Source organism: Camellia sinensis, chromosome 6 (genome assembly GCF_055761805.1).
Source record: "Camellia sinensis isolate YWXY chromosome 6, ASM5576180v1, whole genome shotgun sequence".
Taxonomy (NCBI): Eukaryota; Viridiplantae; Streptophyta; class Magnoliopsida; order Ericales; family Theaceae; genus Camellia; species Camellia sinensis.
Genome location: NC_138966.1, coordinates 173,628,552 through 173,769,571, shown reverse-complemented (window position 1 = coordinate 173,769,571; position 141,020 = coordinate 173,628,552). Strand labels below are relative to the sequence as shown.

General features: G+C 36.6%; 4 protein-coding genes and 1 long non-coding RNA gene across 54 annotated transcripts; 4 read left to right on the top strand and 1 right to left on the bottom strand.

Moving 5' to 3' along the window:
• The first annotated feature begins 38,484 nt into the window (after positions 1 to 38,484).
• Positions 38,485 to 42,837, top strand: LOC145793826 (uncharacterized). Its single transcript, XM_082876701.1, has 3 exons — positions 38,485 to 38,723; positions 38,814 to 38,961; positions 42,727 to 42,837. Exons 1-3 carry the CDS (start codon positions 38,485 to 38,487, stop codon positions 42,835 to 42,837), a joined length of 498 nt encoding a protein of 165 aa, XP_082732827.1.
• Positions 42,838 to 74,145: 31,308 nt separating this feature from the next.
• Positions 74,146 to 74,883, top strand: LOC145792469 (uncharacterized). The gene is made up of 3 exons (XR_014331867.1): positions 74,146 to 74,172; positions 74,267 to 74,322; positions 74,799 to 74,883. It is a non-coding gene; the product is annotated as an uncharacterized LOC145792469 (long non-coding RNA).
• Positions 74,884 to 77,981: 3,098 nt separating this feature from the next.
• LOC145793825 (uncharacterized) lies at positions 77,982 to 80,639 on the top strand. The gene is made up of 2 exons (XM_082876700.1): positions 77,982 to 78,455; positions 80,580 to 80,639. The coding sequence occupies exons 1-2, from the start codon at positions 77,982 to 77,984 to the stop codon at positions 80,637 to 80,639; spliced, it is 534 nt and encodes a 177-aa protein (XP_082732826.1).
• Positions 80,640 to 91,627: 10,988 nt separating this feature from the next.
• LOC145793031 (uncharacterized) lies at positions 91,628 to 125,340 on the top strand. 50 transcript variants are annotated; one of them, XM_082875390.1, is made up of 14 exons: positions 91,668 to 91,851; positions 96,438 to 96,572; positions 97,156 to 97,179; positions 98,266 to 98,289; positions 99,376 to 99,399; positions 100,083 to 100,130; positions 100,814 to 100,837; positions 101,161 to 101,181; positions 101,540 to 101,590; positions 108,546 to 108,605; positions 108,928 to 108,975; positions 109,659 to 109,706; positions 110,367 to 110,414; positions 114,579 to 114,783. In XM_082875390.1, the coding sequence occupies exons 1-14, from the start codon at positions 91,765 to 91,767 to the stop codon at positions 114,645 to 114,647; spliced, it is 711 nt and encodes a 236-aa protein (XP_082731516.1). In that variant the 5' UTR covers positions 91,668 to 91,764; the 3' UTR covers positions 114,648 to 114,783. The 50 variants fall into 50 exon arrangements, with proteins under 50 accessions (XP_082731504.1, XP_082731527.1, XP_082731519.1 ...); XM_082875400.1 differs by having other exon boundaries at positions 91,669 to 91,851; positions 109,659 to 109,682; positions 114,579 to 114,782; XM_082875384.1 differs by lacking the exon at positions 114,579 to 114,783 and adding an exon at positions 125,013 to 125,340 and having other exon boundaries at positions 91,671 to 91,851.
• LOC145793033 (uncharacterized) lies at positions 105,549 to 106,374 on the bottom strand. The gene is made up of 2 exons (XM_082875413.1): positions 105,748 to 106,374; positions 105,549 to 105,640 (listed from the first exon to the last, which is right to left on the bottom strand). The coding sequence occupies exons 1-2, from the start codon at positions 106,325 to 106,327 to the stop codon at positions 105,606 to 105,608; spliced, it is 615 nt and encodes a 204-aa protein (XP_082731539.1). The 5' UTR covers positions 106,328 to 106,374; the 3' UTR covers positions 105,549 to 105,605.
• Positions 125,341 to 141,020: the final 15,680 nt, after the last annotated feature.

The window sequence follows — 141,020 nt, the reverse complement described above, 5'->3', positions numbered from 1 at the left end:
CCAAATTATCCTCAAGGTAAACCCAAATAATAAATAATAAACAAAATAAAAAAAATTAAATTATTTTTAAAACTTTTCAATACAGAAAATAATTCTCAAATACAAGCAAAAAAAAAACCAAACTTTTGAAAAAGTAAAAATCAAACTTATAAGCACATAACTATCAAGCACCAACAAGAAAGAGCAATTTTCAAATAATGTATTATCTAAATGACAAAATAAAAACAACTGTAATAATATGTTATTGTTAATCTAACTATTGGACCCTTTAAATTTTGTAAAAAAAAAACGATATAGAAAATAATTGATGATACTCTGCAAAAATTGTGAAACCCCTTTATATAAATGCTTACCTCATTTTTGATGGGTTGCTTCAAAATATTATTTTGATTATTGAGAGGGTAATTTGTATGAATAAATTGGGCCGAAATTGGGTGATGGGCCGCTTTGGGCCGTAGTAAGAAAGACGGAGTAAAATATTTTTTTTCATTAGCTCGGTCCAAGAAGGCCTTGTTGTTATCTTGGTCGCCACGGCCAAATTGGTTAGTTCGGTCATGGCATGCAAAGCCGAGGTGGACGTGAGGAAGTATACTGAGCCCTCTTCAGGATTTGGTTTTGGGTTAGTTCGGCGTAGGCTCTTCTTTGGATAGCTCGGTTTTGGCATGTGAAGCCGAGGTAGGGGAAAAGCAAAGAATAGCCGAACTAACAGTTAGATCGGTTACGCCGGTCAGTTTAGCATGGCAATGTTATTTCGGTTATATGGTAGCCCGGCCATGGTATAATCATCTCACTTGGTTTAAGCAGTGAGAGGGGTGTAGAAGGATAAGCATTATCCTTCAGGAGTATGAATCCTAGGAGGACTCTGCATGGAGGAGTAGAAGTCCTACTAGGATTGTGCCACATGAAACCTATAAAAGCTCATAAACATCACCTTCGGAGAGGTAACACAACTTTGATTCTCGAATTCACAGAGCTTCTTGTCTACTTGTCTGTTTTTCTGACTTAGGCATCGGAGGGGTTTCCGGCACACACCCGCCGGCTAGCTCATGCTTGTGTTTTCAAGGAGTAAAGTGACGTCGTACGGAGGAGCGCAGACTTGATCAACAGGATTATACGAGAAGGTTTATTTCTTTCCCGTACAATTGGCACCGTCTGTGGGAAAAACAGACAGGACAAAACCTCTTGATCAAGTTTTACCTCTTTAAGAACAATGGTGCACAATGAAGATTTACCGCAGTCTGCCATCGACGGGCAAACACCAGATGGGGGTACAAGGCGTGAAGGACTACCTTCTATCCCTCCCATGGCAGACTTAGAACCACAGAGACAAAATCCCAAGAGGGATACAAGGGGGAGGAGGCAGACTAACAGCCCCAGTCACTCTCGTTCACGAAGTCCTGATAGACAAAGGAAGAGGATTGATCCTCAAGTTCTGGAGGACCGCGTGAAGGAGCAAGATGAATTAATAAGGAAGATGGCGGCGTACATGGAGGCCTTGAAGCGCCAGATGAAGAGAAAAGGAGTGGCGACAAGAGAGGGGCGCAAAAGTAAAACGCCCCCTCGCCGCTCAGAAGGCCGTGGAAGGTATTCCACACCATCACAAGCAGAGAGTAGAAGCCTCAGGACAAGCGATACTCAGTCTAGAACCTCCAGAACTCGTTACTCCAGGTCTGAGAGAACGAGATCATTGAGGTCTTACATAGAGAGAAGTACCTACCGACCCTCGCACTCGCACCAAACATCATCCAAACGGACAGAGTTGCCAAGATCGTCCGATTTGTGGATCATGCTGGAAGAAAAGGCACGATGGAAGGAGGACACCAGGGCGCGCGACCCTCGCAGAGTTTCTGCCCTTCAACGATTGGCTCCTCGATCGGATGGAAGCGTTGAGGTTGGAATGCCATTACCACACCCTGCCTACGAACCGACGGACAAAGCATTAGCAAGGCTGCAGACCTCGTCGTTCGTTCTGACAATTGAAAACGTGCCCCTACCTACAGGCTTCCTTCAGCCCAAATTCACTACGTACGAGGGGAAAACGAACCCCTACATTCACCTAAGCCACTTCCGCCAGGTTATGGCGATATATCGGCGAAACGAGGCTCTAATGTGCATCCTCTTCCTGTCAAGCCTTGGCGATCTAGGCTTGACTTGGTTTGAAAAACTTCCAGAAGGTAGCATAGCCTCTTGGGCGCAATTGGCAGAGGCGTTTGTCACAAGGTTTAGAACAAACACCAAAACCCCGGTGGAGATTGACCAGCTACTCTCCATCGACATGGGCGAAAAAGAGACATTAAGGTCTTACAATAGTCGCTACTGGGAGACATTCAACCAGATTGGGGACTGTCCCACCAATCTCGCCATTGCACAATACAAGAGAGGCCTTCCGGTCGGGAATAGACTAAGGGACTCAATCACCATGACACGACCCCTCACCATGGAAGCCTTGATGGAAAGAGTGCATCAGCACATCAGGGGAGAAGAGGATGGCGCACGTACCAAAACAAAATCTGGCACCACCGCAGTGCCAGAGAAAAAGGCCTCGACAAAGGTCAACGCGGTAGATCGTCCAAGCAGAAACGGACGAGGCAGGTGAGACAACGGAGAGGACCAGGATAAAAGATGGTTGAGAGTCCGCACTGCCATAACCACGGTCTTCAAGAAACCGATCTACCGAATTCTAAGTGAAATACGGGATGAGCCTTTCGTCAGATGGCCAGCTAAGCTTGGGGAAGCTCAAAAGGACTATGACGAAAGATCACGGTGCACCTTCCACAAAGAAAAGGGGCACCGCACTGAAAATTGCACGCCATTGAGACAGCACCTGGAGGAGTTGGTGGCAGCAGGTTACCTGGATAAATACATTGAAGGAGGGGCCCAACCAGCCCCCCAGGACCACAACAACCCCAACGGAATGCCAATCGACGCCCCACCTCAAGGCATTATCAATGTGATACATGGAGTTTTCGAACCTGAGCGTGTATGCGAGCTCAGAGGATCAATCAAAAAGGCTGAGCATTTAAGAGAGGTACAAAGTGCCCAACCTTCCATCAAGAAGGGGAAGACAGAGGCCACGAACGTCATGTCTTTTTTGGATAAGGACTTGGCAAGGATATATTGCCCTCACAATGATGCCTTGGTTGTCACTCTCCGAGTCAAGGATTTTGACGTCAAGCGAATTTTGATAGACCAAGGCAGTTCATGTGAAATAATGTACTACGACACCTTTAAACAGTTGAAGTTACAAGATAAAGACTTGGCGCCTGCCGTATCTCCCCTGATTGGATTCAACTCCATGCCAGAATGGCCCGTGGTCAAAATAATCCTCCCAGTCAAGGCAGGAAGCGTGACAAAACAAGTGGAGTTCTGGGTATTAAAGGTCCCCTCCACTTATAACATCATCTTGGGTAGAACATGGCTGCATGCCATGCGATCGGTGGCGTCATCCTACCACCAAGTAATGCGGTTCCCCAACGATACAAGTGTAATTGAAGAGGTCTATGGAGATCAGATTATGTCCAAGCAATGCTTTATCACGGTGAATGGCAGCCGCGCTGCCAAAGGATACGTTCATTCAGTGGAAGAACCTGAGAGCAATGAACTGTTCGCAGATGTAGGCAAAGCAGCTAATCAGAAAGTGGTGGAAGACTTGGTAGAGGTAAGAATAGATGAAAAGAACCCGGATAAGTTCTTTTTGCTCGGTTCATCGTTATCCAGCACTGAGAGATTAGAGGTCTTGGAATTTTTAACCTCTAATATCGAAGTGTTTGCTTGGACACCATACGACATGCCAGGCATTGATCCCAACTTCATCTGTCACCAACTCAATGTCCACCCATCCGCAAGACCGATCATTCAACGCACCCGTAGATCGGCACTCCACCATGCCGTGATAGTGGCAGAAGATGTGGGAAATCTGTTAGAGGCAGGAGCTATCAGAGAGGTGCACTACCCCAGATGGATTTCCAACACAGTCGTGGTACCAAAGAAGAATGGCAAATGGCGTGTCTGCGTGAACTATAAGACAGTCAGCAAAGCATGCCCAAAGGACAGCTTCTCCCTACCATGGATAGATCAATTGGTAGACCTAACGGCGGGGCACAACCGACTTAGCTTTCTAGATGCATACAAAGGCTACCACCAAATCGCCATGCATGAACCAGACCAGGAGGTCACATCCTTTACAACTCCAAGAGGACTATACTGTTACACGGTCATGCCCTTTGGCCTAAAGAACACAGGGGCAACATTCCAACGAATGGTCACCAAGATGTTTGAACCATTGTTAGGCAGAACAATGGAGGCTTACATCGACGACATGGTGGTCAAGAGCAAGGATGAGAATGACCATCTCAAGGACCTAAATGAGATGTTTGAGATCCTGAAGAAGCACAAGTTATGCCTCAATGCATCCAAGTGTGCATTCGGAGTAGGATCTGGCAAATTCCTGGGCTTCCTTGTGACCAACCGGGGTATAGAAGCAGACCCCTCCCAGATCAAAGCAATCCAGGATTTGGAGAGACCAAACTCAGTAAAAGAAGTGCAGCATCTCACCGGCATGGCAGCTGCGCTCAATCGGTTCATAAGCCGGTCATCGGACAGACTACGACCATTCTTCCATACACTAAAAGCCAAGTTCGAATAGGACGAAGAATGCGACCAAGCTCTGGAAAGCTTGAAAGAATACATGTCTTTTTCACCATTGCAGGTCACCCCAATATCTGGAGAAGAACTCTTCCTGTACCTGGCAGTCTCTCAGCACGCAATTAGCGCAGTGTTGGTCCGTGCGGAAGGAATTCAACATCTGCCCATCTATTATGTCAGCAAGACATTGCTGGGAGCCGAAACAAGGTATTTGCCACTAGAAAAACTGGCATTGGCCTTGATGATGGCCTCAAGGAAGTTGTCACACTACTTTCACGCCCACACCATAGTTGTCTTCACAGCTTTCCCATTAAAAGCTCTGTTTGAGAGGACAAACTTTTCTGGGCAAATCTTGAAATGGGCAGTTGAGTTGGGACAATTCGACATCAAGTTCCAACCCAGGACCGCGATAAAGGCCCAAGCTTTGGCAGACTTTGTCGCAGAATTCACCCCAGGAAGTCATCATATCTGCCCAGTCGACCTGACTAATACAACCAAACCAGGAATAAAAAATGACGCCGGAATATCGCAACCCCTGGTGCAGGATATTCAATTAGATCCCATGGCAGACCAGACTAAAGACAGCAAGGAAGAAGCAAACCAAGCTACACCGAACCAAGACTCACCAACAAAAAAAGGCTTGGTACAATCAGATAGCAAGGGGCAGACCGCAAGCATGGACCTTGAAGAAAACACCAGCAACATTTTTGACCCCACGACATCATCTGACCCCTCCACTTGTTGGAAATTGTTCGTTGGAGAGATGTGGAAGCTCTTTGTGGATGAAGCATCCAACCGGCATGGTGCAGGACTTGGCATAGTCCTCATCTCACCAGATAGCCTGGTTGTGGAGCAAGCAATCAACCTTGGCTTCCCAGCATCAAACAACGAAACGGAGTATGAAGCACTTCTTGTAGGACTCAAAATAGCATTCTACATGAAGGCCACCGAACTAATGGTCTACAGCGACTCACAGTTGGTGGTAAACCAAATTTCTGGCGACTATGAAGCAAAGGATGATAGGATGGCCAAGTACCAAGAATTGGTCAGAATAGAGATCAAGAAATTTGAAGTAGTGAGGATAGAACAGATTGGCAGGGAAGAAAACAGCAGAGCAGACGAACTAACAGGCTTCGCTTCAATGGCAGATACTTCTATCCCTCATCCGTTGCTCATCGACTACTTACCAAGACCAAGCATTGAAGACCCCGAAGCAGAAGAGGTATGTTGTGCCGAGCTAGGCCCTTCATGGATGGATCCCATCATACTATTCTTAAAAGATGGCGTCTTACCGGAAGAAAAGAAAGAAGCCAACAAAATTAGAGCAAAGTCGCAGCGATTTTGGCTCTCCCCATCTATGGCATTGTACAAAAAATCCTTCTCAGGACCTTATCTAAAGTGTGTCCACCTCAGTAAAGTAGAAGCATTCTTGTTCGAAATACATGAGGGGGTGTGCGAAAGCCACCAAGGAGGAAGATCATTAGCTTACAGAGCCATTTCACAAGGATACTGGTGACCATACATGCAAGCAGACTCCGAGAAGTATGTGAAGAAGTGTGAGAAATGTCAGAAGTTCGCACATCAAATACATCAGCCGGCCAGAGAACTCCTACCATTGACCAGCCTATGGCCCTTTGCAATGTGGGGCTTGGACATAGTAGGACCACTTCCAATAGCGCCCGGAAACAGAAAGTTCTTTCTCGCAGCAACAAACTACTTCACAAAGTGGGTGGAAGCAGAAGCATTGGCATCAATCAAGGAAAAAAATGTGAAGAAGTTCGCCTGGCAAAATATCATTACTCGATTCGGCATACCTAAAGCCCTCATATCAAACAACGGCACCCAGTTTGATGGCAAAATCTTTAGAAGCTTTTGTGAAGAATACAAGATAGAGTTCTACAATTCTACACCAGCATATCCTCAAGCAAATGGCCAAGCAGAAGCATCAAACAAGGTTGTCTTGGATGGACTGAAGAAAAGGTTAAAGAAGGCAAAAGGCAAGTGGGCGGAGGAACTTCCTCATGTTTTATGGGCTTACCGCACCACACCTCGACGATCAGCAGGAGAAACACCATTCTCCTTAGCCTACGGCATGGAAGCAGTAATCCCACTGGAAGTTGGCCTCCCCACAATTCGAAGCGAAAATTTTGATCCAGACCTGAATGGAGAAGCCATAGCATTGGAGCTCGACCTCGCTGAAGAAAGAAGAGAAAAAGCATTTGTCCACATTGCCTCATATCAACAAGAGTTATCCAGGAAATACAACAAAACAGTGCATCCAAGGCAATTCAAAATCGGAGATTGAGTGCTGCACAAAGTAATGGGAAACACCTTGGTGCCAGGAGATGGCAAGCTAGGGCCTAATTGGGAAGGTCCTTACAAAGTGGTTGGGTTAGCAGGCAAAGGGGCATACCACCTAGAAGACAAGGACGGCAAAGCAATCCCCAGGCCATGGAACACCGCCAATCTTAAGTTATTTTATTTTTAGCTTTCCCCTTACAAACATGTGTAATTTTCTCTTTCCTCAATAAAACAAGTTGATTCTTTTCAGCATAGTTGTTTTCTGTAAAAGTTAGTTTTAGTGAAGTTAGGAACATTGCAAACATTTTATTCTAAGCTGGCTGAAAAAACCAACTTAGAGGTTGGCTGGATTAAACCAACACCTTTCCTAAGCCCAGGATAAGGATCCAGGCTGCAGGACGTTTGGTCGGAATAACCAAACATTTTACTTTAGGTTGGCTGGAAAAACCAATCTAAAGGTTGGCTGGAAAAACCAACACCCTTCCTAAGCCCAGGATAAGGATCCAGGCTGTAGGACGTTTGGTCGGAATAACCAAACATTTTATTCTAAGTTGGCTGGAAAAACTAACTTAGAGGTTGGCTGGATTAAACCAACTTTTGTTACTCTTCAGCCAAAGTAAGGGTATGGCTGAAAAGTGGTTGGCCGGATGAAACCAACTCTTGGTACTCTTTAGCCGAAGTAAGGACATCGGCTAAAGAGTGGTTAGCTGGATTAAACCAACTCTTGGTACTCGTCAGCCGAAGTAAGGACATCGGCTAAAGAGTGGTTGGCTGGATTAAACCAATACTTCGTACACTTCAGCCGAAGTAAGGACATCGGCTAAAAGAATGGTTGGCTGGATTAAACCAACTCTTGGTACTCTTTAGCCGAAGTAAGGACATCGGCTAAAGAGTGGTTGGCTGGATTAAACCAACTCTTGGTACTCTTTAGCCGAAGTAAGGACATCAGGCTAAAGAGTGGTTGGCTGGATTAAACCAACTCTTGGTACTCTTTAGCCGAAGTAAGGATATCGGCTAAAGAGTGGTTGGCTGGATTAAACCAACACTTGGTACTCTTTAGCCGAAGTAAGGATATCGGCCTAAGAGTGATTGGCTGGAAAAACCAACACTTACTTCTCCTAAGCTGAAATAAGGATCCAGGCTGCAGGACGTTTGGTCGGAATAACCAAACATTTTATTCTAAGTTGGCTGGAAAAACTAACTTAGAGGTTGGCTGGATTAAACCAACTTTTGTTACTCTTCAGCCAAAGTAAGGGTATGGCTGAAAACGTGGTTGGCTGGATTGAACCAACTTTTGTTACTCTTCAGCCAAAGTAAGGGTATGGCTGAAGAGTGATTGGCTGGATTAAACCAACTTTTGTTACTCTTCAGCCAAAGTAAGGGTATGGCTGAAGACGTGGCTGGCTGGATTCAACCAACTTTTGTTACTCCTCAGCCGAAGTAAGGTTATGGGCTGAAGAAGTGGTTGGCTGGATTAAACCAACTCTTTGTACTCTTCAGTCGCAGTATTTATATCAGCTAAAGAGTGGTGGGCAAGTCAGCCTAGTCAGATTGATAAGCTAGGACCGGAATAAAGTATTTAAACCGGAATAACAGTTAGTGCAAAAGAAGATGATTCTCATTAATCAAGTTCAAAGCGATTACAAGGGAGGGGCTCCCAGCCCGGTTACAAGTCGAAGCAAAAAGGAGAAAAAAAAAATTACAAAATCAGCTAAAAAGGTCATTTATTTCGACATTCAGCTTGACATCAACCCGAAGTCCGGTTTCAGACGGAATTACAGTCTGAGTTGGGAGCTCGGTCTCGGCCTGGAGCTCGGTTTCAGCAGGTTGCTCAATGGTCAGATCTTCTACCGCAGGCTCCGCCCGAACTGATTGGTTAGCTGGAACATTGTCAACCGGAGTGTCAGTTGGCTCATTCTCTTCATCGTCGTCGTCAGATGCTTCAAGGAATTGCTTCTGAAGATCGGCTGCATACTCCGCCAGTGAGGCCGGAATAAAATACTGAGGAGCATTGTAGACCTCGGTGTCGGGACCGCAACCGAGCTGCTCCACGGCACCCCTCCAGTCGCACTTGAAGAACAAGTCCTTCGCAGCTTCACACTGCTGGATGTGTGCAGCTTCGCCTGCCTTGAAGCCCTTTAGCTCGGCATCTTCAGCTTTCTTCTTCAAAACTTTTATTTTGGCGTCCTTAACACCCTCAAGTTTCGCCAGTTCCCACAAATACTTGTCTTTCATCTCGGTTAGCGCTCTTTGTTTGTCGGTATTAGCCGAGGTAACTAGTCCGATCAGACGAGTTATCTCGGCCTCCAACTCGGCCGTCCTCTGTTGGGATTGATTTAGTTCGGCAGTCTTGGCTTCGTCTTCCGCCATGGCTTGCCTAGTTGTTTTCCTTAGCTCCAACACTCGCCTGTGAGTGATATTGTTTTTCTGAATGGCCTGCAAAAGAATTGTTTCTTTTTAACCGAGCTAAAACTTGGAAGAATTAGAAAGATCGAAAAAACCTACTTACCAGAATCATTGATTTCGTTGAAGACTGGATGGACTTCAGTTCAGTGTTCAGTTGGTTGTGGTGGTGCTCCATGTCTTTTGGAAGACACATACTCTTGGCCAGATTGAAGGCCAGTACGTGATCCTTCTCTGCGACCACCGAGTCGGTGTCCTGGATATCTCGGTTCTGGAAAGTGAGCTTGGGTGCCCACTTGGAAGAGCTAGATTGGTCGGATCGCTCCGGTTGAGGGCTCGGTGGAAGGCTTGGTCGCGGAAGAATGGTCTCATCTTCGTCCACAAGGCGCTGCTCGGTTTGGCTAGTCCGGGCACGCTTGTTCACCCGAGATAAAGAAGGCTGTTGAGAAGGAAGGGCCACAACGGCCTGTTGCGTTTGGCTTGGTGGCGGTACTTCGGGTCTGTTGGTTTCGGTCAAGAGGGCCCTGACTCTGTTTCTCTTGGCCATTTCTTGTTCGGCTGTGAGAGGGACCAGGATAATTTGGGGCAAAGTTGGGTCCGGTTCTGGGGCATCCTCAAGCAGAAAATCTGTTACTCTGGCTTTTCGGCGACCGCTGTAACGGTATGTCGGTTCAAAATTAAGAAGTTTGGCCCAACTTCTTTCTGGAAAACGAAGTGCGGCGCGGATAGTGTTCAGATTGGGGTAACTGTACAAGGATTGAAGATGGCCTGAATCTGCATAAAGAAGATAAACTGTTAGTTCGGTTCAGGAATAGGTAACCGAAATAAAACAAAGCATGCCAACAAACCGAAGTAAATTATACCAGGTTCGCCTTTATTCCAGTTTATACTTCGGCCAGGGATCTGGGCTTGTTGGTCTTCAAAATTGCCAGACACCCAGAAAAATTCAACATCATTCAAGTCTTTGTCCGGTGTGTTTTTTATTATTTTTTCTCAGCGGCGGCGTATTCTAAGATAGTAAATCCAGCCGTCTTCTTTTGACCCTATGGTGACCCTATGGAGTACTGGTGGAAGATTTCGGCTAAGCCAAGGTTAATGCCAGCTCGACGATTTAGCTCGGATATGCCCATTATAATGCGGTATGAGTTGGTGGAAAGCTGGGTTGGGCATATTCTCGTTTGCCTAAGGAATTCGCAAATTAAGGGTTGGACTGGAAATCTTAGTCCGATTTCTATTATTGATAAAAGGGTAAAGGGTACAAAGCCCTGGTTTCCCCAAGGTATAACATCTTTTTCGGCTAAGGTTAGGTGGACATCGTCAGGGATGTTATAATCCCTTCGGAATTCGGCCAAGCCACCCGGAGTGTTTACTAAAAACCTATACTTCCCCATTTATTTTATAAGTTATGAATAAATTAAAAGTTGTGTTAGCCCGGTCGAAGACTGGTGCTGTGTAGCTCGGTTGAGCACCCAAAGGAGTATCTGGGCAACCAAAGTCTGCAAAGTGAAAAACAAAGGTGTTAAGCACAGTTTGCTGGACCGTGCTACAAAATAAGAAGCAAGAAAAAAGAAGTCCTACTTCGGCTATGTAGGATGTTACAGGTTCTATCTCGGTTTCAACAAGGTGCTTGGTAGCTCGGATGGATTAGTAGGTAATGTTAGACCGGTTGAGCGCCTAGGGGCAGCTTTCTGAGTTCGGTCTAAAAACTAAAAAAACTGGTTTAGCCCCAAAGACCTAGATTGGTGGAAATTAAGGTTTCCTAGTATGCTAAGTGCAGACTTAGTTCGGTTGGATACCTCGGCTAAGGTCTATCAAGAAGTGGTTTGACTTATTAAAACTACTGGTATCAACATGGAGTGCTAGTTTGATTAAGTAGTCTGATAGAATGACATCGACTACAAACTACTTTTTAGTTCGGTTATATTGTAATTTTGGATTAAACTAAGTGTTCTGCAAACAGCTTCATGAAGTTCATGGGGTTCTTATGAAGTTTTTCCCAGAAAACGCAAGGTAGAGCAAGAAAATATGTTTTGCAAAAACAGAAACAGTGTGCCAAGAATGAAAGAAAGCAAATGTAAAGACCACAAAAGCAAAACAGGTTTGAAAAACTTACCAGGTGAAGAGAAGGAAATGGAAGTAGAAAATAGCAGCAAGCATGAGCTTCACAATTGCAAAGGATGGAGAACAATGGAGGCAAAAGGAGAGAAGAAAGAGTGAATGGTGTAAGTGATTCAGAAACAAAGGGTTGTTTTGTGGAAAGAGAAGGGGCAAAAGGCGGGAACTGTTCAAATTATGCAAAGTACGAGGACGGCGTGACAGCTGCAATAGGCCAATAAGGGCGTGCCACGTGTCATGGGAAGGAGAAACGATTCAGTTGCTGTGATTGAAGAGACATTTGAAACGAGCAGGCACAGACCGGTGTGAGCCTAGCTCGGCTGGAAAGGCCAAGAGGCTTAGCTCGGTAGTAAGGTTAAATTTTTTTAGCTCGGCTGGAAGACAAGGTAATCCCATCATGCTGCGCAGATGGAATTAAGGGGCAATTGAGAGGGCAATTTGTATGAATAAATTGGGCCGAGATTGGCTGATGGGCCGCTTTGGGCCGTAGTAAGAAAGGCGGAGTAAAATGTTTTTTTTCATTAGCTCGGTCCAAGAAGGCCTTGTTGTTATCTCGGTCGCCACGGCCAAATTGGTTAGCTCGGTCATGGCATGAAAAGCCGAGGTGGACGTGAGGAAGTATACTGAGCCCTCTTCAGGATTTGGTTTTGGGTTAGTTCGGTGTAGGCTCTTCTCTGGATAGCTCGGTTTTGGCATGTGAAGCCGAGGTAGGGGAAAAACAAAGAATAGTCGAACAAACAGTTAGATCGGTTACGCCGGTCAGTCTAGCATGGCAATGTTATTTCGGTTGTATGGTAGCCCGGCCATAGTATAACCATCTCACTTGGTTTAAGCAGTAAGGGGGGTGTTAAAGGATAAGCATTATCCTTCAGGAGTATGAATCCTAGGAGGACTCTGCATGGAGGAGTAGAAGTCCTACTAGGATTGTGCCACACGAAACCTATAAAAGCTCATAAACATCACCTTTGGAGAGGTAACACAACTTTGATTCTCGAATTCACAGAGTTTCTTGTCTACTTGTCTGTTTTTCTGACTTAGGCATTGGAGGGGTTTCCGGCACACACCCGTCGGCTAGCTCATGCTTGTGTTTTCAGGGAGTAAAGTGACGTCGTACGGAGGAGCGCAGACTTGATCAACGGGATTATACGATAAGGTTTATTTCTTTCCCGTACAATTATTACTCTCATCCATTATTTGATTTTGTTCAAACTTTCTTCTACGGTTTAAGGTTTCAAAATAATAAAAAATAATGATATTGATGATGATGGTGAATTTTTGTAAGATGGGTTGGAGTCTTGGATTGGAGTCTTGGAAGAAGAAGAAGAAGAAGAAAAAATAAGTTTGATCTTTTGGGGAATAAGATATAGATATTTGAATAAGAATAACTGATTATGGTGTACTATGAGAAAAAAAAAATTATTTTAAGATTTAATATATGTTGTCCTTATTAGCAAATATTAAGACATAATAAAAATTAAAATTTATAAATTCAAATTGAACATACTGAGACATATTTTGAGTTTCAATTAAAATCGTCCCTTAATTGTTGAGTTTCCTAGAAAATAAAATAAAATAAGTCTATTAAATAAACGACCGAAAATAAACAAAAAGAAATTAATACAATAAAAGTATATACTGAAATGTAATAATAATACACTTTTAAACAAACCCCAATGGTTGGTCTAGTAGTGGAGGCTTGAGACTTAGGAGTTTGCTCCTCTCTAGATCTCAGGTTCAAAACCTCTTAGGTGCTATCAACTTTTGTGTTGGGTCAGTCCATAAATGGGCCCCCCGCTAGTGGACAGTGGGATTGATCCTCCAGAGATACCCTGAGTTATCAAAAAAATAATACACTTTTAAACATTTACTGATAAATTTTCTAAGGAAATGACGGAGGGGAACCAAACTTCCCTCTCTATTAAAAATAAAATTATACGCGTCAATTGATATATTAATTAGTGTATTAACCAATAATATGATATAATTTTAAAATTATATTGATATAGTATATGTTAATATACTATTTAATAATTGGTGTGTATAGCACCATTACTCCATTAATGATGGATACCCATTTCATAAGGAGAATAGTAAGTGTAAAAAAAAACTTGAATTATAGTAAGTTTTTATGAATGATAAATGTAATAAATTGAATAGATAATGATTATTAGATTAACACAATTTTTTTGGTATGATAATATATACGAAAGGCCTGACAACATGAATGATTCAGATCATCAAAACGAAACATGTCCAATGTAAGAATATGGGTTGCACGGGAGCCCAATAAATTTTTAATTTTTTTAATTTTTTTTCTCTCTTCTATATGTGTGTGATTGATTGATTTAATTACAGGTGATTGTTGTTATAATTTTTAAAAAATAATATATAAGTACACTTTGTAAAGTTAATTATGTGTAAGTGAGATGATTATTTGATAATTAAACAATATAGGGGAGAGAGAGAGAGAAATAATATATGAGAGTGATTGATTAGTTAATCATTTAACTTGAAAAATAAATTTAATTTTTTAGTTTGAATAGCTTTACTCTTATGGACGAGTCAAATTAATCTATGTATCATTTGATTTTTAATCTTTAAAAAATAATGGCGTTGTTTGATTTGTCTATTAAGAGACAATTTTTTTTTTTTAAAAAAAAAATTTGTTTGGTTGAAATTTTTTGAGAAAAAAATTTCAAAATCAATTTTCTCTTTGCTACACATTCAATTAATTACTTTTTTTGTTTCTCTTATCTCTCATTCTCTCACATCCTACACATCTGTCACGACTCGCTCCCCGTACCTAAGAGTTAAGTATCGTGATGGTTAGTAACTGAAGTTACCTACGGCCAATTCTTGAACAAATTAATAAACGTGAGCGGAATTAATATTTAACTGAGGATACCAAAATAATTATCGGAGCTTCTATTTTTATTACAAAATTTATTGATCAAAAATATCGATATTTACATAGAAAAATATCATAAAAGTGCTATGTGTGTCTATCCCGCAGCCCCGCGTCTAAGACTTTCCAAAAGCTATTTCTGAATTGCATTGTTTTCTGAAAATTAGTAAACAACTATAAGCACTTGCCAGAGTGAGAAATATTATACCAAGAGTATAAGGGACACAAAATAACCATAGATAGTTAGTTAGGCCAAAACATTTAAGATAACTTAGTCGGAACAAATAATCATTTAAGTAGCAAAAACTGAAATTATGTAAATAAATAATCATAATCACGATAATTTAGTAAACAAATTATTTAAGTGGCAGAAACTGAAATTGTGGGGATATATTTTCTGAATACCAACACGTGGCATGGTGACGCCGACGTGTCAGCCGAGGTGCCACGTGTCGTGGTAGTTAAGCCGAGATGATCTCGGAGTTGCCGAGGTTATCCCCGAGGATATCGGAATCCAAGATAAGCAGATAAGGGACAAGAGTCCTAAGACAAAGAGGGGACTTAACCTTGATAAGGATAAAACTCTTAGGGAGTTTATCTTTATCTCTTAAAGAGTCCAAAGAAAGCACTAAATTGGAGTTCATAGAAGTCATACTTCTAGTGGGACTTGGATTTAGTATATTATAAAAGAGAGGCACCCCCGTGGGTCGAAGGTATGCAATTTATGTTTTGAGTATTAAGTTTTTCACTTGATTATCTTTGAGAGATATACTGACTTGATCGTCGGAGTGCCCCCGGGTGGAAGAACCACCGCCGGAGCCTTTTCTTTCTGTTTCAGGTTGCTAAAGCCATCTATTCTGCCTGTGCTCTCCAGTTGATCACTAAGCAGACAGTGTGGTCAGATTTTTACCCACACAATTTGGCGCCGTCTGTGGGAACGAAGGAAGAATAGATGGCCAGTAACGGACAGCAGGAAAATATTGGGGATGACGCTCCCGCTGGGAATAGCAGACCAATTGACCTTGACATTGAAGGAGACAACCACAATACGGAAGCCCGCGACCAGGGTCACAAAGAGAACGACGTCATCCCGGAAGGCGACACGTCAAAAAGGACAAACCAAGGAAAGTACTACAATGAAGATAACCTCCAGGTATAGAGGGACAGGTGCCTACGGAGGGATGAGGAAGTAAAAGAATTGGCGAACAAGCTGGCAGACCTTCAGTCAGTCGTCAACTTCATGATGCAAAATAATGTTATGCAGCCACCATACCCGCTACAAGATACGCCGATGCCAGCAACCAACGCCCAGAGGGGCGGAAGAAAAACAATCCCCGACGTCCCTCAGCATACCAGGAGCGGAAGGCATTCTCACCAGCCTTCCAGGGAAGTCGGACGAGAAGAACCGAGGCAAGAGGAGTCCCGAAGGACGCACCGCACGAAGAATCCAGAGCCCAAAGAACATCGGCATGTTCAAAAGCAAGCACTCTGCTTCGATACAACCCATGGAGAAAGATCCAAACGGACCCACCACGAGGACGAAAGCAGTGTACCAAAAAGACTAAAATCCAAAGACAGCCGAGCTCCAGGGAGGAGCAAAGAAGACCTGAGGGACTACCTCAAAAGGAGGCAGTAGAATGCTGAAGCCGAGGTAAACTCCCCAGTAAAACCGAAGACAGCCTTCTCGGTGGAACTGGACAAATTCGAACCACCAAAAAGATTCAGCATGCCGAGGTTCCAAATTTATGATGGCAAGTCAGATCCAAACTTTCATGTTGGACTATACTTGAATTCAATGGCGTTATATAGCGGGAACGAGCCGTTACTCTGCAAAGTATTCCCCTCATCCTTTGGGGAAATTGCATCTGATTGGTTCCATAAATTACCAAAGGGAAGCATAAAGACATGGGAAGGCCTGGCCGAGATGTTTGTAGCCAGGTTCGTGACAAACAAACTGCAACCCCTGAGGGTTGATGCTTTGATGGCTCTAAGAATCACCAAGGAAGAAGGCCTTAGGGCCTATGCGAAGAGGTACTACGAGGTGTTCAACCGAATACCCGAATGCAACCAAGAGGTAGCGGTCGTGTCTTTCAAGAACGGCCTGAAAGATGACTGCCCGCTACGGAAGTCTTTGGCAAAAACATTGCCAAAAAGCATGGAAGAACTCATGGCAAGGATCGAGAAGTATGCCAGAGCCGAAGAAGATACATCGGGAAACAAAGAGATAAAGCAAGAAAAGGGAAACGGCTCGCCGAAGCGAAGCCAAAGCAACACTGGGCCGACCAAACAAGAAACAGAGTTGAGAAATAAACAGGCGGTAACAACGGTATTCCGGATCCCAATCCATAAAGTCTTAGATCGGATTCGAAATCAACCTTATTTCAGGGCCCCGGCAAGAGCACCAGGGGAATTCATGGGAAGGAACGTTGGTAGACGTTGTGCCTACCACAATGAAGAAGGGCACCCAACTCAAGGTTGCAGAGCCTTAAAAGCACACTTGGAAGACCTGGTAAGACAAGGCCTTCTGAGGGACCTGGTCGATGAGGCCAGAACAAGGGAAGAACAGGCAAGGTTGCCTCAAGCACCAGCAGCACCCCCTCCCCCAGCACAGCTACCACAAGCAGGAGAACCGAGGGTGGTTAATGTGATCCACTCAAGGGTCAACGAAAACGAAGTCAGAGGAGAGACCCAGAGGGTAAGACATTTACAGCATATCTACCAAGTCGGGGAGAAGAGACATCGGCCAGAAGAATGCCAAGGGCCGATGATAGCCTTTACTGAAGCCGACCTGGAATTGGTCCAACATCCGCATAATGATGCCTTGGTAGTATCCCTCCAGGTTGGGGAGTGCCAAGTAAAACGCATCCTAATAGATCAAGGCAGCTCCTGTGACATCATGTATGTCAGATGTTACAAGGAGCTAGGCCTTCACCCTGATGACTTAGAACAATCCAGTGGCCCGATGGTCGGCTTTAATGGAACGCCGACATGGCCACTGGGTGCAACAAGCTTGGAGGTGCAAGCCGGCACTAAGAAGATCCAGACGGAATTCCTGGTAATTGACACGCCCTCACCATACAACATCATCTTGGGAAGGCCGTGGTTGCATGCAATGGGGGCAGTTCCCTCAACGTTGCATCAACTACTTCGGTTCCCAACAGAGCATGGGATTGAAGAAGTCAGAGGGGATCAACTACAAGCAAAAAATTTCTCCATGACAGCAATGAAATCCACCTGTAGTATACGGGAGCCAAGGAACGCAGAAGTTGAAGATGAGGACATGGAGGTCCTAGAAGACGTCGGGAAGGAACCAGCCGAAAAGAGCGAAGAGGCGCTAAAAAAAGTTTTCATCCAAGAGGACGACGAAGAGCGTTTCTTTCTTCTCGGCTCAGGCTTAGCTAGAGAAGAAGAGAAAGAACTGGAAGATTTCTTAAGGGCAAACATAGAGGTGTTCGCCTGGACACCTTATGAAATGCCAGGCATTGACCCCAAGGTCACTTGCCACAAACTGAATGTCGACAGATCGGCAAAACCTGTGATTCAACGAGCCAGAAGACCGACGTTGATGCACGTCGAAGCAGTAGAAGAAGAGGTAGACAGACTCCTGGAGGCCAGGGCCATCCGAGAAGTTCAGTACCCAACATGGCTATCCAACACAGTAGTAGTAAAAAAGAAGAATGGCAAATGGAGGGTTTGTGTAGACTTTACCAGCCTCAACAAAGCTTGCCCCAAAGACAGCTTTCCTCTGCCCAAAATCGACCAACTGGTAAACGCCACTTCAGGACATGAAAGGATGAGTTTTTTGGATGCATACAGAGGGTACCACCAGATTGCCATGTACCCTCCAGACGAGGAGAAAACCGCATTCATCACCCCTAAAGGCCTGTACTGTTACAAGGTAATGCCTTTTGGGTTGAAAAACGCAGGAGCAACCTATCAGAGGTTAGTAACAAAGATGTTTAAGCACCTGATTGGCAAAACAGTAGAAGTCTACATCGACGATATGGTCGTAAAGACAAGGGAATCAAAGGGTCATCTTGCCGACCTAAAAGAGGTCTTTCACATACTCAAAAGATATCGGCTCCGACTCAACGCCTCAAAATGCGCCTTTGGAGTTGGATCAGGTAAATTTTTAGGATATCTGGTAACAAGAAAGGGCATTGAGGCCAGCCCAGACCAAATCAAGGCCATCCTGGACTTACAGAGCCCGACATCGGCAAAGCAAGTTCAAGTGCTTACTGGAAGGGCCGCAGCCCTAAACAGATTCACCAGCAGAAGCTCAGATAAGTGCAGACCCTTCTTCAACTTGGTGAAAAAAGCCACGGACTTCCTATGGACAGAGGAATGTGAAGCCGCCTTAACCGACCTAAAAAAGTACTTGACCACAACTCCGGTTCTTTCCAACCCAGTACCAGGGGAGGAACTGTTTTTGTACTTAGCAGTCTCAGAACACGCCGTCAGTGCAGTACTAATCCGAGAGGAAAAAGGAGAACAAAAGGCTGTTTATTATGTAAGTAAAACTTTGGCCGACGCAGAAACAAGATACCTATCACTGGAAAAATTAATGCTAGCCTTGGTAATGGCTTCAAAGAAATTGAGCCATTACTTTCAGGCACACAAGATTGTGGTCCTAACAGAGCACCCACTGAAGTCCTTGTTGCAACAAGGAGACTTAACAGGAAGGATAGCAAAATGGGCAGTAACACTGGGCCAGTTTGACCTGGAGTTTAGGCTGAGAACAGCAATAAAGGGCCAAGTTTTGGCCGACTTCGTCGCAGAACTCACACCTGAAGCCATCACACCTCGGGCTCCGTCGAGCCAAGATGAGCATTGTCCCAACAAGCAAAAAGAATCCCAGCCAAAGACAAAAAAGCAAGAGAAAGAGAAGCTCAGACCCTGCAGCATCTACATCGGCGATTCATTCAGACTGTTCGTCGATGGAAGTTCAAACCGCCAGGGAGCAGGGGCAGGAGTACTGCTGATATCTCCAGATGGAGAAATAGTAGAACAGTCCATCCGTCTGGGGTTCAAAGCCACCAACAATGAAGCAGAATATGAAGCATTAATTGCAGGGCTAAAGCTAGCAGCAGCAGCAGAGGCAGACGAGGTAATTGTTTTTTGTGATTCACAACTCATTGTTAACCAGTCAACAGGAGAATTTGCAGCCAGAGACGAAAGAATGTCGGCATATGCAAAGGAAGTCATCCGACTGGCAGCCCTATTTCAGAACTGCAGATTACTCCAAGTTAGCCGAGATGACAACACCCACGCCGACGCGTTGGCTAACCTGGCCAGTTCAATTCAAACTGGAAGAACAAGGACAATTATGATCGATTACATGTCAGCCCCGAGCATAGATAAACAGAGCACCGATCAAGAAGCAATGTGCGTAGACTTGGGACCAAGATGGATGGATGCAATCATTGCATTCCTAAAAGAGGGGAAGCTGCCAGAAAACCATAAGGAAGCACATAAAATCAGACTGAAGTCGGCCAGATTCAGCCTAACAGCAGAAGGCCATCTCTACAGAAGGTCCTTCACTGGACTGCTTTTAAGGTGCGTACACCCTTTACAGGTTGAAGATTTTCTTTACGAAATCCATGAAGGAATTTATGGAAGCCATGCTGGGGGCAGATCATTAGCCCACAGGGCCATTACCCAGGGGTATTAGTGGCCCTACATGCAAAAGGATGCCGAAGCCTATGTAAAGAAGTGTGAACAATGCCAAAGGTTTGCACCTTTGATACATCAGCCAGCTGCTGACCTAAACCCAGTATCCAGCCCTTGGCCGTTTGCCCAATGGGGCATGGACCTAGTTGGACAACTTCCCCAGGCAACTGGACAAAGAAAATACTTGTTGGTAGCAACAGACTACTTTACAAAATGGATAAAGGCAGAACCTCTTGCCAAAATCCGAGATGTGGACGTCAAAAATTTTATATGGAAAAACATTATCACCAGATTTGGGATTCCAAAAGCAATAATTGCCGACAACGGAACACAGTTTGACAGCAAACTCATCAAGAACTTTTGTGCAAAATTTAAAATCAAGAATTATTTCTCAACACCAAGTTTTCCTCAAAGCAATCGGCAAGCAGAGGCATCCAACAAAGTAATACTGGATGGAATAAAGAAGAGGCTGCAGGCAGCAAAAGGAAAGTGGGTAGACGAGTTGCCCAACGTACTTTGGGCATATCGGACTACGCCGAGAAGATCAACAGGAGAATCCCCCTTTGCCATGGCTTATGGCACAGAAGCAGTCATCCCATTGGAGATCGGCATCCCAGGGATCAGAACCCAGGGAGTAGAGAATGGCACCAATGACGTACTCTTAACCCGAGATCTGGATTTGTTGGAAGAACGAAGAGAGAAAGCTGCAATTCAACTTGCAGTATACCAGCAACAGCTTGCCAGAGCTTACAACAAGAAGGTCAATCCAAGAGATTTTCAAGTCGGCGACCTAGTCTTGAGAAAAGTCATCGGGAACAAGAAGGATCCCAGGGAAGGCAAGCTTGGCCCAAACTGGGAAGGACCCTACAGAATCACTTCAGTATTAGGCAATGGAGCTTATCGGCTTGAGGACAATAAGGGCAAAGCATTGCCCAGACCTTGGAATACCTGTAATTTGAAATTTTTCTATCATTAGATGTACATCATATTTTTGCCGATATCATCAATAAAGTCTTTTCAGAATTCTTTCAACACATATGATTGAGAAAGTTATGCATTGATGTTTATTGAAGACACAATTAATATGAACCCAAGTCAAACTCAGGTTCACATTGGGGGCAAAAGAAAAGCCGAGATTATTCCTTAATTCACTTGTTGAAATTTGTAGCAATTTACAAGTTGGAATTAAGCTGATTCCTTATCTTCACTTGTTGAAATTTGTAGCAATTTACAAGTTGAAGTTAAGCCGAGATTATTCCTTAATTCACTTGTTGAAATTTGTAGCAATTTACAAGTTGGAATTAAGCTGATTCCTTATCTTCACTTGTTGAAATTTGTAGCAATTTACAAGTTGAAGTTAAGCCGAGATTATTCCTTAATTCACTTGTTGAAATTTGTAGCAATTTACAAGTTAGAATTAAGCCGATTCCTTATCTTCACTTGTTGAAATTTTAGCAATTTACAAGTTGAAGTTAAGCCAAGGTTATTGCTTAAGTTCTCTTAGCAGTATGTGGGTTGTTTAAACCCTAAGGAAGATGCTTAACACTTGTTGAAATTTTAGCAATTTACAAGTTTATGTTAAGCCGACATATGATCACCAGCCAAGGTATACAGAAACTTACAAGTTGAAGTAAAGGCTAAGTATATTGTTTAAAACACTTGTTGAAATTTGTTTAACACTTAGAAAAGTCTACAGTATATGTTAACACTTGTTGAAATTTGTAGCAATTTACAAGATTGCAGGTCAGTATTTTGCCGAAGTAAAAATTTTGTAGTTATACCCGAGGTATATAACCCCGAGAAGATTGCACAAAGGATGCAACATGAAGAAGCATACAAAAATTTCTAAGTATAGAACTATGCAGAAGCAATCAACAGAACATCACAAGATTGAAAACATCTATAGAAAGAGCAGTTGCAGTTACTTATTGAAAAGGCTACGCCGGCCATAAGAAGGAGTTTTTCATTGTCTAGAAATTAAAAGAAAGTACAAAGTACAAAGTGCAGAAAAAGAAGAAAAAAGTACAAAAGACGATATCAAGACTCTTCAGTACTAGCAGCTGCAGGGGTTGGGACCTCGGACGACGCTGGAAGAACCTCCTCGGCCACTTTTTCCACTTGTATCTCGGCATCAATCTCTGCGATTGTTGTCTCAACACTTCTTTCTATCAAGAGAAGTTCGGACGATAGCTGCCTAGTGACAATTTCCTTGGTTGCCCCCTCAACCTCATCACCCTCCTCATCCAAGGTTAAGTCCATAACCTGCTCAGCAGGAGGAGGGGACTTGGCTTCGACGGCATCCTTAGGTTTTCTAACCAAGGCTTCTTCATTGGTCTCCTTATCTTCATCCTCGACATCAGCCTCAGACTCTGATTCGCCTACAGGTGGAGGTGGGGGAAATGGTAAAGGAATAGCGTCGGCCTGGCGCAATGGCGAATCAGCAGGAAGATCAAGCTTCTTTATCTGGGACATCCAACCAAGGGAAAATCCCCTGTTGCATGCCTGCCTAACTTGAAGTTTTTAGTCCTCTGCGACGTCGGCCATGCCCTGGGCATAGGCCTTTTCGTCAGCCTCTTTGACTTCGGCCTCTTTGGTGGCCAGAGCTTGCTGAAGTTCTTTCTCCGCCTGTGCCTTCTTAGCCTCAGCATCTCTTTTCTCGGCCTTAGCAACTTTTTTCACGGCCTCAGCGGATTCGGCCTTCTCAAGAGCTAAAGTTTGGGCCTTAGTAGCCGCCTCGGCTTGATCTTCCAACTTTTTCATCCTTGATTCAAGAGATCTGATCTCCTTCTTCATGGAAGATGCTTCCCTCTTCATATCAACCAATCTTTGCCGGTTTTCAAAAGATTGCATTGAAAATGAATGGGCATGCTGAATGGCCTAAGGAAAAACAGAAGTGTTAGAAAATATTCTCAATAGGAAACAGAAGGAAAAACCGCAAGTGCAAACAGGAACACTTACTTGAACGGAGTGTTGGAGCATGAGAGCGTAATTCTCATACTCGCTAAGCTTAGCATTTCGCTCCAAATCATTTGGAAGGAGAAGAGCAGTGCTGAGGGCGACACCAACGTTAATATCGTCGGCACTTTCACTGGCCATGATAGGCCTATCCTCCAGAGTTAGTTCAGGAGCCCATGGGACGTCGGGCTTCTTTGACGCCGAGGTCGTCACGGACGATGACCTTGGCCTCTTAGATTGTGTAGACCCTGAGGGTTGGCCCTCAGCAGACCTCTTGGTGGCAGCAGAAGTTGATTTTTTACTTTCTGCCAGTTTAGAAATAGGCAAAGCATTCTCAGCCTCGGCATCTGTAGCCTTGGCCTTGGGCTGAGCCTTTTTAACCCTCTTTGGCTTTGGTGGGAGCATTGATTGCGTTGGTACAACTTCGGCGTCAGTTGGAAGGTCGGCAAGAAGATTTTGAACGACAGGCCTTGGACGAACCATCTCGGCAGTCTTTACAAGTCTTCGTCGACGTTTACGTTCTGGAATTGGTATTAAGTAGGGGGCCGAAGTTGATGGAAGATCGGCTGGGTCAGAGGTGGATCCTTGATCTGTTCGAGATGAAGAAGCGGTTACAGTTGTAGCAGTAGGTGGAGACAGAATCTTTTTCTTCCTTTTTGGGATGTCGGGCAAAGTGGATTTATATGTAGGGATAAAGTTTAGTAACAGTGGGGCTTTTCATTTGTGGACTGGAAGGTCAAGGAGTTTTTTCAGATCTGTTCCTGAGAAGAAGGATTGGCGGAAGTTTTTCGGTGGCTGATGAAGATCTGCAGGACAAAAAAAAAAAAAAAACAGACGTCAGAAACAGAAAGTATTAAAGACTTAAATAAAAACAACTGAGTGTTGGCTCAGGGCTCTTACCCTTGCCCTCTGAAATTGTTCGAGGAAGAGGGTAGAGGTGGACATCTTCGTCTGGGCCAAATTCCCAATTTCCCGACGCAATAACAAAGTCATCTCCAGCCCCCTTGTTGGAGTCTGGAAGGTCGGCTACAATTTTTAACTGGGTGGATCTCGGCTTAAGGTAATAAACGAAGCCCCTATCCTTCAGGTTGAGGGGACACATGGTATAGCAGTACTGAAGGTCGGCCAGGGTGATTCTAAGATTCTCCTGCCTAGCTAAAGCTATAATACCGTTAATCACCCTATATGAGTTGATAGTAAGTTGCATGGGATTCAGCCTGTAGAAATGAAGAACTTCACGAAAAAGGGGGTGAAGTGGAAGCCGAAGTCCACATTCGGTAAAAGCTACTATAGGAAAAGGCATTGTGTGATCTGTGGGCATGATGGTATCATTATCCCCAGCTAGCTTAAGGTGAACATCGGCTGGGATAGAGAATTCCTGCCTAAAGTATTCAAGTTTTGTTGGGGTATTTACCCTATGCCTCCACATACCCATTATGTCAGCTTAAAATATGTTTCAGAAGATGGGCGTTTTAAGAAAGGTTACAAGAACCTCGGCAAAGACCTAGGAAAGGGCTGATAAGGCTTGTTTCAGTTTTCCCTAAATTTGAAGGTTCTACGCACAAATCCCAAACCTAAGAACTATAAAGATCAAAATCGAAGGCACAGATCTGGGACAGATACAAAAAAGAGAAAACAAAGACGAAGTTTCAGATTCAAGAACAAAGATGGACTATTAGAAACACGAAGAATACAAAGGGATAAAGGTCAAGAATTATGGCAAGAAAAATATTGAAACAGTACAAATGTTCAAAATATAGGAGAAATCGAGCAACAAAGCAGTAATGGTAAAAGCGCATAAAGAAAATTAAGAATGAAAGGAAAGGATCTTACCAGAACAAATGAAGCCGGGGCAATGTTCGCCGAGCTCAGAAATCAGTTGCAACAGCAAAGAAAGCTTCACAAGAATGGGAGATTAAGGACAGTTCCAGAAGAGAGATCGAAGCAATGGCGGATTCGAAGAAGAAAGAGCTTTCGGAGAGAGAAAGAGCAAGAAATCAGAATGAAAAAGTGAAAGAAAAATAGAGGCAAAAAAGAGTTTTGTCAAAAATTTGAAACGGCGGCAAAATTAGGGTAATTATTACGCCTGGAGCAACGCAGGCGTCAGACGGCGCAGACAAATGACAGACAGCTTTCAGACGCGTCACAGACACGCTCCAATGAAAACAAAACACGTGAAAAGGAACGGTTAGATATGCGTGACAGCTCATGCGCGTGGGAAAGTACATTCGAAACCTTGTTCTCCGAAGAAAACACGTCGGCTGAAAGAGGATTATCTCGGCCAAACAGTTTTTGAGCCATTACTCAGAAAAGAAGTGTTGAAATATCGATATAGGTTCCATCACCTCAGAATGCCGAGGTAATAGAACCTAGGGGGCAGTTGTGGGGATATATTTTCTGAATACCAACACGTGGCATGGTGACGCGGACGTGTCAGCTGAGGTGCCACGTGTCGTGGTAGTTAAGCCGAGATGATCTCGGAGTTGCCGAGGTTATCCCCGAGGATATCGGAATCCGAGATAAGCAGATAAGGGACAAGAGTCCTAAGACAAAGAGGGGACTTAACCTTGATAAGGATAAAGCTCTTAGGGAGTTTATCTTTATCTCTTAAAGAGTCCAAAGAAAGCACTAAATTGGAGTTCATAGAAGTCATACTTCTAGTGGGACTTGGATTTAGTATATTATAAAAGAGAGGCACCCCCATGGGTCGAAGGTATGCAATTTATGTTTTGAGTATTAAGTTTTGCACTTGATTATCTTTGAGAGATATACTGACTTGATCGTCGGAGTGCCCCCGGGTGGAAGAACCACCGCCGGAGCCTTTTCTTTCTGTTTCAGGTTACTAAAGCCATTTATTCTGTCTGTGCTCTCCAGTTGATCACTAAGCAGACAGTGTGGTCAGATTTTTACCCACACAGAAATATAGAAATTATGTAAGTAAATGACCATAACCACGGTACAGAACAGAGGTCACAGAAGTGACAGTCAGAACAGAGGTACAGACTCAAGAGGTAGCTCGTACGGACTATAGAGGTGGCTCCCACAATAGTGTAGCACTTGTCTCCGCACAACACTTTGTCCCGCACAGAACAGAGGTAGGGATTCAAGAGGTGGCTCGTACGGGTTATAGAAATGGCTCCCACCATAGTGTAGCACTTATCTCCGCACAGCATTTTACTCTGCACAGAACAGAGGTCCATGAATCAGAGGGCCGCAAAATGACCAAACAGAGGCCAATAGTTATTTAGGTCCCCCAAGGCATTGGACTCCCCGTGGTGGTACTTTGGGGTGTACTAATAAGTACACACTTTTTATCTTTTTATCTTTTTTCTATCACATCACATTTCTACTTTTCTGCACATCTTTTCGTAAAAAGTCAAAAAGTACACTTATTTAGATCATCCCAAACCACTCCTTACAAAACATAATTGTATATAAGGTCACAGTCAAATATTCTTTAAAATATAAACAAACATATCCATAGGTCTCCTTTTAAGTAAATAGGGTTCAGAAAATAATCCACGTAACTGAAATAATAATATAGTTTATAATAATTTATAAAATATAACTTGTATAAAATAAACTATGGTAAGTTAAAACATACATAAAATATATTATAGTGACTCAAGGTATAATATAACTCACTTTAATTTTAATACCTCACTCTTTACTATCAAAAATCTTCTTAACTTCCATTATTTCTCCCTTTGTTTCCTTTCTTTCTTCCTTTCCCTCTTTCTTACTTTTCTTTTCTTTCCTTTCCTTTCTTTTCTTTTCTCCTTTCCTTTATTCTCCAGGTGAAACGCCTCCCTATTTATAGGGAGGTGAGACCCATCCGTGGCCAATACGTGGCTATGCGTCACTTTTTTTAAAATTTAATTCATAATTATATAAATTTATTTTTATCCTTAATAGATATTTAAGATATTTATCTTTTGACTCAATATTTTAATATAATTATATAAACATAATTAATTCATAATTAAATTATACTTTATCGTAAAAATAATTTATTTTACTTCCACACTCATTATTATTATTATTGTTATTTATTTATACTTTAATCCCTAAATTCATAATAATTATATTATTTTACAAAATTACGCATAATAATACAAAATAGATCATATATTTTTCAACTGTAATTAAATAATATTAGTATAAATTCTACGGAATAATTAAAAATCTGGATTGTTACAATCTTCTCTCCTTTTAAAATTTTGTCCTCGAAATTTGTCATATGTACGTTATCTGTTGCGCACTCTGATAAATATATATTAGATGATTAATCTGATAGAAAATACTACCTCAAAAAAAAACTTTACCAAAATAACTCACTGTCTAGTTGTCAAAAATTATTTTGGGCCAAAATAAGAAATAAGGAGCGACTTTAAAAACTTTTCATTCGTTTTGTTTACGATAAAAATAAATAAAAATGAGAACACAATGACAGAATTATATGCAAGAGTTGAAAAATTTGAGACGAACTTTTCATTGATGGGAAATAGTTTCAAAATTAGTATCTTTGTAATTTGAACCCATTTTTAAAAAACATCAAAATAATTTTTTTTTGAATATTGAACTGAAAATTATATGTATTTAATTATATTATAATTTTGGTGGGTGCTTAAGCCCGACACTCTCTGTTTCTTTTCCCTCTTTTGTTATAACAAATATAAATTATATCTAATATCCTTCACAAATTAGGTACACAAAAAAAAATATTATATATATATAATCATATAAAATTATAATATAATTAAATCGACAAATATAATATTTAGGTACTAATTACCCGCAATCCTACTTCTTAAATGTGCGCGTGTCCTATGCTCCAATGATAATTTTTTTTTTTTTGGTTTATAAACCATTGCTCTGATACCACTTGTCACGACCCGCTCCCCGTACCCAAGGGTTAAGTATCGTAATGGCCAGTAACTGAAGTTACCTATGGCCAATTATTGAACAAATTAATAAACGCGAGCGGAAATAATATTTAAGTGAGGGTACCAAAATAATCATCGGAGCTTCTATTTTATTACAAAATTTATTGTTCAAAAAGGCCGATATTTACATTGAAAAATATCATAAAAGTGTTGTGTGTGTCTATCCCGCAGCCCCACGTCTAAGACTTTCCAAAAACTATTTCTGAATTGCATTGTTTCCTGAAAATTAGTAAACAACTATAAGCACTTGGCAGAGTGAGAAATATTATACCAAGAGTATAAGGGACACGAAATAACCATAGATAGTTAGTTAGGCCAAAATATTTAAGATGACTTAGTCTGAACAAATAATCATTTAAGTAGCAAAAACTGAGATTATGTAAATAAATAACCATAACCACGGTAATTTAGTAAACAAATCATTTAAGCGGTAGAAACTGAAATATAGAAATTATGTAAGTAAATGACCATAACCACTGTACAGAACAGAACAGAACAGAGGTCACAGAAGTGACAGTCAGAACAGAGATACGGACTTAAGAGGTGGCTCGTACGGACTATGGAGGTGGCTGCCACAATAGTGTAACACTTATCTCCGCACAGCACTTTGCTCTGCACAGAACAGAGGTACAGATTCAAGAGGTGGCTCGTACGGGCTATAGAGGTGCCTCCCACCATAGTGTAGCACTTATCTCCGCACAGAACAGAGGTCCATGGATCAGAGGACCACAAAGTGACCAAACAGAGGCCAATGGTTATTTAAGTCTCCCAAGGGACTCCCGTGGTGGTACTTACAAAATATAATTGTATATAAGGTTACAATCAAATATTCTTTAAAATATAAACAAACATATGCATGGATTTCCTTTTAAGCAAATAGAGTTCAGAAATAATCCACATAACTGAAATAATAATATAGTTTATAATAATTTATAAAACATAACTTATATAAAATAAATTATGACAAGTTAAAACATACGTAAAAGACATTATAATGACTCAAGGTATAATATAACTTACCTTAATTTTAATTTCTTACTCTTTACTATTAAAAATCCTCTTAACTTCCATTATTTCTTCCTTCCTTTTCTTTCTTTCTTCCTTCCTCTCCTCCTTTCTTTCCTTTCTCTTTCTTTTCCTTTCTTCTCTAGGTGAAACACCTCCCTAAATAGGGAGGTGAGCCTCGTCTGCGGCCAACACGTGACTATGTGCCGTTTTCTGTAAAATTTAATTCATAATTATATAAATTTATTTTTATTCTTAATAAATATTTAAAATAATTATTCTTTGACCTAATATTTTAATATAATTATATAAACATAATTAATTCATAATTAAATTATACTTTACCGTAAAAATAATTTATTTTACTTTCACACCCATTATTATTATTATTATTGTTTATTTATACTTTGATCCCTAAATTCATAATAATTATATTATTTTACAAAATTACGCATAATAATACAAAATAGATCATATATTTTTCAACTGTAATTAAATAATATTAGTATAAATTCTACAGAATAATTAAAAATCTGTATTGTTACAACATCAATCAATAATTTTGTCTCTCACACCCATTTATTCAACTACCAAAAACAAAAAAAACAAAAAAAATTAAATTAAATCATTCCAAACTCAAAAACTATTTTTCAAAACATACAATCAAACAAAATTTTAAATTTTATAAACTTTTTTCAAAAAATTAATTTTTTAATTTTTTAACAAATACAAACAAAACAAGGCTAATAATTCTTTTACATTTATCTCTAAAGTGTATGTTATATCTTATTTTGATTCAATCATCATCTCCGGTCGTTATTCAATTTTTATCCTTTATTTTTCCTTCATATTCTGTCATCGAATTTATTTGTTAGAGCCTCAATTATTGTTGTAATTTAAATTACAAAAATAATTTGGTCTTATTTTCTCAAAGAAACAAAACAAGTCCTGAGTTTTTAGATTTGTCAATTTAAATCCTAATTTTTAAAAAAAAAATCAATCTAAATAATTTGTTTATTTCTATTAAGTAAAACCGACATAAAAAATAGATTTTAGTCATTAAACTCAATCTAAGTGTATATAAAATGTCTACGAGACATTTTTCATTGAGGCTTCGTTTGTTTCGACGTAAAATATTTTACACACAAAAATATTTTTCTTGCAAAATTGATTTTACACAAAAAAAAAATATTTTTATTTTTGTTTTTTGACGTCTGATTGACACTTGAAATAAAAATATTTTATTACCTAAAAGAGAAATTTTGATTTAATAAAGTAGCATTTATAACTTTTTAGTGAGTTAAAATACTTATTTGAAAAGACTAAAAATATTAAAAACATAGTGAGTGAGAGTAATTTTGTAAAAATTGACTTACAAAATATTTAAAAATAAGTCATTTTTAAAAAAATGCTGTAAAAAAATTTCTTTAAAAAATATTTTACTTGCTTTTTATTTCTTACTTACCTTTTATTCAACCAAATAATAAAAAATAAAACAAACGAAACCTGAGTTTAATAACTAAGTCCACTCTCCATTGCTACCAATGGCACCGGGACGAAGTTTCCACCTTGAAGGTGGTTGTTTTCGCCGTTGACATGAAAAGTGGCATCGTCCGGAGTGGCAACTCTTGCTAGAAAAGTGCAATATTGGTTTCACATTCCACCCTTTAATGGTGGATACCCATTTATTACACAGAAAAATAGTGAGTCTTTCTTAGTCAATTTTTTAAAAATAAATGTGACAAATTAATAGGTAATGATTATTAGTTTGAATTTTTTTTTTTTTTTTTTTTTTTTCTAGAGAACATATACAAACAATTTGACAAAACTTATTATTCACATTATTGAAGTGAAATTGGTGACGACAGGATTCTTTAGGAAGGAAAGCCCAATCTTTCTTTTTTTTTAATTTCTTTCTTCTTTGTTTTTTCTTCTCTCTATATGTGTGTGATTAATTGATTTAACACTACAAAAAATTAAAGTTTTAGAAATTAAAATTTAAGAATAAAATTATTTTTTATGGACTAAATATTTTTGTTACGAAAAGTGTCATTAATATATTTTTAGCAATGAAAAATAGACATTAGTGATAAATTATTATCTTTTTGAGACCACATTTTTTGTCTCAAAAAATAAATCATTTTGAGACTAAATTATTTTGTCCCTAAAAGTCTATTTATTAGTGACATTTTCAAAATTTTGTCGCTAAAAGCCTTATTTTTGACTTTTTGAGACGACATTTTAACGACTATCTTCATGACGATAAAAATTGATTTTTAAATATTTTTTATAATAAAATTTTCATTTTTAGAGACCAAAATATTTGATCTTTAAAACTCTTACATATTATATTGTAATTACATGTGACTCTAGTCTGTAAGATTTAATAATATATGTAACCATAATAATAATACGGAATTAAACTTAACATGATCTTGAATTCAATACAACTTAAGAATAAAACGAACATACCTTTGTCAGCCATTGAATTAGAGAAGTTGAGAAAATACCCCTAATAGTTGAACTTTTAATTCTTGGCTCACCTTCTTCTCTCTGTCTCTCACTTCATTAGGATGACTATAAAACTTAGAGTGATGTAATAATATCAAAAGAAGGGGAGTCACCCATCCTTATATAGAGGAGAGAAGAGGGCCAGATAAACTCTATCAGAAGAATTCCTAATCCATCAAGGTTTCTTTCTTATCTTAGAAGAGTGATTATATTAAAATTCTAATTACTGAACTTTATATATAATATTGGCTTTATCTAATTGTGGAGTCCAAATAAAATAAAACATGTAAAAATATGTAGGCTATTGGGCCACACTAGAAAATAAATCCAACATTCTCCCACTTGGCCCATTAAGCCGATTATGATGCAATAATGAGTTTTTCCAAAAATATGCAACTTATAAAAATTTGGACTCATTAGATTCCACACTAAAAACTTTGACACGTGATCACGAATTTTAAAAAATAGCCAATAAGTTCAGATATATTCGAAACTATAATACTGTGATTACTTCAGATCACCAATGTGAGTCATAGTGGTTATATAACATTTATGTCATATTTCCTTCTATGCACTACATCATCGATAACCTTCACCAACCCAGTCCATTATCAGGATATATAATTATTTTCCTGAAAGGCCCCTGTAATTTGTCTTGTTAAGGCATTCCCTGTTTATCAATATTCAATTTAATGTGTACACACACTTTTAGAACAAGTAACACAGAAACAAAATTATTATTGCGCAAATAATGTCAAATAAAAATAAGCACTCACGATTAACCATACACATCAAGGGTTGCTTAAAAGACCCATTCTGATAACATGCTCTTTGTATGTCTTTGGTGGCAATCCCTTTGTGAATGGATCAACAATCATAAAAGATGTGCTCAAGTTTTCAATTAACACTTGTTGTTTCTGGACTCTTTCTCTAACAACTAAGTACTTTACTTCCATGTGTTTAGAACCACTGGAGTACTTTCCATTCTTAGAGAAGAAAACTGTTGTGGTATTGTCACAATATATCTTCAGCGGCCTGGCAATTGAGTCAACAACACCAAGTCCTGAGATAAAATTTCGCAACCATAAAGCATGATTTGTAGCCTCAAAGCATATGGAATGTCCTTAATTTGTTTTCTTTTCAAGTCATTCCTTAGACACTGTTTTTCCCTTAATTTATCACCTTTCATGATGGGTGCATCACCGGCTGAACAAAACTGCATATTGAATCTCTCCAAAACACGATAAATATATCCTTTCTGTGATAGTCCTAACAATCCTCGAGATCGATTCCTAAAGATCTCTATGCCAAAAACATAGTTTGCCTCACTCATATCGACCATTTTAAAGTTTTTGGAGAGATATTCCTTGGTTTCATGCAATAAGCCAAGGTCATTATTAGCTAACAAAATGTCATCCACATATAGCACCAAAATAATGAACTTGCTCCCACTAACCTTCAGATATATGCACTGATCAACTGCATTTTCTTTAAATCGGAAAGAGATAATGGTATCATTAAACCTTAAATACCATTGCTTGGAAGCTTGTTTAAGGCCGTAGATGGATTTCTTTAATTTGCAAGCTAAATGTTTTTTACCTTTCTTTGCAAATCCTTCTGGCTGCTCCATATAAATTTCTTCATCCAAATTCCCATTTAGAAAAACAGTTTTCACATCCATTTGATGCAACTCTAAGTCATAATGAGCTACCAATGCTAGGATAATTCTAAGCAAGTCCTTCTTAGATACTGAAGATAAGGTTTCTGTATAGTCTATGCCTTTTTTTTGAGTAAAACCCTTGGCAACAAGTCTGGATTTAAATCGTTTGATATTGCCTTTTGCGTCACGCTTGGTCTTGAAGACCCATTTACACCCGACCTTTTTGCACTTATTAGGCATTTCGATGAGATCCCAAACACTATTCTGTTCCATAGATTTTAACTCTTCATTTATAGCATTGACCCACTTAGAAGAATCATCACTATTCATGGCTTGTGAAAATGAGACTGGATCTTTGTTAATCCCAATATCAAAATCAGATTCCTGTAGATACACCATGTAATCATCTGGAATGACAGGCTTTCTTTCCCTCTGAGATCTTCTCAGAACTGCCGGTTGTGGTGGTTCTACAATATTTTCAATGGTGGTATCTTCATGAAGTGGTGAAACATGAGGCGGTGAAGGATTTTCATTATGTTTGTTCGTTTCCCTCAGCTTGTGGAATAGTCTAAGGAACAACAATTTTTCGATAAGGGTCAAATGTTGGCGCATCTACCCTAATTTCCTCGAAATTCACCACTCGTGTTTTCTCACTCCCACTAATTTCACCATTCTTTAGGAATCTAGCATTACCAGTCTCCACTATCCTCGTACTGTGATTAAGACAATAAAATTTGTACCCTTTAGACTTGTCTGGATAACCAATGAAATATCCAGATATTGTTCTTGAGTCCAACTTTTTCTCTTGTGGGTTGAAGATTCTTGCCTCTACTGGACAACCCCAAATATGTAAGTGTCTCAAACTAGGTTTCCCACCAGTCCACAACTCAAAAGGAGTTGTTGGGACCGTTTTACTAGGAACCCTATTTAAGATATACATTGCAGTCTTTAAAGCGTCACCCCACATTGAAATAGGTACAATTGAGTAACTTAACATACTCCTAACCATATCTTTAAGTGTACGATTACGCCTTTCACCAACTCCATTTTGCTGTGGCGTACCAGGCATTGTATATTGAGCACAAATGCCTTTCTTTTCTAAGAATTTGGCAAATGGGCCAGGATTTTGGCCCAACTCATCATATTTACCATAATATTCACCACCCTTGTCTGATCTCACTATTTTAACCTTTCTATCTAATTGTCTCTCGACTTCAGTTATGTACACTTCAAGGATGTCAACAGCCTGAGACTTTTCATGAATTAGATACACATATTCATAACGTGAGAAGTCATCTATAAATGTGATAAAATATTTTTCACCACTAAGACATGGGATGGTGAGTGGCCCGCAAATGTCTGTATGAATTATTTCAAGAAGCTCATTACTTCTTGTGGCACCTTTCTTGGTATGTTTGGTTTGCTTTCCTTTAATGCAATCTACACATATCTGAAAATCAGTGAAATCTAGGTTTTCCAAAATCCCATTCTTCACCAATTTTTCAATTCTATTTCTAGAGATATGCCCCAACCGTCTATGCCACAAGATTGAGGATTTTTCATTAATTAGACCATGTCTTAAACCAATATTTGAATGCAGAGTTACTAATGATTGTGCAAACTCATGATTTAAGGTAATTTTATATAAACCATCACATAAATTACCAGAACCAATCACTTTTGAATTAAACATTAAATTGAGATTTCCACAATTAAAAAAAAACTGAATATCCAACACGATCTAATTTGGATAATGAAACTAAATTCCTAGAAATTGAAGGAACATAAAAAGTGTCTTCTAGATCTATCTGATGACCCGTCTCTAAGATCAGTCGATAGGTTCCTACAGCTACGACTTCAGCTTTGAGACGGTTCCCCATATAGACAAATCTTCCACTTTCCTTCGATTTCCTGGTTAAGAGATATTCGTGCATGTCATTTGTAATGTGGATCGTGGCCCCAGAGTCAATCCACCAAGTATTAAAAGATACTTCAGCGAGATTTGATTCATAACAAACAAAAGAAAATTTCTTACATTTCTTTTCGAACCAAGCCTTTCGCTTGCTGCAGTCTTTCTTCACATGTCCCTTCTTGCCACAAAAGTAGCACTTGACAGTGAAACCATTCTGAGCCTGATTTTCTTCCCCAGGTTCATTCTTTTTCTTTAGTGGATTATTCTTAGATTTTACAAACTTACCCATCTTTTTCTTTACAGCTCCATGAGTTACAGCCAATGGAGTTTGACATCCTTCCTCCATCAACCTCACTTCCTCCTGAACACACATATTAGTCAGCTCATTCAAACTCCGCTTAGCTTTATTGGTGTTATAATGAATTTTGAATGCACCGAACTGTGATGGAAGTGAGTTAAGAATAAACTGTATGAGGAAAGTTTCATCAACCTGCATCCCTAAAGTTTTAAGTTTTGTAACTTTGTCGCCATATTGAGGATGTGATCCTAAACTCCTCGGTGGCCATTATATTTCATTGTTGTTAATTCAGCCATAATAGTGCCAACAAGTGGCTTGTCGATCTTCAACAGCCTTTAACCAAATTTTACTTTAAGCATTAGGGTAACGTCACTAAAGAGTCCTTTGGTCAATAACCAAGTAAGATTCCAGGAAGGTCGGAGGAGTCAATATAGCCTCCCTTCTAAGTCCAGCCACCTTAGATAGCAAGCTATCTTTTTGACAGATCTTAAAAGGTATTAACATAAGATCTCATAAATAACATGGAAAAAGGCATAAACAATATACATATTAAAGCTTTGAGAATTACAATGAATTATTGATATCACATAAGTCTTTCCTTTGGGCAAAACTTTGGTATATCTATTGTCCACTCGTCAAGAATCACTTATGTAGGTCTAAAGTAATTTATGCAATTTTTCAGCTAGTCATGTTACCTTTGGGTATTCAATTCTAATCTGTCAAATTACATAAGTTATATTATCCTACCCAGTTTATAATTATTTGAAAGTGACTCTCCTTTGGGCTAGCCTCAATCTCCTAATTATAACTGCAATTGAGAATATTATCAACCTTAATGTTACCCTTTTAACAATTCTTTTATGTAGTTCTATATTCATAAGTTTTACAAATCTAGGCCACTTTGGCAGTTACTAAATTAGTAAACCCTATGAGTACGGAACTAACCAACAATATTCCCTATTCATTAATTTTGAGTTATTTAATTATCATTAATTCAATCACAATTTTAATGAAATCACTATTCTATGATTTCTAAAATTTCTTTTATGTGATTGCAATTACCAATATAATAATAATAATAACTCTGGACGAACATGAATATATATAATATATATATATATATATATAAAATATGACAATCATGAATATCTTATATAATGGTTAACAAGAATTACGCCTAAATAAATTAACAACTTCAATATTTTAATATTCAATGTCATAAAATTATATCATGATATAAAATTTAAATCATGAAAATATATAAATATTAACAATAATAGACAATAAGTGTGCATAATTAGACAAGGCAAAAACATAATCCTCTAATGTGATACAATCAAATAAATATATTTATTTAATAGACTGAATGATTCAACAAAATTCTAAGATGCATTTAATCTATGCATTTTATCATGACGGCAAGTAATACACTCAATTCAATATCATATTATGATGATTATAAAAATTATTATCACTAAAATTGATAATAAATCAAAACATGCATATGAACAGTATATAGAATTACATAAAAGCCTGCACCTAGCAAATCACAAAACAAAGTGAGTGGATTGTGCTCTTATTTAGGTTAGGACCTAACATATCATGTTGTCTTGTGAGTGAGGGAGTCCATGATGTGCATACTTAGTGGAGTGCACATCACATGCTGACAGAGTTCAAACCTTATAAACGAAAGTATGTTTTTATGAATAATTATAATTATGATATAATAACAATATTCATAAATATATTATTATTCAAAGGTGTATTGATTCACAAACTAAAGCTCTGATACCACATGTAACATTTCATAATACATGCAACCATAATAATAATGCGGAATTAAACTTAACATTATCTTGAATTCAATACAACTTAAGAATAAAACGAACATACCTTTGTCAGCCATTGAATTAGAGAAGTTGAAAAAATACCCCTAATAGTTGAACTTTTAATTCTTGGCTCACATTCTTCTCTCTGTCTCTCACTTCATTAGGATGACTATAAAACTTAGAGTGATGGAATAGTATCAAAAGAAGGGGAGTCACCCATCCTTATATAGAGGAGAGAAGATGGCCAGATAAACTCTATCAGAAGAATTCCTAATCCATCAGGGTTTCCTTCTTATCTTAGAAGAGTGATTATATTAAAATTCTAATTACTGAACTTTATATATAATATTGGCTTTATCTAATTGTGGAGTCCAAATAAAATAAAACATATAAAAATATATAGACTATTAGACTACACTAAAAAATAAATCCAACATAGTCAGCTTAATTAATTTAATCGAAAATAACTGTGTAATTTTATTTATTTTTTAAATAATTGTGGGTGTGTTTGCTTAAGTGCATGGATGTGTGTGACCGCAACAACAGAGGCGGCTTTTCGTGAAAAAGACTGTTTTCACTTGACTTGTCTTCTTCTCAACTCTCACACTAGGCCTGTAAATGGATCGGATTCGGATCGAATCTGTCAAAATCAGAATCTAATCCGATTATGTCAAACCCGAATCCGATCCGAATCCGTTTAGTCTATATCCGATTATAGATATCCGAATCCGAATTCGAATCTGATGATTTCGAATATCCGATCCGATAATCCGATCCGATCCATTTATTTATTTATTGAGCTACAATTTTATATAATTTGATTTTTTTTTCATTTTGTGTTTTTTTTCATTCAAATTGAGAATACTCGGATCAGATTATCGGGTTATCGGGTCGGATCGGATTTTTGCAGATTCAATCCATTTAATAAATAGATTAAACGGATTCGGATTATCGAATTATCGGATCGGATTTTTTGTAAACGGATTCGGATTATCGGATCAGATTCGGGTTAAATCCGATCCATTGACAGCCTTATCTCACACTCAATGCTAAGCAATTTCCGTGTAGTTTCTTTCTCATTCTCTTTCTCTTTCTCTAACTAGTCCTCATGTTTAAAAATCGACCAACACGTTTAACTACTAATTTCATAGAATTTACAATCTGATTCAGAATTGGTATCACTAGTTAGTTGGCAATCAATTAATATGATATCGACTCTACTTGCTATAAAAATCCATTTTTGCTAATGATGTTTAAAAAAACAAAAAAATTCACAACGCTCTACACACAAAATAAAAACTATTTCATTGAAGAGATACGAGACCATTCGATGGAGGAGATACAAGAGACCGCACAAGTCTACTACAAGGCCGTGTCCAAAAAGGTTAGGAAATTGGCGAAGGAGTTTTTCAATAAAATGGACGATAATGGAGATGGAAAAGTAAGTCTGGCCGAGTTTACAGGATTCATGGGAGAAGAAGGGTATGAAGCCATGAACAATCCCGACTTCTTCGAAGGAATCAACAAGAACATAAACGGAGAGTTCGATTTCGATGATGTCAAGACGCTGTACTACATACTACAGAGTGGAAGGCCACTGTGCGGTTGTTGCAGAAAGTTGATTGTGGGGATGTATTTCACTTGTGTCAAATGTTTCAGCTGTGACACCCAGAGCTTCTGTCTTCACCCTGCCTGTTTTGGCCGTGGAAAGTATGTTCACAAGCATTTTGATTTCTTGGATAATTATGCTTTGCTCGAATCCGTCAGACATAAAGGATTGCCTAGTGGAGATGCTCAGAAGAATCAGGTATAATCCTCTAGTCTATGACCTCAACGACAGGGCTTATTCTAGCCCATCTGAGACCACTACGGTCCGTTTCGATCAAATCATTCATATTATTGAACTTTTTGTGTATACAAAAAAAATCATTTTTTAAAAATTAAATGTGATAAATTGATTAAGTTTCAATTATCGGATTAATATATATATTTTTAAATGATATACACGAAGGCTCGATAAAATAATTTGTTTGAATTATTAAAATGAGATCCGTGATGGACTCTAGTAATCCGAACAGTATCTTTCAGTCAATAACATATATTAGAGAGAATCTAAGTCTAAATAAAAAATGCACAAAATTTGTGGAAATCAGGATCTGTGTGCACCTAAAAATAGTGTTAAAACAATCACTTTTCGAATCAAGAAAACATTTTTGTATATTTTGGAAAACTATTTTTGTTTTGAATATGCGGTGGCAAATTTATAAATTTTTATTATAAAAAAAATCGAATTTAGAGACAAGTTGCTTTATTTTGTATATATATTTTAATTTTTAGAAAATACACAAAAAAAAAAATAAAAATAAAGTAAACGAAAATGTCCTAGATTTTCTTAGGGTTCAATACCACAAAATTTTTTTTTTTTCCTTCCTAAAATAACAAATTATATACAATAAAGAAAATTCTTTGTCAGTGGTCAATTGACACCGACACTAGAGTGGAGTTGGTGAGCAAGGATTGTCTTTTTGCCTTATTTACTTGGCCTTTTCTTTATAATAGTCAAGATTCATTTTAAGAGAATCTAATGGTTCATATCATCACAAAAAAATTATTTTTTAATTTTTAATTTTGTTAATAAAGTGATTTGAGTCGTTTGATTCTCTTAAAATGAATCTTAACCGTTGTAAGGAGGGAACCAAATAAAAAAAACAATAAGAGAATCGGAGTTGGTCCTTCGTTATTTTGATAGACCCATAAAATAAAACCAAAAATTACTCAAAATTGGCAGTCAAGAATGACTCATGAATTGGTCCATAACAAACAACTTAAATATGCTCCAAAGATGTCACATTCACAAGAATTTTTTTGGTATATTTTCTAAGTTTCCAGACTTTTTCACCATCAAATTGGCATGGAGTAAATTACAAACACATTTTCTAAATTTACTTAAATTGCAAATTATTCTTTGTAGTTCTAGAAATTATATTATGTCTCCTAAGATTTCTAATTTCATAACAAATAGGTCATTTTATTAATAAATAATCAAGTTAATTAACAGTTTTTAATAATGTTAAAATTTTATTTCAATTAATAATTTAGATAATTTTATTATTGTATAGGCGAACAATTAGAAATTTCACTTTTTCAATTAATTTTGTTAAATAAAAAATTCTGACAGGGAGGTATTTATAATTTTCCAAATCACAGGGGGACAATTCGTATTTTAATCAAACCTCAAGGGGTATATTTGTAATTTATCCATTAGAATAATAATTATCTAAGTAAAATTTGAATCAAATTGTATAAGTGAAAGGTGTTATTTATCCTAAAATTTAAATCTAAATTTAAATTACTTTATCAAATTATTTTATTTCAAATTCATAAATTAAAATATTACATACTAACTCTCTATGCCATGAATGTAGTTGTTGAAGCCCTGCAAATCCGAGCCAAGTACTTCCAGATCATTAGCAATTGTTCCGATATCAAAGACAGTGAGTTCTTTATTTTTACTTAATATATTTTATTTTGTAAGATCCTTACGAGTTTTTGAAGTGTTAGGCAGGGGTGTGATTTTTGACAATTTATTTTATCAGTATTTATAAAATGTACAATAGGATGATTTTTTAATTTTATAAGAATTATTTTGCCAACTTTTTGTTTAATTAGCATCTTACAATATCTAATGAAATGATGTCAAATTATTTTACATTTTAAATAATAGCATCAATTTCATCGAGTCGATTTTATTAATACAAAATATATATGTTACTTATTTTTTAAATTTTAAAAATCAAATGGTATGTATACTTTTTTATGAGTAATGCTAGAGAACCTAAATAAAACTTTACTTTTAAATTTGTTTACAATGACATGGCAAAAGGGTTAGGTTTTAGTTGATCGATATCTAAACAAGATATCTAAACAAAACAACTAACATAAAACATTCAATGCTATTGAATGTAAATTTAAGGGTAATGTTTTAAGAGTCTTTAAGTATTTTTTACTTTTTATTTACTATTATATATCAATCAATAAAATAGTTTAAAATTGTGATTTAACTGATTGTTTATTGAGATCAAATAGTTCAAAACTGAAGAATTATATTTTAGATTTATTTAATTTTCTCGTGAATTACTTCTTTTGCAATAAATTATATTCAATTGGTATTGTGCCAAAGCTAATTCATTATTTTTTATACATATATGTTGGCCCTCTTGAATAAAAGCCATAGTTCTGTCCTGGTGTTAGGTACAAATCATTGCAATTATGTTACGAAAGATGCATCACAAGAAAAATCTTTAGTTACACATTATTGTAGTTATGTAATGAACCAGGAAAAGGCAATGTGCATATGTTTTTTTAGTGAATATGATATGTACCTTATGCAAAAACATAATTTTTACCACAAAGTGTATAATTTTTGTCATAAAAAGTATAACTTTAGTTATACATAACTTTTAGATATATATCATAACTTCACTATTCATAACGTTTATCACAAAAATCATAACTTTCATCACGAAAAATTCATAACTTTTATCACAAACATCATAACTTTTCTTATAATGTGCACAATGTGCAAGTGCACATTGTAATATTTCCCAAGAAGTTATTATGCTTATGTTATGAATGTTATCATGAGAAAATTTAATAATTATTGTCATTTTATTACTAATTATTATGGTATATTTTTTAAAGGACATAGGGTATGTACTTTTTACATTGTGTAATATAGTTTTGCTCTTTTTTTTAAAAAAAATAAAATATTTTTTTATTTCATTCATGAGTACAAGACAATTTCAAAATTTTACACATGCAGTGTGATATTTAATTCATTATCATTTACATTTTTTTAGTGGTAAATAATTGAAATTTAAAATTTTAGAATAATGTTGCCATTATTTACTTAGTTTTATTAGTGATTTGTTAATTTTAGTCATTTAAATAGAGCTTAACCCAATTCTTTGGGATTGTTTAATGTGTTACTTTTGACCCATCCAATGTTATAATCTTGATTCCCTGTGGGCAACAGTAACTAAATGGACCACATTGACAAAAATGTTACCAAATTAAAATTTAAGGGTCAAAATCAAAATAGGGTAATACGTGAAAAGTATAATCTATTATTTCATTCAACCAAAAAAATTCAGTGGTGGAATTATTGACACTCATTTTTAGGAAAATTATGTCAATGGTTCTTGTACTTTGGTCTTCGTATCATTTTAATCTTTATAATTTCAATCAGTTTGCTTTTGACATTGAATTTATGACTTTATCTAAATTTGGTCTAATGGATTACAATTATTAGTATTTTATATACGCACAAACAACATATATATATATATATACGCACAAGCGACATATATTATACTTTTAAACGCAAAATATAAAATTTGTTTAACTTAATGAGTTAATTAATCTCAATCAATTCAGTAATAATTAGACTAAAATACAAAATCTAAAATCTAAAATCAAAACTCAAACAATTAAAAACATAAGAACTAAAATAATACAAACAACAAAATGCAGAGAATATTAATACAACTTACCCCCTCATTTTTTGAAGCAGAGAGATGAACGTTGGAGCAAAACGAGGGCTGCTTTAAAAGCTTTGGAGATAGCCATGTCCGCCGTTGGCATGGGCACCAAGATTGCTTCCACCGTATGTACCATTATGTGACCAATGGTTTACTTGCATAGAAAATTATCAAAGAACTGATCACAACCATTTAATATAGGGGTACAATTCGGGCAGGTTCAGTCGGATTGAGAGGTTGTTCAAGCGTAGTTCATGTTGTGCTTAGACCTACCAAGGCTCGAATTGTAACCTGAGGTTGTCCAAGCGTAGTTTATGTTGTGCTTAGACCTACCCATGCCCGAATTATAACCTGAGGCTGCCTGCCCAAACGTAATCCGAGTTAAACCCAAATTGCCTGAGCTGCCCAAATTGGTCAAATTGTAAATGAATTTCAATTTTTTTTCTTTTTTTTCTTTCAAGCTACATTATTAAATTATTAAAATTTGACTTTATTTACATTTTTTTTATATACAAAATCATTAATACCACCAAAACAAATAATTTATATAACGTAAAAGAGATGCCGCTATAATTCTTACAATTTATGAGTGAAAATATAAAATACAAAAAACCAAGTTGCCCGAATTGCTCGAATTGTAAATGAATTTCAATTTTTTTTTTTCCTTTCTAGCTACATTATTAAATTATTAAAATTTGACACTATTTACATTTTTTTTTTATATACAAAATCATTAATACCACCAAAACAAATAATTTATATAATATAAAAGAGATGCTGCTATAGTAGTCCTTACAATTTATGAGTGAAAATATTTTTTTTTTATGTTATTCATATATATAATAATATATATTCAATATGATTTAATAATCTAAATTACTTTAATATCATGTAATGACTAATAATTTATATGTATATTTAATATTTTTATATATCTATATATGTATAATTATGGTTTTGGATTACTCGGGTTGTTTGACGTCTTTGCCCAAACCCGTCTAAATTTAATTTGGGATTTTGAATTTTTGCCTAAACCCGTACCAAATTTAAAAATATCTTGTCAAAGCTCTAAAAAAATTAGGACTGAGTTCGGGTTGAGCCCGCCCAAGTTACACCCCTAATTTAATATAAGTGTAAAACTCACAGAATAAATAGAATTAATCTCATTTGGAAAATTATTTTTAATTTTGAGATTGATTTTTGTGTTCTGATTTTTTTTTTTTTTCCCTTCTTCTATAGCATTCATTTCACAAGAAGTTTGGCATTGTATTGACATTTGTCAAATAAGATTTTTAATAATATTATAATGATTATATTTGTGTATTATAATTTATTTATAATATAATGTTTTATTAGAGTATTAGTATCAGACATGAGTGAGGGAAATTCATTCAATTAATTTAATATGATGATGATGATAAGAGCAACACCCAGCGGCATCCATGCTATATGTGCTGCTATATCGAAAATATAGCTATGGTTTCAAAAAAAAAAATGCAGATCCAATGGTATGTTAAAACTCCTACCAAAAAATAACTTTGGTATATCTTGTGTCAAATTTGACACAAGTTTTATCTATAGTTGAAGGTGTCAACACAACATTATTGTCCAAAAATACTTTTCATTTTCTTCACATTCCCTGCCTCAATCAAAATTCCAGAATATTTAAGAATTCAACCAACAGAATTTTGCAAGCCCGGTCGTTTGGGAGGTCATCCGGCTAATCGTTCGATTGTCTTCAAAAAATGTTGGCCCAGTGTTGGTTAAGTTAAAACATAACTAGAGTTATATCTATTTTACATTGTTCAGTACTAAATTACAACTTTAATTATTGTTTTATATCTTCACCATTGGAATTGCTCTAATATTTATGGTGTACAAGATTTGACTATATTTTACGTAGGTGAAATATGATGATATTGAAGAGTGGCATTTTTATCATTGTTTGACACGCTAAGACCATTTCATCTAGCAAACTTCCATGAGCACTATAAAAAAATTTATAATTATAAAAAAATTTATTTTTAGGAATATTTTGTTTTAAAATGATAAGTTTTACATTAAGCCATAATATTTAATATAAAAATTATGTATAAATTTTTTGATTAGATATTATTATTTTCCATAAAATATAAAATATAAAATGATGTCATTGTTTTGTCATCAAATGAATAGTACACAAGAACTCTCAATTCATTTGGTCTTAGCCGCATAGTTATGCCAGTCAAAATATCCACGAACATCTTCAACAGTTTACCAAATATTTCATCAAATCTGAGTAAAAATAAGACCAATTCCTTTATTTGATGTCAAATATTTCAATGGTAACTGCTGTAGCTTTCATCAAATCACAGAATGTCTGGGGAGTCGACCGGCCGGTCAATCGACAAAAGCAAAATTGTTTATTTATTTATTTTTTTGCCTTCATTTCTGTTTCCTCAATTCAAACAAGAATTCTTCAAAATATCCACAGTGAGAATTCTCACTGTGGACAGAGCATAAATACCTAACAGACAATTTAAAATTTGTGTAAGAACAAATATGAATACAATTAAGAAAACATAAAAACAAATTAAAATAACTGAGAATCAAAAATCAGAAAATGGACTCTTTTGAAAAAGATTGAACAACTGTTAATGAAGAATACGTATATATACATATGCAGTTAACAAGAACACAAAATGAAAAGATTGAGGAATTGAAACTAATCGTCATGCAAAGAAACAACATTTAGAGGATACCCATTTGAGGATTTGAGCTCAAAATGCTTTCTTGAGTGGATTCTTTGAGCGAATCTGGGATAACTATTTGGAGGAATAGGTTCTTCATGGGACAATGATGAATTTTGATCCAGAGTGGCCCATAGCCCGGTCCTCAGCTCGGCCCAATTTATTCACATAAATTACCCTATCAGAGTGTATCCCTGAAATGTAATAAATGGGCCTTACTTATTCTATTTTTATTGATCCATCGTCACTTTAATTGTTGAGTTTCCTAAAAAGAAAAAAAAAATTAAATTAGTCCATTAAATAAATGACCAAAAATAAAAAGTAAAAGAAATTAAAATAATAAAAATATATTAATAATTAAAACTAATAAAATAATAATACACTGTTAAACATTTATTAATAAGTTGGTAGCGAGCATTCACTCTCCATTAATGGTTAGGGGTGCAATTTGGGCAGGCTCAACTCGAGTAACCCATGCTTAGCCTGAGTTTTTTCGGGCTTGGGCAACAATATCTTATAATTCAGACTGGTCTAGGCAAATTTTTGATGCCTGAATTGTAATTCAGGCCGGGCCTGGGCAGAATCTGTAGGTAATCCGAGCAACCTGAGCCCAAATTGCATTTAATATCTTATATATATATATATATTATATTATATATGTATAAATTAAATAGGTGGCCCTTATTTTTTTATTTTTTATTTTTTATTATTTTTTTTTGGGCTAGTCTTTGGCCCTTGGATTAAAATATTTTATTTGGACCATTAGATTCAAACTAAAAACAAAATCCTACCTTATCTATTCTTTTCTTCCCTCTCTGTCTTAGACTCTCATTCTTTATCAGAGTTGACGAACGACGGAAATACAAGGGCCACGAACATGAAGTGCAGCCACCAACAACGACGTCACCCTTTCGACTCTCAACGACGCCACACCAAACTAGTAGATCCCTTTCTGTGTTTGTATTTGTGCTTTAATTTGTCTATTTTTGGCTACTCGTCGTTCGATTACCATTCACAACTAGTGAATCTATGAGTTTAAAATTTTTGCTTAATAGATTTGCAAAATATGTTTACATTAGTGAAATTTTGTGTATATATTTGTTTGGGTTATCTTCTTCCAGCGGTCTTGGCCTTGCTATCCTAGACGCTTGAGCCTAGACGCTCGAGCTGAGCCACAACCATTCCTCTTTGTGGTTGTTTCTTTCTTCTTTTTTGGGATTGACTTGTTGGATTTTGACTTTCTTCTTCCACTCTATTTCGTGTTCTCGGGTCTATACAAAGAGGGAAAAATGGGTTTGATTATGAAGAGAGAGAGAGAGAATGTGTGCATGTGTGTTTATGCTGAGAACCAACCAAAAATACCAGCCATGGGATATGCTTGTGCTTTGCTTATGTTTGATTCCAAGTTGATATATATAAATTATTCAGTAAATTTTTGGTTTTGTGTTTCTTTGGTTATGTTATGCATATGAAGCTTGGTCTTGACAATTCGGGCTAACCCGAGTTCAAATTATGAAGCTTCATCCGGGCTTGGGCAGCTAAGCTCGGGTTGATGGTCGGGCTTGGACACTACCAAACACAATTCGGACTGGGTCTGGGCAAGCCTCCAACCTGACCGAACCCGCCTGAGTTACACTCCTATTAATGGTGGATACCCATTTCCTAAGGAAAGAGAGGAAACCTAACTTCACTCTCCTTTAATGGTGGATACCCATTTCTTTAGAAGAAAAGCAATAAGGTTTCATTTGGTAACTCACTGTTTTAGTTTAAAAGTTAAAATTTTATTAAAAAATTAAAAAGTCAACAATTTATATTAAAAAGTTAAAGATTTCATTTCCTCTCTACTTTTTTCACTTCTTTTCGTAAAAAATAAAAAATTCATTCTAAACATACTATTTTTTTTACCTTATATTTTAACCAAAAAATTAAAAAATTACTAAAATAATATGTTCCCAAATGAGGTCAAAGTATAAAAAAATGAATTGTAAGTTTTTATGGAAGATAAAAGCAATAAATTGAACAGATAACAATTATTAAATTAACATAATTTTTTTTATGAATGATATATATGAAGAGTCCGACAAAATTAACGATTCAAATCGTGAAAAACGAAACCTGCCGGCCAAGATTATGTAATGCAGGGAGCCCAAAATTTTTTTTTCCCCATATATGTGTGTGATTGATTGATTGATTTAGTTACATGTGACTATGGTTACAATTTAAAAAAAATAATATATGAATTCACTTTTTAAATTTAATTGTGTGTAAGTAGGATGATTATTTGATTATTAAACAATACATGAGAGAGAGAGAGAGATCATTTAATTTGAAACATATCTAAATTTTGAATTTGAATAATATTATCAAATTAATCTATGTGTCATTTATTTTTAGTCTTTAAAAAATAATGGCTTTATTTGATTTGTCTATTAAGATACTATTTTTGAGGGGGGGGGGGGGGGAAAAATTCAATATTTTGTTTGGTTGAAAATTTTTGAAAAACAAAAAAAACAATTCCAAAATCAATTTTCACTCTATTATATATTAATCAATTACTTTTTATCTCATACATATCTATTCAACTACAAAAAAAGTTAAATCATTCCAAACTCAAAAACTCAAAAACTATTTTCAAAATATATAATCAAACAAAATTTTAAATTTTATAGTCTTTTTCTAAAAAATTATTTTTTAAAATTGTTTCACAAATACAAACAAAGCAAGGCTAATAATTCTTTTACATTTACCTCTAAACTGTTTGTTATTTCTTATTTTGATTCAATTGTTATCTCCTGTCCTTATTCAATTTTTATCCTTTATTTTTTCTTTCATATTCTGTCACTAAATTTATTTTTTAGAGCCTCAATCATTTTTGTAATTTAAATTACAAAATTAAATTGATCTTATTTTCTCAAATAAACAAAATAAGTCCCGAGTTTTTAGATTTGGAGCTTACACACAAAAAAAAAAAAAAAAAAAAAAAAAAAAAAAAAAAAAAAACTAACTCAAGGGAGAGAGAAATCTGGAGTTTTAAAAAAACAAAAAAAGTGTTTGTTAGTTTCTTATTTGAGAGATTATCAGGTAAAGAAATAAATGGTGTTTGTGATGCAGTTTTGGGTTCAACCAATTGTGCAGTATTAGTAAACCATATGACTTAGTCGGCCTGTTATATCTTGGGCGGACGGGTCAAGGTTTTTTCTACTACACTAGTGTGAGGCTTCACCTAACCGCAAAGGGCTTGAATCTCTTTAAAGAGAGCGAATTTTCTGTGCCTCAGCCCTTACAATAGTTATTGTAATTTTTATTATTTATATTTTCTGTTATTTTATTTATAATTATCAGCAACATAATATATACAAAGAACTGGATAAAATATATTATTCAAATTATTAGAACAAAATCGATGACTTCAACACCTTCAAAACTAGAGGGGAGCCCAATCTCTCTTCCCTTCTTTTTATATATTTTTTTTCTCTTTATGTGTGTGATTGATTAATTTAATTACATGTGAGTGTAGTTAGCTTAATTAATTTAATTAAAAATAACTGTGTAATTTTAATTTTTTAAAAATATAATTGTGGGTGTGTCTATGCAAGTGCATGGATGCGTGACCATAACAACACGGGCGGCTTTACTTGAGGCAATGTCCTCAACTATCACACTCAAAAGACCTTACTTGTTTTCACTTGACTTGGCTTCTCCTCAAAGCAATGTCCTTGTAGCTTCTCTCTCTCTCTCTCTCTCTCTCTCTCTCTCTCTCTCTCTCTCTCTCTCTCTACTTGAGGCAATGTCCTCAACTATCACACTCAAAAGACCTTACTTGTTTTCACTTGACTTGGCTTCTCCTCAAAGCAATGTCCTTGTAGCCCCTCTCTCTCTCTCTCTCTCATCAACACATTTATTGAGTGCCGTTTTGCGAAGTTTGGTAAAACGCCACTTTTTTATCCAAGGGAAAAAAACGCTTCCAGCCAAAAATGTCACAAAAGTCATTTGGGAAACCAAAAAATGAAATTACAAATTAGGGTCTATGATAAAAAAATAAAAAAGTAAAAAATAAATGTTAGGTAAGGAAATTTTGGTTATTTTAATTTGATTTGACACCATAAACAAATATTAAACTAAAAAGTCAAAAGTCAGCTTTTTACCAACTTCCCAAATCACTTTTCAAAAAGTTAAAAAGTTTGATAAAAAGTCAAAAGTCAATTTTTTACCAACTTTTCAAAACATCACAGACTAATTTTGCAATCAATTAATGTGATATCGATTCTACTTTCTATAAATATCTATCTTTGCTGATGACGTTTAAAAAAAAAATTACAACACTATATATAAAAAAACCATTCGTTTTTTATTTTTTTTTCTTTCAATATTGTTACACCGCAACAAATCCTATGCCCGATATTTAAAACCTTGCTATAAGATTTGAGGAGGGATCGATGGAGGAGATACGAGAGACCGCACAGGTCTATTACAAGGCCATGCCCACAAGTGTTAGGAGATTGGCGAAGGAGTTTTTCAACAAAATAGACAATAATGGAGGTAAAAAAAGTCAACCTGGACGAGTTTGCGGCGTTCATGGGAGAAGAAGGGTATGAAGCCATGAACAATACCGCCTTCTTCGAAGAAATCAACAAGAACAAAAACAGAGAGCTTGATTTCGACGATGTCAAGACGCTGTACTACATACTACAGAGTGGAAGGCCACTGTGTGGTTGTTACAGAAAGTTGATTGTGGGAATGTATTTCACCTGTGTCAAAATGTTTTAGCTGTGACACCTAGAGCTTCTGTCTTCACCCTGCCTGTTTTGGCTGTGGAAAGTATGTTCACAAACATTCTGATTTCTTGGACAATTATGCTTTGCTTGAATCCATCAGACACAAAGGATTGCCTGGTGGAGATGCTCAGAAGAATCAGGTATAATCCTTTAGTCTGTGATCTCAACCACAAGGCGTTATTCTGGCCCATTTAAGACCACTACAGTCCGTTTCGATCAAATCATTCATTTTGTTTAACTTTTCATATATATTATTCACACAAACAAAAAAATAATTTTTAAAAAATTAAATGTGATATATTGATTAACTTTCAATTATCAGATTATTTTTTTTTTTTAATGATATACATGAAAGGGTTGACCAAATAATTTGTTTGAATTATTGAAACAAGATCCGTGATGGACTCTACTGATCTGAACAGTATCTTTCAGTCAATGATGGCTTGGTTTGGGAAGTGGGTTGGCTTTTTGGCTTTTTTGGCTATTTTAGCCTGGGCTTAAAAGTTTGGTTTGGGAAGGGCTTTTTGACTTTTTGGCTTTTTTGAGTTTTTTTGTGAGAGAAGAATGTAATGATTATAGGTTGGATGTGATGTTTTGTTTGTTATGGCTAAAATAGCCTATTTTATTTTTTGTGACTAAAATAACCAAAAAAGCCTGCAAACCCACTTGCCAAACACAGGCGATATAGATTAGACAGAATCTAAATAAAAAATGCACAAAATTTGTGGAAATCAGGATTTGTGTGCACCTAAAAATAGTGTTAAAACAATCACTTTTCCAATCAAGAAAATATTTTTGTACATTTTGGAAAACTATTGTTGTTTTGAATATGCCGTGATGAATTTATAGATTTTTATTATAAAAAAAATCAAATTTAGAGAAGCGGCCTTGTTTGGTTTGTGTTTTTCAAAAAATTTTGAGAAAAATTCTCTACAAATAAATTTTTAAAAGTAGTCAAACTAAACAAATTTTCCCAAATTTTTTTTCCAAAACTTGTTTGGTTTACAAGTTTTCCAAACAAATCTCTCTCTCATACACATCAAATCAATCACTTTTTCCAAAACTCTATCTCAAAATAATTTTTCAAAATATCTTTTGAAAAAAAATCAAACCAAATAAATTTTCGTACTTTTTATCTCAAAGCATGTTTCTCAAAATAAGTCCCGAGTTTTTAGATTTGTCAATTTAAACCCTAATTTAAAAAAAAAAAATCAATCTAAATAATTTGTTTATTTTTGTTAAGTAAAACCGATATAAAAAATAGATTTAGTCATTAAACTCAATATAAGTGTATATAAAATGTCTACAAGCCATTTTTCATTGAGGCTCCGTTTGTTTTGGCGTAAAATATTTTACACACAAAAATATTTTTCTTGTAAATTGATTTTACACAAAAAAAAAAATATTCTTTTTGTTTTTTGACGTTTGGTTAACACTTAAAATAAAAATATTTTATTACCTAAAAGAAAAATTTTGATTTAATAAAGTATTGTTTATGATTTTTTAGTGAGTTAAGATGCTTAATTGAAAAGACTAAAAGTATTGAAAACATAGCGAGTGAGAGTAAATTTGTGAAAATTGACTTACAAAATTTTTAAAGATAAGTCATTTTTTAAAAAAATGATATAAAAAAAATTCTTTAAAAAATATTTTACTTATTTTTTATTCAACCAAATAACAAAAAAATGAAACAAACGAAACCTGAGTTTAATAACTAAGTCCACTCTCCATTGCTACCAATGGCACCGGGACGAAGTTTCCACCTTGAAGGTTGTTTTCCCCGTGACATGAAAAGTGGCATCGTCCGGAATGGCAACTCTTGCTAGAAAAGTGCATTATTGGTTTCACATTCCACCTTTTAATGGTGGACACCCATTTATTAAACAGAAAAAAATAGCGAGTCTCTCTTTGCCAATTTTTTAAAAATAAATGCGACAAATTAATAGGCAATGATTATTAGTTTGATTTAATTTTTTTTTTATAGAAAATATATACAAATAATTTGATAAAATTTATTATTCAGATTATTGAAACGAGATTGGTGATCACAACATCCTTTACGGCTAAAGGAGAGCCCAATCTTTTTTTTTTCCTCCTCTCTATATGTGTGTGATTGATTGATTTAATTACATGTGACTATAATTAGCTTAATTAATTTAATTGAAAATAGTTGTGTAATTACTATTATTTTTTTAAAAATAATTGTGGGTGTGTTCGCGCAAGTGCATTCTCTTGCTCTTTCCAAAACATTCGTTTTCACTTGACTTGCCTTCGTCACAACTCTCACACTCGATGCTAAGCAATATTCTCTTTCACTTTCACTATAAGAAAATTGACATACAACAACGTTTCAAAAAAATGCCATTTTTTTAGTGTTTTACATAAAAAAAAAAAAAAGAATAGTCACTTAACAGATCTCACTCTCTCACACCCATATCTCCGTCATGGTCCGTCTCTCATTCTTACACTCATATCTCACTCTCACAGATCTCACTCCCTCTCACTATCTCACACACCGCTCCTCTCTCTCGCAATCAAACATCGATCTACATTCCTTGGTCAAACATCGATCTTTGCTGCTCTAGGGCTTTGCTCTACCTATTCTTCATCGAACTCGATCTCGATCTGTTCTTTATCTCAGATCAGATCATTATCATTCTTCGATTCTCTTCTTCTCTCTTCGATCTCTCTGCAAATCTCTCTCTCTCTCTAAACTCTGTTTGGATCTATCTGTGTTCGATCATGGAGATAGAACGTGTGATCGAGTTTCCATACGCGCACATGGATCGTCGTCCCAGAAAGAGACCGCGTTTGGGTGGGGACGTTGCTCCTCAGACCCTTAAGGTATCAAATCTGTCCTCTAGATCTCTAATTTCATAATTTTTTTTCTTCTTATTTTTTTGGTTCTATTTTTTGCTAGATCTGGTTGAAATTAGATACGTGGTAGATCAGGTATGAGAAAAGGTTTATGCTTTTATAAATCTATAAATTTCATGGTAGATCGGGTTTGCAAAAAGGTTTATTATTATTATTATTTTATGTATAATCGATTTTTATGTATGATCTGTAAATTTCTGTCTCTCTTGGTGGAGATGCGAAGTTACTTGAGCTAGAAAAGCTTGTTCTCTCTCTTTACTTGAGCGTATATCTTCGAGATTGTTCGAATCCCTCTGATCTAAATCGATCTAGGGCTCAAGGTAAGGGTTTTCTGACTTGGATTCGCTAAGTTCACTCAAGATCTGTAAAATCTCATGGTTAAAACAACGTTTTGGAGTATATTTAGGATGATATTTGTAAAATTCACTTGCATTTTTTCCCCAATCTAGCTTTTCTGGCATTTTTCAAATCTTTTTTTTTTTTGCTTATGTTTTTGCTGATTCCATTTGTTCACTTGTTTTTTTTTTTTTTTTTGGTTCATATGTTTGAATTCTTAATTTTTTAAAGTCCTATAGGGAATTGAATATTTGAGAGAGGGCTTACATCTCTTTTCTTTTGTTCTAAACTTGGCGGGTTGGTAAATATGTAATTTTTTAACTTCTAATTTCAATTTGATACTTGTCAATATGATATGCTGAAATGAATGACATGTAAATTTCAGTCATTTGATTCCATAAACATTCATTGTTATTTTGCCGGCAAATTTTAAGGCTTGGCAAGTAGGTAACTTTGATTCATAATTGACTTTAAATTTTTAATTTTTCCTAAATTTCTTCTTAGGATATGGAATTGGTATGACTAAAGGCAGATACCAAAATTTTCAACTCTTTAGTTTTTATGTAATTGATTGATTGGTTGATGATGTGGGTTTTGTGTTTCTTCCTCTATTTGTTTGGTTCTTGATTGATCAAATCTGTGTCAACAATCTTGAGATATTTGGGATTAAAAGTTAGCTTAATGTGTGTAGGAGGTAAATGAGATGTGGGCAGGCTTGGGCTATTACAGGTTTGGGCGATTTCTTGTTGGAGAATCTACAATTCCTTTACCCAAATCTGCCAATAAATAATCATATACCATGGTTTGGTTGTTTGTTTGTTTAACTATGGCTCTCGTGGCCTAGGATTATAATTGCTCTTGGTTGGACCGTTGGAGTATGAATAATAGAAAAATGGTAGGAATGAATAGTAAAAGAGTAACAGTCAGTCATAGAATTCGACTATAGAATTAATAATTGTTAATGAATAATGCGATTTTTCCTTTAAAATTTTGATGGCTAATCATATTATTGCATTTCAAAATGTTAACTGCTATTTCTCCACAGGCAGAGAATGCTATTGTCTCACAGGAGCAGGTAATTTTTTCATTGCCTATACATTTGGTATCGAACGTAGTTGAAGTTGGAAAGCACAGAAACTGATGTGGCATTATCTTATTCAGGTTTTTGTCAGAAAAGTTATTGAACTGCATGACAAGTATATGGCATATGTGAATGATTGTTTTGCAAACCACACTCTATTTCACAAGGTTTGTTTTGAAGAGTTGTGTTTCATGGTTCGGGTCCTTTGCTGATAATTATACATTTATATTTATAAAGTTAACCTTATTGGTTCTTCCATAGGCCCTGAAAGAGGCTTTTGAGGTTTTCTACAACAAACAAGTTTTTGGCTGCTCTAGTGCAGAGCTGCTAGCTTCATTCTGTGATAATATTCTCAAGAAGGGTGGGAATGAAAAATTGAATGATGAAGCTGTAGACACCCCATTTTTGACCGTCCTCAAGACTTGGACGTCACCGTTTGAACACTCGGTGATCATCCTTATTTGTGTTCGTCTTGAGTTCCCGGAGGTCTCGGCTACGCGCCTTGCCTCAGGATCTCTCGACTCGACTGTTTTGTGTTTGGGTTTGCACCAAACACTTGTATTTTTGCTTTGGAGGGCAGGGAATGGCTTGTTGGCCATCCCCACACCCCACAGGCCATGGCTTGAGGCCACCGGCTGTGTTTTGTTGCCATCGGCCAAATGTTTGGCCGACCGGCACTCTAGATGATCGACCGACCATCTATTTTGGTCAAATTTGCATTTTTGGCTGGCCGACCACTGTTCATCTTCTTTTACAGATATTTTTATGCCAGCTGTGCTAGTTGGAATACACTTTGCTCCCCTCCATACACGTGTATGGAGGGATCTCCCTCTTGACTGGCTTGTTTGGAAAGCTTTACAAGAGGGATTGTCTATAAGAGGGAGCCTCTTCTCCCTCCATTAGGTTACAACATTTTTCCAGAGGGCTCTGATATTAGGGTTAGGGTTTGCATATCCCCCATCTCTATATCTCTCTCTCTTTTGTGTATAAGTGTGTGTTTGGTCTTATTATTGCACACAAACACCCACCATTACACCTTACCTTGGCTACTGAGGTGCTAGGGAGCTGTTCTTGAAGTTATTCATTGGTTTTGAGCTCAAAGAACTAGCTGGAGCATTGTTTGTGAAGGAGGTCTACAAGGGTAAGAACTTCACCCTTTATTCTCCATTTTTGCATAGCTTTTTAACCTATCTTGTAACTGTTTTTAAACTCTGTGTATAACATATAAAAGTCTTGTTTTTGCCTGCTCTAAATAGTTGTCTAAGAGTGTTTTAAGCTTTGGGGTTGTTTGACCCCTCTTAGGGCTTGTTTGGCCCCATTTTGTGCCATTTTGGTTGAGCTCCGGGACCACCTTGTTTGGGCCTCCTCACCACTGAAATCTTGAGGGATTTCAGTGGTGAGGATGGTGCCTTGAGGTCCTAGGAAGGAGAGGGTCACCCCTCTCCTTGTTGTCTTTAATAATGGCCATTTAAGCCTCATTAGTGAGCACTTTGTCTAAGTGTATGTTGGTCATGCCTTAATTGTTTTTTTAATGCTTATTATGTCATAATATAGCATTGTCGTGAGTTGGTTTAGACACACCATGCTTGCTTAGCATACATGTCATGTAATGCCATGAATTGCCTTAACATGCATTATGCTTTGAGCCTTGTTTCTAGTATGTTTTTGGCTTAGCTTTGTAAAGCTTTTATGCTTGTTTTAGCATGCTAAAGGTCTATTTTTGGTCATTTGGGTTATCCATGCCTTGCTTTGTATAGCTACCATGTAACCTCTCTTGTATGCTTTAAGCATTGACCCCTCTAACATGCCATCCTTGCATCATTTCAGTGGTTTGGAACCACTTGCCATGCCATTTCAGTCCTTGTGGTGTGCTTGTATGCTTGCATTTGATGCCCTTTTAATGTGTTAGAGGTTTGGTGTTTCATGCTCTATGTTTGTGCTATTGTGTATGCCTCTAGGATTAGATCATTTAGATGCCATCAAAGTGGTTTTTGGGGCCTACTTTTGCATGATTTGAGACTGTTTTGATTCACTTTGATCATTTGTTTCATGTGTCACATGATCATGGTTTAAGTCATTGGGCTAATTCCAAGCTTTTATGCATGCTTTGCTTGTTTGATTAGTTGGTTTGGCACCTCTTTTTCATGATTTTCAGAGCTTATATTGCTTGCCATATGCCCATGTTTAGCCTCTTTTAAGTGTGCTTAGAAGTTGCTTCTTTATGCCTAAATGATGAACCATGTTTGCATGCATGATTGTATGTTTAGATACTTGGTTCAGGACATGTTGTTGCATGCTCACCTTGTGTGTTGATTGCATACTTGTGTGTTGTTACATGTTTAGGTTGTTTAACATGTTTGCTCCATGTGTTGTTGCATGTTTGAACATCCACATTGCATTTTGCACACTTGTTGGTTTGCATTGCCTCATGCCTTGCATGCTTGCTTGCATTGGTTGTATGCCTAGTATGCATTGTGCATTGCTTGCCCATGTTGCATACTTAGTTAACATGCCTAGGTTGCATTGCATTAGCATGCATGCCTTGCCTCTTGAATTGAGTATGATAGAGGTTGAGCCTCACTTGTTTGTTTGATGTGCATCTCATTTGAAATCAAAGTGCATACTTGGTTTCTTAGGCCATCACGCATTGGAATGCGCGATTAGTGGTCCGAGGATCAAGGAACATACCCCTTTGAGTCACAAACATGATAAGGGATGTGTTGGTGCGCACATGTGCTTGAAATACATTGTCATGCCTTGCTTTGCCCTCTATTGCTGTCAAAACAGGTTCTACAGGAAGCTTTGGCCGGCCAGCCATCTATACTGCCGACCGACCAATTATTGATGGCCGAGAGCTCAACAAACGGTCGATGACCATCCGGACATGGTCGGTGGGGTTTCCACTTGGTCGGTGGTGATCCACAGTGTCCATGGAGCATACCTTGGGATTTGTGCAATTTTCAGAGGAGCAGAGCAGGGGAAACAGAGGCAACTTGTGCATGGCAGTGGACTTCCGAGCGGAACCGAGCATGCATTGCATTGGGCCCTCTTCCCGAGGCTGTTTAATATTTTATTAGATTAGTTAATTTGCTTAACTAGTTTAATTGGTCTGTAATATTTAATTAGCTTGTAGGTTAGTTAAATCTGTATTATTCTTTTGGTCCCTCCGAGCGAGGGTGAATTTGTAATAAGTGTGGGTGCGTGTGTGCATGTTTTCTAACCCCCACTTCTTTCTCCCTTTTACTTACATGCTTTGATAGTTAGTATTAGGACATATTTAATTTATCATACCTTATACTATGCATGCATGCATCATTCATCAGTATTGCATGCACCGGGCTCGGCGCATCATGCTAACTGCATAAGTATTTCAAATCTAACTTGAATATGTGCATCAAATGGTTGCATTTCACATGCCATCCTTGGATTAGCCGAGCCTATCCTAATTGCATTCTGTATGCGTTGTATCAGGCACTTAACATGGACTTTGATCATACATTGATTGCTAACGAGTTCTCTGTTTTGGCTTGGAGTACACTGTAAGTATTTTGTGCTTTAGCATTTCGCACGAGTGTGAATGTTGCCATGATAGCATGCTTACCATGAGGCTATGTGCTTATGTAATACATCTGCCTGAGTGCCTGTAGGTGAAGGTTGGATTATCTAAATTGGAACAATGCATTAACTATGAGTTTTAAAGCCCACTAGATAGTGGCAAAACCATCTTTTCTAAGCCCACTCGAGGGTGGCAAAACCTGCATTTTAGCCTACTTGCGAGTGGCGAACCATTTTCAAAACAAACATAAAATGTTTTGTTCCAATTCAGGCGATCCAGTCTATACTTGTATGTTGTGCGCATCACATAGTAAATCTAGGCTAACAACCGGAATAAGAACGCATAATGTTTTCAAAACTGGATATCATGGTTAGTAGAGGCCGATCTTCGGATCGGGCGAGAGGGGGTGCTCATAGCTGACCTTCCCCAATCGTACCCAAGTTCCCGAGCCGAGGTAACTTTGGTGATGACGGACACGTGGCCTTAGGCAAACGAGTCAGGGTTTCCTAAATTCTCTCAAAATAAAATATTTAGGTGGCGACTCTGTATCTGGCAAAGTAGTCCATGTTTGGCACTTCTCTACAAAAATCTATTTTTCAAAACGATTTGCCGGATTTAGACTCTTTGACGATTCATCGGTCTTGCATTGCACTTTGCGAGATTAGATACAGGACCGTGACTTTGAGTCCTGAACTGTAGTGAGCCCATCTGAACAGAACGGGGGATTCATCCTCCCGGGACGTTCGGGGACGTCTATAGTTTCTGGCGACTCTATTGGGGATTTAGAGAGCTTGACTCGAACTCGTGATATCCTGTTTTGACTACACTTATGTGTTTCTTTGCATTGCATGTGCATTGGTGCGCCTAGGACACCGTGTTTTCCATCTGCCATTCCTGAACGGTTTGTCGGAGGCTTGTCTTGTCAAGGCATGACCATAAGGCTGACCGATTATGGGCTTTGACAGTATGGGAACACAAACCCCGATTTTATTGGGGCACCCCTTTTGACCATTCGACCTAGTGCATATTCGGAATCCATAGTGACCATTCCAAGTTAGGACAGGTTGCTTACCCGATGTTAGGTTGTTTGAAACCGCTGTGTGCGTAGTGAAACCCTAGCTCTTGACAAAATAGGACAGAGAAACCCTACCCCAACATAGGGGTGTTCTGGCTCTCTCTTACGTGCTATGTGCTTTTAGAATGTATCTCTACAGGAACGTACATACCAGTTTGCAAGTCTGGGGCATCAGGCCTAAGGGCATCAGTATCAAAATTTGAGAATCGGTTATATCCGCGGGTATCAGATTCAGTGTTTCGGGGCAGTGATTTTGTGGAACAGTGATCAGTAGTAGAGTACAGTTATTCGGCTACGCTTATGTCTGTTCAGTTGGGCTGAAATACTGTTTGCTTTCCCTTTCAGTTCAGAGATTTGGGTTTAGAGATTTGGTGTTCTTCCTCGTTGAGGCAAGACAGATATTTGATCCGTCAGTCACCGTTCAGTTCAACGGACTTATGATGACCCAAAGTTTAGAGGAAATTGTGGTTATGGCAGCCGCGTTAGTCTTGCAGGATGAGACCAATGTTGAAATACCGCATCCGCCCAGGTCGCCTGCTGCACACCCGATCTGGACCCCCCAGTTGTATCAGGCTCGTGAGCCCACCACGTTTGAGTTAATGGGAATGATCGGTGACCTCCAGAGATCCGTGGCCAATCTGGCCTATGGAATGTCAGCTTCGCTACCAGCCACATCATATGCCGGGAATTTTGTACCACAGGAGCCCCCGCTACTGGGGCGGATTGTGATCGAGCTCAGCCAACCAGAGGTTGCCTCCAGCTACAGCAACGACGTGTCAACAACAACCGGGTTTCGCTCTGATGTAGTAACCCAAACCCTTGATCAAGCTGAGGCTAGAGGTAAGAATAAAGTGGGAACAGATGCTGATCCCGTTGAACAAATGTTGTGGGCAGTCGAGGCTTTGAAAGCCGGAGGGATGAATAAGCAGCAAGTATTTGCAGTCATGACTAAGATTGTGGATGATGCTTTCCCCACTCCAACCGAAGGCAGTTCAAGCCAGGCGGAAAATCGGGATAGGCCCCGTCAGGCCAGGACAGTTCCTTCCACTCCCAACCCTGCACCTGGAAAAGATCAGAAAGCCAAGGCAGTGCCTGCCGACCATTTCGCTAGTGCGTCTAACAAGAACCCTCAGACTTCAAAGTACCTGCCTCGAGGGCGCAGAGTCTTTCATGCCCTCTACATGCCTTTGTCTAGGGCATTTCTAATTTTGGCTAAAAAGAGGCATCTTAAACCCCTCGAGCCTCGGCTTCTCCCGAAGAATCTCCCTCTCTCACATGATGCTACCTTGTACTGCGCGTACCACCAACAGTCCGGTCACAGCACCGATGGTTGTTTCCGCCTTCGTCATGAAGTACAAGATTTGATCGACAATGAGGTCATCCTCCTACCTACCTCAGCAAAGTTTGTTACCACTGAGTTGTTGGACTTCGAGGATACTGCAAGTATGTGATCAGGGGTTGGACAACCTGCGGGCAGCGCTCGGTGTACTTCAGATGTGGCGTTTGGCACGCACTGTCGGGAGCATTTGCGAATGCAGTTTTGTAATTTCTGGCTTGGGTGTCGAGTCAGTTCTTTGTTTTGTTTTGAGTCTGTCTCTTTGTTTTGAGTCAGTCTTTTTGCTTAAGGGTCTGTCTTGTCGCGTCGAGTCAGTCCCATTGTATAGAATGTCAGGTGATTTCGGGGTTGTTGCCTTGAACACCCTTTTGTTTTGTAATTACTGTTTTGCTTTATTTTGAGTCTGTCTCTGCCGTGCAGCCAGTTGCAACCAGGAAATCTGAATGAAACAGCTGCGGCTATCATGTTTTCGTACTTACTGCTATTTTGAGCTAGTTGTGCCAGAGGATTTGAATGGAATAGCAGTACATTCCACCTGTTCTCTTGTGCCCTGAAAATCATTGTATTGACCTAAGTTTTACAAAACCTTTTTGAACACTGCGATGAAAACAAAGGGGAAGGAATTCCTCGAAATTTCCAAAACTTTGATCAAATTGAGAGAAAGAGAGGCGTGCCAAGCCCTTAATGATTGAAATCATGCTTGTCAGCGTGAGTACTGAGAAAGACCCTGGCTTGATCCAGACTGGTTCCACACTATCTTCAGCGCAAGCGATTTGTCGTTTCTTTAAAACTTTCAAAAACAAAATATTTTGCGCGGTCCTGCGAAGACCTGTGTGGAATCGCTCTTGAGATTGTGCACCTTAGGATCGCTCTCAACCTCAAGACTTGAGCCCTTGCTTTAAAACCTTGAACCACAATTCGGAGTGTTCAACGATCGACCATCAAGAGAGGCATGTGTGGCCAGATTGGAAGCAGCCTTCGAACAAGAGGCACCATAGTCAGATCAAGAAGATCATATCTCATCAGAAGAAGCTTGTGAAGCTAGAACAGAAGCACCCCTCCAACTAAGGGCAAAAATGTCCGATGTGCTCGAAGAGCCGAAGATGGGTCCTTCAGCAAATCAATACAACAGTCATTTTCCTGGATTCAGATGACTTCAGGATCTCAAAACCATTTGGCATGGACTTGTTACACTTTTACCCTTTGAGAGGCTCGCTGGGCCGAAAACCCGTAAGGGCGACCCAGGCAAAAGTTAGAGCAAGAGAAAATATAAAAAAAGAAACACAAAAAATGCAAAAGAAATGAAAAGAGAAAAATAGAAAAGAAAAGAAAAAAAAGAAAAAAAAAAGAATTGAAAAAGGAAAGAAGAACAAAGCTTGCAAGGTCGAAAACCTGCAACGGGCGCCTTGGCAAAAGTTAGCCTAAAATGTGAAGGTTAATACCCGAGTGTACCTTAACCCAAGCTATGTAAGGCTTGATTCCCATGTTTGGGATACGTAGGCAACTTCATCTTGAAGTCTAGTCCCCAACGCTTTCATAGCGACTAAGTCCATGTAATGGTTTTGATCATCCTTGATTCCCATGTTTGGGATACGTAGGCAATTTCATCCTGAAGTCCAGCCCCCAACGCTTTCATAGTGACTAAGTCCATGTAATGGTTTTGATCATCCTTGATTCCCATGTTTGGGATACGTAGGCAACTTCATCTTGAAGTCCAGCCACCAACACTTTCAAAGTGACTGTGTCCATATATTGGTTTTGACCATCTTCGTCTTCTCTGTGTCCGAGAGTTCGGTTGCGATCATCACTAATAAGGACTGACTATAGTACGCTGCGGCGATTATCCAGACAAGGGGCAACTTTCCGTTGCCATGAGTCGCCATTCAAACAAGGGGCAACTTTTCGTTGCCATGCAGCTCTCTTCAAGCAAAGGCGCAATTTTCCATTGCCTCCGATCCGAGGTTGTACATCTCGAGAGTAAGTACCGTGCTCGTTGAGCATTGACCGTTTGCAAAAATAGTTTTTGAGAATTTTTACTAAGGTTGACCATTTTCTCGAAAATTATTTCATTTTCCAAAACTAGACCATTTTCTCCAACCCAAAAAGAAAAATTTTCAGTGCTCATAGCCTGACTTGCATGATTTTCAAATCAAAAATCGCACAAGTATGTTGTTCTAACTCTCATCTTGGTCAAGACTGTTTTAGTAGAAAACTAAAAAATGGTCAAAATGATGAACTAGGAGTACAGTTGAGTCAGGTGTTCTGTCTTTCCCCCGTAGTCAACATACTTGCCAGAAGGGCACTCTATTTGCCAGAAGAAGGCACAACTGAAGCTGTCAGTAAAAAGGCTAAAAGCCCTCATCCTCCTCTAAGCAATGAGGTATCAAACCAAGTGCGAAGCAAGAATCGGAACGGATCAAGATACTCTATTCCCTTGTCTGGGGCATCGACCAAAGGCCACCAGAAGAAATAGCCGTGAGTTAACCGTATCGGGTGTGGACCCACAACTTCCTATTCATACATCAAACACCCCGGGGAGGGATAAAAAAAAATGAGAGAATAAAGAATAGAGAGGTGTAAGTTGAGAGAAAAAGTGAGCCAAAGGGTTTTGAGAGAAAAAATCGAGCCTGAGAGCCGAGTGATGTGAGAATCACACAAATGAGGAAGGGTGGGAAACAATACCCAGAGAAACTGGCTCCTCGTGATCTGAGGTCCCCCGTCTTCGTTAACACGTCTGTATATCGTGTCTTTTGTTTTGTTTACCTCAACCTTTGTTTTGAGTCTTTTCCGAGTGTATCTCGTTGTGTTTAGATTGTTTACCTTTTTGTTTTCGCTGTTGAGTCGTTCTCGCTATGTCCAGTTGTAGGCTCACTACCCCGGTTTGAAAAACCCTTCTTCAATTTCAAAAATTAATCATTTTGTGCTCAGAGTGCTGTGTCATTCTCCACGTTTGTGCAAAAACATGATTTGGTTCTTTCATACAACTGCAGGGTCCACCCTCGATAAATGTGAACAGAAAAACCTGGGCCTCTCTGAAGCTTTTGGATTTCAGATTGCATCTGAGTGTGCTTCAACTTCAGCCGATCCCACCTTTGTATTCCGTCTTTTCAGATTGGACTGTTTGTTCAGGATTCGTTGTATGCAGATTAATCCCCAACAGAGTATGAGCCGAGTGTTCAGACTGAGTAGTGGGTTGTTTAAGGTGTTTTGTTGTTAGCTGGTTCATTACCTGGTTATTACAATACAAATGTTTGATTTTCAGACAAGAGATCAATCTCATTTACATTGAGGTGTAACATGGTGCAATGCGATACAATATATAAAATGTACAAATGTAACAATTTTTCAGACAAAAAACTTTGTTTCACTTTATCATCTTTTTCAAGTACAAAGTTTTGGAAAAAAACAAAACCTGCCTGCGGCAGTACGAGGTACTCTAGCTACCAGCAAAAAAAGAAAAGTACAAAAGAAAAGAAGAAGAAAAACAGCAAAAATCTGGATCAATGTCAAGCGGCCTCAGGCCTAAGGGTCTGTCCTCGTCCTCTTCCTGGATGAAGGTCCAGGAGCATCGTCATCAGCGCCGTTATCTGAGCTTAAGTCAGTGCCATCTCCGGTCTCCTCCTCAGATGACTCCGCCTCCGTCTCTGCCTCAGACTCATCGTCATCGGGGACTGGTGCCCGTGAGCTACTCCCAACATGACTGCGCCCCGCCTTGGTACGGGGGTATACTCTGCCCTCTCCATCTCCCCCTTGAACAGGAACGAATGGTCCAGCTGGAGCACCTCCTACAATAGGAATCTGGAAGGGATGCTGAAAAGTACAAATGGCAAACGTATCAGTATGCTACAGAATGCAGTATATGAATACAATGTGTGAATACTGTGAGCAGTGTACCAGTGCAGGATGCAGTGTATGAATACAGTGTGAATGCTGTGAGCAGTGTATCAGTGCAAAATGCAGTGTATGAATACAGTGTGAATACTGTGAGCAGTGTATCAGTGCAGGATGCGATGTATGAATATAGTGTATCAGTGCAGAATACTGTGTATGAATACAGTGTGAATACTGTGAGCAGTGTACCAGTGCAGGATGCGGTGTATGAATATAGTGTGCGAATACCGTGAGCAGTGTATCAATGCAGAATGCAGTGTATGAGTACAGTGTATGAATGCCGTGAGCAGTGCTGTGAACAGTCTGTGGGCTACAGTGTGTCAGATACCGTAAGGGCCGTGTATCAAGTGTTGTGTCGTGCATCAGATTGTGTGAAACAGTCTATGTATGGTTTGAGACCGTGGTCAGAAGAATATACCGGAATACTGTAAATGGCCAGAAGGTCGAGGATCTGCTGAAGCATTCCCATCACCGAGGCGGTTAACTCCAGGGACTAGCGAGTGCACTCGGAGGAAACCTGCAAAAGTGTTAGAAGCATCAGTATTCTACGGAATATCAAATGAATAGAAATGAACTAACTGTGCAGAATGCAAAAATGCAATAGTACATACCGGAGGCAAGCCGTAGAACCTGACTAGCTCGTGATCAGCCGGAGGGGGAGCAATGGGGATCTGGTAAGTCGCCCCACCATGCCCTCGGCATGTCATCGTCACGGGCAGTGCTGGCCAACTAGCCCCCCGCCCTCTCCGAGCTCCGTTTCTACCACGGGCCCGAGCCACCGTCGGTGCTCCCGCTCCCGCTCCTGCCCCTACTCCAGCCGCTGATGCCGCAGGCCTCTCTCTCTCGGCTCGACGGCTGCTACTCAAAGGCCGCATGATATACATCTGAACGTACTCTGAGTAGTCGCATATGCCTCTGAAGCGTGTCGTATCCCAGCTGATCGTATAGTCGGCCATCTACTCAGGGGTGAACCTCTCGGTATCCCTCATATGCTCAAGAGAGTGAACCAGGACTATCTGTTCTGGCAAACCCAGGGTCTGGCATAGGAAACGCTCACCCAAGTACCAAGCCCGACAGACCGGCCCCTCCAGCAAGATCCTGAAGCGTGCAGTCTCCTCGGCACCGGCAAATCACTCCCGCATCGCAGCTGGCAATGGAGCCTAAGGTTGCCAGGTGATCTGTAAATGGCATGCAGTTTGTTATCTACTGTTATTGAAAATACAGTGTAAAGCGAAGTTTAAATAAACTCTAAAGTTGAACATACCTCCGCGGGGGTGATGGTGTCAAAGTAGCGGCGGAAGAAGATGAATGTCTCCTGCGGTCTCCGCACGCATCTCATGTCGAAGCGTCGAGAGAATGGAACGACAAGAGGGGTCTCCTCGTCAGGCACTGGCGCAAGCCTCGGAAAGTAGGTGTAGACCCACAACTGCAGAGGAAGTATCAGTATGCTTATCAGATAAAGCGAAATGCAGAATAAAGCAGAAATCACAGAGCCGTATATAGTGCAGTGTATTGTATAGAGTGTACAGTGTGTGCAGTGTACAGTCAGTGTAAAACAGAGTATATGTGTGCCGTGTGTGCAGTATACAGTCAGCGTGAAGTAGACCGCAGTGTGCGCAGTGTACAGAGTACAGAAAATGTAAAGCAGAAATATAAAGCGGAAAAGAAGACGTACCTCCCAAGCTCGCCAGTAGCCCCCGAGCAACTGCCCGCTGCAACGAGAGGCTGAGCTCATGTATCCATACAAAGTGGCCAAGGCAGTGCCGCCCCAGTCGTAGCGCAGGATCCGCGTGACGTCCACTAACGCACTCAACAAACAGGGGGGCACGGTGTTCGCCCGATCGGCGAAAATGGTCGTCCCCAGCAGAAACATCAGGAAGCCGCGGGCGTACTGCTCTACCTCCTCTTGGGTCATCAGTGCCTCCTCAGCCAAGGCTGGCTGAACTCTGAACTGGACCTCGAACCATGAATATCTGACGAAGCCGGGGCGTGCGAGAGGCAGCATCTCGCCCAGCAAGTAAATCTGAGCGGCCTCCCACTTGTCCATGTCGGTGTCGAAGGGGATCAGATCACCCCCTACCCCGATGCCGGTGAGCATCGAGAAGTCATAGGGAGTCATCGTCATGTCTCCCGCGACCGAGAAGTGGAATGAGTCAGTGGTGTCCCACCACCTCTCCACCAGAGCGACGAGATGAGGCCTGCTCGCAGTAAACCAGGAGAGTCCTCTGCAGAAGGCGCCGAAGCTGGCCTGGTCTACGATGTGACAGACTGCACCTGGCAGCTCCATGTACCAGTCCCAAGCGGCAATGTTCCCATACCCCCGGAAGGCATGGGAATCTCCCTGTGTTCAAGCAAAACAGTGGCGAAGCAATATAAAATGTACGGTCTTGAAGAACATTCAGAATTGGTGACAATACAGCGTGTATGCACGTTTTAAGTTCAAACAAATATCGGGTGTTGGTGTGCTCGAAGTGAACTACGGCATATGATGTGTCAGTGTGTTTGAGTGGTTCAATGCAGATACAGCGTGTGTGCACGTTTTCAAGTTCAAACAAACATCGGGTGCCGGTGTGCTTACAGTGAACTACAACATGTGATGTGCCAGCGTGTTTGGATGGTTTAGTGACAATACAGCATGTATACAAGTGTTCAGATTCAAACAGATATCAAGTGCAAATGTGTTCACAGTCAACTACAGCATACAGTGTATCGGTGTATCCGAGTTAAGCAGTTAAAGAACAAGATAAACTATGGCAGTTAAATGTTCTACATTGCGGAAAATGAAACGGGAAAGAATATACCTCGGAAGTGCCGTATGATAGATATGACTCCGGCTGGCATAGGAGAAGCTCTGAAGGCACCGTCCTGTCAAAACTCCTGAACTGGCGAAGTCCGTCAGGAGGAAGCACATGAATCGCCGGTCGGTAGGTCGCCGGATCGAACGGGCGGACACTCAAGGGGAGGAGCTCGACCTCTGGATCCATCTCATGCTCTGGGGGAGTCCCACCGCTTGGAATATCGTCTGCCATCTCGAAGAGAATGTGAAAATGGCCGGGAATGTGGAAACCGAGAGAAAATGCGGAAAGTCAACGGAAAGTCAACCCCAGGGAGGGTGGAAAATGACCGGAAAAGCCGAAGTGTGGAAAAGGCACGGAAATCAAGAAAAACTCGAGGGAAACAAACCCCGAGTGGTGAAAATCAAGAAAGAGACACCGAAACGAAGTTTCATTCGGTTCAAAACGTTGGAAACGCGATGGTATACGTGAATCGAATGTCAAAACGGGCCCTAAAACCGAGAAAAAATGGTGAATGGAAAGGAGAAAAATGCTCTAGAGAGAGAGGAGAAGGATTTTCGCACAAATGGGAAGTGGCAAAATAAGGTTTGAGGCCCTATTTTAAAAGACCCGAGGCCAAAAGACCAAATTGTCCCGATTCAGGCATGTTTGGCCGGTCAGCCACACTGTCGGCCGGTCGGCCAAATTTTTGGCCGGTGAACCTTTTTGGTAGCCGATGGATAGCCGGTGACCTCCTACAATGGCCAGTGAGCCTCTTACATCCTTGTTTGGGTCGGATGTGTGGTTTAGGTCCTTCATTTCTCAAGACAGTGCAAGAAAGTGCATTTCCGAAGCTCAACCGGTCTCCGTTTTGACCTCGGACTGTGTCTTCTGTGCGTGGCACTTGAATACGGGTGCGATGTATCCTTTTGTATCCTTCTGTCTTTTACAAGATTCGAAAGTTGCCCTACATGTGTCGCTTTACAACACTTTGATATGAACGCGCGTTGGGACATATGTCGTTTCATTCGCATCGTTATGCACATATCTCGCATTGTCATGCACGTCATTATGCTTGCATTGTCATGCACCTTCGCCGGTCTGGCGAGACCTTAAATACGCTCGGTCTGGCGAGACCTTAAACCCGCTTGGTCTGGCGAGACCTTAAATCCGCTCGGTTGCATTGTCATTCATCCCTCACTCGCATTATTGTACACGCTATACTTGCATTAGTATGCACATTCTTTGGGTCGCGTCGTCAAGCGTACCTCATTTGCATTATCATGCATCTAAAGCCGCGTGTTGTCGCGCATTTCAAGTTCATGCATTTTCATGCATCTCAAAAGTCGCACGTTGTCGCGCATTTCAAGTTCATGCATTATCATGCATCTAAAGCCGCGCGTTGTCACGCATTTCAAGTTCATGCATTATCATGCATCCAAAGCCGCGCGTTGTCGCGCATTTTAAGTTCATGCATCCCAAAAGTTGCGCGTTGTCGCGCATTTCGAAATCATGCATCATCATGTATTTCGAGCGACACGCGTTGTCGCACATTCAAGTTCACATGCATTTCAAGTAACAGTCAGTCATAGAATTCGACTATAGAATTAATAATTGTTAATGAATAATGCAATTTTTCCTTTAAAATTTTGATGGCTAATCATATTATTGCATTTCAAAATGTTAACTGTTATTTCTCCACAGGCAGAGAATGCCATTGTCTCACAGGAGCAGGTAATTTTTTCATTGCCTATACATTTAGGGATGGCAATTTGAAACCGACCCGACGGGGACCTGATCCCCCGACCCCGATTTAAACGGTTTTTTCCCGAAAAATATCCCCAATGGGACGGGGATGGTATTAAAAAATCATTCCCCGATTAATTTCGGGCCGGGGACGGTGATTAGTGCGCCGGCCCCGACCCCGATCCCGTTGTCCCAAAGTGGTGCAAATATATATATATATATATATTATATACATGCTTTTTTATTACTTTCCCGAAGTACATATATATATATGTTCAAACTTTTTGATGAATTTCTCTCTCTCATTATAATATTATATATTTTCATCTACTTTTTGACTGATTCATTCATTATCTTCTCTTTTCCTCGTCTCTTTCTCACCCAACCTCTGATCTCTCATTCTCTTCCTCATCGTTTGGTTCGTCTCTCATCTCTCTCTCTCTCACTCACACACACACACACACACACACACACACACACACACTCACTCAAAGAGAGAAAGAGAGCACAGAATCAAAGTCGCCGTGATGCCACGATGCCAGAGCACCGAATCTGATCTCTCTCTCTGTCGCGATGCCGGAGTTGATCTGAGCAGATCTCTCTCTCTCTCTCTCTCTCTCTACTTAGATCTCAGCAGATCTCTCTCTCTCTCTACTTAGATTTCTCTCCCTCTTTGTGATGATGATGTTGGTCGATGTTGTTGGTCGATGATTTTTTTTTTTTTTAATCAGATATTGATGGTGTTTGTTGTTGATGATGTTGAGGATGTTGAATATTGCTACTATTTTTTTTTTTTTTTTTGGCCAGGGGAATTTTCGAGGTCGGGGAAACCCGATCCCCGTTAGGGGGCGGGGACGGGGACGGTGATAGGTTCCCCGTCGGGGATCGGGGTAGGGGACGGGGAAATGTTTACAATCGGGGATCGAGGACGGGGAGTGCGATCCTCGGCCCCGCCCCGCCCCATTGCCATTCCTATATACATTTGGTATCGAACGTAGTTGAAGTTGGAAAGCACAGAAACTGATGTGGCATTATCTTATTCAGGTTTTTGTCAGAAAAGTTATTGAACTGCATGACAAGTATATGGCATATGTGAATGATTGTTTGGCAAACCACACTCTATTTCACAAGGTTTGTTTTGAAGAGTTGTGTTTCATGGTTCAGGTCCTTTGCTGATAATTATACATTTATATTTATAAAGTTAACCTTATTGGTTCTTCCATAGGCCCTGAAAGAGGCTTTTGAGGTTTTCTACAACAAACAAGTTTTTGGCTACTCTAGTGCAGAGCTGCTAGCTTCATTCTGTGATAATATTCTCAAGAAGGGTGGGAATGAAAAATTGAATGATGAAGCTGTAGACACCCCATTTTTGACCGTCCTCAAGACTTGGACGTCACCATTTGAACACTCGGTGATCATCCTTGTTTGTGTTCGTCTTGAGTTCCCGGAGGTCTCGGTTACGCGCCTTGCCTTAGGATCTCTCGACTCGACTGTTTTGTGTTTGGGTTTGCACCAAACACTTGTGTTTTTGCTTTGAAGGGCAGGGAATGGCTTGTTGGACATCCCCACACCCCACCGGCCATGGCTTGAGGCCACCAGCTGTGTTTTGTTGCCATCGGCCAAATGTTTGGCCGACCGGCACTCTAAATGGTCGACCGGCCATCTATTTTGGTCAAATTGCATTTTTAGCTGGCCGACCACTGTTCATCTGCTTTTGTAGATATTTTTATGCCAGCTGTGCTAGCTGGCATACACTTTGCTCCCCTCCATACACGTGTATGGAGGGATCTCCCTCTTGACTGGCTTGTTTGGAAAGCTTTACAAGAGGGACTGTCTATAAGAGGGAGCCTCTTCTCCCTCCATTAGGTTATAATATTTTTCCAGAGGGCTCTGATATTAGGTTTAGGGTTTGCATATCCCCATCTCTATATCTCTCTCTCTTTTGTGTATAAGTGTGTGTTTGGTCTTATTATTGCACACAAACACCCACCATTACACCTTACCTTGGCTACTGAGCTGCTAGGGAGCTGTTCTTGAAGTTCTTGATTGGTTTTGAGCTCAAAGAACCAGCTGGAGCATTGTTTGTAAAGGAGGTCTACAAGGGAGAACTTCACCATTTATTCCCCATTTTTGCATAGCTTTTTAACCTATCTTGTAACTGGTTTTAGACTTTGTGTATAACATATAAAAGTCTTGTTTTTTCCTACTCTAAATAGTTGTCTAAGAGTGTTTTAAGCTTTGGGGTTGTTTGACCCCTCTTAGGGCTTGTTTGGCCCCATTTTGTGCCATTTTGGTTGAGTTCCGGGACCACCTTGTTTGGGCCTCCTCACCACTGAAATCTTGAGGGATTTCAGTGGTGAGGATGGTGCCTTGAGGTCCTAGGAAGGAGAGGGCCACCCCCTCTCCTTGTTGTCTTTAATAATGGCCATTTAAGCCTCATTAGTGAGTACCTTGTCTAAGTGTATGTTGGCCATGCCTTAACTGTTTTTTTATGCTTATTATGTCATAATATAGCATCGTTGTGAGTTGGTTTAGACACACCATGCTTGCTTAGCATACATGTCTTGTAATGCCATGAATTGCCTTAACATGCCTTGTGCTTTGAGCTTTGTTTCTAGCATGTTTTTGGCTTAGCTTTGTGAAGCTTTTATGCTTGTTTTAGCATGCTAAAGGTCTGTTTTTGGTCATTTGGGTTGTCCATGCCTTGCTTTGTATAGCTACCATGTAACCTCTCTTGTATGCCTTAAGCATTGACCCCTCTAGCATGCCATCCTTGCATCATTTTAGTGGTTTGGAACCACTTGCCATGCCATTTCAGTCCTTGTGGTGTGCTTGTATGCTTGCATTTGATGCCCTTTTAATGTGTTAGAGGTTTGGTGTTTCATGCTCCATGTTTGTGCTATTGTGTATGCCTCTAGGATTAGATCATTTAGATGCCATCTAAGTGGTTATTGGAGCCTACTTTTGCATGATTTGAGACTGTTTTGATTCACTTTGATCATTTGTTTCATGTGTCACATGATCATGGTTTAAGTCATTGGGCTAATTCCAAGCTTTTATGCATGCTTTGCTTGTTTTGATTAGTTGGTTTGGCACCTCTTTTTCATGATTTTCAGAGCTTATATTGCTTGCCATATACCCATGTTTAGCCTCTTTTAAGTGTGCTTAGAAGTTGCTTCTTTATGCCTAAGTGATGAACCATGTTTGCATGCATGATTGTATGTTTAGATACTTGGTTCAGGACACGTTGTTGCATGCTCACCTTGTGTGTTGATTGCATACTTGTGTGTTGTTACATGTTTAGGTTGTTTAACATGTTTGCTCCATGTGTTGTTGCATGTTTGAACATCCACATTGCATCTTGCACACTTGTTGGTTTGCATTGCCTCATGCCTTGCATGCTTGCTTGCATTGGTTGTATGCCTAGTATGCATTGTGCATTGCATGCCCATGTTGCATACTTAGTTAACATGCCTAGGTTTCATTGCAATGGCATGCATGCCTTGCCTCTTGAATTGAGTATGACAGAGGTTGAGCCTCACTTGTTTGTTTGATGTGCATCTCATTTGAAATCAAAGTGCATACTTGGTTTCTTGGGCCATCACGCATTGGAAGGCGCGATTGGTGGTCCGAGGATCAAGAAACATACCCCTTTGAGTCACAAACATGATAAGGGATGTGTTGGTGCGCACATGTGCTTGAAATACATTGCCATGCCTTGTTTTGCCCTCTGCTGCTGTCAAAACAGGTTCTACAGGAAGCTTTGGCCAGCCGACCTTCTATACTGCCGACCGACCAATTATTGATGGCTGAGAGCTCAACAAATGGTCGATGACCATCCAGACATGGTCGGTGGGGTTTCCACTTGGTCGGTGGTGATCCACAGTGTCCATGGAGCATACCTTGGGATTTGTGCAATTTTCAGAGGAGCAGAGCAGGGGAAACAGAGGCAACTTGTGCATGGCAGTGGACTTCCGAGCGGAACCGAGCATGCATTGCATTGGGCCCTCTTCCCGAGGTTGTTTACTGTTTTATTAGATTAGTTAATTTGCTTAACTAGTTTAATTGGTCTGTAATATTTAATTAGCTTGTAGGTTAGTTAAATCTATATTATTCTTTTGGTCCCTCTAAGCGAGGGCGAATTTGAAATAAGTATGGGTGCGTGTGTGTATGTTTTCTAACCCCCACTTCTTTCTCCCTTTTACTTACCTGCTTTGATGGTTAGTATTAGGACATATTTAATTTAGCATACCTTATGTTACGCATGCATGCATCATTCATCAGTATTGCATGCACCGGGCTCGGCGCATCATGCTAACTGCATAAGTATTTCAAATCTAACTTGAATATGTGCATCAAATGGTTGCATTTCACATGCCATCCTAGGATTAGCCGAGCCTATCCTAATTGCATTCTGTATGCGTTGCATTAGGCACTTAACATGGACTTGGATCATACATTGATTACTAACGAGTTCTTTGTTTTGGCTTGGAGTACACTGTAAGTATTTTGTGCTTTAGCATTTCGCATGAGTGTAAATGTTGCCATGATAGCATGCTTACCATGAGGCTATGTGCTTATGTGATATATCTGCCTGAGTGCCTGTGGGTGAAGGTTGGATTATCTAAATTGGAACAATGCATTAACTATGAGTTTTAAAGCCCACTAGATAGTGGCAAAACCATCTTTTCTAAGCCCACTCGAGGGTGGCAAAACCTGCATTTTAGCCTACTTGCGAGTGGCGAACCATTTTCAAAACAAACATGAAATGTTTTGTTCCAATTCAGGCGGTCCAGTCTATACTTGTATGCTGTGCGCATCACATAATAAATCTAGGCTAATAACCGGAATAAGAACGCATAATGTTTTCAAAACTAGATATCATGATTAGTAGAGGCCGATCTTCGGATCGGGCGAGAGGGGGTGCTCATAGCTGACCTTCCCCAATCGTACCAAAGTTCCCGAGCCGAGGCAACTTTGGTGATGACGGACACATGGCCTTAGGCAAACGAGTCAGGGTTTCCTAAATTCCCCCAAAATAAAATATTTAGGTGGCGACTCTGTATCTGGCAAAGCAGTCCATGTTTGGAACTTCTTTACAAAAATCTGTTTTTCAAAACGATTTGCCGGATTTAGACTCTTTGACGATTCATCAATCTTGCATTGCACTCTACGAGATTAGATACAGGACCGTGACTTTGAGTCCTGAACTGTAATGAGCCCATATGAACAGAACGGGGGATTCATCCTCCCGGGACGTTCGGGGACGTCTACAGAAGCCATTGAGGACACATTAGATAAGGTGGCCTTCATGTTTCTTTAATATCAATTTCTGTTTCTGTTGCATCTATTGACTTGTCATGGTAATTTCTAACGTGTTCATTTTATTCCTGCAGGTGGTAAAGTTGCTTGCTTATGTTAGTGATAAAGACCTTTATGCCGAATTCTACAGGTAAGCTGTTTGCTTCCTTCATATGTTTCAATTCTTTCTTGTAAAGGGATTTTTTAGGTCCCTACTACTACTACTACTACTGCTACTACTTTCAGGGATTTTTTAGATCCCTACTACCACCACCACTACTTGAAAAGAAATAAGATTTTTTCCCTTTTTTTGACTTAAGGTTGCTTCAATCCCTTTCGTGATGTTAATGTCATTGTTTCAATGGAAAAGGAAAGTGGTCTTTCTCACTTCCTCTTCCCCCACAATTCTTTTAGTGCTTTCTCGTCTAAGGGTGATATTTCTAAGCATCTCCTTACCGCTTCTACTACTTGGTTAAAAATTGATGCACAAGGTTGTTACCAATGATAAGATCTATTGATGGGTGTGTATACATATAATTATTTGACTTTAGATTTTGAATGTTTCATATGTTGATAATGAATGTCTAGTTGCTTAGTTTCTCTTACATGAATTTGCTTTGTTACCAGTTTGAGGTTTTGTCTTCCCTTCATCCAACTCCAGCAGTTTGTGGGTTTCCTACAGAAGAGGCACGAATTCTAATTGCAGAAATTGGTTCATGTATATTGCTATATCATTTCTGTTCTGCAATCTGTGTTTTATGGCTTGTTTACATCTATGTGAAATTTTTACGATGAGACATAATTCAATTCTTGACTAAAGTTGAACAAGAAAGGAATCAATGATCTAAAGAAAGTATACATACTTGCCTAGACGGAATCATATATCATGATTTACACTTCCCTGTAAAGCTTATGTGTTTACTGTCCATTTAGTGTGTCTTGTCTAATTTGAAGTGCATATAACAGTGATAAAAATTGCACTATTAATGAGTTCAATCTTTACTCTAGAACACTAGATTTAGCTTGACTAGCATTGGTCATATGGTTTTTTTTTGGGGGGTTAAAATATTGAACTATTTGTTTCAGTTGGGAAGGGGGGTGTTTTCTTTTCTGTTATCAAATCGCCATGATTTTTAACTTTATTTCCATGTCTGATGATTATTTATAATGAAAGGAATCACTTAACAGATCTCACTCTCTCACACTATTAATGAAAGTAGTTTCTACATTTCTTTTCCTTTTTCTCTCTGTCAAGCTATATACCAAAAGAACTATTGAAATGGTTTTCACTATAAATAACATCAATGGGGTTATTTTTGTATATGGATGTACTTTCATTTCAAAAATCTCTATAATTGTCCATGATTTCGTAGTGATGTCATTCGCAAAGTAATGTGTGCTGACCAATTTGGATAAGGACTTGTTGCATTAATTTATGCTGGAACTAGTATAGTTGAAGGAAGTAATTCATCTTTAGAATGGGAGGAACTGGAGCTGAAGACATCTCAGGTTTGCGAATGTCTTTGTTTGGATTCATATATGTGGATGTGTGGGTACCCATTTGTGTCAAAATGCACTTGTCTTTATGCTTTCAAACATGCTTATAGAATTGCCATTTTATTTATCTGTTTTCTATGTTTGTTTAAATATGGATCGTATAGTACTATATTAAGGGCATATCACTTTGCATCGTCGAAAATGCTTTTAGGAAATACCAAGCGATGCTAAAGGCCTTTTTCCATGTTTTTTTGGGTGCAGTTTACCAAGATGAAACTTGAGGTGCCTCTTTTGATACCAAGAAGGGGTGATGTCACAATTATTATTATTATTATTATTATTATTATTATTATTATTATTATTATTATTATTATTATTATTATTATTATCATCATCATCAAGAGAGGGATTATCGTATATAACTTTGTCCCTCCCTTCCTGTCTCTCCTGGTGAAATGTGTTGAGGTTTTCAAGAAATTTTATCAAATAAAAACAAAACATAGAAAGCTTTCTTGGATTTACTCATTGGGTACCTGCAACATAATCGGCAAGCTTGCGCCAAAAACTATAGAGTTGATTGTGGTAACTTATCAGGTAAATTCCTATTTATAATGTACTTTGATTTGTACAAATTAGGGATTTGAACTTGCTCATAATGTATGAAAGGTTGTTTGTTTGATGAATGAAATTGATAGGCAATCATTGCATCAAAATTCAAGGATAAATCAACCAGGCAATGTAAAAGAAGGTTAATTATTTTATAAAAACATGATTTTTTTTTTTTTTAAATTTATGATCTCCTTTGTCTTCCAATAATTCTTTAATTTTCTATTTTTTAGTCTAACCTTGATGTTGATGTAACATACCATTGCAGATGGTACACTTACTTGAATTCTGATTTCAAGAAAGGGGGTGGTCTCCAGAGGAAGACTTGCTCTTACGTGAGGTAAAATCGATGCTTTCTGAACTCAAAAGTCGCAATATATCAATACTGACAAGCTAGTTTTTCCTTTCTAGCACTATTATTGATATATTTTCTTTTGAACTATATATGTAACACTATCTTTGTTCAATCATTAATTTCCTTTAATTTTCTTTGAGTTAATTTGTTTTGTTGTCTCCAATGGTCCAACAGATAATACCAAGTGTATTTCAAAATTAGATAATTATTTCTCCATTATTGTCTGGGAATTTGATATCTTAAGATCCACTGCAGGCTCAAAAAGTATTTGGTAATAGATGGACTGAAATAGCCAAAGTAGTATCGGGGAGGTATATAAAGTTGTAATGTTTTATTTCTTGCTTGGCATTGGAAAAGTTTATGGTAATTACAAATTAATTTCTTCATCTATGCTTACAGAACTGATAATGCTGTGAAGAACTGATTTCCAGTGTGTAAGAAGAGGGCAAAACATGAAGCCTTAGTGAAAGAGAATAATAACACTTCATACATTAATCCAAACAACAAAAGGGTTATCTTTCGAGAAGTTGTAGGGTTAAATCTCCAAGGATATAAATTAGAATTTTTATGGTTTTCAATTTGGTATTGTAATTCAAATTTGAGCCAATATGTGTTCTTTTATATTAATTATTAGTCAATTCTTAATCTCTGTTCCTAGTTAAATTTACATAAATTCTTTTAGTTAATTTTCATTCTCTATTCTTAGTTAATTGATATTCTTTATTCTTAGTTAAATTATCAATTAATTGGGCTGTGTTAAAAAAAAAAAATTGACTCTTTTTGGAAAAAAAATGTCATTAAATGATGTCTTCATGACATCACATCTGAGGCAAGTATTAAAAATGAAGAAATGTGGCGTTTTTTCAAAAACGCCACTAAATGAAGTCATCTTACATCACACGTTAATTGTGACGGAAGAGGAAGTGGTTGTTAAAGATTTTGTGACGTTTTAAAAAACGCCGTCTAATGTTTTTAGCGACGCTTTAAAACGCTGTTAAGCTATTGCGGTGGCCGTATCTACGACGAAAATATTAAACGTCGCTCAAACCTATTGTGGCGTTTTTCAAGCCTATAGCGGCGTTTTTAAAATGCCGCTAAAAGTTTCTTGTAGTGTTGCTCTGACTAGTCCTCATGGTTTTAAAAATCAACCAACGCGTTTATCGACTAATTTCACAAAACTTACAATTCTGATTCAGAATTGGTACCACTAGTTAGTTGGCAATCAATTAATATGATATTGATCCTACTTGCTATAAAAATCCATTTTTGCTAATGATGTTTAAAGAAAAAAATTCACAACACTTTACATACAAAATAAAAACAATTCCATTAAGGAGATACAAGACCATTTGATGGAGGAGATACGAGAGACTGCACAATTCTACTACAAGGCCATGCCAAAAAATGTTAGGAAATTGGCAAAGAAGCTTTTAAAGAAAATGGACGATAACGGAGATGGAAATGTAAGTCTAACCGAGTTTACAGGATTCATGGGAGAAGGGTATGAAGCCATGAACAATCCCGCCTTCTTCGAAGAAATCAACAAGAACAAAAACGGAGAGCTCGATTTTGACGATGTCAAGATATTGTACTACATACTACAGAGTGGAAGGCCACTGTGCGGTTGTTGCAGAAAGTCGATTGTGGAGATGTATTTCACTTGTGTCAAATGTTTCAGCTGTGACACCAAGAGCTTCTATCTTCACCCTACCTGTTTTTGCCGTGGAAAGTATGTTCACAAGCATTATGATTTCTTGGACAATTATGCTTTGCTTGAATCCATCAGACACAAAGGATTGCCTGGTGGAGATGCTCAAAAGAATCAGGTATCATAGAAAGGACCTAGATCCCTCTAGTCTATGATCTCAACTGCATGGCATTATTCTGGCCCATTTAAGACCACTATGGTCTGTTTCAATCAAATCATTCATTTTGTTAAATTTTTTATATATATTCTCCACACACGAAAAAATAATTTTTTAAAAATCAAATGCGATAAATTGATTAAGTTTCAATTATCGGATTAATATTTTTTTTAAAATGACATACATGAAAGACTCGACAAAATAATTTGTTTGAATTATTAAAATAAAAACCATGATAGACTCCATGGATCTAAACAGTATCTTTCAGTCAATGATATAGAATTGAGAGAATCTAAGTCTAAATAAAAAAATGCACAAAATTTGTGGGAATCAGAGGATCTGTGTGACAACTCTCACCACTGATCAGTGCTAATCTAGGATTAAGCGTGATAAGTAATTGATTATGTTGAAATCTTGAATTGATTGTGTGAGTGTGTCGCTTAGAATGCATTTCTAACGGTTTACCGTAGAATGATCTGTTCGTGATTTTATCTTTGAATTGCGAATTGAAAGTCTTATCGGCGACCAATTCAGAAATTGATTAGTGTTTTATGTTAATTAAGATTTATGTAATTTTATGGTAGGTTTAATTAAAATTCAATTTTGAAATGATTAAATTATTATTATTGTTAAATTAATTGAACCAAGGGTTATTACTTTTTTGCCATTGAGTGGATTGACTCAAAAACCCACCCTTATTATGCCTTATACATATTTGATGCATCATTTGGTTCATCTTCTTGACCATAACCGTGAGCAAAAGAGGGAGAGGGTTGATTCAACAAAATTAGCTTGGAAAATTAGAAGACTTGAAGGGGAATTAGCAAAATTGAGCTAGCATACTTGAAATTCAAGGCCTAAGGTAGGAATTCATCCTCTCAATTATGAATTTAAGTTATTTCTTGCATGGTTCATGGAAAAATTGGGGTATAGAGTCAAGAATTGGCTTAAGGTGTTGGTTCAAGAATTAATTCATGCATGCATGTCCTTATTTTGAAGTTTTGAGGTTGTTTTCCACGGAATTCTTGCATGCATGGTCATATCATGTTTGTATCCCAAGAATGCATCATGTTTTTCTATCAAATTGCCAACTTAATCTTGGTTTGAAGTGTTGGAATTCATTGGGAGGTCATGCATGTTGTATTTAAGTCTTGTTCTTGAAGTTGTTGTTGATTTTGAGTTCAATTGTCATACTTTTGGGCTTGAATTTGGTAAAATGATCTTCAAAACATGTTGTACTATGAGTTTCCAAGTGTTTTCCAGAAAATTAGCCCAAAAGATTGAGTTTTGATGTGTTGAATGCTTGGTTTGAGCTTAGGAAGCAAATCTGAAAATCCCAGATTTTGGCTTCCTTGCTCGAGCGAAGGATTCCATGCTCGAGCGAGCACCTTTGTGTTCTGAGTTTCGCTCGAGCGACAGAATGCTGGCTCGAGTGTAGATAACAAGCTTTCAGGTTTTTTTGTGGATGTAGACTCACGCTCGAGCGATGGAATCTACGCTCGAGCGACGAACTGTGTCTCTCGCTCGAGCGAGCATCGAGCGGAGAATTTCAGCAACCAGTACTTTTGTATTTTTTTACAGACCACTCGAGCGAAGGAGTTCACGCTCGAGCGACCCCTCTGTTTGGGTAAGCTAAAGCCACGCTCAAGCGAGACCCCTGTTTTCAGCAAATTTTGAAAAGTGTTTAAAAGTACATTTTTGCATCATCATGCCATCCTAGGCATTCCTAGGCCATATTTAAGGCATCTTAATGAGGATAACGTTATAGAACCACACCAAGTCAAGATGAGGGTTAAGTGATTAATCTTGAATGTGTAATTAAGTGTGTGTTCGTTCTGCAACTGTGTAGAGTTGGCATCTGAGGACGCTCACTAGCCTATCTATAGCCCAGTGCTCTGTGAGTAACAGTATTGTAAAGATATGTTCAATTATAATTATATTCCGAACGATTAACTGCACTGCTCTCTGAAACGACATGCTTTACTGAATGAATGTTTGTCCTATTTGTAAACTGTATGGCATCCATAGCAACCTACTGTTGCTGTTAATGCTACTGTACTGTTACTATTACTGCTACTGTTACAGAGATCTCTGTCAGTTCCATTGTTGGGACTTCTGTTTACTGTTTTGATGGCCATCATTTGACTGTTCGGTCTCCTAAGACCTACTGTACTATTTAGCTATTGGATGTACCACGTATGACTGCTATGATTTCTGACTAACTGATTTGGCATGAAATACGAGCCTCTGATTGAATAATTGATTTACTGATGCAAATGACTATTTAAATTACTGAAAGGACATACATTCTTAACCTCTTTACGCATTTGTTATTCACTGGGCTTTAACTCACTGTTTATATTTGTATGTAGGTGTCCACGCACCGAACCAAAGCTAGGGGCATCAAGCTAAGCTATGTTTTTGTCGAGCCAACCATTGTGCCTCATTTCAAGGTTCCGAGTCCATCTAAGCCAAGGCTGTTTTGGGGTGTTCCAGATTCACCCTTTTTGTTTCTGTTTTGTATTGACTGTTCAAGACTTTTGATTGTACAGTTATGGCAAAGGGATTGAATCCCTAACCTGTATATGTTGGATATCTGATATGTACGTGTATATGTGTTTATGGCTATGAATGTAAATGTGTTCAGAAAAGTCTCTTTCCATTCAAATTTTCACAGCTCATTGAACATCTCTTATTTACTGTATGGCTTCCGCCAGCCGCCCTTACTCTGTATTACTGTCATTACTGTTAAGCAGGCCTCTGGTAACCACGAGTTACTGGCCGGTTACGATGCTAAACCCTTAAGGACGGGTTTGGGTCGTGACAATCTGTGTGCACGTAAAAATAGTGTTAAAAGAATCACTTTTTGAATTAGGAAAATATTTTTGTATATGCTACTATTTTTGTTCTGAATATGCAGTGGTGAATTTATAAATTTTTGTTATAAAAAAAATAAAATTTAGAGACGAGTTGTTTATTTTGTATGTGATGTTGATGGGCACCCAAAAGGGCCCAGCCAACTAAGCACCCAAGAAGGCTCAACCCGCGACTTAGGTATTAAAACCCAGTAACCTTGGGAGGCCAATGCTAGACCAGGACTAGCAACAGCAACATTCAAACACATGCAGGAAATTAGTCATGTAAGCGTATAAAGATTCTGTAAAGTTATTGCACCCACACATTAGCCATTAGCATTAAATACGACAAGCCTTGAACGTTGAAAGAAACAGACTCACCATGAATGATGTTAATTAAACTATAGACTTTCGGTCAACAGAATAACTTAAAATGAATAAGAAAATAATGAGTAAAGGATATAAAAAAACTTTTGAGATACGCTAAAAATTAAGAGTGTGTTTGGTAGAGTTTTATAAATATGATTTGAAAATATGAGTTATATTTGAGTTTGTGAGTTGTGAAATTACGATTTGAGTGTAGAAAATTTGTTTTTTTTTGATTTTTTAATAAAGTGTTGAATTGAGTTTTGAATTGTATGTAGAATTGAGTTTTAAAAGTTTGATATGGCATGTGAAATAAGAAAATTTGTTTGGTGATAAGTTTTCAAAATAGTTTTCAAAATTTAATTAAACCTATGATTGATAATCAAATACACAACTCATAACTCGATATTCGTATTTTTGATTAACAGTCATAATCAAACTATTTTTTAAAATACTCAAATAAAAAAATAATTTTTTTTTCAATTAATTGTTTTTAAGTAATTTTTTTTGAATAATTTTTTTTTTCAAATAACTTCTATGTCAATTATTTTATGTCAACTAATTTTTTTGTCAATTCTTTTTTTAGGCTTGTATAAACATTAAAAATATTTTAAATATTTTAAAATTATTTAGAAAATTAAAATATTAAAAATATTTAGAAAATTAAAATATAAAAAATATTCCGAAAAATAAAATATTAAAAATATTCCGAAAATCAAAATATTTACAATTAAAATATTAAAAATATTCTTATAAAATAAAATAAAATATTTAAAATAAAAATTAAGTTGTTTTTGAGTTTTGAAAAGAGTTTTAAGTTGTGTGTTTGATTATAAGTTGTGAAAAGTAATGATTATAGTTTGAAATGAGTTTTGAGAAATGAATGTATAATTATGATTTGAAAACTATAACTAAATACCACACTTAAATCAATGGTAAAATTATATTTTAAAATCCAAACCAAACATAACCTAAGTTTTTGAATACCCCTCTTCTCTCTCTCAATCTATTTACAGTCTACCTAGCCTAAACTTGACTTGTCTAATTGGAAGGAGACTTCAATCAATCAATTAATAATAATTAATGATTGATGTGAAGCCACTGAATAATTTTCCTACGCCTCACTTCGAGCTTCTCTCTCCGACTCATCTTCCGGACAACGAATCAGATCACCTACAAATAAATAAATGGCTCAGATTCGTTACATTAAAAAAAAAAATAGAAATACATACTCACTAACACACACATAGTGCCTGTTTGGCAGAAATTATTTTCAGCTTATTTCAGCTTTCAGCTTAATTTAAGCTATTTTGATGTGTTTGGTTTAGCTTATAGCTTATAACTTATAGCTTTGTGGAAGTCAGAAATCAGCTTATTCTTTGAGTGGGGCAGGAGATGCTTTAAGAATAAGCTGGAAATCAGCTTAAGCTGAAAGTTATAAGCTATAAGCTGTTTAGGCATAAGTTATAAGCACTTTCCCACAGCTCTACCAAACAGAGCTATAGTCACTGCACACACACATTCTCAATCCTTCCCTTTTTCCCTCTCCGTCCTTTCTCATTGACACACACTCATCACGGCACTCTCTCTCTCTATCACATTTTTAATAAAAAATAAAAAATAACTATTTTAATCTTTTTAATTTTATTTTCATAATATATATATAATTTTTAATATAAAATTTTAATTTTTATAAAATTAATATCATTGAAACTATACCTATAAAATAAAACTAATATTAAATAATATTTAATAAAAATTTAAAATAAATAAAAAGTAATTACTATGTTTAGTTATGCTTTCAAAGTATTATTTTTAAAATATAAAAATTATTTTGATGAAATAAAACACACAAAAATCATATATTTTTGAAATTCTCAAAAATAATCTTCATTCCAAAAAAAATATATGAAGTCATTATTTTTAAAATTATTTTAAAAATATATGAAAATTAAACTCGTTTGGTTAATAAAATAAAATTAAAAGTCATTATTTTCATATATTTTTTTCTGAAAATTTTAATTCTAGTCTTATTTTAAAAGTATATTTTCATTAAATAAGTCATTATTTTCATATATGAAAATTTTAAAAATAATAATTTGAAAGCATAACTAAATATAGTAATTACTTTTTATTCATTTTAAATTTTTATTAAATATATTTAATGTTAGTCTTATTTTAAAAGTATATTTTCAATGATATTAATTTTATAAAAAATTAAAATTTTATATTAAAAATTATATATATATATATTATGAAAATAAAATTAAAAAGATTAAAATAGATTTTTTTATTTTTTATTAAAAATGTGAGAGAGAGAGAGAGAGAGAGAGAGAGTAGGGGTGAGCAGCGGATATACCGATCCGCCAAAACCGACCGAACCAAACCGATCCGCCGCATTTTGGACGGATGCGTGATGACGAGCGGACGGTTGCGGATTGATTTTCTCAAATCCGCCAATTTGGCGGACGGATGGCGGATTTGAGATTTTTTGGCCGCAACCGAACCGCCAAACCGCCAAATCGCGAGCACCCTTAGTAATTTATAAAACTTTGTATTTTTAATTTGTTTAAATATTATATTTGTGTTTTCAATTGAAAAAGAGTTTAAATATTCTGTTGAAAAAAAGTTTTCAACTTGAATATATTTTTTGAATTGAAAAAAATAAACGTATTATTCATATATATTTTTTAGTTTTTAAATGTAACTCTAAAAATAATAAATAGAAAATATGATATATGCTGGTTGGTTTTTGTTTTCAAAAACATATGTAGATGTAACAATACAGAGACATTCAATCTCTACTACTGCTCTGTTCATGGTTTTGGTGATTTGAATTGTTATTATATTTTAAGAATCACAGATTGTAATACTTTATGGGGATGAATCATACTGTGATTGTAATATGTGGATGAGGCATGCAGTGATCATGATATTCTAAAGTTTCAAACTTTTTTTCTTTGGATAAGGCATACAGTGATTGTAATATTTTTTTTAAGTCATTGACTGTAATGCTTTCTTTTTCTTTTTTTTCTTTTTTTGTTTGAGGAAGTGCACAAGTTGAATTATGTTGAAAATTTATAAAATTTTAAACCGCCAAACCGATCCGCATCCATCCGCCAAACCGCTAATCCGCTCAATCCACATCCGCCGGATTGGCGGATGGATGCGGATTGATTTTCTTCAATCCGCCAATCTGGCGGATGGATGGCGGATTGAAGGTTCCGTGGCCGCAACCGACCCACGCCCACCCCTAAGAGAGAGTGAGTGAGTGAGTGAGCGTGCTGTGATAGTGTGTGTCCAGTGAGAAAGGATGGAGAGAGAGAAAGGGACGGATTGAGAGTGCGTGTGTGTGCAGTGAGTGTGATAGTGAATACGTAATTTTTTTTTTATTTAAATAAATGAATCGGAATCATTTATTTATTTATAAGTGATCTGAGACGTTGACAGGAGGATGAGTGGGAGAGAGAAGCTGGAGAGGATCCGGACTAACCAACTTCGGCAGGAGGCGTCTTCTCCACTCTTCTTTGACTTGTCTAATAGGAAGGAGACTTCAATTAATTTTAGTACTCTGTGGTGTGTATCCACGAAATAAGGTTTGCGTCTTCTCCACTCTTCTTTGGCTTGTCTAATAGGAAGGAGACTTCAATTAATTTTAGTACTCTGTGGGTGTTTGGAGAGTAGGTTTCTATGTAAATTTTTTTTAATTTTAGGATATTTTGAGAGAATTTTTTTTTTGATATTTAAGGAGGTAGTTGAATTTTTTTTTGTAATTAAGGCCTCGTTTGGGAACCCTTCATGTTAATTAAAAAGTCAAAAAGTTACTAAATTAGTCAAAAAGTCAACAACCCATACAAAAAAGTCAAAGATTCTCTTTTCTCTCTATTTTTTGCACATCTTTTCGTAAAAAGTCAAAAAGTCATCCCAAACATACTAGTTTTTTTTAGCCCATATTTTAGTCAAATAGCCAAAAAGTTACTAAATTAGTCTGTTCCCAAACGAGGCCTAAAAGTGATATTTGTGAGAAAAAAATGAAATAATTATAAAATTAAATGTAATATTTTGTTTAGATTGATTTTTTTTTTTTTTAATTTTGAGATTAGGGGATTGTTTGAAATGATATAAATAAGTGTACTTTTTATCTTTTTATTAAAAGATGTGCAAAAAAATTAAGAAATAATGTGATAAAAAAAAGATAAAAAAATAAATTATATAGAAGATGCCAAACCACCCTTAGATGTGATAAAAAGTGAAATGTCTTTTAGTAGAAAAAATCAAGGAAAATCCAAACCCACATCTTGCCAAACACCGCCTCTTTCTTTGACTTGTCCAATAGGAAGGAGACTTCAATTAATTTTAGCACTCCTTCTTCGACTTGTCTAATAGGAAGGAGACTCCAATTAATTTTAGCTGACTCAGGTGTTGTTTGTCATAAATTAAAAAAAATTAAAAAATTAAAAAGTTATTTTTTTATTTAAATTATATTATTTTATTTAAATCACATTACCTTTCTATCATATCACTTTAATTTCAACCTATACTTAATTTATATTTCATAAAAAAATAAAAAATACACTTATTTAGATCATACTAAACCACTCCTAAAACATAAATAAATAAATAAATAAAATAAAATCTCAATCATTGCACAAAATAATTTTTTAGATGGGTGCACAAAATGAATCAAGATCTTTTCTTCATTTTTCTCCTTAACTCCCTCTTTGTTAGGTCATTGGGCCCACTTTTGGATCCAATTTTGATGATCCGAACTGTTCGTATTTTTGGATTTGTTGAGTATAATATACCTGTAAAAAATCAAGTTGATTGGATATCAAAAAATATGTATTCGAAAAACTATTTATTAATTTTTTTAAAAAAATAGTTTGTAGTTCGATGATCTAAACACGTAGTTTATGATATCCGATCAATTTTTTTTTTTTACAAGCATGATATACTTAATAAATCGTAAAATATGAACGGTTCGGATTATCGAAATTAGACCTAAAAGTGAGCCCAATGATCTAACAAGGAAGGAGTTAAGGAGAGAGATGAAGGTGAGGATCTTGATTCGCACAAAATAGTTGTTAGGTTGTTATTTTTTCTGACTTATATTTATTAATTTAAATTTTTTTTTTGACTTGTATAAAATAAAATAAAATCTCAAACCATTGCATAGAATATTTGATTTTTTTTTTATTTTATATATAGTAAAGAAAATGATGTAATTGAAAAAACACTAAATCATATCATTTTAATTACCAGTCAAGGACAAGAATGGCTCATGAATTGGTCCACAATAAACAGTTTCGATATGCATAACAAATCTCGTATTCTAAACAATTTTTTGGTATATTTTCTACGTTTCCAGACTTTTTCACCATCAAATTATAATAATAATTATCTAAATAAAATTTGAATCAAATTAAATAAGTGAAAAGTATTATTTATCCTAATATTTAAATCTAAATTTAAACTACTTTATCAAATTATTTTATTTCAAATTCATAAATTAAAATATTATGTATTAACTCTCTATACCATGAATGCAGTTGTTGAAACCCAGCAAATCCGAGCCATCGTTACCAATTGCTCCGATATCACTAGGGATGGCAATTTGAACCCAGCCCGATGGGGACCCGATCCCCCGACCCCGATTTGAATGGTTTTTCCTCGAAAAATGCCCCCGCGGGGACGGGGATGGTATTCGAAATTAAATCCCCGTTCAGTTTCAGGCCGGGGACGGGGATCAGTGTTCAAGCCCCGGCCCGTCCCCGTCCCCAGCCCCGAATTTTCCTTGAAGTAAAATTACCATTTTATCCCCTTATATATATATATATAAAAAAATCAACCATTTTCCCCAAAACACAACACAGCAGCAGCACCACTTCTCTCATCACCGACTCTGTCGTCTCTCTCTCTTTCTGTCTCTCTCTAAGACGCTCTCCACCGATCTCTTCTCTCTCTCATCGAGTCAAAACCCTAAAACAAAACCCTCTCTGTCGCCACCACCGTGGTCTCCTTCCGAGAGCAGTACAAGCCCTCTGGATGCGATTCACCAAACCGATCAAGCTCACCATGGTGGCCATCTTCTCAAAACCCCAGCAGATCTCAGTTCAAAACCCTAGAAACTTTAACACAAAGAGCCACTCTCTTCTCTTTTCTCCTCTGTCCCTCTCGGTCTCACGCTTTCTCTCTCAGATTTGATCACACCCGTGAATCACCAACAGATCTTGAATCACCACATCACCGATCGCCAACAGATCGTGAATCACTCTCGGAATCAGATCGTGAATCAGACCTTAGATCATGATTCATGGAGTGAACCGTGAAGCTCTCTCTCTCTCTCTCTCTCTCTCTATATATATATATATATATATTTTAGATGATGAACTTGTTGATGATAAAATTTTCTGAAAATTTCTGAAACGTTTCTGAAATTTTTTTTGTTTCAGATCTGTTTTTAGATGATGAACTTGTTGTTGTTGTTGATGATGAGTTGTATTTTCTGAAACTTTTTTCAGATGATGAACTACTTGTTGTTGATGATGAAATTTTTTGAAAATTTCTGAAACTTTTCTGAATTATTTTTTTTTTTTTCAAATCTGTTTTTAGATGATGAACTTGTTGTTGTTGTTGTTGTTGACGATGAGTTGTATTTTCTGAAACTTTTTTTAGATGATGAACTTCTTGTTGATGATGAAATTTTCTGAAATTTTTTTTTAGCCGGGGAATGCTCGGGGTCGGGGAAACCCGATCCCCGTTGGGGGCGGGCGTGGGGGTAGTGACCGATTCCCCATCAGGGATCGGGGCCGGGGCCGAGGAAAATTCGAGCATCGGGGATCGGGGACGGGGAGTGGGATCCCCGGCCCCGCCCCGCCCCGTTGCCATTCTTAGATATCACAGACAATAAGTTCTTTATTTTTACTTCATACATTATATTTTGTAAGATGCTTACGAGTTTTTGTAGTGTTAAGCAGGGGCATGATTTTTCACAATTTATTAATAATTTTATATTTATGGGTATTTATAAAATGTATAATAGGATGGTTTTTTAATTTTATAAGAATTATTTTGCTAACTTTTTATTTCATTAGTATTTCACAATATCTAATGAAATGATCTCAAATTATTTCACATTTTAAATAATAGCATCAATTTCATCAAGTCAATTTTATTAACACAAAATATATATGTTACTTATTTTTTAAATTTTAAAAATCAAATGGTATGTATACTTTTTTGTGAGTAATGCTATAGAACTTAAATAAAACTTCGCCCTTATATTTATTTACAATAACATGGCAAAAGGGTTAACTCTTAGTTGATCGATATCTAAACAAATTAGCTTACATGTAACATTCAACACTGAGTGTAAATTTAAAGGTCACATTTTAAGAGTTTTAAGTATTCTTTACTTTTTATTTACTATTATATCAATCAATAAAATAGTTTAAAACCATGATTTAACTGATTGTTTATTGAGATCAAATAGTTCAAAACTGAAAATTTATTTTTTAGATTTATTTAATTTTCTTGTGAATTATTTCTTTTACAAGAAATTATATTCAATTAGTATTGTTCCAAAACTAATTTAGTATTTTTTATACATATATGTTGGCCCCTCTTGAATAAAATAAATAGTTCCGCCCCTGGTGTTAAGTATAAATCATTGTAAATTATTCTGGCTTGATATTTGAAAAAAAACAACTCCCACAATTTTATCATAATTATACAAAATTTTCTTTTGGTAACGTTAAAGAGATAACGAGTTTAGTGTTATTTGAATTGAAATTGTCAAAAGAGAGAATAAGCTTTATATATTTTATTATTTTTTAACCAAGTACAATGACTCCTACATACATTAGAGGAGAATATATATAAATTAAGGTCAAGTTTAGCTAATCTAAAAAAGTGTACTTATTTCATATTTTTATCTTTTTTGAGTCACATCAATCAACATCTCCTCTCTATTTTTTTTTTATACATAATACAAAAAAAATTAAAAAATCTACTTATTTAATCTTTCCAAACTTGACCTAAATAGGATAGATATCAACTAATATCTATCTACTGGCCTTGTAGTTTCGCCCTCTCTTTCTCTTTCTTTTTTTTGGTTTTCTGACTAGTCAACACATATATCGACTAAAATTTCTAACACGTTTTTATCAAGAAGTTTTGCAATCAATTAATTTGAGTGTTTAGGAAGTGATTAGTGAGGACACTGACAACGGGTTAATTTTGTTTTATTGATTTATTTAATTTATTTAACTTATTTTATTTTTTGACCTATTTTGATAAGTTAATTAAAAGTTAATTTTTTAATTTTTTTAATTTTTAAATTATATTATCTTTATATTTTTTTACATATTTTTTAAAAAAAATTAACAAAAATTAAAAAACAAAATTTTAACCAATTTTTTAAAATAACCATTTGTATTTTTTTTAATCAAAACGTTAAAGCCCAACAAAAAGCAATGGCCATGTAGGTTTATTTTGGGAAGATGGTAAAAAGTGATTTTTTGACTTACTTTTTCGATTAATGTTTGTTTATGATGTCAAATCATAATAAAATGACCAAACTACCCCCATTTATTTAAAATATTTACAACTTCACCTATGTAACATTTTGACCCATGAAGGGTAAAATTATAATTTCGCCGTTGGCTAAAAACCAACATCCCAAATGAAAAAAAAGATAAAAAAACCAACTTTTAACTTTTGTTACTAACCAAAAAAAATGACTACAAATCATATTGCCAAAATAGGCCGTAATTTCTCACTCTCTCTCTCTCTTTTTTCTGACTAGTCAACACATTTATCAACAAGTTTCGCAATCAATTAATTTGGGTCGTTGGAAAGTTATTTCTTTTTAAAATTTTTAATTATTTAATTATTTTAATAAATTATTTTAATTTTTGTGTTTAGTAAGATAAAGTGATTTTTTTTGTTGAATTGTTGTATTAAAAAATATATTTAAAATGATGGTGTGACATTAAATGACCAAAGTGCCCCTAAAAACAAAAAAAAGAAAAAGAAAAAGAAATTGTGTTCGCTGATGTGGCAGTGAGGATACTACCGACGGGTAAATTTCTAGTTAGTTCTAAGGTTTTGTCTAGGAAGTTGATTAGTAGGTTATTTTAATTTTTGACTATTTTAATAAGTTAAAATTTGTGTTTGAATAGGTTATTGAATTTTTTTTAGTTAAATATGATGTTTGTAAAAGAAAAAATAAAATAATTATGAATTTAATATAATATTTTATCTTATTAATTTATTTAATTTATTTTAAATTTTTGTAAATTTTAACCTAAAAAATAAATTTTTAACCTTTCCCAAACAAGACTTAAGGTGGTTATTTGTCAAAAAGGTAAAATGAGCTTTTTGATCTTGTATTGCTGACCAGCTGGACTGCAGGACTGCAGCCTCAGCAATAATGAGGCTAATATTGTGTTTTGTTTGAAAATTTTAAGAAAAATTTAGAAAGAAAAAAATAAAAGTTGTGTGAAATTAAGTGAAATATATGTGTATTTTATTTATATTTTACTTTTTTTTTTTTTAAATCTCTCTTCAAATCTCTCAACCAAACACAGCGTAAATAGATTTTACTTCCTATAAATACAAATTTTCGCTGATGATGTTTTAAAAAAAATCACGATCTTGTTTGGTTTGCTTTTCAGAAAAAATTTTTAAAAAAATTGTTTGCAAATAAATTTTCAAAAATAATCAAATCAAATAATTTTTTTCAAAAAAAATTTCAAAATTTTGTTTAGTTACCTATTTTCCAAAATCACTCTCTTTCTCGTACAAATCAAATCAATCACTTTTATTAAAATTTTCTCTAAAATAATTTTTTTAAATCATTTCTGAAAAAGACAAATTAAACAAATTTTCGTACTTTTTATCAAAAAAATTATTCTACAAATACAAACCAAACAAGGCACATAACGCTATAAAAAAACACCATCTTTGTGTTTTTTCAATATTGCTACACTGCAACAGATCCTATACCCGCTATTTAAAATCTTGCTCTGAGATTTGAGGAGGGATCGATGGAGTCTGATTCTGTGGACAAGTATGCTTTGGTCGAATCCATCGGACGCAAAGGATTGCTTGGTGGAGATGCTCAGAATAATAAGGTATCATATAAAGGACCTAGATCCTCTCTAGTCTTTGATCTCAACTGCAGGGCGTTATTCTGGCCCATTTAGGTTATTTTGGGAAGATGGTTATTGTTAGAATTTACCATACACTCACTCCACCTACCACCTCCACTATCCCTTCACCTACTACTATCTTCTCTTCTATATATAGGAGTTATATAGGAGTTGTAAAATATCGATCAACAATCAATCGATCAATAATACAATTCTCTTTATACATAAATTCTTATATGGTATTAGAGCAAGGTTAGAGATCTTGGTGTTCTTTGCCTTCCGGCGGGCGGCAACCTTGCCTTGACCGCCCGCCGGGTCTCAACCAATTCAAACCTCCCTCTCTCAATGCTATTCAACCACCACAGGCCCTTTGATGAAGCTGAAATGTGTTCATTCACACCATCTTCCTCTTCTTCTTGTTCCTCTTCCACCTCCGTCACCTCTGTCTAACCCTTCTCCGGCAAGGGAACGACCTCAACTTCCACCCCCACCTCCGCTGCCCGTGAAAGTTGATCCTCCAAGCGTCACTCTGGATAATCTCTTTAGGCAGCCCCAAGCGATCCCCCGTATCTACTACTTACCGTTGTCTAACGAACAAGTTGCGGCAAAGTTAAAGTCGCCGGAAAAAGGCATCAAGCAGTCTGCTGGTGATGTTACTTGTAGGGAAGAACTGTTCCAGGCACCGATGGTACGGAGGAGCAGGTTCAAGTTCGGTGATGGATTTTGGTTTTTTTTTTTTTTTTCTTCTCCAAGAGCGCTTAGGGTTGAGACTGAGTTTCATTTCGGCTTAGAAATGCACCCCCCACGTCGTTATTTCCCTCTTTGTGAGTGGATTGGAACTCAACAATGGTCTCTGTTTTCATCTTTTCCTAGAGGTCCTACTTTATTGGAACTTGCATTGTTCTTTTTTTTCTTAAAAAAAAAAAAAAAAAAAACAAAAAAAAAAAAAAAAAAGCAACAAAACCAAGCCCAGATCTGAATCGATTTCTCTCTCTAACGACCTTTACAACCACTCTTCTCCACAATAAATTATTCTTCTTTGCCACAAATCCCACCTTTAGTAAACCCAACACACCATTCACACACACACACCATTTAGAGAGAGAGAGCCCACTTCACTTTCTTTTTTTTTTTTTTATTATTTTCCCCTATCTTTTGAAAACCCATTTAACTTTTTTTTTTTTTTTTTATTATTTTACTCCCTCTTTTTGCAATGCAACCGACACCCCTATTGATTTGCACTTGTCTCTCCTCTCTCTCTCTCTCTCTCTCTCTCTTTACACACCCACGTTACACTTTACTTTTATTTTAATATCTATATATTTTTTTAAACCAAAAAGAATAATATCTATATCTACTCGTGAGCATCACTTTTTTCCCTTTCTCTTCTTTTTATTTTTTATTTTTTTATATTCCACCTCTCAAAATGTTTTTCATATCACCCATCCGGTGCACATGGTCCTGAGTTTCAAAAAAAAAAAAAAAAAAAAAAACAGACGAAGACGACTTGCACACCAACCTCCTTTTATTCATGTCGGGGCTCACCCCGTTCACCATTTTACATCAAAAAAAAAAAAAAAAAAAAAAAACACCAACAACACAACCACACCCACAGTGAGATTTTTCTTCTCTACTCTGCTACGGGTCTCTTCTTTTTACTTTTATCTTGGGTGTCCCGTGCCAGTCCGGCCTCCGTGCTTCCTAGGCCACCAAGCAAGTTGCCTCCACCCTGCTCCTCCACTGCAGCATATGGCAGACCTCCAAATCGAAACATCACGGTGGCCTTCCGCTTCAGCTCCTTGTTTTTTGCCCTTAGCACGCTTATCTCTGCTCGCGCATCCTTATACATGCGTTGGAGCAGAGCCAGTTGGGCGTTTAAATGCTGCACCTCATTTGTTCTACTCTGCAGCCGGTTCGACAAATTTGTGACCGCCGTCATGCTTTCCACACATGCTTTCAAAATGTACTGATTGGCCTCCACATCCGACTGCACTGCCATTCTTTGCTCCACAGACCGCATCGGAAAGTTCAACGGAGTAAACTCCGGGGCGCTTGGTTGAGGTTCCAGTGCCACCGCACCAGTTCTCTCTCTCTTTGACTCGTTGAGGTTGGGAAAGAGGGTGAGCAGCCCCCGGGAAGACGATGAAGCCATTTTCTAGGCAACAGAGTGTTATACAGAATCTCTCTCAGCACAACGAAGAGTTTTTCAGACTCTCTCTCTCAGCACAACGAAGTCTTTTTCAGAGGTTTTTTGCAGATTTTCTCTGCCTCAGCCTCAGCCTCCGTCTTATAGCCGAGGCAGCCACGCGCATCGCGTGCCTCTTGCCACCAGCCGACAAACGGGCACGCAAGCCAAGGTGCCCACGTGCCTCGCTATCATGTCCGGCACACCTTTTGATGAATTGGGCACGCCTTTTGATGGCACGCCTTTTGAAAAATTGGGCACACCTTTTGAGGGTGCAACTTCACCAACGGTCCGACATGACCCTATAAACTGTCCCGACATTTGATTCCGGTTAGCATCTACAACGGTCCGACATGACCCTATAAACTGTCCCGACATTTGATTCCGGTTAGTCTTTTTCAACGGTCCGACATGACCCTATAAACTGTCCCGACATTTGATTTCGGTTAGCATCTCCAGTGTCCTCTACACCGTTATGACACCGCCATCCAGTGTCCTCTACAACGTTATGGCACCACCTTTCAGTGTCTTCACCAACGGTCTGACACGACCATACAGTGTCTCCTATCTTTTTTTTTATTTTTATGTATTTTCATGTTTTGTTCCTCTCTTCAAACTCAAGTTGGTTAGTTTCTATCCTCCTTGAGTTTGCGGGGGACTGTTAGAATTTACCATACACTCACTCCACCTACCACCTCCACTATCCCTTCACCTACTACTATCTTCTCTTCTATATATAGGAGTTATATAGGAGTTGTAAAATATCGATCAACAATCAATCAATCAATAATACAATTCTCTTTATACATAAATTCTTACAGTTATAACCATTTTTTTGATGAAAAGTTACTTATAAGCAGCTTATAAGCAGCTTTTTTATGAGAGAGAAAATGAGTTATAATCTGGGAAGCGGATTATAACTCACTTTCCAAAATAGGCCTTGTTGAACTCTTCGATATATTATTCATATATAAAAAATAATTTTTGAAAAATTAAATGCAATAAATTGATTTAAGTTTCAAGTGTCGGATTAATATTTTTTTTAAATGATATATATGAAAGATTTGATAAAATAATTTGTTTGAATTATTGAAATGAGATCTGTAATATACTCCGCGGATCTGAACAGTATCTTTTCGTCAATGATATAGACCAGAGAAAATCTAAGGGTGTGTTTGGTTTGTGTTTGTAGAATAATTTTTGAGATAAAAAATACGAAAACTTGTTTGGTTTGTCTTTTTTCTGAAATGGTTTTGAAAAATTATTTTGAAGAGAGAGTTTTAAAAAAAGTGATTGATTTGATGTGTATGAGAGAGAGAGATTTTGGAAATTAGGAACCAAATAAAATTTTGAGATTTTTTCTGAAAAAATTTGTTTAGTTTGATTACACTTGAAAATTTGTTTGTAGAGAATTTTTTCTAATTTTTTTCTTGAAAAACAAACCAAACAAGTCCTAAGTCTAAATAAAAAATGCAATCAGGATCTGTTTGCACGTAAAAACAGTATTAAAACAATCACTTTTCAAATCAAGAAAATATTTTTGGATATATTTTTGTTTTGAATCTGCAGTGGCGAATTTATAAATTTTTGTTATAAAAAAAAATCAAATTTTGAGGCGAGTTGTTTTATTTTGTATATATATATATATATATATATATATATATTTTATAAAACACAAAAAAAATAATTGACAAACTATTTTTGCAAGTTTTTGTGTAATTTTTTTTTTTTTTTTTTGGAAAGCCAACCCACTTTTTAGAAAATATAAAAATGCTGTTTTTAGGTTTTCAAAAATTATTTCGCAAGAAAGAATGAAAACAATGTGCAAATAATGAGTTTTTTCAAATATTTTTTTATTTTATTTTTTTAAATACAAAAAATAAAGTAAACGAAAATGTCCTAGATTTTCTTACGGTTCAATACCACAATTTTTTTTTAGTAGACAAAGTTTTTTTTTCCTTCATAAAATAAGAAATTATATATAATAACGAAAATTCTTTGTCAGTGGTCAATTGACACCGACACTAGGGTGGAGTTAGTCCTTGTTATTTATATAGACGCAGAAAATAAAACCAAAAATACTCAGGATTGACCATCAAGGTCAAGAATGACTCATAAATTGGTCCACAACAAATAATTTTAATGTGCAGTAGAAATCTCACATTTTAAACATTTTTTTGGTAATTTTTTGCGTCTTCAGATGTTTTCACTATCAAATTAGAATAATAATTATTTAAGTAAAACCTGAATCAAATTGTATAAGTAAAAAAGTGTTATTTATCATAAAATTTAAATCTAAATTTAAACTACTTTATCAAATTATTTTATTTCAAATTCATAAATTAAAATATAATAGACTAACTCTCTATTACCATGAATGCAGTCGTCGATGCCCAGCAAATCTCAGCCAAGTACTTTCAAACCGTCGACAACAAAATATTATATAGATAAGTGCATAATAAACAACTTCAATGTGCCCCACGTGCCCCACGGATCTCACGATCTAAACAATCTTTTGGTATATTTCTACGTCTCCACACTTTTTCATCATCAAATTAGAATAATAATTATCTAAGTAAAATTTGAATCAAATTGTATAAGTAAAAAGTGTTATTCATCCTAAAATTTAAATCTAAATTTAAACCACTTTACCAAATTATTTTATTTAAAATTCATAAATTAAAATATTATATACTAACTCTCTATACCATGAATGCACTCGTCGAAGCCCAGTAAACCCGAGCCAAGTACTTCCAAATCATCATCAATTTGTTTCGACAGTGAGTTTTTTTATTTTACTTACTATATTATATGAATTGGTCAACAACAAACAACTTCAATGTGCACTATGGATCTCACATTCTAAACAACGGATCTCACATTTTAAACAATCTTTCGATACATTTTCTGCGTCTCCAAACTTTTTCACCATCAAATTAGAATAATAATTATCTAAGTAAAATTTGAATCAAATTGTATAAGTAAAAAGTGTTATTTATCCTAAAATTTAAATCTAAATTTAAACTACTTTATCAAATTAGTTTATTTCAAATTCATAAATTAAAATATTATATACTAACTCTCTATTACCATGAATGCAGTCGTCGAAGCCCAGCAAACCCCAGGCAAGTACTTTCAAATTGTCGACAGTGTGTTTTTTATTTTTACTTAAAATATTATATAAATTGGTCCACAACAAACAACTTCAATGCGCACCAGGAATCTCACGATCTAAACAATCTTTTGGTATATTTTCTACGTCTCCACACTTTTTCACCATCAAATTAGAATAATAATTATCTAAGTAAAATTTGAATCAAATGGTACAGGTAAAAAGTGTAATTCATCCTAAAATTTAAATCTAAATTTAAACCACTTTACCAAATTATTTTATTTAAAATTCATAAATTAAAATATTATATACTAACTCTCTATACCATGAATGCACTCGTCGAAGCCCAGCAAACCTGAGCCAAGTACTTCCAAATCGTTAACAATTGTTTCGACAGTGAGTTTTTTTATTTTTACTTAATATATTATATGAATTGGTCAACAACAAACAATTTCAATGTGCATTACGGATCTCACATTCTAAACAATGGATCTCACATTCTAAACAATCTTTTGGTATATTTTATGCGTCTCCAAACTTTTTCACCATCAAATTAGAATAATAATTATCTAAGTAAAATTTGAATCAAATTGTATAAGTAACAAGTGTTATTTATCCTAAAATTTAAATCCAAATTTAAACTACTTTATCAAATTATTTTATTTAAAATTCATAAATTAAAATATTATATACTAACTCTCTATACCATGAATGCACTCGTCGAAGCCCAGTAAACCCGAGCCAAGTACTTCCAAATCATCATCAATTTGTTTCGACAGTGAGTTTTTTTATTTTACTTACTATATTATATGAATTGGTCAACAACAAACAACTTCAATGTGCACTATGGATCTCACATTCTAAACAACGGATCTCACATTTTAAACAATCTTTCGATACATTTTCTGCGTCTCCAAACTTTTTCACCATCAAATTAGAATAATAATTATCTAAGTAAAATTTGAATCAAATTGTATAAGTAAAAAGTGTTATTTATCCTAAAATTTAAATCTAAATTTAAACTACTTTATCAAATTAGTTTATTTCAAATTCATAAATTAAAATATTATATACTAACTCTCTATTACCATGAATGCAGTCGTCGAAGCCCAGCAAACCCCAGGCAAGTACTTTCAAATTGTCGACAGTGTGTTTTTTATTTTTACTTAAAATATTATATAAATTGGTCCACAACAAACAACTTCAATGCGCACCAGGAATCTCACGATCTAAACAATCTTTTGGTATATTTTCTACGTCTCCACACTTTTTCACCATCAAATTAGAATAATAATTATCTAAGTAAAATTTGAATCAAATGGTACAGGTAAAAAGTGTAATTCATCCTAAAATTTAAATCTAAATTTAAACCACTTTACCAAATTATTTTATTTAAAATTCATAAATTAAAATATTATATACTAACTCTCTATACCATGAATGCACTCGTCGAAGCCCAGCAAACCTGAGCCAAGTACTTCCAAATCGTTAACAATTGTTTCGACAGTGAGTTTTTTTATTTTTACTTAATATATTATATGAATTGGTCAACAACAAACAATTTCAATGTGCATTACGGATCTCACATTCTAAACAATGGATCTCACATTCTAAACAATCTTTTGGTATATTTTATGCGTCTCCAAACTTTTTCACCATCAAATTAGAATAATAATTATCTAAGTAAAATTTGAATCAAATTGTATAAGTAACAAGTGTTATTTATCCTAAAATTTAAATCCAAATTTAAACTACTTTATCAAATTATTTTATTTAAAATTCATAAATTAAAATATTATATACTAACTCTCTATACCATGAATGCACTCGTCGAAGCCCAGTAAACCCGAGCCAAGTACTTCCAAATCATCATCAATTTGTTTCGACAGTGAGTTTTTTTATTTTACTTACTATATTATATGAATTGGTCAACAACAAACAACTTCAATGTGCACTATGGATCTCACATTCTAAACAACGGATCTCACATTTTAAACAATCTTTCGATACATTTTCTGCGTCTCCAAACTTTTTCACCATCAAATTAGAATAATAATTATCTAAGTAAAATTTGAATCAAATTGTATAAGTAAAAAGTGTTATTTATCCTAAAATTTAAATCTAAATTTAAACTACTTTATCAAATTAGTTTATTTCAAATTCATAAATTAAAATATTATATACTAACTCTCTATTACCATGAATGCAGTCGTCGAAGCCCAGCAAACCCCAGGCAAGTACTTTCAAATTGTCGACAGTGTGTTTTTTATTTTTACTTAAAATATTATATAAATTGGTCCACAACAAACAACTTCAATGCGCACCAGGAATCTCACGATCTAAACAATCTTTTGGTATATTTTCTACGTCTCCACACTTTTTCACCATCAAATTAGAATAATAATTATGTAAGTAAAATTTGAGTCAAACTATATAAGTAAAAAGTGTTATTTATCGCAAAATTTAAATCTAAATTTAAACCACTTTATTAAATTATTTTATTTCAAATTCATAAATTAAAATATTATATACTAACTCTTTATACCATGAATGCACTCGTCAAAACCCAGCAAACTCGAGCCAAGTGCTTCCAAGTCGTTAGCAATTGTTTCGATAGTGAGTTTTTTTATTTTTACGTAATATATTATATGAATTGGTCCACAATAAACAACTTCAATGTGCACTACGGATCTCACATTCTAAACAATCTTTTGGTATATTTTCTGCGTCTCCAAACTTTTTCACCATCAAATTAGAATAATAATTATCTAAGTAAAATTTGAATCAAATTGTATAAGTAAAAAGTGTTATTTATCCTAAAATTAAATCTAAATTTAAACTACTTTCTCAAATTATTTTATTTCAAATTCATAAATTAAAATATTATATACTAACTCTCTATTACCATGAATGCAGTCGTCGAAGCCCAGCAAACCCCAGGCAAGTACTTCCAAATCGTCGACAGTGAGTTTTTTATTTTTACTTAATATATTATATGAATTGGTCCACAACAAACAATTTCAATGTGCACCACGGATCCCACGATCTAAACTATCTTTTGGTATATTTTCTGCGTCTTCAAACTTTTTCACCATCAAATTAGAATAATAATTATCTAAGTAAAATTTGAATCAAATTGTATAAGTAAAAAGTGTTGTTTATCCTAAAATTTAAATCTAAATTTAAACCACTTTATCAAATTATTTTATTTCAAATTCATAAATTAAAATATTATATACTAACTCTCTATACCATGAATACACTCGTCGAAGCCCAGCAAACCTGAGCCAAGTACTTCCAAATCGTTAGCATCTGTTTCGATTGTGAGTTTTTTTATTTTTACTTAATATATTATATGAATTGGGCCACAACAAACAACTTTAATGTGCACTACGGATCTCACATTCTAAACAACGGATCTCACATTCTAAACAATCTTTTGGTATATTTTCTGCGTCTCCAAACTTTTTCACCATCAAATTAGAATAATAATTATCTCAGTACAATTTGAATCAAATTGTATAAGTAAAAAGTTTTATTTATCTTAAAATTTAAATCTAAATTTAAACTACTTTATCAAATTATTTTATTTCATATTCATAAATTAAAATATTATATATACTAACTCTCTATTACCATGAATGCAGTCGTCGAAGCCCAGCAAACCCCAGCCAAGTACTTTCAAATCGTCAACCGCGAGTTTTTTATTTTTACTTAATATATTATATGAATTTGTCCACAACAAACAACTTCAATATGCACCACGGATCTCACGATCTAAACAATCTTTTGGTATATTTTCTGCGTCTCCACACTCTTTCACCATCAAATTAGAATAATAATTATCTAAGTAAAATTTGAATCAAATTGTATAAGTAAAAAGTGTTATTTATCCTAAAATTTAAATCTAAATTTAAACCACTTTATCAAATTATTTTATTTCAAATTCATAAATTAAAATATTATATACTAACTCTCTATACCATGAATGCACTCGTCGAAGCCCAGCAAACCCGAGCCAAGTACTTCTAAATTGTTAGCAATTGTTTCGACAGTGAGTTTTTTTATTTTTACTTAATATATTATATGAATTGGTCAATAACAAACAACTTCAATGTGCACAAGGGATCTCACATTCTAAACAACGGATCTCACATTCTAAACAATCTTTTGGTATATTTTCTGCGTCTCCAAACTTTTTCACCATCAAATTAGAATAATAATTATCTAAGTAAAATTTGAATCAAATTGTATAAGTAAAAAGTGTTATTTATCCTAAAATTTAAATCTAAATTTAAACTACTTTATCAAATTATTTTATTTCAAATTCATAAATTAAAATATTATATACTAACTCTCTATTATCATGAATGCAGTCGTCGAAGCCCGGCAAACCCCACACAAGTACTTCCAAATCGTCGACAGTGAGTTTTTTTATTTTTACTTAATATATTATATGAATTGGTCCACAACAAACAACTTCAATGTGCACCACAGATCTCACGATCTAAACAATCTATTGTTATAATTAAATTAATTTTAATTCAGAAAGAAGAATAACTCCTGCCACGATGTTCAAACATTTGAATCTTTATCCTTGAATGATCAAATCTTGAATGTATAAAGAAACCCACTCGCAGAACACTTTTACAGAACCATATGAGAAAAGTGGAAGGGACAGAGTTTCAAGCCTATTCTATGCACAAAACAATGTCTATATTTGATGGATATCACAAGCATATATATAGATAGGCTTGGACCCATATCCAAGTGTAACTCTTTATAACTTCCCACCATCAGGGAAGTTATAAAGTCCCATAAAACCACCATATGGGATATTAAACAGACATCAGTTATCCATTAACCATTAAACTAATTAATTAGCCATTAAACCAATTAATTAGTCATTAAACCAATTAAATATAAATAAATAAATAAATAAATAAGTAAAACATGTGGTATATGGGCCACTTTGTGGATATTCTTACATTCTCCCACTTGGCACATATAACACACGTTGTTGACTGTCGGGTAACTACCAAACTGATGATGGTCATTAAATAAAAATACCCAAACCTTAGAAGTATAATACACGAATCATAACAGTTATACTTTATCAATTAAGTATTTCCTTCCATGTATTACATTGTATCACACTCTCAACTTAATGTGGTGTCATTCTTTATGAATAACTTCTAATAAGTTATTCTGGGTCCAATGATTACTATGGATCAATTGTCCCAATGGACTGCATAGCATCACAAATACTTTAGGTGCACAAAATGATACTTTTCACTAATAATAATCAAAATGTCATAACAAAACAAAATAAAACAACTAGAAAAATTATTGAGCTAACCAATCAGTCCCATGCCCTCAACGTGTTTTGAAAACACCTTTACAGAAAGTTCTTTGGTCATGGGATCTGCCATCATCATATCGGTACTAATATGCTCAATGCTGACTTCTTGCTTCTTAACACGGTCTCGAATAGCAAGATACTTTATGTCAATATGCTTGCTGCGGCTATCACTTTTGTTGTTGTTAGAGAAGAAAACCATAGCTAAATTATCACAGTAAACCTTTAATGGCCTAGAAATTGAATCCACAATTCGAAACCCTGTGATAGAATGCCTTAACCAGATAGCCTGTGAGGTTGCTTCAAAGCAGGCTATAAACTCTGCTTCCATTGTTGACGATGCAATTATCGTCTCTTTGGCACTCTTCCATGAAACAACACCGCCTGCTAGCAGATAGACATATCCTAAAGTGGATTTTCTGGAATCTTGACAACCCGCAAAATCCGAGTCTGAATATCCAACCACCTCAAGGCAGTCAACATGCTTGTAAGTAAGCATGTAGTCTTTGGTTCCCTTTAAGTACCTCAGGATTTTCTTTGCAGCCTTCCAATGTTCCATTCCTGGATTACTTTGGTATCTTCCAAGCATCCCAACTGCAAATGCAATGTCAGGTCGTGTACAAACCAAAGCATGCATTAAATTGCCTACGGCAGACGCATAGGGAATGTTAACCATTTGTTCCTTTTCCAAATCATTCTTCGGACATTGACTTAAACTGAATTTGTCACCCTTTAAAAGGGGTGCTGCATTAGGAGTGAAATCACTCATCTTGAATTTCTCCAAAACTCTTTCAATGTAGGCTTTATGAGATAGTCCTAATGTCCTTTTGGACCTATCTCTGTGAATCTCCATGCCAATGACATAAGAAGCTTCACCCATATCCTTCATTTCAAAATTTTGAGAAAGAAATTGTTTAATATCATCCAACAATCCCAAATCATTAGATGCAAGTAAAATATCATCCACATATAGAACTAGAAAAATGTATTTGCTCCCACTAACCTTAAGGTATATACAGTTATCCACGACATTCTCCGTAAAACTATATGAAGTAATAACATTGTGGAACTTTAAATACCACTGTCGGGAAGCTTGTTTTAGTCCATATATGGATTTCTTGAGCTTGCAAACGAAGTGACTATTTTTATCAGAACAAAAACCTTCAGGTTGCTTCATGTATACTTCTTCCTCAAGATCCCCATTCAAAAATGTTGTTTTCACATCCATTTGATGTAGCTCTAAATCAAAATGAACCACTAATACCATGATAATTCTAAATGAATCTTTTTTTGAAACCGGAGAAAAGGTATTATGATAATCGATGCCTTCTCTTTGAGTGAAACCTTTAGCTACGAGTCTGGCTTTATATCGTTCGACATTGCCATTGGAGTCTTTCTTGGTCTTATAGACCCATTTACAGCTAACCGCTTTAACTCCTTTAGGCAACTCGACAATTTTCCAAACTTGATTCTTATCTATAGATTCCAACTCTTCCTTCATGGTATCATACCATAATTTAGAATCATCCCTATTCATGGCATTGGAAAATGAAATAGGATCATCTTTAGGTCCGATGTCAAAATCAGACTCCACTGAGTATACAAAATAATCACTAGAAATTGCTGACTTTCTAGCTCGTGAGGATCTCCTTAATTCGGTAATCTCAATTGGGACTTAAGCTACAGGCTCTATGTTGACTTGTTCCTCTTGTGGTGAAAGTTCTTGAATTTGTTGATTTTCAAGACTATCGGGTTGATTATCTTGAAAGACAACCAATTCACCTATATTCATGGGTGTTGTATCCGAACCCCGTGATTCCTTTCACTGTATCTTTCGAGGGTAACTCCCACTAAGGTCAACTTCCTTAATAAACTTAGCATTTCTGGCTTCAACAATTCTAAGTAATTTTGAAGGACAATAAAATCTGTAACCCTTGGAGTTTTCTGCATAGCCTATGAAAAAACCACTAACTGTTCTGGGGTCCAATTTCTTTAAATGTGGGTTATACACCCTCACTTCAATTGGGCAACCCCAAACGTGTAAGTGTCTTAAACTTGGCTTCCATCCTTTCCATAACTCAAACGGTATTTTGGGAACAACCTTGGATGGAACCCTGTTTAAGATATACATAGTGATTTTCAAAACTTCACTCCATAAATTTATAGATACATTAGAATAACTAAGCATGCTCCTTACCATGTCCATAAGTGTTCGGTTCCTTCTTTCAGTAACACCATTTTGTTGTGGTGTGTCAGGCATTGAATATTGTGCAATAATGCCTTCTTCCTTAAGGAACTTAGCAAATGGACCTGGTAACTGTCCCAATTCTGTATACCTCCCATAATATTCTCCACCCCTGTTTGACCTCACAATTTTAATTTTCTTTTCTGTTTGTGTCTCTACTTCTGCTTTATAAACTTTAAAGGCATCAAGTGCCTCAGCCTTATCAAACAAGAGGTAGAGATACATGTATCGTGTGAAGTCATCAATAAATGAGATAAAATATCTTTGACCATTCAGACAAGGTGGAGTAAATGGTCCACAAATATCAGTGTGTATGATTCCAAGAATTTCTTCACTCCTTTTGGCACCTTTACTGGTCTTGTTGGTCTGCTTTCCCTTTATGCAGTCCACACAAATACCAAAGTTGGTAAAATCAAGAGTCGGAAGGACTTCATCATTAACCAACCTTTTTATTCTCTCAATGGAGATATGTCCCAATCTTCTATGCCAAAGAATAGAGGAGGACTCATCAACAATATTACGCTTAATGCCAATATCACCATGCAAGGTTAAAAGATTTTGTTCAAAAATAGGATCTAGATTTAATTTGTACAAACCGTTAATTAAAGTACCAAATCCTACAGAAACAGAGTCTTTAAACAAACTAAAATTTGGACCAACAAATTGAAATTCAAATCCAAACGGTACTAGTTTAGAAACAGAAATTAAATTTTTAGAAAAAGATGGAATGTAAAAAGTGTTTTCAAGATCCAAAACAAAACCTTTTTTTAAAACAAAAAAAGTTCCAACAGCTTCGACGTGCGAACGCATCCCATTGCCTGAATAGATGCCTTGTTCACTTCCCGTTGGTTTCCTTAGGCTGAGGAAGCCCTACATGGTATTAGCAATGTGAATTGTAGAACCCGAATCAATCCACCAATCATATTGATGAGTATTAACAAAATTTGATTCATAACACACAAGAGATATGAGATTACCTTTCTTCTCAAGCCATTTCTTATACTTGGGGCAGTCTTTTTTCATGTGACCCTTTTTCTTGCAGAAGAAGCATGCACCCTTATTGCCATGATTTTTAAACGGCACTTTACCAAGCTTCTTCCATTTCTGATCACCTTTGCCCTTTTTCCATTGCCCTCCTTTATGTGTTGCTAAATGAGCACTTTCCACTTTTCCATGCTTCAATCTCTCCTCCTCTTGAACACACATGGTCAAAAGTTCATTGATAGACCATTTTTCCTTCTGTGTGTTGTAAGAAATTTGGAATGCTCCATATTCCACAGGAAGAGAATTGAGTATGAAATTGACAAGGAATGACTCAGAAATCTCAATCTCTAAGGACTTAAGACGAGCTGCAATGTCCCTTATTTCCATAATGTGCTCACGCACACTCCTAGAATTGTTATGCTTCATTCCTGATAGTTTGTTCATTAGGGTACTTGCCAATGCTTTCTCAGAACTAACAAATTGCTCTTCAATAGCCCTCATGTAGTTCTTGACCTTATCAGATGGTGGGATTGAGCCCCTAATGCTCTGGCTAATATGTGACTTTATGAGCATTAGGCTTAAACGATTGGATCGCTCCCACTTATCATAAGCACTCTGTTCTGCAGCGGAACTCTCGTCCGTGGGTTCAGGAGGTTCATCCACACAGAGTGCCAGATCGAGGTCCATGCACCCTAATGTTAGAAGGATTTTGTCCTTCCAGTCTGAAAAATTATCACTGTTCAAGAATGGAATGCGAGAAGACTCATTAGATAGTACAGAGGTAGAAATCGCTGCAATTACCAAGAACATTATTAATGCTTTGAAACAATAGCTATAGTCTGAATCAACCAATGTCAAATTCAGTAACAAATCTAATCCTTCCTGTGGGTAGAGGTCACTAAACTGTATTAGATTTGCTATTACTTTATAATAAGACTAATGGGTTCCGAAATATGTAAGGAAAATAAAACTCATACCTGTGGGTTTAGAGTGTTCAATCCCTTTAATACCCAATCCATTATCTTATTCCAATTAAATTTCATAAATAATTACTTTCCTGTGGGACCAAGAAATTATTTATAAAACATAATTGCAATGTAAAAATGCCAAATTAACTTGTAACTTTATGTGATCGAAATACTGAGGATCACATCTTTATGTCTTAAGATGCTGTGGCTACTCTTAAAACAGAATAAAATTTTTAAATATGTTAAGATGCTGTGGCTACTCTTAAAACAGAATAAAATTTTTAAATATGGCATAATTTATTAATGTGAGCAAATCCTTATAGTCACAACAAATACATAATCTTTCAATGCACATAATGTATAATACATATAATCAGAATAATATCACATGAAAAATCCCAAGATCAAACACATGTTGTTCAACCTTATACTAGAATTTTCTTAAAAATTGGACCAAAATAAATTCCATAAGCCCAACACATAGTGTATTCATACTCTTATTTCACATGAATTTTCAACGCATAAATAATTACCTTAATGCATGTAATATAATATTACATTATTTTAGATAACATGCCAATGAATCTCAAAAATTATAAAAACTAAAAGAACATGTTATAATTCACTGTATGAGATTCAATTGAATTTGCTTACTATTTAAACATGCAACGATAATAAACAAAACATCCTTAACAGCATGTTAAAATTTCTTTATGAAAATTCTACAAATAAATTCAAATAAAAGTATGAGAATTTCTAGATTTGATATAGAATCAGATTAAATATTTTGTTCTTTAATGTGTGTGTCAAAAATAATAGTTAATGACACATAACAAGTCTCCTAAATAAAATAGATTCAGAGTAGGAAAATTTTTTAAATAATTGTAAATATCACTAGCACAAATCACAATGGACTCTACTATTGCAACAGTGCTTCCTTTTTCTTTAATAGTGATTTTCAAAAGTTATGCAGTATAAATTACTCATTCTGATTCTACAATGATTCTGAATTGTGAAATTTACACATCAAAACATCCAGTAAATTGTTGAATAAAACATTCTACACTGTAAGATGCGGAAGTTGATTTTATGTAGACGAAACAAATACTAAACAACATAATAGAAGGTTGGCTCTGATACCAATTGTTATAATTCAATTAATTTTAATTCAGAAAGAAGAATACCTCATGCCATGATGTTCAAGCCTTTGAATCTTTATCCTTGAAGGATCAAATCTTGAATGTATAAAGAAGCCCACTCGTAGAACACTTTTACAGAACCATATGAGAAAAGTGAAAGGGATAGAGTTTCAAGCCTATTCTATGCACAAAACAATGTCTATGTTTGATGGCTATCACAGGCATATATATAGATAGGCTTGGACCCATATCCAAGTGTAACTCTTTATAACTTCCCACCATCAGGCAAGTTATAAAGTCCCATTAAACCACCATATGGGATATTAAACAGACATCAGTTACCCATTAACCATTAAACTAATTAATTAGCCATTAAACCAATTAATTAGTCATTAAACCAATTAAATATATATAATATAAATAAATAAATAAATAAAACATGTGGTATATGGGTCACTTTATGAATATTCTTACATCTTTTGGTATATTTTCTGCGTCTCCACACTTTTTCACCATCAAATTAGAACAATAATTATCTAAGTAAAATTTGAATCAAATTGTATAAGTAAGAAGTGTTATTTATCCTAAAATTTAAATCTAAATTTAAACCACTTTATCAAATTATTTTATTTCAAATTCATAAATTAAAATATTGTATACTAACTCTCTATACCATGAATGCACTCGTCGAAGCCCAGCAAACCCGAGCCAAGTACTTCCAAATCGTTAGCAATTGTTTTGACAGTGAGTTTTTTTATTTTTACTTAATATGTTATATGAATTTGTCCACAACAAACAACTTCATTGTGCACTACAGATCTCACATTCTAAACAACGGATCTCACATTCTAAACAATCTTTTGGTATATTTTTTGCGTCTCCAAACTTTTTCACCATCAAATTAGAATAATAATTATCTAAGTAAAATTTGAATCAAATTGTATAAGTAAAAAGTGTTATTTGTCCTAAAATTTAAATATAAATTTAAACTACTTTATCAAATTATTTTATTTCAAATTCATAAATTAAAATATTATATACTAACTCTCTATTACCATGAATGCAGTCGTCGAAGCCCAGCAAACCCCAGACAAGTACTTCCAAATCGTCGACAGTGAGTTTTTTTATTTTTACTTAATATGTTATATGAATGGGTCCACAACAAACAACTTCAATGTGCACCAGGGATCTCACCATCTAAAAAATCTTTTGGTATATTTTCTGCGTCTCCACACTTTTTCACCATCAAATTAGAATAATAATTATCTAAGTAAAATTTGAATCAAATTGTATAAGTAAAAAGTGTTATCTATCCTAAAATTTAAATCTAAATTTAGACCACTTTATCAAATTATTTTATTTCAAATTCATAAATTAAAATATCATATACTAACTCTCTATACCATGAATGCACTCGTCGAAGCCCAGCAAACCCGAGCCAAGTACTTCCAAATCGTTAGCAATTGTTTCGATAGTGAGTTTTTTTTATTTTTACTTAATATATTATATGAATTTGTCCACAACATACAACTTCAATGTGCACTACGGATCTCACATTCTAAACAACGGATCTCACATTCTAAACAATCTTTTGGTATATTTTCTGCGTCTCCAAACTTTTTCACCATCAAATTAGAATAATAATTATCTAAGTAAAATTTGAATCAAATTGTATAAGTAAAAAGTGTTATTTACCCTAAAATTTAAATCCAAATTTAAACTACTTTATCAAATTGTTTTATTTCAAATTCATAAATTAAAATATTATATACTAACTCTCTATTACCATGAATGCAGTCGTCGAAGCCTAGCAAACCCCAGGCAAGTACTTCCAAATCGTCGATAGTGAGTTTTTTATTTTTATTAATATATTATATGAATTGGTCCAGAGCAAGCAATTTCAATGTGCACCACGGATCTCACGATCTAAACAATCTTTTGGTATATTTTCTGCGTCTCCACACTTTTTCACCATCAAATTAGAATAATAATTATCTAAGTAAAATTTGACTCAAATTATATAAGTAAAAAGTGTTATTTATCCTAAAATTTAAATCAAAATTTAAACCACTTTATCAAATTATTTTATTTCAAATTCATAAATTAAAATATTATATACTAACTCTCTATACCATGAATGCACTCGTCGAAGCCCAACAAACCCGAGCCAAGTACTTCCAAATCGTTAGCAATTGTTTCGACAGTGAGTTTTTTTTATTTTTACTTAATACATTATATGAATTGGTCCACAACAAACAACTTCAATGTGCACTACGGATCTCACATTCTAAACAATCTTTTGATATATTTTCTGCATCTCCAAACTTTTTCACCATCAAATTAGAATAATAATTATCTTAGTAAAATTTGAATCAAATTGTATAAGTAAAAAGTGTTATTTATCCTAAAATTTAAATCTAAATTTAAACTGCTTTATCAAATTATTTTATTTCAAATTCATAAATTAAAATATTATACACTAACTCTCTATTATCATGAATGCAGTCGTCGAAGCCCAGGAAACCCCAGTCAAGTACTTCCAAATCGTCGACAGTGAGTTTTTTATTTTTACTTAATATATTATATGAATTGGTCCCCAACAAACAACTTCAATGTTCACCAGGGATCTCACCATCTAAATAATCTTTTGGTATATTTTCTGCGTCTCCACACTTTTTCACCAACAAATTAGAATAATAATTATCTAAGTAAAATTTGAATCAAATTGTATAAGTAAAAAGTGTTATTTATCCTAAAATTTAAATCTAAATTTAAACCACTTTATCAAATTATTTTATTTCAAATTCATAAATTAAAATATTATATACTAACTCTCTATACCATGAATGCACTCGTCGAAGCCCAGTAAACCCGAGCCAAGTACTTCCAAATCGTTAGCATCTGTTTCGACTGTGAGTTTTTTTATTTTTGCTTAATATATTATATGAATTGGTCCACAACAAACAACTTCAATGTGCACTACGGATCTCACATTCTAAACAATCTTTTGGTATATTTTCTGCGTATCCAAACTTTTTCACCATTAAATTAGAATAATAATTATCTAAGTTAAATTTGAATCAAATTGTATAAGTAAAAAGTGTTATTTATCCTAAAATTTAAATCTAAATTTAAACTACTTTATCAAATTATTTTATTTCAAAGTCATAATTTAGAATATTATATACTAACTCTCTATACCATGAATGCACTCGTCGAAGCCCAGCAAACCCAAGCGAAGTACTTCCAAATCGTTAGAAATTGTTTCGACCATGAGTTTTTTTATTTTTACTTAATATATTATATGAATTGATCCACAACAAACAACTTCAATGTGCACTACGGATCTCACATTCTAAACAACGGAACTCATATTCTAAACAATCTTTTGGTATATTTTCTGCGTCTCCAAACTTTTTCACCATCAAATTAGAATAATAATTATCTAAGTAAAATTTGAATCAAATTGTATAAGTAAAAAGTGTTATTTATCTTAAAATTTAAATCTAAATTTAAACTACTTTATCAAATTATATTTTAGTAAGATCCTTACGAGGTTTTTGAGTGTTAGGCAGGGGCTTGATTTTTGACAGTTTATTAATAATTTTATATTGATGAGTATTTATAAAATATATAACATGATGGTTTTTTAATTTTATAAGAATTATTTTGCTAACTTTTTATTTCATTTGTATTTTACAATATCTAATGAAATGATCTCAAATTATTTCACATTTTAAATAATAGCAACAATTTCATCGAGTCGATTTTATTAATACAAAATATATATGTTACTTATTTTTTAAATTTTAAAAATCAAATAGTATTTATACTTTTTTATGAATAATACAAGAAAATCTAAATAAAACTTTGCTCTTAAATTTATTCACAATGACATGGCAAAAAGGTTAGGTCTTAGTTGGTCGATATCTAAACAAATCAACTAGCATGTAACATTTAACTCTAATTGTAAATTTAAGGGTCATGTTTTAAGAGGCTTTAAGTATTTTTTTTTTTCACCTTTTATTTACTATTATATCAATCAATAAATATTTTAAAACCATGATTTAACCGATTGTTTATTGAGATCAAATAGTTCAAAATTGAAAATTTATTTTTTAGATTTATTTAATTTTCACGTGAATTATTTCTTTTGCAATAAATTATATTCAATTAGTATTGCACCAAAGCTAATTTAATGTTTTTTTATGCATATACGTTGGCCCCTCTTGGATAAAAATCATAGTTCCACCCCCCGATGTTAGGTATAAATCCTTATAATTATGTTACCAAAAGATGCACCGCAAGAAAAATCTTGGTAACAGATTATTGTAGTTATGTAATGAACTAGGAAAAGGCAATGCGCACATTTTTTGAGTGCATATTATGTGCGCTGTTTTTTGACCGCACTGTCAAACTGATACTGAGTTGGAGAACACCGACAGAATAGATTAAGCTCGAATGACCTGTCACAGAGATAAGAGATTCCGGCGGTGGTTCGTCCACCTGGGGGCACTCCGACGATCAAGTCAGTTATCTCTCAAAGATAGCAATAGTGCTTAACTCACTATTGAGAATACAAAAAGCGTACCTTAGACCAATGAGGGTGCCTTTCTTTTATAACCAACACTGACCTAATCCCAATAGAAGCCTAACTCCAATGGATTCTGGCTCAATGCTAATCCTTAACTCCCAGTTAGATTGGGATAAACTCTTTAAGAGTCTTATTTTTATCCAAACTGAAATCCTCTCCCAATCTAGGACTCTTGTCCCTTATCCGCTCATCTTGGATTTCGGTATTTTCGCAGATAACCTCGGCCTAGCCGAGATTACCTCGGCATCATGATCAGGACATGTGGCACCTCGGCCGACACTTCGGTGCCACCTCGGCCAACACTTCGGTGCCACCTCGGCTGACACTTTAGTGCCACCTTGGCCACGTGTGTCATTCAAAAATTATGTCCCCACAACTGCCCCCTAGGTTCTATTACCTCGGCATTCTGAAGTGATGGAACTTATATCATTTCTTCCATTTAGCGCATCGGCTAAGCTTGCTTTATCCTTCAATACTGAGGTCATAATTTGTCAGCCCAATATGACCAAGACTTATAGTCCGTTTTCATCAACGCCTTAGATTTGGTTCTAAGTTTCTTAGCCAAGATCGCCCTCCTAGCCGAAGTCCTGCCACATTAAATCAAGAACTTCAAGAGTTTCAACACGCGTATGAGCTGTCACGCACAGTATGTCAACCATTTTTGCCACATGTCTTTCCCCTACTGAATCGTACCTGACATGCGCCATTAAGTCGCATCACGTCTGCATGTGCCGTCTGACAAGCACGTCATCCTAGGCGCACTAATTGCCATTTTGCCGTCATTCTTTGTGTTTGATCAAAATCATCTCTCTGTCTCTCTCTCTCTCTCCATCTTTTCACTTCACACTTTCTGATCTCTCTACTCTCTCAAATTCGCCATTGTTTCAAGGTTTCAAGCTCTGCAACCACTTCCATTCTTCCCCTCCGACGAAACTTTTGCTGATCTTTTTTGATTGCTGCCATCATCTGACTCCGGCGTACTCAACACCGGCTTCACTCTTCTGGTAAGCCACTGCTTCCCTTCGTTTCAATTTCTTGTTTTTTCTCAAACTGTTACGTTCGCGTACTGCTACTGCAACTTCATTCACGTTCTTGAATCTTCATTTATGTTGTAAATTTTCCCTTGCTTGCAATTTGTTTCTGGATATATATACATTTTCACACGCTTGTTCATTCTGGCCACTGTTTTTGGCCTTGCACACCTGCACAAACTTTACTCAGTGTTGATTTCTTATTTGTCTTCATGAGTCTGAATCATGTTCTTGTCTCTGTTTTCTGCATCTTTTTTTCAAATTCTTGCCTTTAATCCTCCCGTTTTAGCAACTCTAGGATTAAGATTTGCTTTAGAACTTCAAACTCTAGGAAAAATTGAAACAAACTTCACCTAGATCCTCAAAAACTCTCACCCCAACATTCGTCTAGGTTTTGCCGAGGTCCCTCAAACCTTCACAAAACACTTTATTCTGAAATCCAACACCTTCTCTCTAACCCGACGTCATGGGTATGTGGAGGTGGAGAGTAGACACCCCGACTAGGCTAGAATACTTTAGGCAGGAGTTTGTCATCCCTGCCGACGTTTACCTCAGTTTGGTTGGGGAGGAGGACTCTATTATGCCTAAAGGTGACTCCATGCCCTTCCCAGTGGTGGCCTTTATAGAGTGTGGACTTAGGTTCCCTCTTGACATCCTTTTCCGAGAAGTCCTTCACTATTACAAATTGAACCCAATACAGCTTGCCATTAACTCTTACCGAGTTATCAATGGTATAATTGCCTTAGCCAAAAAAGAGAGCGCTGGGGTTACTCTTGCCGACATCCAGTACTGCTACACCATGTGTGGCCTTAAGTTAGAAAAAGGTTACATCTACTATCTTAAGCCGAGGTCGACGCAATACAACTTCATCGCCGACCTCCCTGATCCCAACAAGGGCGCCGAGGATGATTATTTCATCGTCTCGGGCAACTGGAAATTCTCACTAGATGAGGACCTTCACCTCTATCCCCTAAGCCGAACAATTTTCAGAGCGAGAGATGGTAAGAGCCATGTGTCATCTTTACTTGCTTTCAAGTCCTCTTAATTCCGATATTTTTGTATGCTCTAACGTCTGTTTGTTTTATTTTGCAGTTCTTCCTCAGCCACCAAAGAACTTCCGAAAAAATTTCTTCCCAAGCAAGGACTTCAAAAAGCTACTGAACTTGCCAATCAATCAGCGCAAGGCTCCTCTATTCTTGAATTTTATCCCAACTTACAAATCTGTACTTCCCGACGTCCTAAGAAAAAACAAGTCTCCTCCTTCAGCAAATCATCAAGGCCTGACCAAGGATCAACATCTGATCCAGCAGAGCAGTCATCAACGTCAGATCCACAACTAATCCCACATTCTCAATGCAAACGCCGATGTAGAATTGTAGCTGCCGCCGAGATGGGTCGTAAGAAGGCTGTAACAGACGACTTTCTAGCCGACATCCCCAACACTGTTACTGCACAACCTTCACCATCCCAATTTTAGCCAAAGCCAAAGCCCAAAAGGCTGAAGAAAGCCCAACCTAAGGCAACGGTAACTCAGATCGACTCTGAGAACACCTTGCCGATCTCCAAGATTGCTGAGGCAGAAAAAAGTGTCTTTGTCGCCGAAAAGAGGCCCGCCGAGGTTGCTCCCTCTGAGTCAACGCAGTCAAAGAGGCCAAGGTCTGAATCCGCGACAACCTCGGGGTCTATGAAATTCGATGTCCCCTGGGACCCTCTAATCACCATCGAGGACAAGCCGGTCAGAGTCGGCGACAGCACGACTGACATCAAAGTCGGCGTTGCCTCTCTACTGCCTTGCTCCTTCCTAAGGACCTCGACCGTAACGCCAAGATTAGCGAATATGAAAACTTCACTCTAATATTGCAGCACTCCGTTCAAGTAAGTCCCCAACACGTGGTACTTTTTATTCCTTGTTCTTCCATACCTAGAGAATTTTACTAACTTTTGTTTTGTCCATTTCTTCTAGGCGATCCAGCACGCCCACTTCTTCTCGATGCAGGCTTTTGATATTAGATAGGAGTTGGTCAACAAGACCAAGGAGGCTGCTGGCTTGCTGAAGATCGTTAATAAGGCTGAGGCTAAGATGAAGACTTTAATAGATTAGACCAAGGCATCCAAAAAAGCTCAGGACGAGGCCGATGAGAGGGCAGGGGCTGCTGAGGCCATTGCCAAAGTCCTCGAAGCCGAAAAGAAAGAGGCCGAGGTAAAGACCGCCAAAGCCCAGGCCGAGCTCATTGTTGTCCTGGCCACAAAGGACGCCGAGATCAAAGCGGCGGATGAGAAGGTGTATGCCGAAGGAGCAGCTGACGTCAAGGAAGATTACAAGAAACAAGTGAAGTAGGCATGCAACAAAGGTTTCACCCTTGGTTGGATGGCTGCTCTGAAGGAGTTGGTTGTCCTCGAGGACTCGCCCCTCAAGAATGCCAACAACCTTGTCCTGCCATTCCCCCTACTCCAAGCCAATCCGAGGACAAGGCTGAGTTCGAAGAGAAAGCTGAGGCTGAGAAGACGGAAGAAGTTATTGGGGCCAAGTCCCCAACTCTGAATGAGCAAGTCTTGGACTTGACTCAGGACGAGGTCTCAAAAGATGCCACCCTCGAGAAGACAACATCTGACACGCCTATCGCAGAGAGAAGCATCGACCAGACTCTCCAAGAGATCGATGCCGAGCTCGCGGCTGAGAAGTCTGCCGAGAAGAGCTCACAGTTGTCTTCTAAGGCTGAGACACAACCAACTGTTGGCACCGAATAGTCCATTTTGATGCTTTTCTTTATTTCTTGTGCCTTATACTTTTTTCTTTCTTTTGAAACAATGCTAGCTTTATTTGGTCGATGTGCCTCTTTGTAATTTGAACAATTTACTCTTCAATGTTAGGCTGAAGTGCTTTCTTTCCTTATCTAAATGCACTCTCAAATTTCTTCTTTCAATGTGATTACATGTTTTCAACGTACGCCTTAACTGTGTAATCTTCTTGGTGTGGAATACTTCAGTTATACCCACTAACAGTTTATCTTGGCTTTAGCCGAATACTTGAAAATATTTTTTATAATATTTTCATAAGTGTTATTTACAACTTGCCACTTCACTCTTTATGTATCAGGACCTCTGTCTTCTATTATTTCAACATAACCACGGGTTAACTTTAACTTGTAAATTTTTCTTAAAATTTCAACAAGTGTTAAACCAATCTCCTTAGCTGGTAAATTCCAACTCCCAAGCATCATTCTCTAGCCTTCTGCCCCCTAATGTGAACTTAAGTTCCACTTGGGTTCTTATTAAGCATGTGGCTTTGACTTTTGTCGCCGATGTCAGATTCAAACAAAGACTGGCCGAGGTTACCAACCTTGGTCTCTTTGTTACTCTGACTGACATGTACTTAGTTCCAATCTTTGTTTGACTCTGCCGATATGATAAGTCCAGGTTAATCCAACTTAGTTCAACTCTATTATATGCAAGTATAATTTAACTCTGCCATATAATAAGTCTAAGTTTATTCATCATGTTTCACTCAGAAATATCGCCAACTTAGTTCAACTCTATTATATATAAGTATAATTCAACTCTGCCGGCCTCGTTTGGGAACAAGCTTTTTTAGTAACTTTTTGACTTTTTAGCTAAAATGTAATGTAAAAAAAAAACTAGTATGTTTGGGAAGACTTTTTAGCTTTTTACGAAAAGATGTGCAAAAAGTAGAGAGAAAAGAGAATCTTTGACTTTTGGGTATGAATTGTTGGCTTTTTGATTTTTTTAGTAACTTTTTGACTTTTTTGCTAAAAAAGTAACTTGCCAAACAAGGCTAGTATTCGTCATGTTTCAATCAAAAATATCGCCAACTTAGTTCAACTCTATTATATGCAAGTATAATTCAACTCTGTCATATAATAAGTCTAAGTTATTCGTCATGTTTCAATTAGAAACATCGCCAACTTAGTTCAACTCTATCATATGCAAGTATAATTCAACTCTGCCATATAATAAATCTAAGTTATTCGTCATGTTTCAATCAGAAATATCACCAAGTGTCTGGTTAGTCATTCTACACAAGTTAAAAAATCAGGCTAAAACTTTATTATTACTTTGGCTAATAACAAAAACTTAAAAAATAAGAAAATCTAATAATAGAAAAAACTTCAGATTGCAAGTATTTTAGGGTCTTGGCAACTTTTTGCCTTCACTGTCTTCAAGCTGATATGCCCCATTGCCCAGGACTGAGATGATTTTATAGGGTCCCTCTCAATTTGGGCCAAGCTTGCCCTCTCTGGGATCCTTCTTGTTATCGATGACCTTTCTCAAGACGAGGTCACCAACTTGGAACTCTCGTGGGTTGACTTTCTTATTATAAGCCTTGGCAAGCTGTTGCTGGTATGCTCCCAGCTGAATTGCTGCTTTCTTCCTTCTTTCTTCTAGTAGATTCAAATCTCGGGCTAAGAATGCCTTATTGGTCCCATTTTCTAATTCCTGAGTTCTGATCCCCGGGATGCCGACTTCTAGTGGGATAACTACTTCAGTGCCATAAGCCATGGCAAATGGGGACTCCCCAGTTGAGCTTCTCAGCGTAGTCCGATATGCCCAAAGTACATTGGGCAACTCTTCCACTCACTTTTCCTTTACTGCTTCCAGTCTCTTCTTGATCCCGTCCAAGATAACCTTATTGGAGGTTTCTGCTTGACCATTACTCTGAGGAAAGCTTGGAGTAGAGTAATAGTTCTTGATTTTGTACTTTGCACAGAAGCTCTTGATTAGCTTACTGTCAAACTGTGTACCATTGTCAGCTATTATTGCTCTTGGGATCCCAAACCTGTTGATGATGTTCTTCTATATGAAGTTCTTCACATCAACGTCCCAAATTTTTGCAAGGGGTTCAGCTTCTGCCTACTTGGTGAAGTAGTTTGTTGCCACCAGCAGGTACTTCCTTTGTCCGGTTGTTTGAGGCCGTTGTCCAACAAGATCCATGTCCCATTGGGCAAATGGCTAAGGGCTGGATACTGGGTTCAAGTCCGCTGTGGGTTGATGTATCAAAGGTGCAAACCTCTGGCACTTCTCACACTTCTTGACATAGGCTTCAGCATCTTTCTACATGTAGGGCCACCAGTACCCTTAAGTAATGGCCCTATGAGCAAGTGACCTGCCCCCAACGTGACTTCCACATACTCCTTCATGTATCTCATACAAAAAGTCTTCAACCTGTGAAGGATGCACACACCTCAAAAGGGGTCCAGTAAAAGATCTTTTGTAGAGATGTCCTCTGCTATCAAATTGAACCTTGTCGACTTCAGCCTGATCTTGTGCGCCTCTTTATGATCATCTGGCAGTTTTCCATCTCTAAGGAGTACCATTATCGCGTCCATCCAACTTGGTCCCATCTTCACACACATTGCTTCATGCTCTGTGCTCAGTGGTTCTATACTTGGACTTGACAAGTAGTCAACCATTATCATTCGTGCCTCTCTAGGTTTCATTGCACTAGCTAGGTTGGCCAGAGCATCAGCATGGCTGTTGTCATCTCGGCTAACCTGCTGTAGTCGGCAATTCTGGAATAAGGCTATCAATCTGTCCACCTCCTTCACATAGGCCGACATCTTTTCATCTCGGGCTGCGTATTCGCCTGTTGCCTGGTTGATTATAAGCTGGGAGTCACAGAAGACTATTACCTCATCAGCTTCCATTGCTACTGCTAGCTTTAATCCTACGATCAGTGCTTCATACCCTGCTTCATTGTTTGAGGCCTTAAACCCCAAACGAAGACATGAGAATATATGGCCAATGACGGACAGAAAGAGAAGGTTGGGGACGACATTCCTACTAGGAGTGGGAAACATATTGACCCTAACGCAAAGGAGGATAATTGCAACGAGGAAACTCGGGATCAGAATCCCAGAGAGAAAGACGACGGCCAGGAGGGCCACGTACCAAAGAAATCAGACCAGAGCGGGTATTGTAACAAGGACGACCTCCAGGTATGGAAAGATAGATGTCTACGAAGGGATGACGAGATGAAGGGAATGACGAACAAATTGGCGGACCGGCAAACAGTCGTCAATTTTATGATACAGAACAACGTCATACAGCCACTGTTCCCGTTACAAGATATGCCGATTCCAGCGGCCAAGAAAGATGCCCGAAAAGGGGAGTAGAAAATAGTTCCTTCAGTCCCTCAGCACGACAGGACCAATGGACATTCTCACTGGCCTTCACGGGAGGTCGGGCATGGAGAATCAACGAGAAGAGAATCCCAGAAGACACGTCGAACTAAAGAAGCCTGCACTAAAGAACATCGGGATGTTTAGGGGAAGGAACTCTGTTTCGACACGACCAGTGGAGGGAGGTCCAAAATGACTCATAATGACACTGGAAGTAGCGCACCAAAGAGGCTAAAATCTGGAGATAGCCGAGCTCTTGGACGGACCAAGGCGGATCTGAGGGATTACCTCCAAAGGAAGCGACAAGATGCCGAGGTCACTTTTACGGTCAAGCCGAGAACATAATTTTCGATAGAATTGGATAAATTCGAAACCCCGAAAAGGTTTCACATGTCGAGATTCCAGCTATACGACGGTAAGTCGGACCCGAACTTTCACGTCGGCTTGTACTTGAACTCAATGGCATTATACACAGGGAACGAGCCGTTGCTCTGCAAGGTGTTCCCCTCATCCTTTGGGAAAATTGCATCAGACTGGTTTCACAAGTTGCCGAAAGGAACTGTGAAAACCTGGAAGGGACTGGTTGAGATGCTTGTGGCCAGGTTTGTGACAAACAAACTGCAGCTGTTAAGGGTGGACTCCCTGATGGCTCTGAGAATCAGTGAGGATGAAAGCCTTAGGGCCTATGCCAAAAGGTATTATGAGGTGTTCAACCAAATACTAGGGTGTAACCAAGAGGTTGCTGTCGTATCTTTTAAGAATGGCCTAAACAATGATTGTTTATTCCGAAAATCATTGGCAAAGACACTGCCAAAAAGTATGGAGAGCTTATGGCCAGAATTGAGAAGTACACGAGAGCCGAGGAAGACACGCCGGGGACAAAGGCGTCGAAACAGGAGAAGAAGAATGGCTCGCCGAAGCGAGGCCGAGGTAACTCTGGATACAGCAAGCAAGAGACAGGATTAAGGGCTACATAGGCAGTCACAACCGTATTTCGAATCCCGGTTTACAAAGTCTTGGAGAAAATTCGAAATCAGCTCTATTACATAGCACTAGCAAAGGTGTCGGACAAATTTATGGGAAGAAGCCTTGGCAAGCACTGTGCTTACCACAATGAAGCTGGACATTTGACTTAGGGGTGCAGAGCCCTGAAGGCACATCTGGAAGACCTGGTAAGACAAGACCATGTAAGAGACCTAGTAGACGAGGCTAGGACAAGGGAAGAGCAAGCAAGACTACCTCAGGCACCGACAGCACCGCTTCTCCCAACACCACAACCGCAGGCAGGCGGACCTCGAGTGATCAATATGATTCACTCGAAAGTCAATGAGAACAAAATACGTGGGGAGACTTAGAAAGTAAAGCACTTGCAACATGTGTACCAGGTTCGGCAGAAAAGACCTAGGGCAAACGAGTGCCAGGGACCAGTGGTGTCCTTCACTGAAAACGACCTAGAGATGGTGCAGCATCCACACAACGATGCTTTGGTAATATTCCTCCAGATTGAAGAGTGCCAAGTGAAGCGCATCTTAGTTGACTAGGGTAGCTCTTGTGACATCATGTATGTCAGGTGTTACAAGGAGCTTGGCTGTCACCAAGATGATCTGGAGCAGTCCAATGGCCCAATGGTTGGGTTCAATGGAACGCCAACATGGCCCCTGGGAGCGGTAAGCTTGGAGGTACAGGCTGGCACCAAGAAGATAAAGACAGAGTTCACCATAATCGACACCCTCTCCCCTTACAATGCTATCTTGGGAAGGCCATGGCTGCATGTAATGGGGGTTATTCCCTTAATATTGCACCAGTTATTGCGGTTCCCAACAGCGCATGGAATAGAGGAGGTCAGAGGGGATCCGGTGTAGGCAAAGAATTGCTCCATGACAGCAATGAAATCTACTTACAACATACGGGAAGCAAAAATAGTAGAGATCGAGGACAAGGACGTGAAAGTCCTGGAGGACGTCGGCAAAGAGCCAGCCGAGAAGAGTGAGGAAGCCCTAAAGAAAATCCTTGTCTAGTAAGGGGACAGAGAGCGCTTCTTCCTTCTCGGCTCGAGCCTGGCTGAGGGAGAGGAAAAAGAGCTAGAGGCGTTTTTGAGAGCAAACATTGAGGTATTCGCCTAGACGCCGTACGAGATGCCTGGCATTAACCTGGAGGTCACTTGCCATAGACTGAATGTGGACAGGTCGGCCAAACCTGTCATCCAGCGAGCGATGAGGCCTACGTTGATGCACATCGAGGCAGTAGAAGAGGAAGTAGGTAAACTTCTAGAGGCCAGAGCCATTCGAGAGGTAAACTGCCCGACATGGTTATCAAACACGGTCGTTGTAAAGAAAAAGAATGGGAGGTGGAGGATCTGTGTGGACTTCACCAGCCTGAACAAGGCTTGTCCCAAAGACAGTTTCCCACTACCCAAAATTGACCAATTGGTAGATGCCACTTCAGGGCAGGGAAGGATGAGCTTCTTGGATGCTTACAGGGGGTACTATCAGATAGCTATGTACTCTCCAGATGAGAATACTGCGTTTATCACCCTAAAAGGGCTGTATTGCTATAGAGTGATGCCTTTTGAGTTGAAAAATATAAGAGTAACTTACTAGAGATTGATAACCAAGATGTTCAGACATCTAATTGGCAGAACAGTAGAGGTATACATAGATGACATGGTCGTGAAAACCAAGGAACCTGAGGATCATCTGGAAGACTTAAAGGCAGTTTTTGACATTTTTAGAAAATATCGGCTTCGACTCAATGCATCAAAGTGTGCATTTGGAGTTGGGTCTGGTAAGTTCTTAGGATATTTGGTTACCAGAAAGGGCATTAAGGCTAGCTCAGATCAGATTAAGGCCATCTTAGAATTGAAGAGCCCTACATCAGCAAAGCAAGTACAGATGTTGACTGGAAGGGCTGCAGCCCTGAATAGATTCATAAGTAGAAGCTCAGACAAGTATAAACCTTTCTTCAGCTTAGTGAAGAAAGCCACAGACTTCTTATGGACAGAAGAGTGCGAAGTCGCCTTGGCCGACTTGAAGAAGTATTTGACCTCAGCTCCAGTTCTTTCAAATCCAGTACCTAGAGAGGAGCTGTTCTTATACTTGGCAGTTTCAGAGCATGCAGTGAGTGCAGTAATAGTCAGAGAAGAAAAGGGAGAGCAAATGGCAGTTTACTACGTGAGTAAAATCCTGGCAGATGTAGAGACTAGATGCCTATCCTTGGAGAAGTTAACACTGGCTTTAGTAATGGCTTCCAAGAAGCTGAATCATTACTTTCAAACCCACAAAATTGTGTGTGATGTTTTCAGACCACACTGCCAAACTAGTGCTCAGCTGGAGAACACCGGAAGAATAGATTAAGCCCGAACAACCTGTCACAGAGAGAAGAGATTTCGGCAGTGGTTCGTCCACCCGGGGGCACTCCGATGATCAAGTCAGTTATCTCTCAAAGATAGCAAAAGGGCTTAACTCACTATTCAGAATACAAAAAGCGTACCTTAGACCTATGAGAGTGCCTTTCTTTTATAGCCAACACTGACCTAATCCCAATAGAAGCCTAACTCTAATGGATTCTGACTCAATGCTAATTCTTGACTCCCAGTTAGATTAGGATAAACTCTCTAAGGGTCTTATTTTTATCCAAACTGAAGTCCTTTCCCAATCTAGGACTCTTGTCCCTTATCCGCTTATCCTGAATTCTGGTATTTTCGCAGATAACCTTGGCCTAGCCGAGATTACCTCGGCATCATGATCAGGACACGTAGCACCTCAGTTGACACTTCGGTGCCACCTCTGTTACGTGTTGTCATTCAAAAATTATGTTTCCACACATATGATATGCACCTTATGCAAAAATATAATTTTTATCACAAAGCGTATAATTTTTATCATAAAAAGTATAATTTTAGTTATACATAACTTTTAGGTACATATTATAAGTTCACCATTCATAACGTTCATCACAAAAATCGTAATTTTCATCGCAAAGAATTCATAACTTTTATCACAAAAATTATAACTTTTCTTACAATGTACACATTGTAACATTTCCTAATGAGTTGTTATGTTTATGTTATAAATATTATCATGAGAAATTTTTTATTAATTATTGTGATTTTATAATTAATTATTATGCTATATTTTTTAAAGGACATAGGGTTTGTACTTTTTACATTGTATATTATAGTTTTGCTCATTGTTTTCTAAAATAAAATATTTTTCTATTTCATTCATTAGTATAAAACAATTTCAAAATTTTACATATGCAGTGTGATATTTAATTCATTATCATTTACATTTTTTTAGTAGTGAATCATTGAAATTTAAAATTTTAGAATAATGTTGCATTATTTATTTACTTAATTTTATTAGTGATTTGTTAATTTTAGTCATTTAAATAGAACTTAACCCAATTCTTTAGGCTTGTCTAACGTGTTACGTAATGTTATAATCTTGATTCCCTGTGGGCAACAGTAACTAAATGGACCGCATTGATAAAAATGTTACCAAATTAAAATTTAAGGGCCAAAATTAAAATAGATTAAAACGTGAAAGGTATAATTTGTTCTTTCATTCAACAAAAAAATTTCCGTGGTGGAATTATTGACACTCATGTTTAGGAAAATTATGTCAATCGTCTTTGTACTTTAGTTTTTATATTATTTTGATTTTTATAATTTTAATTATTTTGCTTTTGATGCTTAATTTATGACTTTATTTAAATTTAAAGTATCTCCAACGGTTCATCAAATTTTTCACTATATCTTAGTAAAAAAAAGACCATTTTCTCAATTTGATACAGATTGCTCCAATGGTTGTCATCAAAGCAGGGGTCGACCGGCCGGTCGACCGGTTAGTGTATTTTTTTTTTATCTCTTTGAACCTTTTGATCTGTTTGAACCAAAATATTTTCAAGGGAACCGGTCCACCGGTTGGTCAACCAACTAGTTCACCGGTTGGTCTCCTCCAACGGTAACGCACAGTGAAATGGTGAAATCCGGAGCATATTCTCATTTTGGTAAAATTTTTGGTGAATTCTCGATTTGATATTAATTTGGTGAAACCGTCAGAATACCAAAAAGTCACTTTTTATCAAAATTTAAATCTGGTGCCAAATTTAATGAAGCGTTGGAGATGGTCTTAGTCAAATTAATTACAATTATTAATACTTTTTTTAAAAATATGCACACAAACGATATGTGTTATATTTTTAGATGCAAAATGCAAAATTTATTTAACTCGATAGGTTAACCTCAATCAACTCGGTAATAATTAGATTAAAAATCAAAATTTAAAATTAAAAATTAAAATTAAACCAATTAAAAATATAACAATCAAAATTATACAAATAATAAAATGTAAAAAATACTAATAACTTACCCCTCATTTTTTTGTAGCGGAGAGATAAACGTACAGGTTGGAAAAAGTGCAGGTCGGCCTTTGGCATAGGCGCCAAAATTGTTAGCATAGCCGCTACCATCGCACACTGTGCCATTATGTGACCAATGGTTTATTTTCAATAAAATAAATAAATAAGTAGAATCTATCTCATTTGAAAATTTATTTTCAATTTTGAGATTGATTTTTGTGTTCCTTTTTTTTTTTTCTTCTTATATGACTTTCATTTCACCTGAAATTTGACATTGTGTTGACATTTTGCCAAATAAGATTTTCAACAATGTTATAATGATTATATTTTCGTATTATAATTTGTTTATGATATAATGTTTGAGTAATGGAAATTCATTCAATTAATTTAATACGATAGTGATGATGATGATGAGAGCAGCATTTAGCGGCATGCTATATGAGCTGCTAAAGCTAAAATATAACTATAGTTTCAAAAAAATGCAACTCTAATGGTATGTTATAACCCTTGCCAAAAAATAACTTTGCTATATATTATGTCAAATTTGGTACAAATTTTACCTATAGCCAAAAGTGTAAACACAACAACATTGTTCAAAAATATTGTTCATCTTCTTCCTATTCTCTCTCTCAATCAAAATTTCAAAATATTCAAGAACTCAACTAACAGAATTTTGCAAGCCCAGTTATTCGAGAGGTCGTCCAACCAATCGTTCGGTTGTCCTAAAAAAATGTTGGCCTAGGCTAAAAAATAGCAACTCAACCGTTGGAGTAACATTACTGTCTTATAACTTTTACATTGTTCATTATTAAATACTTTAATTATTGATTTTAGCTCTTCACCATTGGAATTGCTCTACTACATTATATGGTATATAAGATTTGACCATATTTTATGTAGGTGAAGTGTGATGATATTGAAGAGTGGCATTTTTGTCATTGTCTTGTGACTTCCAATGAACACTATAAAAAAATTAACAATTATTAAAAAAATTATTTTTATAAATATTTTGTTTTAAAATGAGAAGTTTTTACATTAAGCCATATTATTTTATATAAAAATTTTGTATAAAGTTTTTGATTAGATATTATTATTTGTCATAAAATGTAAAATATAAAATATAAAATGATGTCATTGTTTGTCATCAAACTAATAGTACACAAGAACTCTCAATTCATTTGGGCAAAATATCACCAAACGAATAGTTATACCAGTCAGTCAGAATATCCGTGGGCAAAATGTCTGGAAGTGGAGACACTTGCGCAGCAGGATATGCTTTGCGGCAAAATGGGTTCATTTTTTAGGTTTATTTTGATTATTTGGGTTGTTCATATTTAAAATATATTAAGTAGAACATATTTATAAAAAATTAAATTAATTAGATATCGTTTATTCATTCATCCATAGATATTTGTATCTATAAAAATAAATAATAATTGTGATTTAAAGTATTAAAATAAATACAAATATGAGTGAATGAATATGTAAACAATATTTAATTAATTTGATTTTTTACGAACATATTCTATTTTATATATTCTAAAATATAAATAGTTCAAATTATCAAAATAAATTCCGAAATAAACCTATTTTACCGCATAACAACCGCTGCTGCGCAGCGAGCACAACATCATCCCCACTTTGAAAAGAAAATGTCTAAGGACTTTTGGTACAATTTATTTTAAATTTTTTAGCTTATTTTTTTAAAAAAATAATGATGCAAAAATAAAAAATTTGTATATAAATATATAAATTTTATTAAAAAAATTGATATAGTAAATCTTTAATTATTATTTTAAAACAAAAGACTTGTAAAATTATTTATTTTTAAAAAATAATGCTATTATATCATTTTTGTCAAAAATTATGTATAAAAACATTTTGTATAATTATCATTTTCTATTTTAAATGTTTAAGTAATTGTTGTTTAAAATTTTTCAATTTTTCCGAGTATTTATTTTTGGAAAACTTACAAAATAAATAAATAAATAATCTCAATATTTGATTATTGTAACATGCTTAAAAATAATTTTGAATCATATCATACTTCAAAATATTTAGGACAAATTATACTGGCTTGATATTTGAAAAAAAATCAACTCCCACAATTTTATCATAATTATACAAAATTTTCTTTTGATAACGTTAAAGAGACAATGAGTTAAGTGTTATTTGAATTGAAATTGTAAAAAGAGAGAGAATAAGCTCTATATATTTTATTATTATTTAACCAAGTATAATGACTCTCATATATGTAAGAGGAGAATATATACACTAAATAGGATATATATCAACTAATATAAATCTATATACATAGTACAATATATAACTATATATACACACTAACAGCCTATCGCAAACTCAAGGTGGATAGACATCAACCAATATGAGTTTGGAAACAAAGGCACTGAAACAACCAAGGGGATAAGCCTTGGTGAAGATATTAGTAGGTTGATCAGCAGAAACAATAGAATGGAGATGGACTGTGCCACGTGCAACATGTCGTCGGATAAAGTGACAGTCGATCTCAATATGTTTAGTGTGATCATGAAAGACATCATTATGGGTAATTTGAATGACACTTTGATTGTCACAATAGAGAGAAGTAGCATCAGTAGAAGCTACACCCATGTTAGTAAGGAGCCATCGGAGCCACAGAAGTTCTTGGGTAGTATCTGTAAGAGCTCGATATTCAACCTCAGTACTAGAGCGAACAGTGAGAGTTTGTTTCTTGCTGCGCTAAGAAATAATAAAATCCCCTAGGAATAAGCAGAAGCCAGTAGTGGAACGACGATCAGTGGGATCCCCCAGCCCAAGCAGCATCAAAATCAGCATGAAGCGTAAGAGAGAATAGAGAAGAATAGTAAAGACCATGAAACAGAGTGCCCTTGAGATAGCGAAGAATGCGGAGTAGGGCATCATAATGAGGCGTCCGAGGAGCTGACATATACTGACTGACAATGTGGACAATATATGAAATATCAAGACGAGTAACTATAAGGTAGATAAGGCTACCTACCAATTACTGATAGAGTGTAGCATCAGTGAGAAGAGTGCCGTCGAGAGGAGTAGGACGAGTTTGAGGATCTATTAGAGTAGAAGCAGTTTTGCAATCAGTTAGTGCAGCTCAAGAAAGAAGATCGGATGCATATTTGGCCCTAGAAAGAAAATAGCCTGTTGAGTCATGAGAGATTTCAAGACTGAAGAAATAATTGAGAGTACCAAGATCCTTCATCTCAAATTGGCAGCTAAGAAATTGATTCATGCTAAGAATACTAGCCTCATCATCACCCGTGATAATCATATCATCCACATAAAGAAGAAGAAGAGTGGTGCCCTGAACAGTGGTGCGAATAAATAAAGCCAAGTCATAGGAGTTGGAAGTGAAGCCAAAGTCAAGAATAGTAGCACTAAACTTAGCAAACCAAGCACGAGGAGCTTGCTTGAGCCCATATAAAGCATGTTGTAGTTTGTAGACTTTATGTGCCGGAGCAGTAGACCCAGGAGGGGGATACATATAGACTTCCTCAAGAAAAGCACCATTGAGGAAGACATTTTTCACATCCATCTCAAAAAGTCCCTAGTGACGAGCAGCATCAACAGGAATCAAGCTACAGACAGAAGCGAGGCGGGCAACAAGGGCAAAAGTTTCCTCATAATTAATACCATATTCTTGAGTGAAGCCCGAGCAACCAAACGAGCATTGTATTGCTCAACAGGTCCATCAGAACGAATCTTGATTTTATAAACCTATTTACAAGCGATCGTAGTCTTACTAGGGGAAAGGTCAACAACATTCCAAGTGTGAGTTTTGTCTAATGCCTGCAATTCATCAGTCATAACTTGTTGCCAAAGAGGGTTAGAACAAGCCTCATGATAGGAGGTAGGCTTATACGTAGAAAATGTGTTAGAACCAACAATATAATCACAAAGACAGACATTAGGTTGTGTTACTCTTTATGGATGACCAGAAGAAGGAGGTTGGAAAGGAGATGAGCAAGATAGTGAAGACTCATTTTATGTTCCCAAAAGACTACGTGGCGAGAGATACGAAGACGCTTAGAAATGAGATCCCAACATCGATAACCTTTATGTTTAATTCCATATCTAAGAAAACAACACAGACAAGAATGAGGTTCTAGTTTAGTGTGTTCATGAGGCAGGAGAAGAACAAAACATGCAGACCCCAAACCCGAAGAGCGATGTAAGAAGGAGAAGTGCCATACAATCGCTCATAGGGTGTTTGATTATGAAGGACCGGGGTAGGAACATAATTAATAGTGTAAACAGCAGTAAGAGCAGCTTCCTTCCAAAACGTTTCAGGACAAGAGGAAAAAATGAGAGGAGCCCTAGTAGTATTAAGAATATGCCTACGTTTCCGTTTAACAGGTCCATTTTGTTGAGACGTGCCAACACACGAACGATGAGGCTAAGTACTATGACTCTAAAGAAAGGATAAAAAAATTAGAATCCCTGTATTCCATAGCATTATCATAACGAAAGATTTTTATAATTATGGAAAACTAGGTTTGAACCATTTTGGCTAAATTGTAATAAAGTTGTTTAAGTTCAAAACGATTTTTCATAAGAAATATCCAAATATAACAAGAAAAATCATCAACAAAAATAACAAAATAGCGAGATCCCCCCATGGTAAGTGTAGGAGATGGGCCCCAAATATCAGAATGCATAAGATCAAAAGGAGCACAAGAAATAGAATTACTTTTATTAAAAGATGCAGTTGGTTGTTTGGCAAGTTGATAAGATAAACAATCTAAAGTGTCGGAAGAGACATGACCTAACTGACCACTAAAAATTAAAGATTGCAACTGACTAACAGAAATATGACCTAACCGACAATGCCAAAGATGAAACGGTGATAAGGTAGAGGCAGATGAGGATGAGGTAGAGGTAAGGGCAACGAATGGAGTGGAGACTGGAACATGAAGATGAATGAGCTTATAGAGACGTCCATACTTACGGCCGATCCTAAGGGTCTGTCTCATCTGAGGGTCCTACACCAAACAACCATTAGTAAAAAAGGTGACAGTTAGACCATATTCACATAATTGACTAATGGAAATAAGGTTTAAAGTGAGAGCAGGAATAAGATAAACATGTGATAAGAACAAATGAGATGTAGAGACAAAACCAATATGACTCACTGACATGAGAGAACCGTTAGCAGTATGTATGGAAAGAATATGAAGAGAAGAAGATGTGGAAGAAAAAATAGGAGAGTCGAAAGTCATATGGTTACAACAAGCAGAGTCAAAATACTAAGAAGATGTACCTAAGGTGACAGACAAAGCAGTAGAATGAGGAGTACCAGAGATGGAGAGAAACTATTTAATCAGGGTTTCAACATCCGTCTGGGAGAAGACCAGGGTGGAAGGATCCAAAGGGTCAAGAGAGGAGAAGTCCTCAGAAACAGCAGCAGTAGTGTGACAAGCAGGCATAGACCGAGACTGATTCCCGAAATGGTGGGAACGTCCCCGACAGTGAGATCCACGAAAGGATGATCTAGTAGAGGATGGGCATGATGGGTTGCGAAAACAATCTTGCTGAAGATGACCTGGGGCAATTTTGTTACAGTAGTGGCAAGACTTGACTGAACAACGAACCAAAAGATGAGTAGAAGGGAGCTCGCGATTCTGACAACAAATGCACTGAGGAGTCTGTGGGAGAAAAGAGGAACTCCGTAACTAAGGAGTGGCCAGAATTGAATCGGTATGTGAAGTGGAGAAGGGACCAAGACGAGTCTCCTCAGATAGAAACTTAGATATAGCTTGCTCAAGAAAAGTCAAGGGAGTGCGATGCAGAAGAGATGCACGTACCGACTCAAAATGAGAGATAAGAGCCATGAGAAACTGAACCAACCGCTGCTGATTGCAATACTCAAAAAATATAATAGCATCTTCATGATAAAGCCAGGTAGGCTCAGAAAGAGCAAGCTGATCCTAGACATAATATATTTAAGACAAAAAATCATTAATAGACTGACCAGGCTCCTATCGCATGCGATGAAGGTGACTCTGAAGCTGATACTGATGCGCAAGACCAGTTTGATACCGTTCTTTGAGAAAGACCCAAATATCTTTAGCAGGGGTAGAAACCGAGTCAAGTTGAAAGCAACCGAATTGAAGGCTGATAGATGTGACAGAGGTATTTCAGAACCAAGTGATGATTTGATAATTTTTACTGTCCCAGTCTTCCAAACGATTGGCAAATTTGACTGCAATTTTCTCAGCCCCCTTTGTTGGTTTAGGCACATCCCTAGTAATAATGCATCATAATTTCTTGCCTTTGAGAAATCCAGACATGGCTTGGGCCCAGAGAACATAATTAGAGCCGTCAAGAATGACAGAAATATGATGAATAGATTCGAAGTGATCCATGATGGTCTGGAATCAAGGAAAAAATATAAAATAGCACGATAGAAGCAAAACTAGAAAAAACAGAGCATACCAGTGAGTTGGGAAGACATAAACTTGTTTTTGATGTTGGACAAGAATGGTGATGGGACTCTTGATTTTGAGGATTGCATAACGTTGTACTACATGATTGAAGAAAGAGGGACATGGTGCTGTGATGGGTGTGGTGTTATGCTGTGGGGAATCAATTTCGTATGTGTGAAATGCTATATGGCTGGTGGGACTACCTATGAGCTCTGTTGTGGGTGTTTTCAGAATAGAAACTTCAAACACCAACACTGTTTTCTTGGATAATTTTACTTTGCTCATGTATAAACAACCCTCTCCCCTTTCCCCAACTCAGGTAATCTCAAGCATACTCTTATTTTATTTTTTTTTGAAATACTTTGATTACTTCTTTTTGGGTTTTTAAAAAGGTCCAGCCGCTTGTTTTCTAGCGGTTCGTGCGCTTACTATGGTTTCATTTCGATGATTAATCATTTGTTTTTAAATCATGTCATTTAAATTATTTATAAAAAATTGAGTTGATTTGATAATTGTAACTTAAATTTAAAATTATCGAATCAATCTGAGTTCTTTTATAAATAATTTAAATATTATAATATAAAAAATAAATATTTCAAATTATCGAATCATGAACAAGTAGGTCCAATCCACAAAAAAATTTCACTTTTGGGTTGCACAGAATATTGTTAGTTTTTTGTCAATAATGTTATATCTCTTAATTTATCACACTTAACTCCGTTTGGTAAGGAGGTTTGGGGCTATTTTAGTCACAAGAGACAAAATAGGTTATTTTAGTCACAACAAACAAAACATCACATTCAATCTATAATCATTACACTATTCTCTCACAAAAAAGGCCAAAAAGGCCAAAAAGTCAAAAAGTTCTTCCCAAACCAAATTTTTTAGCCCAGGCTAAAATAGTCAAAAAAGTTAAAAAGTTAAAAAGTCAACCCACTTTCCAAACGGAGGTTTAATGATGTAACATTGAGGTTAGATCCCACAAAATGGACTGCCTGACAAATTAAATTTTACACTTGTCAGATATACCATCAATAATTATTTTTAAGGGTGATAAATTAAATGTCTTAAACATTTTTTTTCTTGCAGATATCAATATAGGCTATCGATTGGTTTTGTACATGAGGAATTAAATATTTAAAATTAAATATTAGTTTGGTGAATGAATTGAAAAAATAAAATTACTAATCATTATGATTTTTCTTAATGATAATTGAGAAATATTGGGTTTATTTTTATCAAGAAGTCCTTTTTTAAAAAAAAATAAAAAACAAATAAAAAACAAATTTTGATAATTAAACCAACCAAGGTGGTTATTTTTTAATTGAAGTTTCACATTGACTCTTGGTTCCAATCCAATAGGTAAAGTTAGGCAGACGAACCAAATTAAAATATTTTTTATAAACTAAAAATTAAAGTAATACAATTTAAATATTACAAAATATAATGACACAAATTACATATTTTAATAACTTAATTAATAATTAATCCTTTTCTTTTGCTATTCCTCTCTTACAATGGAGCCTGTTCTTGATGCAGAGAAACCCTTCCAAACAAGGTCAATGCAGTCAAACTAATTCGAAAAAGGTAAATCATGTTTTATCATAAATTTTGTTTTGAAAGTTAGGCTGAAAATGAGGCATATTATAGTATAAATTAAAGTTGATAAAATATGAATCACACCCAAAACAATAATAGTCTATAAAATTTTGAATACATAATATTCTTGATTAACTTTTTCACCATTATTTCGTAAAATCATGAGTTTAATTTGCATTTTTACTATGTTTTTTTGTAATTAATTATGTTTTTGGGAGCAAATTAAGGAAGGCTACGAAGGATTTCAGATAGGGCATGATGTCGAAGCCATTGGTGCCGCTGAATGTCGTATTATGTAATGTGGGAGTTTAGTTTGCAAATAAAAGAGGAATTGAAAATAAAAGAGGAATTGAAAACAAATAAGAAAAAGTAAAAGTAATTACAAAAATATGAAAGTATAAGTAATATTTATGATATAGTATAAATATGATTACGGTTTTTACTTATATGAGAGTATAAATTCACTTAAGCCCTGTTTGATTTCAGGATATAAAGAGTAGGATTGGATATTATATATTGTGGGGTCCACATATCTCATGTTTGTAATTTTCTTTTTTTAAAGAGGATATAATATACTATAGGATTGTATATCTCCCAAAATTAGAGGATATACAATACCACCATCCCCCTATTATATCATATCCACTGGGCTGGGATATGATTTAAAAAGTTCTATTTACCCTCTTATCTATCTGATATATACACACACTAGGGCTCAAGAAAACATATGCAGCTCATACATCTAGTAGAGAAGAAGACTCTGGTTTTGCAGGTGTAGATTTACTCGATTTTCTGACTGATTTTCGTTGGCAAAACTTCTTTCCGGTGATAATCATCGTTTCCCTCTACTTTGCTCTTGTTTTTTTGATTTTCTGGTTTTGAGTTTTGCTTGTATGATTTTTATCTAAACCATTTGTGGTCCTTCCACTGATTTTTGTTCAATCTAAACCCTCTTAAGGCTAATTTTTAACCTCTTGTCTATGATTTTTGGAACTTTCTAAACCCACTAATTTTTGTTCAATCTAAATTTTCTAATCATAGATAAGAGGGCCAGAAAGTTTCTAAATCCACTAAGATAACAAAAATCATAGACAAGAGGGCCATAAACTTTCAAAAGTTTCAATTTAAACTGATTTTTGGAACAAAATTTAAACCGATTTTTGGAACAAAATCTAAATTGATTTCTAAACCCACTGATTTGGAACTTTCAAACTTTCTGGCCCTTTTTTGAACTTTCTTGTTTAATCTGATTTTTGTTCAATCTAAACTTTCTATGATTTTTGGAACTTTTTAAACCCACTGATTTTTGTACAATCTAGACAAGAGGGCCAGCAACTTTCTAAGCAAATAGATTTTGTTCAATCTGGTCCTTTTTTGTAATCTTTGACAAAACAATAGGTATGTTATCTCTGTTTTATTGTTTGGGGTATATTGATTATGTCTCTCTCTCTCTCTCCTTTTTTTTTTTTTTTGGGGGGGGGGGGGGCTTTGATTGTTTTGTAATCAAATTTGATTCAAGCAATAAAAATTTGTCTCTATTTTATTGTTTATTATAATCAAATTTTATGTCTCTGCTTTATTGTTTTATTGTTTTTTTGGGAGGCTTTGATTCAAGCAACAAAAATTTGTTTGTTTTGTATGTAAAAATCTAGGGATTTGAATGAATTAAACTCTTGACATAAAATAAATAAATAATCTATGAAGAGTTTGATTTTTTTACATAATTAGATTTTTATATATTGGGAAAGGTAGTTTAAAGATTGAGTTTTGTTTGATAATCAAATTTTTATAATTAGATTTTTCCCAAGATTAATATATTGGGAAAGGTAGTTTACATAATCAGATTTATATAATCAAATTGATTTTTTTTACATAATCTGATTGTCTAGAAAATTATGTCAAAATTTTGATTTTTGATGTAGCTTAATAATCCTTCTTATTGAATACTTCTTGTGGATAAGATTATTTTCTATCAAATCTGATTGTTTACATGAAGCTGCTATGAATAGTAGTTAGCATTGATTTAGTTATCTATTTGATTGCTTTAGTTATTTAATTTACTATTGCACTATTTTTTTTCATAGATGGCAAATAATAAAGGATTTGATGGTATGAGGGATGTCATTGAGGCCTATGTTGCCCTGCAACATATTGTATCATCCATGAATTATATTTGTGGAGTTTATATTGTCATTTTGCATGCTGCACTGGAAAGGTTTGAGTCTATAAAGAAAATAAGTAGAAATTCTAATCCTTTCAAACAACAAATTGACCCCTTAAATAGGTCGGTCAGAGATAATGACAGAGACTGCCATGAACAACTACGAATGAATAGGCATACCTTTATGCGGTTGTGTGGGCTTATCAGAACAAGGGGCGTGTCAGATTCAAAATATGTTGTGTTAGAGGAAAAGGTTACTATGTTCTTGATTGTGCTTGGGCACCACCATAAAAATTGAAATGTCAAATTCAATTTCATGAGGTCTGGTCAAACAGTTAGTAAGTATTTCAATGATATCCTTTAAGGTTGTGCTTCGACTGCAAGGTGTCTTACTAAAGACACCTGAACCAATAACTGTTGGGTGCACAGATGATAGGTGGAGGTGGTTTTAGGTAAATGCTAGTTTTAGTAATGCTTCATGTTTGATAAAAGTTATAATATTCATAATTACAATTTAATAAGTAATAGTTTATTTTTGGTAATCTTTTGTAGAATTGTCTTGGTGTATTTGATGACACTTATGTTAGAGTGCTAGCTTCTGCAATAGATAAAGTAAGGTATAGATCAAGAAAGGGTGAAATTGCGACTAATGTCTTGGGTGTTTGCTCCCATGACATGCAGTTCATATATGTCTTACCTGGATGGGAAGGTTCCGCTTCAGATTCTAGAGTACTTAGAGATGCCATAAGTAGACCAAATAGGTTGAGAGTGCCAATGGGTACAACTACATTTCAAAGTATCTTTACTATGTATAACCTTTGGCTTTCTACTTAAATTACGTAATTATGTAATTATATAATCCTACATTATTACAGGTCCCTACTATCTAGTTGATGTGGGTATACTAATGGGGAGGGCTTTTTAGCACCTTATAGAGGACAACGTTACCACTTGTCCACTTGGAGAGAAGGGGTGCCCCAACTAATCCAGAGGAGTTCTTCAATATGAAGCACTCTACGGCTTGTAACATAATAGAGAGATGTTTTGGTCTTCTGAAGCTTAGATAAGCAATATTAAGGACATATTCCTACTTTCCAATCAAGACCCAATGTCGAATTATCACAGCTTGTTGTCTTCTACACAATCCCATCAAATGTGAGATGCTTATGGATCCATTGGAGGTAGACTTAGATGACACATTGCCAAATAATCAAGAAACATGAGACGAGTACATTGACATAATTGAGGGATCTGACCAATGGACTAATTGGAGGGACACTCTATCTAACCAAATATATAATGAGTGGTTAGCTAATAGGATGTAAAATTAAGTACTATTTTCATTAGATGTAATGTTTTTTAATAATTATGTTGTGTAGTGAGTTGGCGACTTGTAACTTAATAGAATGATGTAGACATGTAACTTATTTTATGTTTGAGTTATTTGTTGATGACATAACTTTTTCTTGTGTTTGTTTGGTTGTCTTAATAATATTATTGTTTTGTTACAAATGGTTGCATGTTAGGTATGGATGACACAATTGTTACTAGTGGATGTTGAAAGAAGGGTAAGGGGAAGGCAACTGCTTCCTCATCAAAGGGTCGTAGAGTATGGACCCCGAAAGAGTGTGATGTGTTGATCCTAGCCATGAAGGATCTATTCAGTGAAAAATGGAAGGCTGGCAATGGTCAGTTTAGGTGTGGATTTTACTCTGAGTTGGAGAAGCTTATCATATTGGCTTTTCCTGGAACTGATCTTCGTGCATCTCCTCGTATTTAGTCGAAGATCAAATTTTGGAGAAGACAATACAATTTTCTTACTGGCATGCTTCACTTGAGTGGCTTTGGGTGGGATGATTCTAACAAGATGATTTTGGTTAACAATAAGTAAAGGCAAAACTATGTCAAGGTAAAAACCCTACCTTAACCATTTTGCATTATTTATTAACTAGAAATATAAAATTTGAAATAATGCTGTTTTGTAGAGGGAGCCAAATGCCAAGGGCATGAGAAATGCACCTTTTCCTTTCTAGGAGGATTGGGTAATTGTGACGACCCCGACCTCCAAACTAGTATATTATGTTATTTTAATAAGCCTAATTGCATGGTTGTGTGCTTACTTATGTGATTACATGTTTAATTTCGTAATTATCTGTTGTTACATGGATTATCTGTTCAAATTGACAACTTAGAGTCAGAAATTGAGAACCTAGGCGGCTTTAGAAACTGAAATTGATTGTCCCGATAGACTAATTAGAATATTTAGAATTTTATGACAGTTTTAATTAAAATTTGATTCAAATTAAAATAATTAGAATGATTGATTTGAGTTTATTAGAATGAAGTGGGATAAATTAGTACTAACTAGGATTAATTAACTTAAGCTAATTACATACATATATATGAGCTACATACGCTCAAATAGACTAAAACACATCTTTGAGCTGAGAATTTGAGAGAAAGGGGAGGAGAGCTCAGTTTTTAGAGAGAGAACAAGGAGATTTGTAGAGAATTGTGGAAGACTTGAAGATTTGAGCTAGGATTACACTTGAATTTAACTCTAGGTATGGAACCACACTTAATTCTTGTAGATAATCCATATAAGAAATGAATTCACCTAGCTATGAGACCAATTGCATGAGTTTAGAAATTATATGCTAGGATCATCTTGGTTATGGAAGAATTGAGCATGATTGCATACATGCATGCATGAATCCCCAATTTGAGTTTGAATTCCATGAAATTCTTTACATGCATGGAACCCTCACACATTCATTTGAAGAGATTTCATGTTCTTACACTTTTCATACCATTTGATCAAGTTTTGCAAAGAGATTAAAAAGTTGGTCTCCTACATAGGTTCAAATTTATAGTTCAAGATGGATTTTTGGATTTTGGTTCATGATTTTGAGCAATTGGTTCCTAATTAACTATATTTACATGTTTTATAAAGTTTGCCCATGTTTTTGTGTCTAAAGTATGAGTTTAGAGCATTTGACTAACAACTTTGAAGCTCAAATGCAGTTCTGGAAATCCAAGAATTCGTCATGTCCGCTCGAGCGAAGAAAGCGTCGCTCGAGTGTAAAAATCGAGCTCTCAGAGTTTTCTAAAATTTTACAGGTCGCTTGAGTGACCAAAGTGGTGCTCGAGCGAGGAACCTTTTCTATTCAGTACCCGTTCAAGCGATCGTTGAGCGGAAATTTCATGCAACCAGTACTTTTGCAGACCATTCGAGTGAAGCAAGTCACGCTCGAGCAACCACCTTTGTTTTTGATCCTCTGCTCGAGCGTGGGAAGTTGCGCTCGAGCGTGGACTTTGTTTTTAGCAAATTTCGAAAAACTCTTTTAAGAGCATATTTGCATCTTCATGACACTCCAAGCATTCTTAGGCACCATTTGGACTCCTATAATCATAGAATAAGTTAGAAACACATGAAGAGAATTAAATTAAAAGGAAATGGAGTTTCAATTGTGCTTTGTTATATGTTTTGCTTAGGTGGATGTTCGAGGCTTAGTGACAACACAAACCACTGTGAGTAATAACTTTATAAAGATATGTTCAAGTTACGTTTACTTTCGAAAATGTTATTCCTATCGAAATTGATATATGATTGATTGATGGTTTATTGAAACGTTATGATGATTGATGGAATGGTCTATTGAGACGTTATTTTCCCATAATGAATGAAGTTCTGTTTTGAAACTGTACTCCTAGCATCCGTTAGTGAGGCCCTTGCCTGGGGAAAACAATACTATGGCCTATAGACCCTTGCCTGGGGGAGATTAATACCATGGCCCTTTGACCCTTGCCTGGGGGAGATTACTACCATGCCCATTGATCCTCGCCCGGGGGAAACAATATCATGGCCCATTGGACAATTGAAATATAGAAATCTTTGCTATTAGACCTTAATGGTCACATTGGTTATGATATATTGATTGATCCTTGAGGTCCTATCATTATAACAACATTGTTACTCTATCGAATGTTCTACATATTTGTTTGAAATGGTTATTGATGTTAAGATTGATGCTGTAATGTTCTCGAACTTCATTCATATAACCTCTTTATTCTGTTATTACTCATTGGGCTCTAGCTCACTATTTATTTATATATATGTAGGTGGGCAAGCTGAGCAACAGAGTTAGGAAAGCCTCGAGTCTACCCAAGTCAGTCTTTTGTGGAGCTTCCAAGTGAAGTAACCAGGCTCGGGTGGAGTCATGCTAGTCGAACCCCTTTTTGTGTGTTTCAATAATTTTGTATTTGTATATAGTTGGGGTTGTGTTTTGTAAGACATAAATTTTTGTATGACTGCGATGGATGTACTTTTGGAACAAAACTTTGTTCTCTACATATACGCACAGCTCAATGGATAATTTCTTTGTCATTTTAAACTTCCGCTAAGCTCCGTACTTTATATTAAAAGATTCTTTGTATGGAGGCCGTAGGTAATCTATGATTACTGGCCGGTCATGACGCTAAACCTATAAGGGCGGGTTTGGGTCCTGACAGAGTGGTATCAGAGCACGAGTTATATCTCATTTACTTGTCCATTGAGCTATAGAGAGTGTAGAAGAGACTTCAGGATTGCATTCATGTGCAATTACATATTAGAGTGAGATAAATTGTATGATTACATGTTCTGAATTTGTATATAAGGACATATTTTATTTGTTGTGTTTATTATAATATAAATTTTATATAGAAAATGTTGAGGACAAGGGGTGATGAGCTAGAGAAGACATCCTCCTCAAGACTAGACAGACTGGAACGAATGATGCACGACATGGCTGAGGCCATAAGACAACAACAACAATGGCAATAGCAACAACAACCACCACCCCCACCTCCAATGCCTGCGCCACCTCAAGTTCCAAGGTGTCAGCTAGAGACCTGTACTATTGCTTTGACTAGGGAATTTAAAAAGATAAAGCCACCAGTGTTTCATGGTGGAATTGAACCATTGAAGGCCGAGGCTTGGGTCTTGGGGATTGAAAAGTTGTTTGAAGTATTCCCATGTACTGAAGCTCAGAAAGTACAGTTAGCTGCATTCACCCTAGAAGATGATACCAGACGTTGGTAGATGTTGGTTCGAGATGATAATAAGGATGTTACTTGGGCTCATTTCCTAGAAATCTTCTACGAGAAATATTTTCCCCAATGCGTGCAGGACAGAAAGGCAGCTGAATTCATGGACCTCAAGCAAAGAAACAAGTCAATTGCTGAATATGAGGCTTAGTTTATAGAGTTAGCTCGTTTTGCACCCCACATGGTAGATACAGATTACAAAAAGGCCAGACAGTTTGAGAGAGGATTACGTGATCCAATTTTAGATAAAATCAATGTGCTCAAATTACCGACATATGTGGATGTACTTGATAGGGCACTAATAGCAGAGAGAAATGTGGCCAACCGTAAGCAGAACTTAGAATGGAAGGCCATGAGACATAATTTCAATAAAGGAACACCATCAACGAATAAGAAGTTGAAGTCTGGGGATTCTAGTAATTCGGTGTCAACCCAAAGTGGCAACTCAACACCTACTTGCACCATTTGTGGAAAGAAGCATCGGGGTGTTTGCTATTGCACTACGGGGGTTTGTTACCAATATGGAAAAGTAGGACACATGGCAAAAGATTGTACACAGTTATGTCAGGATGGTAACCGAGGTGCCATAAGCTCGATTGGATCAATTCCCACAACAAAACTAGCTACAACACCGTCTACCGCAAGAAATGAACGGAGGCAAGGAAGAGTCTTTGCATTGATCCTGGGAGACACTCAAAATACCGTGGTAGTAGTGTCAGGTACAATCTCC

Excerpts from the sequence above, each read along its gene's own strand:
- LOC145793826 (XM_082876701.1), top strand. The coding sequence starts at position 38,485 with ATGGAGGAGATACAAGAGACCGCACAAGTCTACTACAAGGCCGTGTCC. Across the intron at positions 38,724-38,813 it reads TTCGATGATGTCAAGACGCT|CTGTGACACCCAGAGCTTCT; the intron begins GTACTACATACT and ends CAAATGTTTCAG. Across the intron at positions 38,962-42,726 it reads GAGATGCTCAGAAGAATCAG|AGAGATGAACGTTGGAGCAA; the intron begins GTATAATCCTCT and ends TTTTTGAAGCAG.
- LOC145793825 (XM_082876700.1), top strand. The coding sequence starts at position 77,982 with ATGGAGGAGATACGAGAGACTGCACAATTCTACTACAAGGCCATGCCA. Across the intron at positions 78,456-80,579 it reads GAGATGCTCAAAAGAATCAG|AGATCTCTGTCAGTTCCATT; the intron begins GTATCATAGAAA and ends CTACTGTTACAG.
- LOC145793033 (XM_082875413.1), bottom strand. The coding sequence starts at position 106,327 with ATGCTCATAAAGTCACATATTAGCCAGAGCATTAGGGGCTCAATCCCA. Across the intron at positions 105,641-105,747 it reads GAAATGGCTTGAGAAGAAAG|GGCTTCCTCAGCCTAAGGAA; the intron begins GTAATCTCATAT and ends AATACCATGTAG.
- LOC145793031 (XM_082875359.1), top strand. The coding sequence starts at position 91,765 with ATGGAGTCTGATTCTGTGGACAAGTATGCTTTGGTCGAATCCATCGGA. Across the intron at positions 98,290-99,375 it reads CGAAGCCCAGCAAACCCCAG|TCGTCGAAGCCCAGCAAACC; the intron begins GCAAGTACTTTC and ends CCATGAATGCAG. Across the intron at positions 101,591-108,545 it reads GTACTTCCAAATCGTCGACA|TCGTCGAAGCCCAGCAAACC; the intron begins GTGAGTTTTTTT and ends CCATGAATGCAC.